Source organism: Brassica napus, chromosome A2, assembly GCF_020379485.1.
Source record: "Brassica napus cultivar Da-Ae chromosome A2, Da-Ae, whole genome shotgun sequence".
In the NCBI taxonomy this organism is placed as follows: Eukaryota; Viridiplantae; Streptophyta; class Magnoliopsida; order Brassicales; family Brassicaceae; genus Brassica; species Brassica napus.
In genome coordinates this window covers 20,497,540-20,619,334 of record NC_063435.1, presented here as the reverse complement: position 1 = coordinate 20,619,334, position 121,795 = coordinate 20,497,540, and the positions used below count along the sequence as shown (strand labels likewise).

Below are 121,795 nucleotides of genomic sequence, written 5' to 3'. Positions count from 1 at the left end.
GAGCTTCACCATCTATAATACAACCTGTTCTTGAAATCTCTTTTGAATGACCTCTTGGAAAAGCTAATGATGACTCTAGCCAAAAGACATACTTGCAACGTAATAGTGCAACAACATGTTGCAAGAAATATGCCTATTTTGCTGGTTATTACTATAAATATGGTGTGGCTTCGTCAGGCAGAGACCCAACATGTCAACTTCTTTAAGAACAAACTCGAGTTGATTGGTGTAGATCTCACCAATCTCTTTGTGAGAATCAGGGGTCATGATGGCACATATTCTCCAGGAAGTGTTGGAATAAGCTTGAAGATGACTCAACAAGAATGAAGACTTGCGGAGCAAGGAATCCTGATCTGATTGAGATTCGAGATAAAGATGGATATGTCATTAGGAGTTATCTATAATATAAGCCTTCTATAGGATTTACTTGTTTAGCTATATAATAGGTCCATCGAGTTATGATTGGATCAAGTGTGTGTGATTGAGAACTTGAGGTTTTTGAGTGAGTTTTCCTTGAGGTTAAATAAGAGAGTGATTCTTATAATTCAGTTGCATACACAAACATATTCGATTTCTAGTTTCAATATTTGGTATCAGAGCATTGCATTGAAACTATGGGAGATCTCGCGGTGGTTACAACAAAACCAAAGGAGCCAGGATCATCATCGATAAAGTGTCCCGTATTGAATGCTACAAATTATACTGTATGGGCAATCAAGATGAAGATATTATTGAAGCTACATAAGGTTTGGGATATCGTTTAAACAGAAGGAACAGACGACGAGAAAAATAACATGGCCATGGCGTTGCTGGTTCAATCGATACCCGAAGCTTTAGTGTTACAGGTTGGAGAGTTAGATACAGCAAAGAGGGTTTGGGACGCTATCAAAACCAGACACATGGGTGCTGATAGAGTCAAGGAGGCTAGACTGTAAACTTTAATGGCAGAATTCGACCGGCTGAAGATGAAAGACAACGAGACCATTGATGAGTTTACTGGTAGGATCTCCGAGATATCCACAAAGTCTGCTGCTCTTGGAGAAGAAATAGAGGAATCAAAACTCGTCAAGAAATTTCTGAAAAGTCTTCCACCCAAGAAATACATTCATATCGTGGCAGCGTTGGAACAAGTTCTAGATCTTAAGACAACCGGTTTCGAGGACATAATTGGTCGAATGAAAGCCTACGAAGAACGTATTAGTATAGAAGACGATAGCTCGGAAGAACAGAGCAAGCTAATGTATGCTAACTCGGACCAGCAGTATGCTCGTAGCTCCAATGGGGATAACAGAAGTTTTAATGGAGATATTCGAGGATACAATAGCGACAGTAGAAGTCGTGGTCGTGGAGGAAGGTTTTATAACAGAGGAGGAAGAGGTCGAGGACGGTACGTCTATCAAGTTCGAGATGCATCGAGAATCAGGTGCTATAGATGCGACAAAGTGGGTCATTATGCTACTGACTGTCCTGATCGCCTACTCAAGCTTCAAGAAGCTCAAGAAACAAAAGAAGAAGAAACACATGTGGCAGACGAGCTGATGTTACATGAAATAGTGTTTCTGAATGAAGAAAAGGTGAAACCAAGTGTCTTTGAAGCAAGTCTTGACAAAAGCAACGTGTGGTACCTTGACAACGGAGCTAGCAATCACATGACAGGGGATCGATCATACTTCACTACACTTGATGAGACCGTAACAGGAAAGGTTAGGTTTGGTGACGACTCTCGTATCGACATAAAAGGGAAAGGTTCGATCAGTTTTATGTTTAAGAATGGAATGAAGAAGATGATGTCGAACGTGTACTTCATACCAGCGCTTAAGAGTAGCATCATAAGTTTGGGACAGGCTACAGAGGCAGGGTTTGAGGTACGTATGAAGGAGGATGTGTTAAATATATATGATCGTGATGGAAAACTTCTAATACAAACCAGTAGAGGAAGAAATCGTTTGTATAAGGTAACACTCGAGGCAGAGAGCCCTTCTTGTCTGCAATTCATGACGTCTAACGCCTCAAGCAAATGGCATGCGAGGCTTGGGCATATCAACTTCGAGAATATACGACTAATGGTTGACAAGGAATTGGTTACAGGAATACCAAAGATTACAGTAACAAAGAATACATGCATATCTTGCTTGCTTGGCAAGCAGTCAAGACGATCGTTTCCAAAAGCAACCACCTTCCGAGCATCACAGAGGCTTGAGCTACTACACGGGGATCTCTGTGGTCCAATCACACCGTCGACGATTGGGAGAAATAGATATGTGTTTGTGATGATTGATGACCACTCACGTTATATGTGGACGATACTTCTGAAGGAAAAGAGTCAAGCCCTTGAGAAATTCAAGAAGTTTAAGACATCTATTGAACAAGAGACGGGTCTCTTTATCAAAACGTTCCGAACTGATAGGGGAGGAGAATTTACGTCTCGAGAATTCAACGACTTCTGTTCAGAGAACGGTATCCAGAGACATTTGACTGCTCCATATTCCCCTCAGCAGAACGGAGTAGTCGAACGAACGACGTAACAGAAAAATACTGGAGATGACAAGGAGTATATTGAAGCATATGAGTGTTCCAAACTACATGTGGGGAGAGGCAGTTAGGCACACTACGTATCTCATCAACCGGGCAGCTACCAGAACACTAGATGCCAAGACTCCATACGAAGTATTCAAAGGAAGCAAGCCTAATATGGCACATCTACGAGTGTTTGGCTGCGTCGGGTACGCAAGAGTAGAAGCACCCCATCGAAAGAAGCTAGATGATCACTCACGAGCATTGGTTCACCTCGGAACAGAGCCGGGAAGCAAAGCTTATCGTCTCTTCGATCCCGTGAGTAAGAGAATCACAGTAAGTCGTGACGTAGTATTTATGGAGGATGAGAGCTGGAACTGGAGCAGTCAAGCGAAAGAGACTGATAATGGCTCGTTTAGTATCAATCTTGGTGAATTTGGAAACAGAGGATTAAGAGAGATCGAGCTCACTACGGAATCTGAGGGAGAGACGAGAGCAGAAGAGACAGAAGAGACAACTGATCACGTTGAGGACAACAATGACGTGATTGAGGTCTCGGATGATGAGGAAGAACAACATGAACAACCTCAACTAAGACGCTCAACGAGAGTTAAGACGACACCAGAATACTTGTCGGACTATATCCTTCTAGCTGAAGGAGAGTGTGAGTGGCTCCTTATGTCGATTAATGATGAACCGTGGGACTTCTCAGAAGCAAAAGGAATGAAAGTATGGTTAACGGCCTGTGAAGATGAGATAACTTAAATCGAGAAGAACCAAACCTGGACTTTAGTTGAGCTACCAGCAGGAGTTAAACCCATCGGACTAAAATGGGTGTTCAAGATCAAGCGGAATCCAGACGGAAGCGTGAACAAATATAAAGCAAGACTCGTAGCAAAGGGTTACGTGCAGAAACACGGGATAGACTATGATGAGGTGTTTGCCCCGGTTGCTAGGATCGAAACAGTACGTTTTATCATCGCTCTGGCTGCGTCTAACGGTTGGGAAGTACATCACTTAGACGTAAAGACGGCTTTCCTGCATGGTGATCTGAAAGAGGAGGTATACGTCTCACAACCTGAAGGCTTTGTGGTTCAAGGTAGTGAAGGAAAGGTCTATAAACTGTCCAAAGCTCTCTACGGGTTAAAGCAAGCTCCTAGAGCTTGGAATGATAAGCTCAATCAGATATTAAGGGAGTTAAAGTTCACCAGATGTTCCAAGGAACCGTCCTTGTATCAAAGAAAGAGGAATGGAGATCTTCTCATTGTCGCAGTATATGTGGATGATTTATTGGTGACAGGCTCAGATGTGTCGATGATAGTTGAGTTTAAGGAAGAGATGTCAGCTAAATTCGAGATGAGCGACTTGGGAAGACTAACATACTACTTAGGAATTGAGGTAGTACAACATAAGGATGGGATTACGCTGAGACAGGAGAGATACGCGTCCAAGATCTTGCTTGAGATGGGTATGGATAGTTGTAACTCTACACATGTGCCAATGGACGGGAGCTTAAAACTCTCGAAGGCAGAGGAAGAAGCTTCGACTGATGAGAAGAAGTATAGAAGAAGTATAGAAGAAGTATTGACTGTTTGAGATATTTAGTTCACACAAGACCTGATCTCTCTTACAGCATTGGAGTGTTGAGTAGATACATGATCGATCCTAAAGAGTCACATGATGCCGCATTGAAACATGTCTTAAGGTATTTGCGTGGAACTCTCTCTTATGGACTCACCTACAGACGTGCACGCAAAGCAACACTGCTAGGATACAGCGACAGCTCTCTCAACGTAGACATCGATGACGGGAGAAGTATTACAGGACACATGTTCTATCTTGGAGAAAGTCTTATCACTTGGTGCTCACAGAAGCAAGAAGTTGTGGCGTTATCATCATGTGAAGCTGAGTTCATGGCAGCTACCGAAGCAGCTAAGCAGGCAATATGGCTTCAGGAGCTTCTATGTGAAGTCACAGACGACAAGTGCGAAAGAGTCATGATCCGAGTGGACAACAAGTCTGCTATATCGCTCACTAGGAACCCTGTCTTCCACGGGCAAAGTAAGCACATACACAGAAGATATCATTTCATACGAGAGTGCGTTGAAAATGGACAGGTAGATGTGGAGCATGTCGCTGGTGATAAACAAAAGGCGGACATACTAACGAAGGGACTTGGGAGACTCAAGTTTAAGGAGATGAGAGAGTTCATTGGGGTTCAAGAGACAACAGGAATCAACTTCAAGCTTAAAGGGGAGAATGTTGGAATAAGCTTGAAGATGACTCAACAAGAATGAAGACTTGCGGAGCAAGGAATCCTGATCTGATTGAGATTCGAGATAAAGATGGATATGTCATTAGGAGTTATCTATAACATAAGCCTTCTAAGATTAGGATTTACTTGTTTAGCTATATAATAGGTCCATCGAGTTATGATTGGATCAAGTGTGTGTGATTGAGAACTTGAGGTTTTTGAGTGAGTTTTCCTTGAGGTTAAATAAGAGAGTGATTCTTATAATTCAGTTGCATACACAAACATATTCGATTTCTAGTTTCAATAGGAAGTAGGAATCAATATGGTGCTTAGTCAAAGCTTATGAAGATCAAGAAATGTACAATGAAATGTTTAGGATGCATCCAGAAATGAAGAAATCGAGAGTCAAGGACTCAAGGTTCACGTCTTTTGAAAGTAAAACAAGTCATCATGAAGCAACTCAGAGGAGCGTTTAACCACTATATCCAAGTATCAAGAGTTGGATAACAGTGTGATAAAATTGAGATATTGAAAGATGACGTGGCATTAACTTGACATTTGAAAAGAAAAAAAACTTGATATTTGAAAAAAGGTAAAAAATTTTTAACTCCAAGATTTAAAAGGCTCAGAACCTTAGTTTTGAATATCTTTTGTGTTAAGCTTGGAGAATGAGTCCAAGAACTCATCATCTATATGCACATACTTAGGGCATGATTAATCCAGGTCTCTTACTGCGATTCTTAACTTATACGGCTCTTATATCTCTTATTTAAGAGACGGTTCTTAATTTTTCTTAATTAAAATAAAATCTAAGAAAAGCTAAGAACCGTCTCTTAACCGAAGCTAAAAACTTCAGTTAAAAGACTGAGGTCAATGATGGTCTTAGAGATGTTAAAAAGGACCCACGTTAAAACGGGTCTGAAGCTCACAGACTTAAACAACCCTAGGATAAAAATGTTAACCTGTTGTCTGTTTATTATCATGTAAAAGTAAATGGATTTACACGGATCAGTCTGTTTCGTTAACGAAAACATACATGTTTAATAAATGGGTATTCGTTTAGGCTCGATTATGAGTAATTTAAAATAAATTATATATTTAAAATGAATTTAAAGATAATTTTATTTATAATATTTAAAATGATTTTTTAAGATAATTTTAAAAATGTCATAATTTTGTAATTTTTGTTTTTGAAACAAAATGGTTATTATATTTAGTTTGTGTTTTTTTGAAAAATTTTTATGTTATAATTGTATTTAAAACCTATAGATTTTGTTGATATTTTATGATATTATGAACTGATTAATATTTAATAAAATAAAGTTATTTTTAATTTTCAAAATTTGCTTTAACTCAAATTTCTAATTATTATAAAGTTTTGAAATCAAATAAAAAGTTATTAAAATATGACAAGATTATTGATAAAAAAAAAACTATATTTGCAAAAAGAATAAACAGCCTTAAACACATATTTCCAGATTTAGTGGATTTGAAACTAAACAGATCTAAACAAACACGTACATAAATGGGCATGGAATTACATGAGATTCAACGCGCAGGACCAATATGGGCATGAAACTACTTCCATCTCACAAAAGCAGTAGGGGAGCCACCTAGCTAGATAAATTCATTCCTCATATATTACATTTCATTTTCGGTGAAAAACTTGGGTATAATGCTATCACACACTTGGGTCCACACAATAAGATGCCAGGAATGAAAATTTCAAGAATGATAAAGCTAACTGTACATGATAGACCATAGGTGTCTATGGTTCAAGGGATGAAGCATTGTCAGCCCTGAGATTTTAAGGGGCAGTAGATGATTTATTAAAGATTTTAACAAAAAGCAACTATAAAAATTTGGGGGTTTAAAAGTACGCAATTTTCCTCAAAATTTTCAAGGCTATAAATGAATGTTTTATTCAGTTTTGCCCAGATACGCAAGACCAAGTGACCAAGTGAAGAGAACAAAGGAAACAAATATTGAACTCAGAATTAAAGATGATGAAGATGGAGATTCGAGCTTCGAGATCGCATTGAAAGCTTGAAGAAGATAAGAAAAGTTTGTTATTCTTATTAGTCAACATGTACATTTGGTTCAGATATATATATGAATCCGGTTAAGCTAAAGGAGACTTAATCGAACATAACAATTAAGTAAACCGGGATTTCATACAATTAAGTAAACAGCTTTGCAGGACCTGTAACAATGATGAACAAATCACGAAAAAACTGTTGTAACCATATCAGCTCACAAGTGACCATAGCAAGACTCCTATACTCAGCCTCAGTACTGCTTCGGCTAACAACTCCTTGCTTCTTAGACTTCCAACTAATCAAAGAAGAGCCAAGATAGACACAGAAGCCTGTGATTCAACGCCAAGTCTCTTTACAAGTTGTCCAGTCAGCATCAGCAAAAGCATTCAAACATAATTCTGCAGAGGCGGAATACATCAAGCCTTGGCCTGGATTATTCTTTAGATAGCGCAGAACCTTATGAGCCACTTGTAAGTGTACATCAGTCGGAGCAGATAGAAACTGACTGAGTTGATATACAGAAAACGTGATATCTGGCCTTGTTATCGTGAGATATAAGAGTCGCCCAATCAGTTCACGGTAAAGAGTGGGATTAGGAAGAAGAGTACCCAAGTCCTTCGTGAGATGAAGGGAAAGATCCATTGGAACAGAGCTAGGCTTACATCCAAGAAGACCAGAATCTTCTAGCAAGTTAAGTGTGTACTTTCTCAGACAAACTGAGATGCCAACAGATGAGCGAGCGATCTCTAATCCAAGAAAGAAACGAGCCGGACCAAGGTCTTTGATCTTGAACTCTGAACGGAGAAGAGCTTGTAACTCTGTTACTGCTGCCTCAGTATCACTAGCAATCAGGATATCGTCAACATATATTATTACCGCAACAAAAGAGGTTGCAGTCTTCTTCACAAACAGCGTGTTATCAGCCGGAGACTGAATGTAGTTAGCTCCTAAAAGAACTGAAGAGAAGCGCTTATACCACTGACGCGACACCTGCTTTAAACCATATATCAACTTCTTCAAACGACAAACAGGGTTTGGAGGTAATTCAACACCTGCAGGAGGAGTATACCTTTGAGGAAGACGCATATATATTTCCTCATCAAGCTCACCATGCAAAAAAACATTAGAAACGTCCATCTGCGTCAGACTCCAGCCCTTGATAGCCGCTAAACCAAGCAATAGTTTCACACTTGTGAGCTTGGCCACTGGAGAAAATGTGTCCAGATAGTGTATCCTTTCTTGTTGTGTGAAACCCTGAGCCAGTAGACGCCCTTTATACCTCTTAATTGTCCCATCAGCGTTGTACTTAATGGTGAAAACCCATTTACAACCCACAACATTCTTCCCTTCTGGTAACGCAACAATCTCCCATGTACCATTTTGTTCCATAGCCACAAGTTCCACATTCACAGCCCTTTTCCACTTATCTGATGTCATGGCCTGTTTAAAAGTTTTTGGTTCTGTTTCCATAGAATAAGCTATAACAGAGGACTGGAAAATGGGGTTAAGCAGATCATAAGAGAGCACAGATGAAATGGGATAAGGTGTTTTAAAAGAAGCGGGAAAAGAATTGGTTGAAAAAGAAGATGGAGGTATAAGAAAACAATGATGAGAAGTATGAATATCAGATGAACGAGGTATACGAACCGAAGTGGGTAAAAGAGAAGGAACAAGGGAACAATGATACTGTGACAAATAAGTAGGAGCTCTAGTCATTCGTTTTGGCCTAGAGACATCAGAAAGAATAGTACCAGAATCCTCTTGAACATTACTCACAGAGTCTACAACAGGTTGAGTGTGTGTTCGAGGAAAATCATCAGAAGGCAAGGTACATTTTCATCAAAACGAACATGCATAGTTTCAACAAAATGTAAAGGAACATGCATTGGTAAAACTGTGTTTGGAAACATATAAAAAAAATCAGAGAGTAAATCACTTGTTTTGAAAGGAAATACTTTCTCTTTAAAAACAACATTTCGTGAAATCAAAACCGAATGAGATTCCAAATCTAACAGTTTGTAACCTTTAAAACCAGATGGATATCCAAGAAAAACAAAAGTAATGGCGCGAGGACTAAACTTATTTCTATCTTTGATATTAGTAGAAGCAAAACACAAGCAGCCAAACGATCTAAGTAGTGTATAATCTGGAAGTTTACCTAACAATTTCTCATGTGGTGATTTGTTATCCAAAAGCGGGGAAGGCATCCTATTAATCAAGAAAACATCAGTCATTATACAGTCATTCCAATAAGCAAGAGGAACATTAGATTGAAAGAGTAAAGCTCTAGCAACATTAAGGAGATGCTGGTGTTTTCTCTCAACAACAGAATTCTGTTGAGGTGTATATGCACAAGAAAAGTAATGGATTATACCTAAGTCTTTAAAAAGATCTGTGAAAGCTAACTCTGGTGCATTATCAGAACGAACAGCCTTAACTTTGGCATTATATTGAGTTGAAACATACTTAAGAAATAAAGGAAATACAATAGAATCTTCACCTTTATTCTTTAACATGTAAATCCATGTGGTTCTTGTACAATCGTCTACCAAAGTAAGAAAATTCTTGTACCCTTCAACAGACTCGACATTAAACGGACCCCAAACATCCATATGAATCAAATCAAAAGGATGAGAAGCAAGATTATTATGAGACACATAAGCCAAACGGCGTTGCTTTACTAAAGGACAAACTTGACAAGGAAAAGAATCAGACTCTACATTTTTGAAAGACAGTAAAGAAGAAGAAATCTTTTGAAAAACACTTGAAGATGGATATCCCAAACGTTGACGCCACACATAACTATCAGTTGAGATTGAGCCACAAAACATAGTCTTGTCAGAAACAGCACACGGTGAATCAAGTATGTATAGATTGTTGTAAAGGCTACCCTTCCCAATCATCAAGCCCCGAGAAAGTTCATGAATCAAGCAACCATTTGGAAAAAAATGAGCAGCACAAGTAAGAGAACGTATTAGACTACTCACACTTATCAAATTAAATCGAAAATCAGGGACTAACAAAATATCATACAAGATCAAAGAATTTGTAATCTTAATTGTGCCAGTGTGTGTTATCGGAACAAAACTACCATTAGGAAGAGTTACAGTGACAGAGGAAACTGGTACAAAGCTATCAAACATCCCTAAGTCAGAACAAGCATGACTAGATGCTCCACTATCAATGATCCAAGCATCTTTAGGAAGAAATGATTGTAAAGTGGAAAGATAATGATGTTTGTAATGAAGAGTATTATTCTCAAAGGTAAGGTTTATAGAAGGGAATGTAACTGTACCAGAAGAACACTGAGAATCCATGACACCATGTTATGTGATAGTTGCACATGGAAGAGGAGTAAATGAGGAGGAACTTGAGGCTCTGAAACTCGGACATGAGCATTGAACTGCGTTATCAAACTCTGAATCTGTTGTGGAGTAAAGCTTTGCAAATTCAAGTTCATTCCTCCACTGGTCAAATGAGGAGAAACTGGTGGAAGTTGTGAGATGAACCGTGAATCTGTATCAGCACAGACTGTTGCTACAGCATTAGTCAAAGTAGCCTGTGGTGCTGAATCTTGAGAAGTTGGTTTAGCAGGAGTGTGTGATGCACGAGATTGAGACTGAGTCCTGTTCTGAGAATGTGGTGCTCCATAAGTCTTGTAACGAGGCGGATAGCCATGAAGTTTAAAACATAAGCAGGATCAAAAACCACAGTAGAAGGATTCACAGTATGAAAAGCTACAAATGAGTACAAATGGGTGTGAACAGTGTGACCAGTCTTCCCACAATGAGTACAAATGGGTTTCTGATAAGCACGTCCTGCATTGTAAGCTGCAACATAAGCAGGATCAACAACCACAGTAGAAGGATTCACAGTATAAAAAGCTACATTATCAACTGCAGTAACAGGACGAATTGAACGTTGTCTCTCATCCTGAGTTACAATGTTGAAAGCTTCTTCAATTGTGGGAATCGGCTTGAGCATAAGGATATGACGTCTCGTCTGCTCATAAGACTCATTCAAACCCATCAGAAACTTTGTCACTCGGCTCCTATGTTGTAGCTTCTCCCATAAAGATGCCGCATCACACTCACATTTCCCACACGTACAAACTGGAAGCTCCACAAAGTTACGATGTTCCTCCCAGAGAGTTATCAACTCCGTATAGTACGCACAGACATCCAGTGAGCCTTGCTCAATCTTACTCAACTGTTGTTCAATATCATAAACGCGAGGAGCATCATCCTGCTTGAATCGAGATATGAGATTGTTCCAGATCCCCTCTACAGTAGATATAAACAACAAGCTCTGCCCTATCTTCTTGGATACCGAATTCATCAACCAAGTAGCCACAATGTCATTGCAACGAGAGCAAGCTCCATAGTCACGATGTGAGAGAGAAGGCTTAGGGATTGTACCATCAATGAAGCCGAGCTTGTTGCGCACATTCAACGCCATCTTGATAGATCGTTTCCAAGAGTGAAAATCAGAAGCTGTCGTCAGTCGATCGGTAACAATAACCAATCCAGCATGATCATTATGATGAAGATAATAGGGGTTCTCATAATGATCAGACGAAGTACGGAAAGAATCAGAGGCAAGAGGAATCACAAGTGATTGAGAAGACGCCATCTAAGAATCTTGAAATCACCAATCGTACGAGAACAAACAATGGAATCGAATCACAGAAGTGATGAATCGAAGCAATCAATCACGAACAAGCAACAAACTAGTATCCCAAGGCAAATCTCACTTATCGCAAGAACAATGAAGTAAAAGAATCGCGAAAGAGAGAGCAGGGGAATACTCATGGAAATGAGGAAAACGAAGCTCAGAGAACGAAGCGGAAGAAGATTATCATCACTCTGATATCATATTGAACTCAAAATCAAAGATGATGAAGATTGAGAATCGAGCTTCGAGATCGCATTGAGAGCTTGAAGAAGATAAGAAAAGTTTGTTTTTTTTGTTAGTCAACATGTACATTTGGTTCAGATATATATATATATATATATATATATATATATATATATATATATATATCCAGTTAAGCTAAAGGAGACTTAACCAAACATAACAATTAAGTAAACCGGGATTTCATACTAATAACAAATATGCCAGACCACTAAGTGTTTCTCAATTGACTCTTTGCCACTTGTCGGGTAAGAAAAGAGCTCCACTAGAAAGTAGAAACCTTCGGCCTGCCACAAAGCCAAAGAGGTAAAGGTTTCACCCCTGACGTGTGTGACAAGTAACAACAGGAACCAGTTTTTTCCATTCACTGTAACCTTTTTATTGATGCTAAGCTTTTTCCTGTCCACTTCCGTAAATATATAATATTATTTCAAATAGAAAAACAACCAAAAATGTCAAACTTTCAAAATCAGTCACAAATAATGCATGCTCGAACATTTCTATTAAAATCTTCAGTATTTTTAAATAAAAAAGCTAAATTAAACGTTAATTTATTGAATTTCATTTGATGTAATAATTAAAGTGTACAATTTTTTTTTTTTTTGAAAAAGTGTGCAAATTTTTAGATAAAAAGAAAGTAATAACAGGCTCATATATAAACATTGAGGCACAACAATACATTCTACTATCCATATCAAGCGTTCCGTCAAAGTTTTTTTTTTTGTTTGTTCACACAAATTTTTTTTTTGTTCAAACAATTTGATGTAGAAGCTTTCAATAAAAGAGTTATCAGATTTCAGTTTATTTAGGTTTTGATTTTTGGATTAATCCATTGTCTATAGGAGATGCATGGGGTTAATTCTTGGGTATCCGGAAGGTCTCATATGTGTTACATATGTGATGGTTTTGAATTAACCTATAAACCAAACAGTTCAGGGATGGTGGAACGAGGAAGACGTGGTAGCCAAGGAAGAAATGAGTCTATCGCTACTTGTGGTCGAATGCAAGGCAGGGTTGAAGGCATCAGCGACATGAAGAAGTTCCGAGCCAGAGTCCAAGGATTTTAGAAGCTATTTTAGGGTGTCTCTTTCTCAAACGTGAAACTTGGCTTCTGAACTCTCTGTCGATTTGCGCCAGTATTGCATCCCCTGATCTGTAACTCTGTCTGTAAAGACGACTGTTTCTCTCAAACAAGAGACCGTAGATAGTTGAGTGCCAAGCCATTCGGGATAGGAGTTCCTTAGCTTTGGATTCTTTGAGGTTTACCATGGCAGAGAATACATCCTCCCATATCTGTAGAGGGGAGAGATGTATCCTACTGCTTATTGCGGTCCAAATCGACCTACAGAAGGTGCAATCAAAGTAGAAATGAGATTTTGTCTCGTTTGCTGAATTGTAGAGAAGGCACAGGGGATCTGTTTGGAGTCCCCACTGAAGAATCTGGCTTTCAATGCAACTAGACATATTTAGAACTTGGAGAGGCTCTAGGTGATCAGTTACTACTGTTATGCTCTTCATGCTTGTGCAATCTTGAATATCGGTTCTCTCAAGGTCACGTGCTTCAGAAATGTCTTCAAGTTCAACTAGTTTCTTCGATTGGCCAAGCTTGATTATTTTAAATATCGAGAAGCTCTGAGAAAGAAGAAAAAATGGAAAAGAACCAGAAAAATTAGTTTTGTTAAAGTTCTTAGAAATCATTTATTTTGATTAGGTCATCTTGATTTAAGTAATGTTCCTAATATATTTTAAAATTTTTTTTTGAACTTTACCAGATAAAAAAATAAAGAAAATGATGAGTTTTTAGAGCTTCCTGACCTTATATCCTTCCCAAGGTTTGTTAACTTGACAAACAAGTAACGTTTCTTGACCTAATTGGAGAATCTTTAGGTCTATAGGCATAGACTCAATGGCAGGGCTAGTGAAGTTGGGTAGCGAGAGATCCGTAAAATCGGATAGATAGGTTGATGAGATGGTAGAAAAGAAAAACTTTTGCCTAGAGTCATAATTCAAGCATTGACCCCTTAGGTCACTCAACCTAATCTCCAAGCTGCAGGCTAGGTCGAATCCCGAGAAATTCTCAAGATCCCATTGATAGTTGTACGCGTCAGTGATAAAGAAAGACTGCTTCGGAGTTATAGAGAAACTATTCATAGTTTCCTGAAAACATAAAGAAGATATGTGGCAAAACCTGCCCAAAGCTGACTCCATGTCTATTCTTTCCATCCTGCTCTTCATCTTCTCGGCATGTGAGCGAATAGTAGACGGGTTTCCATCACAACGTTCAATCTCACTTACCGAAAGCTTCCGAAGTTCTTCGTCTATAACATCTTTCCCAAAGGCACACCTTGTGAATAGCTTCAAGGCATCTTCATCATCGAGACCTTTAAGTTCATAAATCTCATTGAGATGGCACTTCTCAAGAACTTCTCTTTCACTTGAGGTTATTATGAGTAAGCTCCCTGGACCAAACCGATTAAATCCACTTAGAAAAGACTCTGCATCTTGAGCATTTTGCAAACCATCTATGACAAGGAGAAGTCTTTTTTGACGATGACATGGCCCGGCATCTTGATTGTTTAGGTCAAACTTTTCCACTGAGATCTCTTGAAAGTCTTCATCAGAAAAATGCTCAGTGATCTTGTTATTGCATTCTCTGATGAAGCGAGGAACATCATAGCCATCGCGCATTCTTCGAAGGGCTGCTTCAGCAAGCGTCGTTTTGCCTATCCCAGGCTTGCCTAAAATGCCTATAGAACGAAAGCCCCATGGTTGCTTGCATAACAAGTTTTCTTGCACTCGTAACTGCGTGTGTATCCCAATATTTTCCGTTGGATTGAGCTTCTGAAATACATTCTTGGCGATCTCTTCAATTAGTTCGGCTGCTTCGCTGCAAAAAAAGAAGAAAAAAAAAGTTATGTGTAATTTCTTATAGGGCAATTCTTGTAAATATCATTTTCAAGTTTTGGTCACAAAAATAGACCACAAAGAGGAAAATGACCAAAATATTTGATTTAATAGGTAAAAGAACACTAATATCCTAAAATATATACAAAAATAAAAAAATAAATTTTTTTTATATAGTTTTAAATAATATGTTTTCAAATTCGAACTATTTTATAATTTTTTTAATTAATTTTTTTTAAAAAATTGTTTTTCAAATTTTCTTTGTAATTCGAAAATACTTTTTGAAACTATTTTTAAAATTTTTATTTTTTAATTTTTCATATTTATTTTCTATTATATAAAATTTTAAACCTCAAACCCAAATCTCCACCCCTTAACTCTAAACCCTAAAGTTTGGATTAGTTAACCTAAGGTTATAAGTGTATATTTACCTTTTTAATGAAATATTTTGGTCATTTTGATTCTTAAAATCTATATTTGTGATACAAACTTTTTTAGTGCTATTCTAGGGTATTTCCCTTCTTTATATTGTAAGCTTCTTTGCTTTACCGCGTGAGTATTATTCAAAATCTTCTAAAATAAATATGATTAAAAATGTTAAATAATATATTCAAACTTTCATTAAGAACTATAGATAGTTTTCCTCACCATAGTTAAATAGATGATCAACAAACATTTTTTTAATAAATCAACAAAACATTTTTTCCATCTTAAATCTATTTATTATTTGCTTCTGTATACATTAATTTTCTGGATGATTTGAATATTTCTTTCTTCGTTATTAGTTTTCATCATTCTCACTTATTAATTTCTGAAACATTTTATTGATTTTTTTCCTTCTTTTTATTTTTATAGGCAAAAGTTAAAATATTTTCGCACTTTAGAAATTCAAAAATGTGAAGAATGATATATATTTTCTTGTTAACAAACTTTAAACTTACCGGTGACATTATAAAAATAACAAAGATAAAAAAGAAAGCCAAAATATTCTTTTACAAAATATATCCTTAAATATATGAGTCATTCTTGGATTCACCCCCTAGGGTGAATTTCTAGGTTCACCAACCAGTAGGATTTCATTATTTCAAATTTGATATCTTTTAAAAAAGGAAACAAAATATTTTCAAATTATATTATGTTTTTAAAATAAAAAAAGTAAAAAAAGATAATAGTTACAGAAAAAAGAATTAAAAAAATATATATTTTTAATGTTCTCAACAAAACACTAAACCCTAAATCCTAATCCCTAAATCCTAAACCCTAAACCCTAAACCCTTGGGTAAACCCTAAACCCTTGGATAAACCCTAAACCCTTGGATAAATCCTAAACTCTAAATAAAAAACAGTAAAACTCTAAACCCTAAACGCTTGAATGTTTTAATGTATAGTGATTTTGATTTAAAGTTTAGTATTTATCCTAGAGTTTAGGGTTTATCCAAGGGTTTAGGGTTTAGGATTAAGGGTTTAGGGATTAGAATTTAGGGTTTAGGGTTTAATGTTATGCTGACGACGTAAAATATTTTTTTTGTAATTATTACTATTTTTTTTACCTTTTAATTTTAAAAACATAATATAATTTGACAATATTTTGTTTCCTTTTTTAAAAGATATCGAATATAAAATAAAACAATCTTATTGGTTGGTGAACTTAGAGGTTCATCCTAGGGGTGACCTAGAATAAGTCTAAATATATCTAAGAATTTGGTTCGGACACACGTTACATTTAACACTAAGAAAATATATCGGTGGAGTTTCATTTGCATACCTTAGTTCATTTGTATACTCATGGCCTCGTAATCCCGTGATTTCCTTTAGCACGCGTTCCCACGTAGTCACCTGATCTGCAGAATGAGACTTTCCCAGTGCCTCAAACGCTCCAGAAAGTTTCTCCGATCCATTTGTTTCGCCATTGCGTCATTGAATACCGGAACCACCACATTGTCTTCTTCTCGCAGGAACTCAAGAAGCTTCACAAGCTTCTCTAGGCATGCCACAGAATACGTGCATGGCTTTGAGAAAACCACCACAAAAAGCTTGATACGGGAAAACCAGCCCTTGTTCAGATCGTGGCCGGATTTTTCAGATGCCACGTCGATACCTTCGCGGTGTAAGGCTGCAACTAAGTACCTAATGAATGAAGAAACATCCGAGTCATTAATGTTGAAACTAATGTAAACAGTTTGCTTGATTTCATCGTTGTTATTCATTTGTGAGATTAGAAGTTCAATGGAGACAACGTGTAATATTTGTAGGGAGGGCATTATCAGTAAATAGTGATATAATAAGACAGAGAAGATTCTTCGAAATTCCTACCGTTGACAAATGATAAAGACAAGTAACGACCAAGTCTGTGTCTACTATATGTTTCTTTTTTTTTTCTTTTTTTTTGAAAAAGGGATTTGTCTACTATATGTTTTCACTTAAAGAAAGCCAGTTTGTTAGTTAAAAAAAATATGCTCAATAGCTCCAAGAAGCAATCAACTAGAGGTCAGTTTTGTAGCCGATACGTTCTCGATTCGCTCTCGTTCTAGATCTCTCTAACTCTCTCTCTCGCTCTCGTTTGTTTGTTGGCGTGAAAAGAAAAATGGAATGCACACAAGATGTTATAGAGTTCTCCACTTTTCCATCTGGTACTTCTCTCTTCAGGATCAGTATCCTGGAATGCACTATTAGATCTTGAGTACAATTTAGGTGAGCTCAGTTACAAAGTTTATATATGATCTAACAGTTGTAACAGAAAGAAGACGACTCTCAGCTCCGCGTTTAGTCCTTCCGTGATGGGCTTGGACATGACCAGCACGGCCCACTAACACTAGTAGAAATCTACCGCATAGCCACTGAAGTGCCACTCTAAAATCGTGGCTAAAAAATAAAAGCCACGCTGACGTTGGTAAATCTAAATAAAGCCACGGTCTAGTCACGAAAAAGCGCATGGTTATATATAGCCACGAAGAAGCAACGAACTATTCGTGGGAACAAATATAGCCACGAATTTACCACTAATAAAAGAGTGGTCATGTTTTGTTTTGTTGTGCCGACATCAAAAAGAGATACAGCCACGGTTTTTTCATGGCTATCGCGTGGCTATATGTACTTTATTCAGTCCGTGGCAGAGAAAGATTCGATTGGGCTGTGATATTTTAAAAAAGCCACGGAATCTTCGTGGCTAAAGAGTGGCTACTTTGTAACATATATACACTACACAACCGTAACATTTAGAACTTTTGTTCTTCACTCAAATTTTCTAAACAAAATGTCTTTCTACTTTCAGTCCAGAGAATGGATGGATCAAAGAATTGATCCTGGGAGTAATTGCGTTTCAGAAACATTTCTCGGAGGTATTGACGCATTTATTCAATTTGAGTGTAATCAAGCTGATTACAAAGAAAGAGAGACTTTATTGTGTCCGTGTGCTCGATGCAAAAATGTGAAGCAACGAGAAGCAAGAGTTGTCGCAAGACATCTATTCTTATATGGTTTTAAGGGAAATTATTATGTTTGGACGAGTCATGGAGAGAAATTCTATGATGTTGGTGAGAGTTCCGGGGCGAATCAGTCGACTGGTGAAGAAGAAATGTGGGAGAATCCTACTTGGAATGCTTATGAAGATCACCATCAGAATATTCCAGAAGTACAAGAAGACATTGCGCCACCTTACATGCCAGAATCTATAGAAGAGATGGGCATAGCGGAACCATATCACGATAGTGTTTTTGAAGCATTTGAAGCAGCCACTCAACCTCTCTACGAAGGATGTGCAGAGGGAATATCTCAATTGTCTCTTGCTTCGCGGATGATGAAAGTGAAGACAGATTATAATCTACCAGAAGCTTGTGTAGATGAGATATCTGAAGTATTTAAAAACATACTTCCACAGCCAAATAAAGCTCCAGCAACATATTATGAGACAAAGAAACTGACACGAGCACTTGGGTTACCCGTACAGAAGATTGACGTTTGCGTGAAGAATTGTATGTTATTTTGGAAAGGAGAAGATGCGAAGTTGGTCAGTTGTCGGTTTTGTGGAGAAGATCGCTACTACCCGAAGAATGGAAAAGGTAAAAACAAACCTAAACAGAGAATGTTTTACCTGCCAATTGCAGATCGTCTGAAGCGTCTATACCAACTCGAGGCGACAGCTTCCAATATGCGATGGCATAAGGAACATGTGACTCCGGAAGGAGAAATGCATCACCCATCTGATGCCATTGCGTGGAAACACTTTAATGAGTTATATCCTGGTTTTGCTGCTGAAAGCCGGAATATTTATCTATGCTTATCAACAGATGGGTTTAATCCGATTGGTATGAATGGCGAAGCACATTCCCTTTGGCCCGTTATTGTAAGTCCATACAATTTGCCTCCGGGAATGTGTATGAAAAGAGAATTCTTTTACCTTTCGGTGCTAATTCTGGGGCCCAAACATCCAAGAAAAAGCTTAGATATTTACCTTCAGCCTTTGATTGAAGAATTACAGAGTTTATGGAAGGATGGTGTGGAGGCATATGATATTTCAAGGAAAGAAAGATTCATAATGCGAGCAGTGTTGATGTGGACGATAAGCGATTTTCCAGCGTATGGGATGCTTTCAGGTTGGACGACGCATGGTCGGTTAGCGTGCCCATATTGTCAAGATGAGACAGGTGCGTTCTGGTTACGTAATGGACGAAAACATAGTTGGTTTGATTGTCACAGAAGGTTTTTAGATGAAGATCATCCTTACAGGAAAAACACTCAAGCATTTACACGGGGAAAAACAGTTCTAGATCCTCCTCCACCATGGTTGACCGGAGAAGAAATATTGCGTGAGAGGATAAATAATATTGAAGGTTTATCGAAGTCCGTTGAATGTGGAGGGAATGGACATGATAATCCATCCAAGACAATAGCTGAATACGGAGTTACTCACAATTGGGTAAAGAAGAGTATTTTTTGGGAGTTACCGTATTGGGAAACTCATCTTCTTCGGCATAACCTTGATTTCATGCACATTGAGAAGAACTTCTTCGATAACCTCACGAACACATTGTTAAATGCTCCTGGGAAGACAAAAGACAACATCAAAAGCAGATTGGATCTTCCAGGACTATGCAAAAGGCGTGATTTAGAGATGAAAGAGGATGGAACGATGCCCGTGCCAATATTCAGGCTGTCAAATGCGGCAAAGCGAGAATTCCTTCTGTGGCTGAAAAATGACATAAAATTTCCCGATGGGTACGCCTCCAAATTTAGTCGTTGTATTGACGAAAGCAATTTAAAGCTACATGGCTTGAAAAGTCATGATTGTCATGTCATAATGGAACGACTATATCCATTTGCGTTCGCTGAACTCCTTCCAAAAAATGTTCATACGGCAATTAGAGGTATTTATTTTTTATATCATTTTAAAATTTACTATAATTGATGTTATAACTTTAATGTTTTGTTTACAGATATTGCCCTCTTTTTCCGAGATATATCTTCGAAGATTTTGAAAGAATCAGATGTTGGTCTTTTAAAGGCAAATATTGGTGTGAAGCTTTGTAACTTGGAAAAGATATTTTCTCCATCATTCTTCGATGTTATGGAACATCTTCTTATGCACCTTCCAGATGAGGTAGCCTTAGGAGGCCCCGTCCATTTTAGGTGGATGTATGTATTTGAAAGATACATGTACCATTTGAAGAAGATGGTCAAAAACAAAGCACACATTGCAGGTTCGATAGTTGCACAATGGATAAACGAGGAGATTTCAAGAGCATCCTCAATTTTTTTTGGGAATCCTGAAATCATGAGCATTCCAGAAGGTCCAAGTGATATTCGTTTCTCATACACTTATTCGGATGTACCACCTTTGTTTTACCATGAAGGGAGAATCAGTGGTCAATGCTCAACTGGTTGGTTAAATGATGAAGATAACACCGTTCTTCAGACATTTATGATGCTCAACTGTGAAACATTTGCTCCATATGAAAGGTACTTTAATATTATGAAAATATAATAAAAATACATACTTCTAGTTACATAATTAATATTTTAAATGTGTGTAAGATGTTTGAAGAATATATGACGCGAAGTATTCCTGAAATTACTCCAGCTGCAATGCAAAAAGCGAAAGACACTAAGTTTGCTGAGTGGTGCAAAGACTATGTGAGTTTTTGTTTTTATATTATCAAGTTTCACAATTTATTTAATTAAACTTGTAATTTATAACAATGTTATTTTATTACAGATTAATGATGCGACTCAGTTTTACACATTTCCTATGTGGATGTTGGATTTTGTACAAGGTCCTAGGCGCAGTTATAGGTCTTGGCCAATATACCACACACGGGGATACACTTTCCACACACATAACCACGGTCAAGATAGGAAAACTCAACATTATGGTGTTTGTGTTCCTGGAACTAATAAAACAGACTACTATGGCCTTATACAGGAGATTATGATGGTGGAGTATCATGGTGATGTTGGCTTGAAAGTCATGGTTTTCAAATGTTCGTGGTTTGACACCACGGAAAATCGCGGTATGAGAATACATCCATCTGGTCTTGTTGATGTCTCACCACGAAGACAATATGCCAAATATGATCCTTTTGTATTACCTGGTAAGTGAAATATAGTTATGTGCTTGAGATTTGATGTTTGATGAAAAGTCATGATTTGAATGATGTTATTGTATCATGAACAGGTAATTGTGATCAAGCATTTTTATTTCTTATCCACGGGTACGTCGACATTCAGCGGATGATTGGTGGGCATGCGCAAAAATTATTCCTCGAGGAATCCGAGAAACGTCAGAAATTACTTTAACTGCTTGGCAGGATGATAGACGTGACCAAGTTGCGGAAAGTTCATTGTTACGGGTGGAAACACATGTTGTTGACGATGTGTCTGATTATGATATTGCTCCGGTGAATCCTCCAAACGATGAATATGTATCAGATGTCGAGGTACAATCAGACGGGGATTCGGAATAGTGAAATATATTCTAAAATTGTAAAATATGATGTGAGCTTGTAAAATATGTTGTAAGCTTGTAAAATATGTTGTGAGATTGTTAAAAAAAATTATATGATGTAGAATATATGGAATATGTATGAAATGTTTGGATTGTAGTTGTTGTATGAGTATAAGGTTGATAAGAAAAGGGTTTGGGGTTTAGGTGTCATACTTTATGGGTTGGGTGTTTGTGGTTTCGCGTTTTTAATATAGCCACGATTATATACTGGCTATATAGTGGCTATGTGGAAATTGGGACAAAACAAATTGGTTTGGCTCCAATTGTTTTTAGTTTGGCGCTTGATATTAGAATTTAGCCACTGTAATGGCGTGGCTAGTTCGTGGCTTCTCTAAAATTTTGGTAAACCAATTGGGTTTGGCTCCAATTTATCTGGTTTTGGCGGTTCTTATTAAACATAGCCACTGTTAGCCACTATCTTTTCGTGGCTTTGCTGAAAAGGGTTTTAAACTCCGGTTTTCTTCTTTTTTCTCAACACTTAGAGAAAAAAAGGAGAAACTCTCGACTCGCGACACAACACATAATCGCCTTCTCCGATTCTAGTCTCGCCGTCTCTGATTCCAAGCCCCGCCGTCTCCTGCCTCCCGCCTACCGCCTCAATCTCTCACCTCTCAAGGTAACCCTCTCTCTCTTCCCCTGACTTGAACCCTTCGATTCCCGATTAGATATGATGGTTTAAGGTTTCCGATTTCTCTGTGTCTTCTTTGTGTTCGTCTTGCATGTTTATTTCTTGTTTTCGATCTAGACTCTCGTTTTTTGTTTTGTTTTGTGAGCTCAAGGGTTTTAGTCTGTCTATTTTGTAATTAGGCTGTCTACTTTGTAAGCTCTAGGGCTTTCGATCTAGGGTTTTAGACTATCTACTTTGTAAGCTCGCTGTTTCTGTCTCTGTAATGTCTCTCTTTGTTTTGTTTTTTTTTGTAACACCTAATGTCTCTCTTTGTTTTATCTAAACGATTAATATGTAAGATCTAATATGTTTTCTTTGGTTATGAACAGATGAACTCAACAAGAGTACATGGAACACATGTTGCGTCTCCTCCTATGCCTCTGGTGCAACTGGACCCGTTTTTAACCATGCTGGATCTCCTCCTATGCCCCCTGGTGCTACTGGACCCGCTTTTAACCATCCTGGATCTCCTCCTATGCCTCCTGGTGCTACTGGACCCGCTCAAAACCATACTGCTTCATCATCTCGTTCCAACAGCTACCCGCAAATGACCCTTAATGCAATGCTCAACTCACCTGCTCGGCTCTTACAGCCACATCTCCATCCCGATAAGCTGAATGGAGCTTTATGGTAAGATCACTTCCTCCTCTTGGAATGTTTCTTTTATTTGAATTGTGTCTGTGATTGCCTAGGATTGATTCTGTTAGGATTGTTTTGTGATAGTTTCTGTAGGATTTTGTCATAGGATTGTTTCTGTTATGTTTCTGTTACTAATGTTTGTTATCATCTTAGGTTTGGTATTGACCCATCTGTCCATGCTTTCATCCGTGCAACTTGGCAAGGATACTACATGGGTCCTTGGAAGAGTTGGAGGAAGGTTCCTGAGGAAAGGAAGGATTCATGGTGGCAAACGTTTGTGGTAATTGTCTACTATACGTTATATATATGCGTCTTACATGTTTTTAAATCACTTACTGTTTCTTTTTTTAGCAAAATTTCTACTGGGAGTCTCAGTTTGATGACTTGGTCTACGGTCTGTGGAAGAAAGAAACTTGGACAACCATTGGTGAAAGGATTAGCAAGAAGAAGAGGCAACACAAGAAGCCAAAGTACATCAGTGATAGCGACTGGACACTCCTTCTGGAGTATTGGGCAACTGATTCAGCTAAAAAGAAAAGCAAGAAGGCTGCTACCAGCCGCAAGTCTGATCCGGTGGGTAAAGGTTGCCACAAGCATAATGCAGGACCTAGGTCTTTTGCAAGGATAGCGTATAACATGGTATCTTCCATGTCTATGCTTTGAAATATTTTTTTTTCTAACTGTCTTCCTAATTTTTTTTTTTTTGCAGAAGCAAGCGTCTGCTACGGGAGAACCACCATCCTACACTGCCCTTGTCAGGGAGACACACTCCCGACCAGATGGGACTTTTGTGGACTATCGTGCTGAAGAACTGGTAACTCAGGCCGAGATGGAAGCCACACAGCTCTCTAACACTGAAGGATCACCCGGGAGTCCAAGTGCATCATCGGCTCCTTCGCCTCATGTTAAACAAAGCTTATCTGAAGGTATGATCACTTAACATTTTCATTCTCGGGAATTTTTTTTATGTTCTGTTCTGTTTTGAAAATTTCATTGCATATGATCAATTTATTTAAACTGTTGATTGTTACCTGAGTTGATCAAATTGCCTTATGTTAGCTTCTGTTTTGTCTTGCTTGGTTTTGAATATTTTTCCATTTCTCTTACAGAATGCTAGGAGTAAGAGGGGATATGTTTACGGACTGGGCAGTGAACAATACAGGGAGCATGCGCCTTCTACACGCGTCCCCAATGGTCTTGCCCGCAACCTGGAGGTGGAGATGCGTGTGGGCGGTCTTGAGACAAGCCTCCAACGTGTCACTGCTGATGTTGCTGGGGTGAAGCAGGACGTTGCTGGGGTGAAGCAGGACGTCTCAGACATGAGGAAGGACTTTGCATCAACAAGGGAAGCAATCAATCAGCTCCTCCAAACACTTAGGCCCCCGCAAGCACCTACTGGACAGACTTCTGATCAGCCTTGATCAGCCTCAAGCACCAACTGCTCAGCCTAATCCTCCCAATGGCATTTAGAAGTTGGTTGTTTATCTTATAACCTCTTTTGTAACAAGGTCTTTTGATAGTCTTTTTAGTCTCAAAACTCTTAACTTTGTCTATGTAAGTTTTTATGAATGATGAATCTAAGACTTATCTTATATATATATGAAGTTGTCGTGTTTATTAAATGTGCAATGTTTAATAATTTGAATGGATATCTAATATGAAAAATTGGGTAATTTAAACTAACCAAACGAAATGCTTTTAAAAACTGTGGCTACAACAAAGCCACTAAAACACAGTGGCTATATCGTGGCTACGTTGGCTAGAATAGCAACGAAGAAAATAGTAGCACAAACGTGGCTAACTTAGCTACGATAAAGAAAGTGACAAAACCGTGGCTATATTAGCCACTATCTATAGCCACGCTTTTAATTAATACCGTGGCTAAAAGAGCAACGAAAACGTGTGTGGTAAAAGCGTGGCTATTAGCCACGAAAAGCCACGATGTTTTTTAGCCACGAGGCTATAGCCACTGTAATTTTCGGACATATAAGCGTGGCTGTTTTCTTTTGTAGCCACGAATATTTTCCCTATAGCCACGTTTTTGTAGTGGCTATGCGGTGGATTTTTACTAGTGTAAGTCACCTCCGTGCTATCTCGGCCCAATCATCTGTCTATCTTTCATGGCCCATCCGATCAATGTGATCAATGCTGCCTCTGATACTTCAACACAGAACCATTATCTTACAAACTCCACCTTGGTTCTTGTTCCTACTTTCAACATCATTTCCTTGACATTGTAAGTGCATTCATGCTCCTGGTAACTCTCTGCAAGTCTCCTGATTTTCCTTGATACTTCCTTGAGCTCGACACTCAACTCCTCAGCTTCAACAACCCCTGATAACAACAACAACCATCTTGTTATCAGTCTTTAGCCACTGCACCGTCTCCCTTTCTGAGAAATCTGAGATGATCCTGGCTCCTCTTAAACTTCACTAAGCTTCAGTCACATTCAGTGCCTTCAGATGAGCACTGAACTTCTCTCCTGGTATTACCTTAGTTAACGCATCTGCTGGATTCTTAGACGTATGAATCTTCATCACCTTAACAAACCCATGCGCCACCAGCTCTCTGACAAAGTTGTACTTGACTCTGACATGTTTAGTACGCTCATGAAACATGTTGTTCTTAGCTAAGTAGATAGCGCTTTGCGAGTCACAGTGTAGCTCTGCTGCTTCTTGCTTAAAACCCAAGTCTTCACAGATTCCTTTCAGCCACACTGCCTCTCGACTAGACTCAGACAGAGAAATATATTCCGCCTCTGTCGTTGCAAGAGCAACAACTTTCTGTAATCATGAGCGCCAACTCACAGTGTTACCACCCACTGTGAACACAAAACCCGTAATCGACCTGCTCCGATCTTGATCTGATGCATAATCTGAATCATAGTACCCTCTGACCTGAAAGTCTGACCCCTTTGAGAACAACAAACTAAGCTTCACCGCTCCTTTAAGGTAACGCATTATCCATTTTACCGCTGCCCAATGATCTATTCCTGGCTTTCCCATGTATCTGCTTACAAGACCCAAACCGTAAGCTAAGTCAGGTCTTGATCCTACCATCGCGTACATAAGACTACTCACTGCACTGGCATAAGGAACACCTTCCATCTTTCTCATCTGCTCAGCCTCTTCTGGTTTTGTGACAGCTCTCAACTTGAACTGCGACCCTATCGGAGTCTGAACTGCACCTGCATCCTGCATCCCAAATGTCTTCAGAACTTGATTCAAATACCTCTCTTGAGACAACCTCAGAGTTCCTCTGCTTCTGTCTCTCAGAATATCCATTCCTAAGATACGCCTAGCAGGACCTAGATCCTTCATCTCAAACTCTGCTTTCAACAATTTCTTTAGTTGATCAACCTCTGTCTTACTCTGTGATGCTATCAAGATGTCATCCACATATAGTAATAGAAACACTCTTGACTCAACTGTTCTCCCTTTCAGATACACGCATGGATCATACTGACTTCTACTGTACCTCTTTCTGATCATAAACTCATCAAACCAATGATTCCACTCGCGTGGAGACTGCTTCAACCCGTACAAAGCCTTCTTTAGAAGGCACACTTTGTCTTCTTGACCTTCCTTTACAAACCCCTCTGCCTGTGTCATATACCATGTTCGAAACTACGCTAGGCGCGAGTCGGGCGCTCGACCCGGGCCTAGCGAATTAACAAGAACTCGGAGATTAATCGGTGATTAATCGGGGCGTAATTTTCAGGCTTTCTCCGTGTATATCGAAATATATAATATATTTGCATACAACATACAATCAATTCTTCTGTCACAGTTGATAAAGGAGTGGTGTATTGTGCCTTGGACCCGGGTTCGACACTTGACATTACCATTTTGGAGTGTTTTATTATTTTTTTGTCTTTTAATAAAGGGTACAAGCGTCTTTTCCTAATCATCTTCTTCTTTTAACCTATTATTTTTCTGAGCATCAAGTCGACGGCCGCCATGCTTTTTACTCATTTCATTTGTTTTCATCATTTTTTTCTTCTTTTATGGATAAATTCATCAAATAACATGTGAAAATTACTTAAAAATGAAAGAAGATATGAGTTTTCTCCAAGATCCGAGTTTTTTCCGAATAGCCTATAATCGAGACGGTAAGGGGCCGCCGAACGCTTCTCCGCCGCGGAATCGGCCGCGTTGACCTCGTTTTCGAACATGGGTCATATATATCCTTTCCTGTAGAACCCCGTGAAGAAACGCTGTCTTGACGTCCATCTGTTCCAGCTCCATATCAAACGTAACAACTGCTGATAGAAGCAACCTGATAGAAACATGCTTAACTACCAGAGCAAACACTTCATTATAGTCGATTCCTTCCACCTGCGCATAACCCTTTGCCACCAGGCGTCCTTTATATCTTGGTTCTTCTACTCCTGGAATGCCGGGTTTGTACTTGTAAATCCACTTGCAGCCTATAACCTTTTGATCTTTTGGCTTCTATGCGAGTTCCCATGTTTGGTTCACATCATGTGAGACCATTTCTTCACTCATAGCTCCGTTCCACAGACCCCAATCTTTACTTCTTCTTGCTTCAGCATATGACTTCGGTTCCTCTGTCTCTATCTCTTCTGCACTAGCAAGTGCATCAGCAACGAGGTCTGTGTCACCATACTTTAACGGGGGCTTTATCTGTCTTCTAACCCTGTCTCTAGCCAGAATGTACTCACTCAAGTCCTCCTCTTCTTCTTGAGTTGTAGTCTCACAGTATTCTTCTGAATCACTTGAGTCTGAGTGATTTATTGGATCCTTTATCTTCATAGCTCCACCATGAGCAAAAGTTTCTCCTTCTGTATCTTCTGGTTCAAATTCTTCCACCTCCTTCTTAAATGATACTCGCTTCTTGGGACTTGTCGCCTTTGCTTCATCCACTGTTACCTCAGTAGCCTCTTCACTTTGCTTGTAGAGCTTATCTTCATTGAACACTACATCCTTACTCACAACCACTTTCTCATCTTCTAGAAGCCATACTCTGTAGCCTTTTGTTCCAAGCGCATATCCCAGTAAAACACATTTAGTTGCTCTAGGACTAATCTTGTCTGCTATTGTGTGGACATAAGCAATGCACCCGAACCTCCTCAAGTGATCATACCTCGGTTCTGACCCTGTCCATAGTGCCTCTGGAACCTCGAATTCTATCGCAGAACCTGGTGATCTGTTAATGATGTTTACTGCGGTTGATGCTGCCTCTGCCCAAAACTCTACTCCCAGACCTGTCTCATGCAGCATGCTACGGACCTTATCCATTATCGCCCTATTCATGCGCTCTGAGACTCCGTTTTGTTGTGGCGTGTAGGGCAAGTCTTGTGACGTTTAACTCTTGTGTCTCTGCATAATTTGTCAAACAAGTTGTTGCAAAACTCCAAGCCGTTGTCGGTTCTCAGACACTTCAGCTTCTTCTGAGTCTGGTTTTCTACCAACGTCTTCCATTCTTCAAACTTCTGAAATGCCTCGTCTTTTGTCTTAAGAAAATATATCCAGATGCGCCTCGAGTAGTCATCAATAAACGTCAGGAAGTAATTTCATCCTGAGAGGCTTGGGGTTACATTTGGCGATCCCCACAAGTCTGAGTGAACGTAGTCAAGTATTCCTCTTGTTGTGTGTTTTGCCTTTGGAAAGTTTTGCTTATGCGACTTTCTCATAGCACATGCCTCACAGAAGCCTAGAGATTTCATCTCTTCCTTTTTCAGGTGACCTTTTCTCACAAGGATATCCATCGATGACTGACTCATATGAGCCAATATCGAGTACCATCTGCTAGTTGTATCCACTGCATTGCACACTTCCTTTCCCCTGTACTCTCTGACTGAGCCCTGAAGGTAGTAGAGGCCCTGATCATACTGCCCTGTCAAAACTCTGATTATCTTTGTAGAACTCCACCTTGAAGCCTGCTCCAACATACTTGCAGCCTGCTTGCTCCAGTTGTCCGTACGAGATCAAGTTTCTTCTAATGTCTGGGATGTAACGTACTTGACTGAGAGTTACCACCGATCCATCTGGGTTATCGATGGTGATACTGCCTTGCCCTTTCACCATATAGTATGTATCGTTTCCCATAAGCACTTTGTTCCCTTCAAACTCCTCAAAGTTTTAGAGCACTTCTCGTCTGGGTGTTATGTGGAAAGTACACCCAGAATCTAGTATCCACTCGTCGCTTTTTGCTAGTAGACTTGCTGTCAGGGCTATCGAGGTAGGTAGCTTCATGGCAGTATTTTCTGATGTTGATGGCTTGTTGTGATCCTAACGGTTTCTTTGTGGACAGTCTCGCTTCCAGTGATTTTCATCTCCACACACCCAACACGCCTTGGGTCCATATTTAGGTCTTAACTTCGACCTTCCCCTATCATGTCTACTTCTCCCTTGAGTGTTGTTGTGATTCCTCGACCCCTTCTTCTCTGACCTTCCTCTGTTCTCCACATACAGTCCCTCTGACCCTTTTCTGGACTTGTCATGAGCACCTCGTTGTCTGAGTTCTTTTTCCTTTGTGTATGCCGATGAGATCACTTCGTTTACTGTGAGGGTTTCCTTGCATGTTCCGTATTTCATGGTATGAACAAGCGGTTCATAGGTCATTGGGAGGCTTGTCAGGAGTTGAATTGCTTGATCCTCATCACTCACCATGATCTTCAGACTTGCAAGCTCCGCTATGAGCTTCATAAAGGTGTCAAGATTCTCTTTGATTGACTTTCTTTCTTCCATCTTGAAGCTCGCAAAGCTTTGCTTCAAGTATATTCGGTTTGGAAGGGACTTTTTTGATAGTCTTGCTCCAGAGCCTTCCACATTCCCAATGCAGTAGGCTCGTGCATTATCTTCCTCAAGATGGTGTCACTTAGACACGTTCCCAACAGATTCCTCACCCTGATATCCTTCTCACCTGCTCTAGGATTGATCTCCACTTCTTTGACCTCAGTACCATCTCCCTTCTCATCTCCGGTTGTCGTCGACTCTTCCTTTAATACTGAACCCAAACCTTGAATCTCTAACTGCCCAAGTAGCTTGTACTTCCATAACCCGAAGTCGCCTTTTTCATCGAACTTCTGCATCTCAAACTTTCCCGGTGTTGGCTCCATTCTGACTCGATCTTGATCTGTTTATAACCTGCAGATGATAAACAGAGAGAGATCAGTAGCAATCTATTCCAGATCTTGAATCCAAAGTATCTTTATCCCAAAAGATAAGTGATACTAGGTTTCGGTTAGTTAGAGTATTCGTTTTAACGAGTATCCAAGTAGAAAGACAAGAGACACTCCCCTGGGGATGTTGATGATCCCCGTTTCGATTTATCTGAGCTTGCGTTTAGCTCCGATCAACTTCCTTGGTTCAGCGATGATCGATTTTGACCACGGCTCCTGTAGATCCGAACTTGCGGTTAGCTCAGATCTTCTTCCTAAATCCAGCGATGATCGATCTTAACCACGGCTCCTGTAGATCCGAGCTTGCGTTTAGCTCAGATCGTCTTCCTAGATCCAGCGATGATCAATCTTGACCACGGCTTCGGTAGATCTAGATGATCTAGTCCTTTAGATCTGAATCCTTCTTTCGATTTGGATTTGCGTTTGATTATTAGATGATTTTGAAAGATAAATTAATCTGGAAATCGTTTTGTATATAACTCATATATTATTTAAATATCTTATCAAAATTATAAGTAATAAAAAATAATGAATTTAGTAAATTGGCATTTTATGACAATTTTACAATATTCAAATACACTAATTTCAAATTATTAGTTATTTATATTATTAAAACATACGTCTAATTACCATTTTAATTAGGCATGGGATATTGAACCGAACCAAACCTCCTGAACCGAACCAAACTGTAATTTTGGTGAGAAGCTTGGTTCGATTCAAGAGGTTTATAAAAAACATTTGGTTCTCGGTTTAGTAATTGGTTAGTTTCAGTAAAATTGCCTGAATTTAACCCAATTTTTAACTGAAATATAATCGAAACTAAAAACTTCGGTTAGTTTCAGTAAATATTTTAAAAACCAAACTACCTAAATATCGAACCGAACCAAAAAAATTTCAGATTAATTTTGCGAGATTTTGGTCAAATCGAACTATCCTAATTCTGAACTACCTGAACCCGCTAATTTAAATCAAACATATTATTTTATTGAATTGGGCTTTACATAAATATACAAAACATCTTACCTATTTAAAATATTATATAGATCATATAAATGGGCCGATACATTTAAAAGTTATAACTCAAGTGAGTCAAACTCTAATCTTCCATTTATCTTAAACCAAGACTAAAAATGTAACAGAATAAGGGCATGACTGGTTTTCTCGGTACCACCCGCAAACGCAGATTTTGCGGTAGGTAGCGGTTCACAACGTTTTGAAACAATCACACAAATCGCTAAAAATCGCTTCAAACCGCTCCGAACCTCTTAAAATCAAAAGCTGGTTCCAGCTAGCGTTTGCAGTTGCGGACGGTTGCGGGAAGATCCTTTTTTTTCTTTTTTTTAAACCATATAAATACAAAAATAAAAGTATTCAATAAAAATTTTAAATTGAAATTATAAAAATACTAAAATATATCTATTATATTTAATTAATATTATAAAATTTTAAAATAAAAATATTTTTTATAATTTTAAAAAATTTAAAACAATAATTTTCATATTTATTATAATATTATGATTTTTGATATTTTTATAATTATATAAAATGTAAATATTTTTAATTTATTATTTAACCGTTGATGTATTTGGTAGTTAACCAGTCACAAGTATCCCGCAAGCGCACCAATTTCTAACCGCAGAACCAGTCATACAAATCTCTTAAAACCGCTAGAAACTGCAACCACCCGTAGCCGCAAACTCCCGCAACCACAACCGTAACCGCTGCGTTTGAACCAGTCAGGCCCTAAGTGGCTGAATTGTAAAGTTAACTGAAGACTTTACTCACATGTTCATTTAAATGAGGTTCTATTTATAGGTGGTTGATTAATTGTAGGGGTTTATTCACAATATATTCATTTCAACGATTGCAATCAAATTTTTTTGTTCACAGAATATTGCAAATCTTAAATCAATTCCTATGATTAACTAAAGAGATAAAATTCTGGAATTCTTATGGAAAATCAAAATTGATTTCGTATTCTTATAATTAGTTAATCATTATTTCGTATTTTGTTAAGATAGGGATCTCTCATTTAATTAGTTAATCAATATTTCTTTATGGAATATGCTTTTACCATGGTAGGAATTGGTTGAATATGTTTATAGTACCATATTTTAACTGTTTTTAATTTATCTGGTTTATTCATTTAATTGGATTGGTTTGGTTTTACTTTTTACAAAGTTCTCATTTTAGACATGCATATATACAATGTGTACAATATATATAGTAGGTAAGTTTCTTGAATATAAAATAGTCATAATATATACAGATCAAATAATTTGACGTTGTCATGTGTATTAGTCATAAAGTAAACATGTAGTATGTGATATTGGGTATATGTATTGTCATATGTACCGATTATGGTTTTATATCTGAGCCTATTTGAATTTTATAAGTATGGTTATGTAAGTATTAGTAAAGATGAATATAATCCGGTTGGATCTCATAAGAATATGTCAATTTGCTCCCAAAGTTAGAGTATGGTAATACATGTTTATAACGTTCAAAACTTGGTTTATATGAATATAATTTTTTTAACACAAAGAACATGATAAATTGTCTTCATTATTAATCTGAGGAACATGTCCTCACGAACCAAAGTGGTCATTAGAAGAGTTAAAAGTTTTTTTTCTGGTTTCTTAATATAAGATGTGTTATTTGTTTTGGTTTTTGGAACTGTAGAATGCTATATCTTATGTGGAAGGGGAAAATAAATACTATAGAACTAAAGTAACTATAAATGTGTGGGAGCCAAAGATACAGCAGCAGTACGAGTTCACCTTCTCGCAGATATGGCTTCTCAGTGATTTATTCAGAAAATATCTTAACTTCATAGAAGCTGGTTGGCAGGTACACTCAGTTAACTTCCTATCTATAAAATCCATTGATATGTCAATCCATACTGCTTCAGGTATAGGCAGTGGTTGCAGTAACCATGGACTTGCAGTTGTATCATACTTGCAGCTCTGACATACCTTGCATCTCCGTAGATAGCTTTGATCTTTGGCCAACCCCGTTCAGTAAAATAAACTCTTCACCATTTGTATTGTAACATCACGACCAGAGTGACCTCCTTGACCTGAACCGTGCAACCACTCCAATATATCATTCCACAATGCTACATTCTGAGGAACTACAATCTTGCTTTTCCTTCTTAGAATATATATCCTGAAACCAAGAATAATGTTTCTTGAACTTAGGATTTCTCTGCAAGCCTGCAATTATTTCCTTCAATGTGCTATCATTCTCCAATCTTATGTTGCCATCTATACACTCTCATTTAGCTGTAACACAGACAGAAGAGCCCACAAGAAGGTGACAGCTAGAACCCACTCCGAAGCAACTTACGGCAACAAAATAACAATCATGACTTAAAACTAATCTACTAAACAAGTTAATTTAGAAAATTTAAACCCAAATAGTATCCAATGATCAGAAATTCTCGCTGTTGTCCATAGACCGCTACGCGAAAATCTCCACCTCCTATCACCACGTCTGCAGGTCATTTGTTAAATATGAATTCGGTGAAATTACTTATAACTCATTTGATGGCAGGTTTACGATAGCCTCATATATATTGAAACCGAAACTCGACGAATTTGTAAAGAATGAGTTTTATTGATCATAGATGAACCTTTGCATACATATCTCCCAAAAAGGGATTAATCTGTTCGTAGTTCTTTACTAAAGAATTAAATATGTTCTAAAAATTAGGGGAAAACATTCTTTAGACATTATTTGCAAAGTGAATTTGACACTTTTTCTTTATACAATCAATTTCATTAAAAATATTATTTAGTTTTACTTTTGATAATTATATAAATTTTATATCACCTTTTATTAATTTATACATGTATATTTAATACATTTTATTCAAAATAAATAAATAAAAATCCTTCTAAGATTATAAATTTAAATATATACATATATATTCTTAAATATAATTTAAATAAAAATTAGATTAAAATATAGGTAAAAATTATAAAATCTAAAATAGTAATAAAATTTTAAATTTTAATTTAAAAATTTTATTACTACACATGGTGCAGGAGTATTTATATATATATTTGAAGTCGGCATCTTTTCCTTTCTCTAAGCTTTCCGACTTCTTTTTCCTTACCGATTTCCGTTTCTTACCCAACTTTCATTTGTTACCGTTGACAAACCCATCTCCAACACAAACCATAAAAATTTAACTTTCTATTTTACTACTATGAAATGCAGTCGGCTAGTTGTAGGTCTAAAGATCTTGTACAATATGACAAAAAGTTATTACAGAGAACGTAATGGCTAGATAATGAAGGGATCCATATGGATTCATGTCTATGATGGAGAGTCTTCATCTCTTTCTCTTTCCCAGGATGAAAGCAGCTCCAGCAGAAATGGAGATCATAAGACAAAGAAGCCCAACAGGTTTTATCATCTGCGCACTTGTGTTTTCTGTTACTCTACCACATTCCTGCACATAGCTATTCCCTTGATCCTCTGAAGATACGCAAGAGTTTGTCTCATCTTGTTCATTAATCTCTGATTCGTCACTTTCTTCTGAATCCTGAGACACCATTGATACATCACCTATTGAGATTGTGTCTCCTTGTTGGTTGATCTCTTCCATCCTTTGAGATTCATCACCATCAGTTACTTCGCTATCGTCTGAATACGCTTGTAACAACATCAACACATCATTGGTATCGTTATTGTTAGTACCTATGGATGTTGTTTCTCTTTGTTGGCTCCTCAAAGCTTCTTCATTATCAATTATTCTGCTTGCTAATACACCCTGGGTGCTGTTATTACTCACTGTGCTTGTTTCTCCTTGTTGATTGATCACTTCCATCTCTGAAGCTTCACCATGGATCCTGTTGACCTCCCAAGAAAAACTTTCAGCTTCATCAGATTCATTGACCAAACTGAAACCACACTTTATCACCTGACAATTTTTCACCAGCTCTCTTGTACTATCTATCACTTCAAATCTAAGAGAAGCCTGATCATCATCACTACAACTATAATCCTTCTTATCATCATCATCATCTGCTTCCTTTTGTTTCTTGATCTGCAACCAGCTCGTGTATCCAACAAATACGTGGTCTGAGTTGATCGTCCGCGGCCGATTTCCTCCTACCATGCAACTAAACTGCCTCAAAGACCCATCTGAAGTCTTGAACTCACAGGTGCATTTCACTAGGACATGATTGTTTTGGTCTTGGTAATCTGTAAAGGAGACAACTGCACATAGAACTACACCAGTGGTCCCATTGTTACTCCAGTGTCGCGACAGTTCTGGTAGTACTATCACTGATCCGTAGGCTTGGTGACTTAACGATGCATGTACTTCACATCCAGGAAAGCAAGCTCCAACAAAAGGTTCCACAACGGAGCCCTGCAAAAGGTATGATACATTAAAGAACCTCAAAACTAACGATTTGGTTATTTTAGAGAAGGAAACTTGAGGGAGAGTGAGACCAAATTGTAGCGATCAATTGCATCTGACATCAACTGGCTCTTCTTCTGAATGTATGAAACGATACCAGTTTTTGCATCTTCATCAAGTTTGTTGCAGTTTGAGAAAATGAGTGTGGCATGGATTTGATCTGTCAGAACAAGATGGGCAAGTGGGTTTCCCAATGTTGTCAGTGACTCACAGCCATGTGCATTTAAGCATTGAAGGTTTGGTGGGAGCGTCGGAACAGATGCAAGGTTCTTGCAGAACTTCAAGTCAATATATTTTAGATGGTACAGGTCACCAATGTCAGGTTGCAGGCTTTGGATCTTATCGTTTCCTCTTAAGCTGAGGTGTCTCAACAAGGGGAAGCCTTTGACACCACCATGGTGTGGCCATCTTGAGAGGCCAGGGTTTTGCAATAGCTTTGGCACCTCTTTTATCGATGTTCCATCAAGCAGAAATATTCGCAGCCGTCTCATGTTCTCTTGCAGATCAGGAAAGGTCTCCATCTTTTTACAACCTGAGAGTATTACTTCTTGAAGAGCTTTCATATTACCAAGACAGCCGGGCACGGTCGCTAGCTTTGTGCAGTCCTTGAGGTTCAACAAGACTAGTTTCTGGAGCTTGATCATAGATGGAGGAAGTGTCTTTATGGATGTTCCATCTAAGTATAATGCTTCTAGTTGTTCTGATATTATCTGAAACTCCTCGAGATTCGAGCAGTCACTGAGGATGAGTGTTTTAAGAGACTCCATATTCATCTCTGTGAGTGATACAAGACTTGAGCAGCCCCTCAGATTCAGGAAAACAAGGCTTGTCAAGCTCTCCATCCTTGCGTCTAATGTTTTCAACTCTTTGCAGCCTTCCAGGTTCAGTCTTCCAAGATTTTGGGATCCTAATAAGCCCGACAAGTCGCTAAGGTTGACTGAGTGGCTGAGATCGACCCATGTTAATTTTGATGTATCCTATCATGAAAATAGATTGGACAAAGAGTTAGAAAGGTCTTGCATTCCCATCATATATAGATCAAGTGTGATGCCCATACCTTAACACCATCCCAAAGCCGTTTAATCTTGCTATAAGGCAGCTTGAGGTCAATAAGATTTTTAGGGTTGAAGTCTTGAGGAAGTTCTTCCCCTGGGAATCTCAGCCAGTGGAGATACCTGATCTTTTGTAACGGTAACTTAACTCCATTGGAGAAGTGTAGTTTGTAGCCAGCTTCATTTTCTTGAGGAAACTGAGAGTCATAGATTTTGAGATATCGAAGATTGTCCATCCCATTAAAAGCCTCTTTGCTTAATGCTGTGTCAGTGCCTACTTCAGACATGTCCAAAAACATACCTCTGATACCATTGATAGTGCTTTTCCCCTGTGAACCAGTTCAAGAAGACAAGTTAGCAAAACGTTTTTAGTTTCAATTATTTATTTTTTAATACCAGGAGGTTCGGGTCGAAACCCCTAATCCCCAAAACTGAAACCACAACATGTAATATTAGTTTGTCCCAGTATACAATGGCCAGGATCTTTTTTAGTTGAGGTAACGACCTCTGGTTAAGTTTCAAGATTAGTTGGTCCTTACCGTTTTTTTCTTTAACGCTCGGATAATTTCATGATGGTTACATAGCCTCTTTTGTTGTTTGGAAGCTAGTTTCTTCCCCAGTGTGTACAGTAAATTATGCATCTCTACTCGGCCACCAGTGATATCTATCAGGAACTTGTCCGCAAGATCTCTGATCTCGCTACTACCCTTGTCAGGCTCAGAATCGACCAAAGCTGTCACAAACTTGTGATTTTCTGATCTGAAGAAACAAGTGACATCAAGAAATGCTTCCTTTTGTTGCTGGCTAAGACCATCGTAACTCACATTCAACACATTGCTTGGACTTTGTGCGAGTTGAAGTAGCTTGGATTCCCAGTGAGCCTTGTCTCTACCACGAAGCTCCGGTCCAAGTACCTTGAGAGCTAATGGGTTTCCTCTAGCGTAATCCACAAACTCTCTTGATTGCTTCATCAAACTTCCTTCATGGACTTTGTGGTCACCAAAGGCATGATAACAAAAACACTCTAACCCTTCCTTCTCGTTCAATCCTGGGACAACGTAAGTATCACTGACAACATCCTCGACCAATGATTTATCGCTTGTCACAATAACAACCTTGCTGCCTTGGCTAATCCACCTTCTGTTTCCGAGAAGATACTCTAGTTGTTTCTTGTTGCTTACGTTATCCAGGACAAGAAAAACATTGCTATCAAGTAGCTCCGTCTCCACGGATTCATGTGTGGTCTCTTCGGTTATCGTCTTATCTGTCTTCTTCAAAAGCTTTCTCAGGAGTCTAACCCGCAATTCAGTAAGCCCTTCTTCCTTTGAGGTTTTATCAATATCATCGAAAAACATTCTTTGATGAAACTTGTTTTTTCCCTCCTCAAACAACTTGTGTGCGATTGTGGTTTTACCAATACCAGCCATCCCAAGAACTCCAATAATACGAGTTTCCTTGGAAACCACTCCATGCATACCTAACTTCTCTTGTAGCTTTTGTAGACGTTGCGTGATCCCAAAGAACTTAACATTTTCCTTTGTCTCAAGCTCTTCTCCTTCTCCTGGCAAGTTTGTCCCCGTGAGCGAAGACACTTCCTGCTTCTCTCCTTCAGATCTCACCGTAGTATTGACGGAAGCCTTCACCTTCTCCTCTTGTTCGATACTGGTTAACACTTTCTTTACTTCCTTGACGATATGTTCTATGAATTCACAGTCAGTACTGCAAAATAGTGTGATGAAACAAAGAAAATCAGTGAGTTGAAAGTACGTTAACCTATTGGCAGACTACTTGAAAAACACTCTTACTGAATCAAACCCATGATTAATTTGATACACTTTCAAGTTAATTTGATAACAATGTGGTGGATTAGATATATCTAGATAAATTGTAAAATTTTCTTGAGCTTGTTAATTATGAAAATATGGCACTTTCAAGCAAGCTTAACGAGTCAGAAATTTTGCCGAAAATGTTTAAAGAGTTCATTCACATGTTCGTATACTGTATATTCATTATCTACGACACCGGCAGAGCTAGATATTGGTTTTACTGGGTCATATAAAATCAAAACCTAGCTCTGCCAGTGTAGTAGATAGTGGATATATAGTATACGAACATGTGAATGAACTGTTTACACATTTTAGGCAAAATTTGTGAATTGTTAAGCTTGCTCAAAACTGTCATATTTTCATAATTAACAAGCTCAAGAAATGTTACAATTTATCTAGATATATTAATCCACCACATTTTTATCTAAGATACTAGAAACTTGTGAATGAACTGTTTACACATTTTAGGCAATATCTAGCTAAGAATGTGTGTGGGATCTGAACTCAAGAAATGGGGTCACAAAGGAACATTTTTCCCATATAAAATCAAAACAGGACCTTAACTTACAAATAACTCAACTATTCCTATTTTTCTACGTCCAGAAAATTAAAATCGAAACGAGAATACATCTATAAACCAAAAATTTATGTTCTACATATCTGATATTTTAAAAAGAACTGAACTACCTAGTATTTTATTCGAACTATATGAAATTATAGAAATTATCCAATATTTTAGTCTCCATAACCCGAGTTATTAGCTATTTTATAGGAAAGATTGCCTGATATTTTCATTCATCTTATCCAAAGTTATCCAAAAAACCAAACCGGATCCAATCTGTATCGGAAAAAATTTCTACTTTTAGTCAGTTCCTGATATTTTATCAGAACGGAACTGAAACCAAAACAGCAACTGAACATCCACCATCAATTGTTTACACGCTGTTTAATTAAACAATAGGAAAAGAACACTATCCTTTTATCAAAGAAACAATTTCAGAACTACTCTGGAGTCACATCTTTTTCTTTTTGTATCACATTACTGGACAAGAGTCTTACCCGTACTCATCAGATCTCATACCCATATGCCTCGTAAGAATCATCAAAGCTTCCTTCACGTTTTTCTCCCTCTCTTCCACTGTCTCTTCTCCTTCTACTCCTTCTGCTTGTTCGCCAACTTTCCATTTGTCCTTCACATCTGCGACTTGGACATTATAGAAGATCGGGATGACCTTCCTTCTTGACACTTTTATATCCTTAGTCGTCGTGCGCAGCTCTTTGATGCACCAATTCGACTGCATGTAGTTTTCGGACAAGATGATCAGCACGAGCCGCGACTCTTGGATCCTTTGAAGAAGGATGTCAAGAACTTCACCTTTCGTCTCTTTAGTGTCGACATAGTAATTTACGCATGCCCTTTTTAGCCCGTCTGTAAGGAAGCTTAGGAAGTTTTTTCGCACGTCTGCTCCTCTGAAACTAATGAACACTTGGTGGTCTGTTTTGGCCATGGCAGATCAACTGTTTTTAATTTTGGTGCAAATTTGTGCAGTGCTTTTAGTTCGAATAAATTTGAGCTATCAGATGCACCATAAGCTCAAAGATGATGAATGGGGTGGGTATATGTTCGATACATATTTAAAATTTTGATAATTATGTTTACTTATTATAGAGTTAATTAAAAGTCAATGGTGTGGGGTAACATGTGAACAAGAGTACAAGACTATCAATAACTGTTTTTTAAAAACGACTTATCGATATTTATTTATTATTTTAATATATAGATTTGTTCAAGATAGACGATCACACGTGAGGGTTTTCGGTGGTGGCGGACCCAAGAGAAAAAATTATCGGGGTTACAGTATAAATATTTCATCCGTTTCAATTTATTTGTAGTTCTAGAATAAAAAATGTTTTTCAAAATAAATGTACTTTTATAATAGAAAATTACCATAAATACCATATTCATAATACAATTTTCATATTTACATTAATCTTTTTTACCCTCATTTTAATGAAGGAAAAAAACACTTATATACTTAAACCAGACGGACACGAAACCAGACGGCTGATTTTTTGGCTAAGACTGCTAGATCCTTCCATAGGGAGTTATGTTTTATTGGTTGTTCTATTCCGGTTTGGTTACCCAGGCCACCTCAAGTTTGAGTAATAGAACAGCTTTTCGACGTCAAAAAAAAAAAAAAAAAAAAAAAAACACTTATATACTTAAAGTTAACTAATTTAGACTTAGGGTTTAGAGTCGAGGATGAGGTAGGATTTATGAAATGTAACATTTATGATTATAATAAATATATAAATAAATACGTAAAATTTTTTAAAAATAGTTTCAAACATAAATTTTGATTTTAAAAAACAAATTTTGGAAAAAAATAAAAAAAATTTTGGAAAAAAATTCAAAACAAAAATTTATAAAAAAGCTTGAATTTGAAAAAGTATAATTCGAAAACATAAAAATTTTATTTATTTAAATAATAATTTATTATATATATAAATAACAAGGGTATAAAAGTCTTTTGCCACTTAATGAAGAAGATATTTTTGAAAATGTTCATTTAGGAGTGATAAAGATAAAAATTGATATCATGACAGTGATAAACATAAAATTTCTCCTTATATAATTTTTTTGTGAAATTGCTACAAAAACCCCATACATAGTAGGGAAAATTACATGTTTACCACTTTCATAGTACCACTTTTCATTTTTACTACCACTAAGGAGTCATTTTCAAAAATACATTCTTCATTAAGTGGCAAAAGATTCTTATGCCCTTGTTATTTATATATATAATAAATCATTATTTAAACAAAAAAATTAAAAAAAAAATTCAAATTCAAACATTGTTATAATTTTTTTTTCTGAAATTTTGTTTTCGAATTTTTTTTTATTTTTTTTTCAAATTTCTTTTTGAAAAACGAAAATTATGTTTGAAACCATTTTTAAAAATTTTTTATATATTTTTTAAGTATTTATTTATATATTTATTAGAATCCTAAATTTCATATTTCAAAAACTTTACCACACCCCTCAACTTTAAACTCTAAGTCTAGATTAGTTAACCCTAAGGATATAATTATCTTTTACCCTTCATTAAAAGTGAGGACAAAAGTGATTAGTGTAAACATGAAAAGTGGTACTATGAATGTGCTATTTGTGGCAATTTCCCTACATAGTATCACTTTTCATTGATGCATTTTCTAACCCGCCGCTCTTGACCCGCCAACCCGCGGGTTGAGTGATTTTTTTGACTCAAAAAATTTAACCCGCTTGACCCGCAAGAAGAAAATATGAAACCCGCACCCGCCCCGCTTAAACCCGCAGGTAGTCCGCTAGATCCGCATATAATATTAATAATAACAAAAATTATTAATTTAAATATTTTTGTTAAAAATAATAAGAAAATTTAATATTTTATATATCTTTTATTAAAACTAATAATATAATATAATATAATATTCTAAATAGTTTTTATTAAAAATAATAATAATCATCTATTTATAATTTAAATTAAATATTTAAAAAAAATTGTTTAAAAATAATATTTTATAGAAAAAAATCTTCTTTTTAAATTTTTTGCGGGTTGGCGGGTATCCACGGTTGAATTTGGCTGACCCACACCCACCCTGCATAAAAAGCATTCGACCCGTACCCGCACTCGCAAATCAAATTTTCAAATCACTCGACCCGCATCCGCTCCGTGGCGGGTCTAACGAGATGGGACCCGCGGATAATGATTCAAGTTCCCAGAACTATAGGTTCATTGATGCATTTTCTAACCAACTGCGCTAGAATTGTGTAGTAAAAATAGCTTACAATTTGGGGGCGGTTAGTAAATGATATGAATGCTTTCCACAACTACTTTTCTTTCTCCAGCAACTTTAATTTACCAACTAGATTTTGACCCGCACATTCGTGCGGATATTTTTCATTTTATGAATGTATACTTTTGATTTATTATAAACATCTTAAGTATATAATTTTAATTTTAGTGTTATATATTGTGAATATAAATCTATTATTTTAGTAAATTGTATACATGGTAGCATCCATCATCTTATTTTAGTAAATTTTATTGATTTAGAATATTTTTTGGATGTTATGATATTAAGTTTTTTTTTGTTATTAAATTAAGACTTCAAAATATTAGATTACTTTAATTTGTTATAACATAGTTTATTTTTCCTTGTTACATTTCAAGAAGTTATTATTTATTATCTATGATTATACCTTTTGAAAAATTTAAAACATTATCATTTTAAGTTTGCATACTTATTTTTTTAATTTTATATTTTGTCAAAATTGTTTAGAAAATTACACAACTATATTTGAGGTGGAAGATTATATGATTTTCGAAATTTTTTTGTTACTAAATTAATACATTATTTTATATAAATAATTTTAATTTCGGTAAGATTTTTATACATCTCTCAGAATATGTTTATAATTAATATAAATATTAAATTTATAATTAAAATTTGATTTGTAATTAATATTTTGAATGAATAATTAAAATTTCATAGTTTTCTAATAACATATTTTTAAATAGTATAGGAACTAAAGGTTAGTTATAAACTATTATATTTTTGTATATTATTATTTTTTAAACAATATATTGTTGAGAGTTTCAAAATAGAAAAATAAAATAATATGTAGTTGTAGATATAAAAGTTTAACCTATGTTAATGAATTTATGTTTATAAGTTTATTTTTCTAAAAAATATAATATAGTTTACGAATTTTAACACATTTTGATGATGAGTGATAATTTATTTAAATGAAACTATTTTAAAAATAAAATAGATAAATTTATCCATATTTAATTCATATAGTACTTCTATTTTAATATAATACATAATATAATTAAAATATATAAAAATAGTATAGAATTTTATTTTCTTGTTTTATAATAAATTTTTAATTAACATTGAATTATAAAGTTATATTAGTATTTACGAAATTAATGTTATTTTATAAAAATATTTAGAAAGTTGGTAAGATTCGGTTAGATTATTTCTCAACAGAATTTGTTATACTTAATAATAAATTTATATTTATATTTATTTTATTATTAATGTAAATAATGAAATATGTCATATTAAGTATTTTTTAGATGGTCCTAGTATGACTTGTTACCAGTAGATAAAAAGTAGGACTCTGTTTTTAATAGATTAGATAGTTCTTTTAAAAAATAATTTAAAACTATAGACCTAAATTTAAAATATGAAATAAATTAGTTTTGGAAATCAATTTTTCTTATAGCTTTATATTTAGTGTTTTGAAAGTTATTGATATAAATCTACAACAATAAAAGGTACAGCTACAATAGAAAACTTATGACATATATTCTAAAGGCGAAAAATAAAAATCACAATTTCTACCAATCAAGCCCTCAGCTTATTAATTTATTGGCATCAACGGATTTCACTTCATGGGGGGTCTGCCATTGCTTTTGGTAAAAATAGATGAAAAACTAAACCCATAAATCTTAACCGAATTAAATTGAGCTGAATAAAATAAATCTGGACCGAATCTAATAAGACATAAATATCTAATGGGGACTGTTTTACAGTATTATTGATTTTAAGGTTTATACTAACCGAATCAAAACCCAAATAGATATCTAAAAACTGGAAAAAATACCCAATCTGAACTCAATTTTGGAATAAGTACCCTAAATACTTGAACATTTAATGAGTTTCTAAAATAATTATATAGTACATAAATAATTAATTTAAATATTTAATATGGTTTATATTTTTGATATTTAGCCAATATACTGATTTTATATTATGACAATTGCATTTGAAGTTTGATTAAGTATAAGTTTTTTTTTTTAAATGAAAAAATATTTTTACAATTTAATTAATGTTTCTTATGTTTATAGAGTTATTAGTTGTTAATATTATTATTTTTTGTTTCTCTACTTTTAAGAACAACTTTTGAATTATGTTACAAAACTTTTGTTAGTGCAAATTTTGAAGTTCCCAAATTTATAAACTAAAGTGTATATTTGTAAATCACAAATAAATATTTGGATCACCAAGACTCAAATAAGAATTAAGCATCAAAACATCAAGATGAACATTAAGCACCAAATTTAAGAATCTGATGTGAAGGACGAGATGAGTAGAGCAAGAAGATCCCTAGAGTAGTGTTCGAGAAATCAGAAAACCACTGGAACCTAACCGCATTTCCATTGTCGCCAAACCAACACCACCTTTCAAAAAGGATTTTGAAAACCTTCCAATCCTCATATGAAGAACATAAAGGAAATTAAAAAACGCAAAAGTGTAGTACCTCTTACACCGCCGGAGAAAGCGGTGTTAAAAGAACTGAAAAATGAAATGAACTAGGGTTAGGGTTTCAATATTTCTATCGAGAATGTAGATAAAATCTCTCTCAACCCATTATATCAAGTTATTGTTTTTTTTTACTTTTCTAAGTAGTAATTATTTAATAATAATTTTCCTATGGAGAACAGAAAAAGGCTTTTACGGATTCGATTCCGGATGTAACTACGATGGGAAAAAAATTGTGGTGGAAATTTTAAAATAGTCACGAATCTTCAAAAACAAATACGGTTCAAAAAAATAGTCACGATGGATGATCATACGTCAATCCATTCATTTAGCGTGTGTGATTAAACAAATACTAGACTTTTACTGACACAGACATTTTATAAATGTATAACTTTGATATTATCGCAAATGTTTTAAATATATGATTTATATTTTAGTGTTATATATTGTATAATTCTAAATCTTATTGATTACATTTTTATTCGACATTATTAATATATAATGATTTATTTTATACATTTTACTTTGTTATTACATACTAATATATTTTCAAGTTCGGTACAAAACATTCATAACATAAATAATGATTTGTTTTATACATTTACCTTGTTATTACATACTAATATATTTTCAAGTTCTGTACAAAACATTCATAATATAAATAATCAATGGAGAACCTTCGTCAAAATGTTTTTATAAAAACAATTATACAGTTTGTATATAATACATTTTAAATTTGTATTTAGTTACGAAAAAAATATTTGCTTAGGGTAATATATAACTTCATATTGTGTTTAAATATACTTTAGCATCTATTATTTTAGTATCTTGTGGGATTTTATAAAGAAATACATTGTTCATTTTAAGTAATTTAGCCTAATTATTTTAGTATATTTTATACATAGAGCATCTATCATATTATTTGGATAATTTTATCAATGTATGATATTTATTTATTTAATCATTTTAGATAATATGTTGCTGTAATTTTCAAAATAAATAAATATATAATATGTAGTTGTACTTTAAAATATATATATATATATATATAGTTGAAGAGATAAAATTTTAGCATATGTTAACAAAAAAATTTGTAATACAATTTACATAATTTACGAATTTTAATCCTTTTAAATGTTGGATGATATTTTAATCATTTTAAACGATGCATTATATTTTATTTATTTATTTATTTATTTAAATGAAAGTAAATTTTTTAAAAAAGTGTTAATATACAAATTTAGTACAATTTTAAATTTAATTCATATTACTTCTATTTCAACATAATATAGAATATAATTATTTAATTTACATAAAATTGTATATAATCTTATTTTTTCTGTTTTATAATAAAATTTTATTTATAATTAATCTATAATAGTATTATAATACTAATTACGAAATAAATCAATGCATTAATTTAAAAATATTAAAAAATTTAATAAGATTTTTAAAAAACATTTCTAAACATATTTTATTATAACTTAAATTACATTTAAATATATATTTAAAATTAATTTATTATTGGTATCTTTATACTTATTAAGATTTTTTTAAAATGATATATATTTAATAGATTAATATAAATAATTAAATAGATGCAGTTAATGAAATGGACCTAGTATGATTTTTTATGGTAAATAAAAATTGTATTTCTCTTCTAATACAAAATATTATATATTTTTTTTTTATTACCATTTATTTCATGCATGCTTTTAGAAAATAACGTATTATTACTCGATGACATTTTTTGATATGATAATATGCTAAGTCTTTAAATTATAAAATAAACAACATAACTTAATATATATTTTCTTGGATAATTATACTTAATATAAATTTGATACTTTTTATTTTGGCTTTCGATATGGTTGCCTAGAAAATAAGTTATATAAATTTTGGAAAGTACTATTAATCATTGAAAACAAAACATTTAAGCATATAATATTTCTAACACCCTATAATATTTTAAAATAAATTGAGTTCATTGATTTTTTCACTGGTTACAATTGTTGGAAACTGATAATTGTAAAACCAAAAAAATGATACATTTTGAATATTAGCAAATCTTATTTTTGAACAAAATTTAAGGAGTTTGTAAAAAAAAAAAAATTTGTAGAGATCAAATTTTGTAATTTTTGATTCAAGTATTTTATCTTTTCGAGGCGTTTACTAAAAGATTCAACAATAGTTCAGTCTACTAAAAAAACAAAATATCGCCGTCAGCCACATGGTTCACAAGTGGATACAATTAACATTTGATTTCAATGATTTTGAATGATAAAAAAATATTCATTTTTCTTATATTATTTGGTCTAAACAAAATGACTAAGTTAACCGTAATAACATTCTAGATATCTTTTAAAATTCTAATGGCATAATTTAGTAATAGCACATTATAAACGTTTTTTAAAACCTTCTTTTTTGATAAAAGGTTAACTTCATAGAGTGATTATGTTTTAATAAAAGAGTGATTCTGTTTTAATAAAAGAGATAAGTTTTTTCATGATTAACTATACCTATTTTAATCAGGTTTACAAGAACAAAAATATAACTGTAAATTTTTAGTGCATTAGAATATAGTATTTTTAAATGATTAAAACATTTATCCAAAGCAGTATGTATTTTAAGTCACATTCTATGCAATTTTGAGTGAAAATTGTAGTGTCCTCCACTACATCTTACAAAGACAATCAACAAAACCATTAAGTTGTATATTTTTCGTTTCATTATAGTTATTGTTTTAGGTTTATGCATATAGATGAAAAAAAAATTTTTGTATATTTTTAAAATAAAAATATTTATTACCTAATCATATTTCATTCAATCAATGAAAAAATAAATTAAAAAATATTGTTAATAAATTTTACATTAAAATTATAAAACGATATTTATTTTGAAACAAAAATTTGACTATATAGCAATAACTAAACTAAAACGGAGAGAGTACTATTTTTATCGGTTTGAACCATGGAGAAAAAAACATGACAATAACTTCATATATTGGGTTGTTGTTGACTATTGAGTATGATAGGCAAGAGAGGAAGGTGATTATTTACTTCCTTTTCAAACAAACAAAGCATTTAATGTAGCAAACAGTCTACTAAATCAATTTTTACATTAAAAATAACAGTCAGTGAATTCACATGCTTCACCTATGCACTACTCTGTCAGTGATAGTAATTGTTTAGACTAATAATGTGTCAGTGAATTCACATGCTTCACCTATAATGGCTTTGTATTTAATAATGTTGTGGGATCGGAGTAGATACAACGAACTCATCTAAATTTCTCACCCAAGTCTTTTTTTATATTTTCCAAATCTGACTTTTTTGGCCAATTATAATATATAATTAGGTAATAATTTGCACTGCACAGAAGGAGATAATTTATTAAATATTTATAAAATAAATAATGATTTTAAAATATTTTTAAATAATATCAAAAACATGTAAATATATTTTATTAATTTAATTTAATTAAAATTAAAAAATATTTGATTTTATCAATTTAAATATGATACATGTTTTTAAAAATTCAAAATTAAAATATTTTATATTTTATATGGTATATTAAAATAAATGGATATTTTTAATCTGAATATCTATTAAATGAAATTTTTATCTATATAGTTTTATGATTATTTGTATTATGTATCAAAATTTTGGGGAAATTACATGTTTACCACTTTCATGGTACCATTTTTCATTTTTACCACTACTAATGAGACATTTTCAAAAATACTTTCTTTATTAAGTGACAAAAGACTCTTATGCCATTGTTATTTATATATATAATAAATTATTATTTGAATAAAATAAAATAAATACTAAAAAATAAAAAATAATAAAAATAAAAATAAAAGTAAAAATAAAAAATAAAAAAATAAAATAAAATAAAAAATAAAAAACAAAAAAATATTTAAAAAATATTAAAAAAATATTAAAAAAATATTAAAAAAATATTAAAAAAAATTTTAAATTGTTTTTTTATGTTTTCGAATTATACTTTTTCAAATTCGAACTTTTTAATAAAAACAAATTTTTGAATTTTTTTTTTTTCGAATTTTTTTATTTTCAATTTTTTTTTGGAAAACGAAAATAATGTTTGAAACTATTTTTTTAAAATTTTTTTATATTTTTTAAGTATTTATATATTTATTAGAATCATAAATTTCACATTCCAAAAACACTACCCCACTCCTCAACTCTAAACCCTAAGTCTACATTAGTTAACCCTAAGGGTATAATTGTATTTTATCCTTCATTAAAAGTGAGGGTAAAAGTGGTTAGTGTAAACATGAAAAGTGGTACTATGAATGTGGTATTTGTGGCAATTTCCCCAAAATTTTTAACTATTGATCATAATTTGAATGTGACACTTTTAACATTTTTAGTAGCTTATAGTAATTTAAAAATTCAAAATATAACATATAGAAAATAAGATTATTTATGATATGGTTAATGTGATTGTTTAATTTATTTTAATAATATAAAAGTAAAAGTAATAGAGAATACGCATTTTTATGAAATTTTTATTATTTAAAATGATTAATTTTCATATATATTTTAATCTTATTTTGTTTAAGGAAAAATATATATTTATTTATGTAGATTACTAATTAATTTTATAGCTAATCTAGTGAGAAGTATAATATATATTTATATAGACTAATCTAGTTTTTAAAAATTGAAGACATGACATATTTCATATGTTAAAAATATTTTTAATTAATATATACTTATTATAAAAGACCGCATGAATCGATTTAACATGTGAAAGATGAAACCTATCCACATGAATACCAATGATATTTATAACTCAACATTTGTTTTATTATTATTTAAGTTTTTCCGTACAGTTAACATTAGTAATTATAAGACCATGATTATCGGTAAAACTGTTTTTTGGGTTTCTTAATTATTATTTTTTTCTCTGATTAAAAAAAAATAAAACGAGAACCAATCGCGGGCAGCCACATATCAGTGGAGTCCGCAAACAGTACAAAAATCAGACCAAAATCGATCTTTAATTCATCTTCTCTATTGCCGATTTTTACTCAAAATGTGGGACCCACCACTTATAAACCCCGCTTGTGACTCCCGATAATTGTCCTCTTAGGCTACATGTTGGGAGTCTTAGAACATTGGAGGGATATATATGTTTAAAGTAAATACTAGATTTCAAAACACGAACTTATTTTCAACAACATTTTATTATAATAAAAAATATTTTTGATTTTTGTTTATATAGAGATTACTTGTTTTCTTTACATTTAACTTTATTTAAATTAAGTTTATTTAGATTTTAAAAATATAGTCAATTTTAGAAATTAATTAAACGAGTATTAATTAAAAATATAACTCTAAGAGCAACGAGGAACAAAAAATAAATTTCTTGATAATCGATTCTACCTAAAGCTGAAGAAGAATAAGGTTGAAGAACAAGATGACAAAAAGAAAAACACGTTGAAGAAAAATGGCAAGAACTAGCTAAATTACTAGAGAAATTATGAGTTTCTCCTTCTTTTTGTGGGGGCAAACCATTCTACCTAAAATTGAAAAAGAACAAGAGCATGTTTATTGGTAAACCACCTTAAGGATTCTTAGTAAATTTTTAACTCTTAAAAATGAGATAAAAAAGTTTTTTTGTTAAAAAACACTTAATGATAATGGTTTATTAAATAATTAAAACATAAATTAAATTTATTTATTAAATAAAACAAAGTCAAACATAACATTTTAAACATAGATTTTAAAATAAAAACATATAAACAAAGACTACTAAAATAAACGATAATAATTTCAAAGAGATATTCAAGCTCAGTTGTTGTCTTGATCACATCCAAATTTACACCATGTATGTTCAACCAAATCACCTTTCAGCTGTTGATGCGCTTGTCTGTCATGAATTCTAGTTTGAACATCCATCTGATTGGCGATATTTGTAAGGATATCTGTAGAATAGGTGATATCGACATGTGAATTTCTGTTGGCTTCTCCTTGTTGGAAATCTGAAACATCAAATTGAATTTATTCATCTCGTTCGTCTTCTACTATCATATTATGGAGTATGATACATGCTCTCATAATCTTCTCAATCTTGTTTTTATTCCAAGAAAGTTCTGGATTTTTTAACGATGGCAAATCGAGCTTGCAAAACTCCGAAAGCACGCTCGACATCTTTTCGGACAGCTTCTTGACATTGTGCAAATAAAATCGCTTTCGGTCCTTGTGGAATTGGAATAGATTGGATAAAAGTTGCCATTGACCGAGAAACTCACTTGCGGGGCTTAGCCATTTATTATGTTATCAAAAACATGTGAACGATCAAGAACATTAATATCATTTAAGGTACATGGAGATCCAAAAAATGCATGCCATATCGAGATCATATGAAGCAACCGCCTCTAAAACGATAGTGGATTTTCCCGAACCACCAGAATATTACCTTTTCCAAGAAGTGGGATAATTTTTCCACTCTCAATGCATACAATCGATGCTTCCTATTATCCCGGAAAATCCACGAAGCTCTCCAATATGAAGTAGACGTTGAAGATCATCCGGTATTGGTCTTCTTAGTTACTCATCGCTGAGAAAATCTATTATTGCTTCCATAAAATTTTCAACACATAACCGAGCAGTGGTTGCACCGAGCCTGAGGTATTCGTCGTCCGCATCAAGCGCATAACCATATGCCAACACACGAATAGCTGCTGTACACTTTTGAAGTGTAGAGAGACCAAACCTTCTGATACCAACCTTGTTTTAACGAAAGAATTGAACTTCGTTGGAGAGGCGATCAACAATATGCATAAACAATCGCTTCTTCATTCTAAATCGTCGTCTGAATAGATTTTCAGGATATGTTGGAGTGACACTGAAATAATCATTCCATAACCGGAGACGGCCTTCTTCACGTTTTCGTTCGGTAAAACTCATTTTTTTTGTGTCCTCCTTTCATCTTCTTGATCACCTTGATCATTGAACAGATTTTTAAATGTTTGATCAAAATGTTGATTGAAATATTGATTGAAAGTTTCATCGATTGACTCCTCGAAAGTGTTTTGAGAAGAAGATGCCATGAGATGATAATAAAATTTTTATTTTTTATGAAACAGAGATGACCAAGTTTTTTTCTTTTCTTTTAGAAGAGAGGAAAATTGTTTAAGATTCTTGGTTACAAGCGTTTTTATGAATGAAAAGATGAAGAGAATGAAGAGAAGAACATGAGATTTTGGAGAAATGTTTTCGATAGAGAATGGAGAGAATGGTGAGAATACAAGCCAATTTATAAGTGTGTCTTTTACATGAACCAACCCGTGACCTCGGTCTTTTACAAGAACCAACCTGTGAAACAAGATTACAAAACTACAAAGACAGCAAGTCAGTCTTCCTTACACACTCTCGTGACCTCTGTGAACGACAACAACAACAACCACAAACCACAACCCCGTGACCTCTGTCTTTTACAAGAAGACAACAAAAACAACCACGATCAAACAAAGTGAACTATGCTCTCCTATCACATCGTCTCACAACGTATACTCCAAAGATATAAAAAGCCTACAAGATGAAGAAGAGCATTTAAGCATGAGAAAACATAACAAGATGAAGACACATTCAAGAAGTGGAACAAGATTAATCACAATCAAACACATTGAACTACAAACTTTGAACATTTTTCACAAACTTTCAACTACATTTTAAACAAACATCTTAGCATAACAGGAACAAGATTGAAACGGAAACAAGATAATTAAACATGAAACAGAACAAGAAACTTAAACATGAAACATAGCTTAAACTTAAACTTAAACATGAAACTAATTTGACAACAAGTCACTTATGAGCTTTTTCTTGAGGGCTTATTCATACTCAGCTAGAGGTTCTTTTTTTCCAATAAGACTGTCAATGAGACTCATCTTAGACAACTTTTCTTTGGCGGCCAAGTCCTGCTCTTTGATTCCACATGCTCTGAAACTCATTAAGAGTATTCTCGTCTACCACCGTCTTCTTAGCACTCATCTTGGCGGCTTTCACACCCAGGGGACGCTTGGAGCAAGTTTCTTGAGAGCTTGAGGAATCTGCACCATCCTCACACTTTCTCTTCTTCGAGCTCCCTTCGTTTTTAGCAGTAGCAAGGTCACTCCACTTCTGATCGTGTCGCAGTTCCGTATGACATATGTTTCAAAGCAAAACAAACTCGATCTGTTTTCCAAGGTCGAGAAGAGCCACCGATAGAAAGATCGTGGTTTTTCTTCCTCGCCGAGACCCACCGATAAATCCATCGCCGTTTCGTCGAGGAGAGCCACAAAGAAGAAGACAATCACCAATTAATTGCCTTTCGCCGAGGGAGAGAAGAGAAACCAAAAGAGAAAAAAAAAGAAATGAAAAAAAAAAGAAATCACGGTCGACTCCGCTCCTCTCCCAAGTAGAAATGCTACACATGGCTGGGAAGACCCGTACCTTCGCGCTCCTATTTAAGGGATGCCTTTTGCTTTAATCACATTTTTTCTTTAAGGTAAATACTCATTTATGTTAACAACCCCTCTTAAGAGATACCAATAAACATGTTCTAAGATCGAAGAACAAGATAACAAAAATAAAAACACGTTGAAGAAAAAATGGTAAAAACTAGCATCAAGACAAGTACCAGAGAAATTAAGAGTTTCTCCTTTTTTTTATGGGTAAACCAAATTCGATGAAATTGTGTTATTTTAAAAGTTTTACTGAAAATAAAACTACACCAAATTTAATTTTTGGAGTTTTATTAGAGTTGGCATAATAAGCATGTCTTCTGTCAACGATACTTTTGTCTGGGCGACTCATAATAATAGTATGGCAGTGAACCCAACATGAATCACCTTTAACCGCTTTGCATTTAATAATGTCTTGGATCGAGAGTGGATACAGAGTCATCCAATTTTCTACCGAATTCTTTTTTCTATATTTTACAAATTTGACTTGCTTAGCCAGCTATAATTTTTTTTTACGACAAAAGACTATTCTATTAATTAAGTCTGAGATGATCTGAGTAACAAGACCGAAATAGAACAATCAATAAAAATGAAGTTTTTTATGAAAAGATATTTCTATCTTAGCTAAAGAGTCTAAAATCTGATTTTGCGCTCGTAGAATATGAGTAATCTTAAAGTCCGGAAAACATATCTGCAGAGTCTATCCTCTCCAGTTTAGTTGCAAATCTTGGCCATGCATGAAACTCCTTAATCATGACGATCATATTCTTATAGTTTGTTCTATAGCTCTGACATCTCGAATATTGCAACATGTTCTCCATCCTCCATCTTAGACAATTATAAAATTATACAAAAATCGTATTAATTGGTTTAACATGTGCAAAGATGAAACTTATCCACAATAGTAGCAATGATATTTATCGCTTAGTCATATTCTAATTAGTGCATTTACATTTTCGATTCAATTTTTCTCGGAGTTTGATGATTGGTAAACTTTTTAAGGAAATTTATGCAAAAGTTTTTTTCTCAAAATAAGTCCCGAATTTTTTTACCACATCAAACATAAAGAAGAACTAGGTATTTTACCCGCACATGCAGACATAATTATTTTATAAATATTTATTAATAAATAGAATATTAGTTTAGAGATAAAAAAAATTAAATCAAAAATTAAATTTATACTTTTAACATTTTTGAATTCTTAATTTTTATTTATTTTAAAACATTATTTGGATAACAACATTAATATTTTTATTTTAAAATTTGTTGTTATCTTTAATAATGTTTTAATATATTAATTTATAAAAAAAATTCTAATTAAATAAATAAATCTATAATTTTTAGTATAAAGTAATGTTATTAAACTAAATTCTTGGAATTGTCAAAACCTACAAAACCTCAAAATAAACCCAAAGCACACAAATACTAAGAGATCGAAACCAACTTTACATATTATATTAATCAAATTAAATAAAATTATGTTTGTCAATCTAAGCATGAATCCTTATCTCCCAAAAAAATATTAATAATATTATTATTATAAAATTTAATAAATAATATAATATCAAATATTTATGTGGATTATTCATGTAATTATCATAATATTTTCCAAACTTTTTATTATTAATTATATAAATATTGTAAAACTATTTATAAAATTATTATGACTATTGATTATTAATTATGCTTATCGTATTTTTATATTAATTAATCATTTACCATAACCAACTAAAAATATTTTAAAATATAATAGATAAGTTTTAAAATATAACAGATAAGTAAAGCTACTAACTAAAAACAATTAAAACATAATAATAAGTAAAATTACTATGTAAAATTATTTAAAATTTTGATAAATAAAAAAACCTAAAACTATGGAGAAGGTGACACATAAGCCAAATCAATTCATAAATAAAACTACTAATAACTAAAAACAATTAAAACATAATAATAAATAAGATTACTAAGTAAAATTATTTAAAAATTTTAAATTATTTAAACTTTTGATAAAGAAACGATAAAACTTAAAATTATGGAGAGACTGACACATAAGCCAAATCACTTCATAAATAATAGTATAATATAATAACTAACACCTTTTTTTTTAATACGGATAACTAACACCTTTAATATTATTTTCCTCCGATATCTTTTGGAAACTTTTTATAGAGCATTGAGGTTTCTCTTGTTTCCTTCTAATTATTTTATCACATTGTACCACAACTTTACGTGTACATGGATCTTTCAAAAAGTGTTTATATTCATATAATCTTAATTTTTTCTTGATATTTCAAAAAATATATTTTTGTAATGAATTTTTTTATCAGCTGTAATACATATGTTTGACAATAAAACCAAAATTAATATGTATTTGAAATCAAACAATTTAGTAATGTACCCACCCATTATTTTAAATACGTCATCTTTTTCATTTTAATTAATGTTTAACGTTAATGTATACATATCAAGAAGTTGCAATTTTTATACATTTTATTTGGGTTACATAAAATATCATTAAAAATCTAATTTAACCAATAAAAAATGTAATTAGTCATAAATCTCAACAATTTTAGTTTTAACCTAGAATAACGAAAACATTAGTTATTTTACAATAAAAATATTTTTGTAAACATCAAATAAACTTGGAGTATATTAAATATATTTTAGTCTCTATTGTATAATTATAGATACATCTTTAGTTGTTGAACAAAAAAAAAGATACATCTTTAGTATCTGCTATACCAATCATGATTTAATTATTATATCTTTTACCTGTAGCTTTTCAGTTCATTAAAAGTTTTTGTACATTGTTAAATCTTTTTTCGTTTGCAAAGTCCACTAGAAAAAAAACAGTACTAGTGATTATCAAAACATAATTATATTTGCTGCTATTTAATTAGTTTTATTATGAACAGTACTAGTGTTCTTCCTTTTGAACACACGATCGTTGACAAAAAAGAGAAGAAAAAAGGCGTTGAAGAAGAAATGGCAAGAACTAGCGTCAAGACAACAGTAACAGAGCAAGCAAGACTGTCCCCTTTTTCCAGAGGGTCAAGCCACCACGATGTCTTTATCAGCTCTAGCTGCGACGGCACCCGCGACACCTTCGTTAGCCACCTTTCCGCCGCTTTAAAGCGCGTAAACATCACTGTGATGGAGGAAGATGACAAAAACAAGGTGCCTGAAACCAGACAGTATTTACCCAAGAAGACTAGACTGGGGATAGAGAGATCCAAGATCTGTGTTGTTGTTCTCTCTGAGGACTTCGCGTCCTCCAAACATAGCCTGACTACTCTTGCGGAGATTATTGAGTGGCGGCATAGCAAAACAGGAGCCACGGTGGTTCCAGTCTTTTATGGCATAGATCGCTCGTTAGTGGAGCAACAGATTGGGAAATACGGTGAGGCATTTTCTAAGCACGAGGCATCTGAGCCTAAAGATCGTGTGACCGAATGGAGAAACGCTCTAAAGGAAGCAGCAAGCATAAAGGAAGGTCTCCACTCAAATGCCGAATCCAGGTTATGAATCTCCTTAATCTGATAGTCTGAAGTGTTCTAAAATACAGTGTATACGGCCGTATTTACGGCACCTATACGCTACACGATGAAGACATGTATACAGTAAAGTATGTTTTAAATTATATAGTCAATTAGCTGGCATATATACAGTAAAACACGAGGCGTATTGTGAATTTATATGAAAATTAGTTAAGAAATATCGTATGAAAAATTAAAATTTATATTCTTGATCAAATTAATATTTTTGGCCCTTAAACAATTTTAAATTTTTTTTTGTTAATTACATAATTTGTTTACTAATGAGCTGATCTCATTTTTAAAAATATTTTAAGTCAGAAAATTATTTATCTTATAAGAATCTAACGTTTATACCAAAGAATCTCAAGCCTACTTTTTGGTTATAATGAAACTATGCCATTTCGGTTTTATATTATGATTTAGCAAATTAAAAGTTAATTATGGTTATGAGAAGTTTAAATTTATGTGACAATCATTTCTATCGTCAATATTTTCACATTTTTGTGTCACTTTTTTCCTTTTGACTATTATTCGATATAAATATTGATTTTTGAGTTTATTCTCATTTCGTCATTTTTTTGGCCTGAAATTTAGAAAATGTTTATGATTTAAAATTATTAAAAAGATACATACTTAGGTTTTTTTTTTCTTCAAACGGCTATTCTATTACTCAAGCTTAAGGTGGTCTGGAGAACCAGACCGGAACAGAATAACCAATGTAATACAACTCCCTATGGAAGGATCTCGCTATCTTAGGTTAAGATTAGTGCCTTGTGCAGAATAATATTTTATATTTATTACTTATTTTATGTTTTTCTACATATTATGATAAAATAATAATTATATATTAAATAACTAAGAAATCAGTAACAATTATGTAATAAATTAGTGTGCACATATAAATCAAACGACAGCTCTTGTTTACTCGCAATCATTTTAGAGTAAATATATCAAAATAATCAATCTTATCTATCATATATGATATATAATTAAATTTAAATTTTATTAACATAGATATATAGTATACTTTTTATATAAATATTTATTAAATAATGTTTCTACTCATATGATTTTATGATTATTTGCATATTTGTGTAACAAAATTTTACACCAACGATTTTTTTTAATGTGAAATGTTTTGTTCTTTCAATAATTTATAATATTAAAAAAAAACAATGAAGATTTCAAAATTAAAATATTACCTTTTCAATATATGTTCAACGCAAATATCAAAATATAAGTATGTATTTTCATATGATGTATAGTTTAATTTAAACGATATGAAATATATATATATATATATATATATTAGCATAAACACAATTAAAATAAAATTATTTATTAATATGATTTTATAATCATTGTATCTTATTATAGACAAAAATTTAAACATTGATCACAAAAGTATATGTGAGAGTTTTAACAGTTTTAGTAATTTATACTCGTTTTGAAAATTTCAAAATACAACATGTACAATAAAAAATCTAAATTTGTATTATATGATTAATGTAATTGTGTAATATATTTTAATAATAAATAATTAAACAAAAATGATAGAAAATATACAGATTGTTAGCAAATCTTTATTATTAAAAATCATTAATTGTCATATATATCTTAATCACATTAGGTATTTCCGTAAGTTTTATTTAAGGAAAGAATATATAATAATTTCAATTTGATCAATGAATGGTCCATAATGGACATACTATATAATATAACATTCCCTAACAATTTAATTTTGGACTAACAAAATTTTCAATTGATTCTCAAGCCGCCACGTAAGCAAAATTAACATTATAATTACGTGACAACTCATCAGACATTTTTTTTTAATTAATACAAACTGCATGTTATAATTTTTTTAATGTTTCTCTGTTAATATAACATACTTTATGTTTGCTATATATTCATAATAATACTTAATTTATACTACTATTTATTATTATAGATTTGATTTAATATATCAATATAAATTATGTATGATATATTTATATTTATATTTTATTTACAATATGCACTAGTACGATTTTAGTTGTAGTTCACAATGGTATACAAAAGTAGTCTTGTGTAGTAAAGTATGTTTACGGCACTGTATACTTTCTGACAGAAAAAAAATAGGGTTCGAGTCTTCTAGTTACGATTTTAGTTGTAGTTCACGTTGGTATACAAAATTACAACCTTTCAGTGTGCTCCAAGAAGTAGTCTTGAACTGCAAGTAAACACAATTTGTACCCTAATTTTTACAAATTCAAACAGAACCAACATGTAAGACTACTTACATTGGGCTACTAAACTCTTTTATTAAACCGTTGAATTCACTGCAAGAAGTAATTGAATTTTTATGCTGGATAAAAATGGAGTTAAATACATTTAACTAGTTGAAAGCAAGAAAAGTTGGGACAACCGACTACACATATCACTTTTTAGAAATTTTTGATATTTTCATATCTTCGTAATTGTTTATAATTAATAAATTTACATTTATATGAAAATTTATTATTTTAAATTTTCTGTAAATAAAAATTAAGTTTATTTAATTTGAATATATAAAAAATTATTAATTAGTGAAATAAGGTATTGAATTTTATATATTAAACAAAACTTGTGTGAAAAAATTGAATGCCTGTTATGATAAGTGGAAAAAACAAAAATGATGTGGAAGTTTAAAAGATAAAAAAATGAGAATGTTGAAACTTGAAACCAGTGTACATATTAACTTATGTTTTTTTTTACCTAATCCTGTTGCAGTGACTTGAAACTTATGGAAGATATTGTCTCAAACGTACATGGGCGGCTATTTCCAGCGGACAAGATCGGGGTCAGTTCGAGAGTGTTGGATATAGAAAACTTGCTCAGTAAGCAACCATGGGTTGTCCGCAGCGTAGGAATTTGGGGGATGCCCGGTATAGGCAAGACCACCATTGCAAAAGCAGCCTTTGACCAGATGAAAGGGAACTTCAAATCTCGTAGTCGCTTCATCCAAAACTTCGAGAGAGAGTTTGAGAAGGAAGGAATGTCTCGTTTAAGAGGGCAACACTTACCATCACATGTGAAGGAGAAGCTTGACATCAACAGGTCAGTTACTAACAACAGCCAAAGAGAAGAAAGTGTGTTCTTAGTTCTTGATGATGTGCGGAACCCTATAAACGCAGAGTCTTTTCTTGGAGGGTTTGAGTGGTTTGATCCAGGAAGTGTGATAATCATTACTTCCAGAAATAAACAAGTGCTTGTTCAATGTCGAATGGTTGAAATATATGAGGTGAAAGGTTTAGATGATAAGGAAGGTCTGAAGCTATTTTCCCAGTGCGCGTTTGGAGAGCCCAAACCTGAAGATGGCCACCTGAAACTGTCAGAGATGATCGTTAAATATGCTAACGGAAACGCTACGGCTCTAAGCCACTATGGAAATGAGCTAAAGGGAAAGAAACCAGAAGAAATGGAGATAGAGTTTTGCAAACTCAAGCTAAATCCTCCTGCTGAGATTCTTGAAGTATTCAACAACAGTTATAATGAACTTAGTGACGACGAGAAGAACATATTTATGGACATTGCCTGTTTCTTCAAGGGAGATAACGTTGATCGTGTGATGCAAGTGCTTGATGGGTGTGGTTTCTTCCCGTGTATTGGGATTGATTATCTTGTTGAGAAGTCTCTTGTGACTATTCGTGGAAACAAAGTGGAAATGCATTATCTAATACAAGACGTGGCCAAGAAAATCCTTTCTCAAGAAGTAACGGTTGGGATGGGTCGCAGACTTTGCGGCGTTAAGAGCATTCAGCCTCTTCTAGACAATGAAGAAACCAAAACAAATGGGGAAGACAATGTGAGTAACAAAAGCACTTTGGTTTGTCACTATACTACATCCATGTCAAGATTTAATGATGCCATGTAGGTTACAAAAAAAAAACAAGATTTAATGATGCCCAAGTTCTTGATGGCTCTGCTTGCTCTTGATTTTATTTCAGGAAAGGGAAGACATTGAGAGCATATTACTGGAAGCATCTAGTTTGAGCTTTGTTGTTGACCCTGGTGCGTTTCAGGATATGTGTAATCTTAGACTGCTTAAAATTTACAGCTCAGATCCTGAAAGGCGTCCTGGACTCGATCTTTCCATGGGTCTACTATATTTGCCTTACGAGCTACGGCTTCTCCATTGGGAGAATTACGCTTTGCGAACCTTGCCTGAAGAGTTTGATCCTGACAACCTTGTGGAATTGAATATGCCTTACAGTCAACTTGAGGAACTTTGGGAAGAATCCAAGGTAAACTGAAATTTTTGACATGTTTTTACTTTGAGTGACATTTTCTGTAACTCAAGTCCTGACAGTGTCACTTTTGTTATCCAGAACCTCAACTCTCTGAAGACAATCAATCTTCATCACTCTGAGAAACTAGTTGACATCCAAGAACTTAAAGACGCTCACTATCTTCAGCTAGTCGATCTACAAGGCTGTACTAGCTTGCAGATCTTTCCAGTCATAGAGCATTTGAATCACCTTCAGGTTCTCAATCTATGTGGCTGCATAGGGATCAAAATGTTTCCAGAGGTTCCACAAAACATCAAAGAACTGTGTCTCAAGGGGACTAGCATAAGCGAAATACCCGCATCTATTGAGTCCCTCTCAAAACTAGTCAAGCTGGACCTAGGGAACTGCAAAGAGCTTCTGAATTTTCTAGTAAAGATCTACAACATGGAGTCTCTTCAACTGCTCAATCTTTCTGGATGCGAAAAGCTCAAGAGCTTCCCTGAGATCCCAAACCGAGTAGAGAATCTCCAGTATCTCTGTCTAAGCGGTACAGCCATTGAGGAATTACACACTTCACTTTCTAACATGGTTTGTCTAAAAGTGCTTGAAGTGAGTAAGAAGGTTAAGCCGCCTTTCAGCCTGAAGGACTTAAAGGATCTGAAGATTGTTGAAATAGATGAAGAGATTCACAAAACCTCTTGAAGATGAATGTGGTACGTATTAGTTTATTTTAGATTTTTAAGAAGTTACCAAGATATCTATTTTACTTACTTCTTTTTGTTGTGCACGTTGGGTTATGAATATAGATAGTTTATGAGATTTATCCAAGCTACAGAGATCTTTGGGATTTGTTTTTATTCTTGTTGATATTGTTAGTTCTATTGTGGTACATGATTCTTAAGACCCAAATCAACAGAATGTGGGGGACCATTAAACTAAGTGTCAACTAGTCTTGTTTCTGCTATGTGATTCTTTGGAACCAAAGGTTGAGGAAATAGCAGTAGCTGCTTGCTCATATTCAAAAATTCAAGTATAAAATTGCATGAAAAATGAGTTGTTTGTTGTGATTACACAGGTGGTAAAGGGATGCATGCAACTTTGTTTATGAGAGCCGCTCAGATTTAAAAATTATCAGCAGAGGCCAGTGTTGGCTGTGAAGAGAAAGACATCTGCCATGACTCCTTCTGACATCTTAATGACAGAGTTTAGTGACTGCAGTCTATCCCGTAGTGCAACGAGCTGAGCCCTTAGAACACTGTTCTGATATTCGATGTCCATGTAAGTATTGGAAACTAGGACAATCTGGTTAGCAATGTAAGAGTTCTGGTGCACAAAAACACTGTCTCTTGATATATCCATCTGATCTTGACCTCCTCCTGAAAATGGAAGGACCGCAAACTTCCCTTGTGGTTGTAGCATTTTCTCGACCTCCTTAACGATTATCCTGACGAATGTACTCTCATTACTGCGAAAGAAAAAAGATTAGTCAGATATCATTTTGATTTGACCTAATGATAAAAATACAATAAAGACAGAGATTGTAACTTTAGTACTTTACGTTTTCCTATCAAAGGTCAGGCCTGTTTTGCAAGAAACAGATGCTAACGCCTCCTTCCATCTACCGGTTCTTGGTTTATCGCACCGATACTCCCACTCTCGATCCCTGAACTTATCACCGAATGCTCCACGAAGTTGTTTCACGGTAACTGGTTCCACTTTGAAAAAGATTGGAATGACCTGTATGTAATACAATTATATTAGAAATTAGTATATACATATTCGTAGAAGCGATCTCTACATGAGAGACAAAAGGAACGCACCTTGAGCAAGCCTTGAGCTGCACGTTCTTTGATCTTCACGAGCTCGTCTAAGCACCATCTCGATTCTGTGTACCTCCTGGAGAATATGACTAAAGCGATGGTGGACTCCTCGATCCTCGCGAAGAGGTTGGAGAGATCTTGGCCAACGCTCTCGAGTTTGTCTATGAAAACGTTGATCCCATGTCTCTGAAGCGCTTCCACCAGATGGCTTACGAAACCACACCAAAGCTCCTCTCCTCGGAAACTTACGAACACCTGATGGTTCGTGATCCTGCGGCTGTTGACATCCATTGTATATTGAAGGAGGGCGAAAGGCTCCTGCGGCGTAAACACAACGCGGCAAGTACCAAATCTGTTTTCTTTTCTTTTTTTTGTTATTCAATTCAGGAAATATTCTTAGACAGAGAAAGTGAGGGAAGTAAGGTCTTTATATAGACTTTTTTTGTTTTTGGCAAAGAAGGCCCTTATATAGACAAAAGTTCAAATCCAAAACGGTCATGGCCGTTCACACGTAAGACCGATAATGATCCAATGATCAACATTGGATATGAATCATATGATGATCGATGATGACCTAATGTACGCAATATGTACTATGTAATCAGGCTGTGTGTAATATACTAATATGTATGTTACATTGTCGTCAACGGCGTGGTGAACATGTGGCAACAGCTCATCGGAAAAAGAATATCTAAGGCTTAGAAAATAATTAAAAGACTAGGCCGTGAGCGGAAGCTTCGGTGTAGTTAGTTTATTGAGTAAAAATCAATCGATGAAACTAAGAGGGGGTTATTAGAACAAGAATTTGAATGAAATTTAATAATTTTAAGAGTTGAGAGATTCTTAAAATTTAAGTAGCGTAAACAAATATCTTCTGAACTTCTAGCAAATGTTTTATATGTATTTATATTGAATGCAATGGATTTGCATAATTTATTTTAATAAAAAGTTTATTTTTATAAGGTAATATAAACAAATCTCTCTTTCTACAAACTTTTCAATTTTAGTAGCTTGATTTTAAATTGCATCACTACCAATTGAAGATTGATTTATGTCTACGGTGTTTCTGGGGAAAGAAATATATTACTTTTTTTTTTGTCAACTTGTGGGAAGAAAATATATTACATTAGCTTGGTTTTTATAATAATAGTGAACTCTCTCTTTATATTATATTATAGATATATGATGAAAGCATGAGTCAATAACATCATCGATGAAAGCAAAAACACTTTGAATAGCATCATCACCACTTTAACTTCTTCTTTTAAAAATCTTCTTCTTTTGGTCAAGATTTGTATCAGCTTTGCTTTCGTTGTTTTTTTTTTCTTGAAGCACTTTAAATCAGTTCGCCTCAAATATGTATTGTTTAGTAAATATAAAATATAAAATCTATATTTGGAACTATTTTCAGTCCATTCAACATTACATTTAAATTATTGATTATAAAATCACTCCAAAATCTAAATATGTAAGTAAAAATATGATGTAATATCTATATTGTTCAAAATCGTATAAATAATATATTAGAATAGTGTCTGGTAGTTGAAATCTAACACGGTCATGGCCGTTGAATCAGACACGTGAGACCGACAATAATCCAAATTTCCAATAATTAACATTGGATATGATGATCTCACGATCGTGATGACCTAATCTCTCACCCAATATGTACTATGCATGTTACATAGTCGGAACAGCGAAAGAGAATAATAAAAAATAATTAATTGGCCCATTTAATACTAAGACAAACTGGGCCATGAGTACGTGAAATGTGCACGACCAAATAGTAAAGGACTTAACGACGTATGGGCTAGGCGAGTATTCGGTTGGTACCTGAACGATGTCTTTTTCTTTGAAACATCTGGATTATAACTCGAATATGATACACCAGTTATCAATTTATTGATGACCTCCTCCATTTTAAGTGAGGTTGACGTTGACTATCTCCAGTTGTTTTTTGACTAAATTTTGTGCATTAAAATAAACGATTGTAGCAAAAGTGATTACAATACCCACTTTAATAACTACTCCTTTTCAGAAACCCAAGTAGAAACCTTAGCCCACATGAAATAACAAGAGACCTAATACATAAGAAAAGCCCAACATTTTCATGAGGCCTTAGAAGAAGAAGAGCCCAGCTGGCGACTCTAACGAGAGCAAGGAAACGGAAGTGAGGGAACCCAAGTCACAAAGAAACCAGACGCAGCAACGAAAAAGAGATAGTTACGGGAAGAGAAGGAACCAATATTGCATCAGTTCGCTAGCAAGGGAAGCAGCTTTATCTGATCAAGAGCCGGGGCACAAGGGTCCTGGTACTATCCCAGGTGCGAAGAACCCCGGAGGTGAAGAATGAGTGATCCGTTCCCCTGCAGATCATGGCCTTACCACTCGGTCCCCGATGTTCTGAGGCCGCAGTGCAGAGATTCTGTTCTTGATTGTTGCAGAGATTTTGGCAATGATCAGATCAGTTGATCGATGATTCCCTCGGTGAAGCCGATCGTTCCTTTCCCACCACAGATCGACTATCTCCAGTTGTTGTTGGTTTATTATATCCCTTCGTGATAATTCAAAACGTTAGGTGTTTGCATGTCTGTAAGACTGTAACTAAGGTATTTTATAAAATGTTTGAGTGAACTAAATTAACTGTTTTATATGATAAGAGTATTAAAAAGTGATGTCCAATAAGTTTAATGGCTATTAGAACTAGAGATTAATGCATTAATTCTGATTTTTACAGTCATGCAAATAGGAAGTGGATAAATAAAAAGCATCTTCTATATTAAAACATCTTCTATATTAAAAGTAAAACAGAAGTGTGATTTTTACAGTCATGCAACCTTGATTCTTGTGTGATTTTATTTTAAAAATGGATCTAATAGAACTATTCAAGTCATGTTACATTTAATATCTAATCTTATCATTTAAATTTTGGATCTACCAGAAATTTTTATTGGGTTATCAATAATTGAATTTAAACAATAGATAATATATTGGATTTATAGATAGTATAAATTCAATATATATAATTTAATGTTGTAATACTATACCTCTATATGCTAAATATTTAAATATTTGTCGATGTTAACTTTTAAATTTATAAAGATTTTTTTTAAATAACAAAAATCATATTATCTAATAATGATTAATATTTACTATCTTAAACCAATGAAAACAAATTTTAAACTATATTTTAAAAATTAAACAAAAACTAAATGTTTAATTATTTACTCGATAATATAAATCTATGAAGCGAAAAGTTTAATTTCTTAAAAACTTTATAAATTTGTTAAATGTTACCATATCTTTGAATATGACAATAAAACAATATTTTACTAATATTTATATATAGTTACGATTTTAATAATAAAATAATAATTCGAAAATATATATATAGAAGAATATACAAATACATGTGAAAGTTTGAAACAATCTATTCAATAAAAAAATATATAGTAAACTTATTATGTTTTAAAAATTGATAGACACATATATATATTATAATATATACCAATTTAAAATTAAAAACAAAATATTTATATAAAAATAAATGAAAAAAAAATCTGCGCGGTTGCGCGGATCTAGATCTAGTAAATAAGTTAAAAATAACAACTAAGAACTTAATAAATGTTGATAATAGTGTTTATAAAATAAATTAGTATGGTAAAGATTTCATAAGAACACTTTATTCATAATCAAACTTCAAATTTCTATATAATTATAGTTATTGAGATTTTTTAAATATTTTAGTTAATTAGTCGGGATTGAGTTTGAGTTTGTATTGACCTTGATATTATTGGATTTTCAAAAATTTTAAGTATTTTTTTTTATATTCTCGTTCGATTTCAGATTTGGTTCAAATAAAATTCAAAAGTCGAAAATAACACAAAACGATTATTATTTTTTTGGAATCGTTTAGGGTTTGGAATTTGGACTCGTTGTTTTCTGGAGTCCTACAAAATACGATTAGCTAACTAACTGCGACAAAAACGATTATTATTTATTTTGCTTAAACGAAAAAAGGGCAAGAGTCTGTTGTTGCAGCTGTTTGGTCTTTAAATCAGAGACTCTTGAGACCTCTCCATCTTGTTTCGCTTCTCGCGAGTTCTAAAAGTTAGGGTTTGTTCGAGTCACGCCGTATTCTTCTTCTCCGAAGTGATATCATCGCAGGTAAGGCATCATCTCCTTCGTTCGATTACTCTGGTATTGAATTTTCGTTTGATTTTGCTTCTTCAATCGATCTTTATTTTCTTCTTCCCACCGTCTACTGAATTTTCAACGAAATTTTGAACTTTTCAATTGATTTCTCTACAAACACAACACTTTGGATCTGATCTTTTGAGCAAAAGAAAAAAGTTTCGAACTTTGTACTCAGAATGTATCTAATTGGCTAAGTGTGCCCGATTCGTGGTGGCTTAGTTCGTTTCCATTTGATTTGATTTAATTATCTAATTGGCTAATCTTGAAGATGAACCCCCTCCCTTTGATAGCTGCTAGATCATTCCTTGTTTATGATCTGCTTTTGATTATTTTTAAGAAGATACAACAATGGCTGGAGTACTAGCTGGGGAATGTTCGTACGGTGAGAGTGGAGTGTCATCTCACTCGAGGAATTCTCATGAAAAGCAAGACGAGCTTTCCCGCTGGTACTTTGGAAGAAAAGAAATTGAAGAAAATTCACCCTCGAGGCTGGATGGTATTGACTTGAAGAAGGAAACTTACCTCCGCAAATCCTACTGTACATTTCTCCAGGACTTGGGCATGAGATTGAAAGTGTAATTTCCCTTTTTCTGTTTTTAGTAGCTTCAAGCTTGCTTGCTCTATCTTTACTTCATATTCTTCCAAGATAGTATTAGTATCCAGATTGCAGGCATAGTTGTTTAGTGTAGTTAGAAGTTGGTGTCACAATAGTTCTAAGTGTTTTTTTTATGTCAGTGTTTCTTTTATTACCGTAATTACAAGGAACATATAGTTATTATTGGTGAAGACCGAAGAGATTGTTGCCGGACTGTCTGAATTTTACTTCTTCTAGTCATGGTTTCTGCTATAGTGCAAAGCTTTCATTTTTTTAATTTTGTTCCCACTGAAAGTGGCTGATATAGTTTTCCATATCAGTCCCCAGGTTACAATAGCTACAGCGATTATCTTCTGTCATCGCTTCTTCTTTCGCCAGTCACATGCAAAGAATGACAGAAGGGTAAGTTTTTTGTTTTCCACCCGAACAAGTTGAATGCTTAAAATTTATAGACTTTATTCTTGTCTTGTTGTTGGAATCACTATGTTGTAGTCTGGCTAGTGTAGAATTTGAGATATTGTAGTGTTATGGTCTATCCTTATACCTAGATCTTCATGTTGTTTCCACAGACAATTGCAACTGTATGTATGTTCCTTGCTGGAAAAGTTGAGGAAACTCCACGGCCCTTGAATAACGTTATTTCTGTATCCTATGAGATAATCAACAAGAAGGATCCTGGTGCTGCCCAGAAAATCAAGCAAAAGGTATTCATCTTGCTTACGAATCAAGCTGAGGTTGTACTATAAGCACATATATTGATCTATATCACTTTTGCAGGAAGTATATGAGCAACAAAAAGAGCTTATACTAAACGGAGAAAAGATAGTACTTTCTACACTAGGCTTTGACCTCAATGTTCTTCATCCTTATAAACCCCTTGTTGAAGCAATAAAGAAGTTTAAGGTTGCCCAGAATGCTCTTGCCCAAGTTGCCTGGAATTTTGTTAATGATGGGTACGTTTGAAGTCCTGTTTCCTTCTAAATTCTATGTGTATTGTATTTTCGTCTTCATACAAATGGAAAGTGGCTTGCAGTCTGAGGACATCTCTCTGCCTGCAATTCCAGCCTCATCACATTGCGGCTGGTGCAATTTTTCTTGCGGCCAAGTTCCTTAAAGTGAAGTTACCATCGGATGGAGAGAAGGTTTGGTGGCAAGAGTTTGATGTTACACCTCGACAATTGGAGGGTATGTACATGATGAAAATGATATGAAGGCTCTTGTTTCCTTTTTTTTCTTGATTTTAAGAGTGATCGCCTTTTGTTTGTTTCAGATGTTAGCAACCAAATGCTTGAGCTTTATGAGCAAAACCGTGTACCTGCATCTCAAGGAAGCGAAGTAGAAAGTAGTGTGGGTGGAGGGTCAGCTCATCGTCCAGGCTCTAGAAATGCAACGTCAACAGATGAGCATGTTGGTTCTAGGCAAGCATCAGCACGTTCAAGCCATGAACCTTCAAACTCTGATAATCATGGGGGTTCATCAAAAGGCGGTTTGGATCAGAACAATGGCAATGGGGATGTTGAGGCAGTTAATGCCAGTGTCGATCACAAAGAGGAGGTAAAGAGAGAAAGAGAAGAAAGCCTGCATCCTACAGCTAACTCTAGACCTTTAGTTGAGGGAGCTGGGAAGGACAATTCAGAAAGAGAGAGTGGAGAGCTTCCAGATGATGTTCATAAATCTAGAAACGTTGAAACAGGTGTTGTTGCCCCAATCGGCCAATCGCCAAAGGACTTGAAAATGCTCCGGGATAAGGTGTTGAAGGCTAAGCGAGAGAAGGCTAAGAAGTTGCTAGGTGAAAGAACAATGAAAAAGGATTTGATGGATGAGGATGATTTCATTGAAAGAGAGCTGGAAGATGTGGAACTAGCTGTTGAGGATGAAAACGCCAAGCAAAAGAATGTACCAAAGGCCGAGAACTCTGATCTCATGGGCACAGAACATGGGGCAGTAAAAAATGCAGAAGAAGGTGAAATGGTAAACGATGTGTCTCAGATGATGCATAGCAGAAAGAGAAAAATGGGAAGCCCTCCTGAGAAGCAGTCCGAAGGAAAGAGACGCCACAGTAGCGAGAACGGTGAACAAGGCCACAAGACGAGCAGAGGTGGTAGTAGTAGTAGTAGTCATCATGGTGACAGAGAGCACAGAAGACACTCGCAAGAGAGAAACCATTCATGAGAGGTAATGATTATTAAAACTGCTTCATCTTGTTCTCTTTCTAAGGACCTTTGGCACTTTGATGATGCCTAACCATGTGAACATGACATTCTACATGGGGTCGGTTCAGTCGTTGGAACCATGCTCGGTGTATGTTATGTTTGATTATATAATCTATTCGTGCTGTTTTGCACAATCCCAACGGCTTGAACACTATTATGACTCAACATCCTTTTTTAGATGTTGAGAAGCTCATTAGGTTTTCCTTCGCAAGTTCATACTTCCATTTGGTTTAAATATAGCTCATTGGGGAAAAGTTTTGGGGTCATTGCCTGAGAAACTTATCATACGGAAGATTGTGGTCAAGTCCACAATCACTTTGATAACTTATTTGTACTCATACGTTGCTCAAGTGAATTTATTTTTGATAGCTTCTCCAAAATATTTTTTTTGCTGCGATTTTTTTATTTCCCCCTCCCCCCGAATTATTACAATGTTTACCTAAGAGTTAGTATTTGATGTGAAGGAGATACACCTTTGTGCGGTACTGAAGTATGCAACTATTCTGTTATTTGATTTTATAAATCATCAAAAAGAGAAAAGAAGAAGAAATCACAACATAAAGTATCAGTGATAAATTGTTTTGGTGTGAATCAGAAGGAAAACAGCAGAGCGTAGCCATGAATGAACCAGCCTTGATGTGAATCCAAATTCATGGTTTCCTCGGATGGGTAAAGATTACAAACCAATTCGGTTTGTCGCCTCCAATACGTGCCGCATGTCCAAATCAGGAAAGTTCAGAACCACCCGATTTAAAACTTCTTCATGTGAAATCGGTTTGAGATGATTTCACAGGGACTTTACGCTTCACTGGATTAGGTGTCTGAAACAACTCGATTTGTATCTTCGTTCCTCCTGGTTGAGAAGATGTGAAGATAATACAACGCTTCTCGAACCTATCTTCTCTTCTTGCTCTCAATCAACTCGACGTTAACTTGAATCAAGAACACAACAACTCGATGTGAAGCCGCTATAGCTCACCGGAGCTGGGATCGAACCAGCAACACACTAACTGCTCACAAGCGAGCTCCGTTACAGCTTTGACTCGTGATCTAGCTCCGTTACAGCTTTGACTCGTGATCTCTCTCTATCACTATCTCTCGGCTGATTGATCTAACATGAACCCCCTAATCAGCCCAAGAGAGTTAAGCTAATAGCTTTATACTTCAGCTATTTACACATGTGATAACACGCTTAGCTTCAGAGATGAGATCACGTGATAAGACTCAACTTAGTGTATTACAAACCTTTGGACTCTAATAGAGTCTTTACCACATTTAGCTAAACCTCAGCTAAAGACTTTTCTTAAGGTCTTCACACTTGGACCTTTCTTGTACTTGATCTGATGACTATAGTTCTTCAGAAGATATGCTCCTTTAAAGGCACATATATTCTGGTCGAGTCTTAAGTGAGTTGAGTAGCACATTTGACGAGTCTCTACTTTATAAACTTGTCAGATGGCTCCATCAGCTTTGCTTAGCTTTATGCTATTTTCTCTATGGCTCCTGGGTCCATGTTCTTTAGCTGATGATGATTTGGTGTTCTCTTTAGTGGGAGAAAATCGAATCTAGGAAACCAAAGATAAGGAAGGTATGGCGATGGCAGATGGAGGATATAGAAAGTAGAGTTAGTAAATCAAACTTGAGGGTAAACCAAACGAAGAGTTTGGTAAGAGACGAATCAAAATTATAGATTTAAAGGGCTTTTGTCGTTTTGGAGGAGGAATGTTAAACGTTTAGTGATTTGTAGTTTATGCAGACAGAGAAGCTTGAATATTAGTTAGTAATTTGCATTAGATCTGATGTAAATGGCTGCTCTAAATTGATGATTGTTCAATTACCTTGTGAGTTGTGACTTTATTTGCTTACATATAAGAGCATGTTTATCGATTCTTAAAATAGAGTTCTTAGGCTATGATTATACCTAAAATTGTTTTTTTGGGTTTCTTAAATTTTTTTTCCTATTAAAATAAAAAAAATTAAAAAGATAACCAATCGCAGGCCGCCACGTGTCAGTGGGGCCCGCAAACAACAAACAAAATTGTATCCTTATTTCATCTCTTCTATCACTAGTTTTTAATCAAAAAGTGAAGCCCACCACTTAAAAACTCCACATATATATAATTGTGCTCTTAGAGCATCTCTAACCCCACTACAAAAAAATCTGCAAAATAGAGTGAAAAATGCAGTCATGAACAAACAAAAAAGATTACTCTATATATGCAGTAATGGTTTTTTTGTTTGTTCATGACTGCATTTTCCACTCTATTTTACAGTTTTTTTTTGCAGTGGGATTAGAGATGCTCTTAACAAATATTATATTATAAATAAATAATTAAATTTTAATAAAAATTAAATAGCTAAACTAATCAGAAATTGCCAACTGGAAGAAAGATGCAAGATTAAGTTAAAAGATGTAAAATTAAATAAGAGATATACCTTAGTTTTCTTCTATACTTTTAATTATTTTTTTATATTTAATAGTTAGAGACTTGATAAGAACTTTGCAATAAACATGCTTTAGAAACCTAAAAAATAGCCTTTTCTTAATAGTAACTCAATTCAAATATTCATAGTTCAGTTATTTGAATTTTTGGATACCCATTCGAAGTCAGCTGGTTCTGATAGTAGTCATCTGAAATACCAACTTACTAAATTATACAAATTCGGTTTTGGGTTTAAAATGTTAAGTTATATACAGTATTGCATAGAGGAAGGGGACTGTTTTGCAATTTTATAGTTGCGAATGGGTGATTTGATAAATAATAGTAGTATTTAACTTTTTCCAAATAACGATCGGGTGGTTAAGTATATAAAACCCTTTAATTGTTTAAATACACCACCCCTCGCTTCGCCGTCTCCTCTTGAACCCTTCCCTAAACCTCCGACTGTACTAGAATCTATCAATCCTCATCGCCGGTAAGTTCTTCATCATCATTCCGTTGATGAAACTCCACACGGAACTAGAATTAATCGTATTTCTCCCTCGATTTCAGATAACTGACAATCTAAAGAGCGATGGTACTCGATCACGAAGACTTAGAGTACGTTTCTTCCTCATCAACTCTTCATCGATTACAGATTGTGATGTTCACAGATGCTTTAAATGTTACTCTCTTACATACAGCTTGATGAACTTCGTCGACAAGGAGAAGCTTTCAGCTCCTATCAAGTCTACAGCAGATAAGTTTCAACTCGTCCCTGAGTTTCTCAAGGTTCACATAACACACCCAATATAATCAGTTTGTGCATTTATGCCCTCCTGGTATATGTGTGTCTGTGTGTAATAGTCTTGTTTTTGTTTAGGTGAGAGGACTTGTGAAGCAACACCTTGATTCATTCAATTACTTCATCAATGTCGGGATCAAGAAGATTGTTCGTGAGAATTCTCGTATTACGTCCACTCTCGACCCCTCCATTTACCTATGGTCGTCTAACCTTCTTATCGTATTTCTGATAAAAATATATATATTTTTTGGAGTGAGATTCTGCTAAAGTTGAATACTTGGTGGATGGCTTTTTCAGTCCTTTGATATGTATATTAAATTGAGATTGTGCTGTTTTTCTGATGCAGGTTTAAGGATGTCTATGTTGGTGAACCCTCTATTTTAAATGTTGGTTCGGCGGAAGTAATCAGTCCACACATGTGCCGACTAGCTGACATGACGTATTAATGGCTTCTTTTCATTATGTTGCCTCTTTGAGAATATGTTTACATTCTTCGCTTTTCTAAAACATCAGGTATGCTGCTCCGATTTATGTCAACATAGAATATGTTCATGGAATTCATGGAAAGACTACGACGACAAGTGCAAAGGTGAATCGCAAATTTTTTGTTACATTTAATGCTGTTTATCAAAGAAAGTTCAGGACTAATATGATCTTCATTTGTTCCAGGATAAGGTTGTTATCGGAAGGATGCCCATTATGTTGCGGAGTTGCCGCTGTGTATTACACGGAAAAGATGAAGAGGAACTTGCAAGATTGGGTTTGTAATAAACCCTTATCTTCAAGCGCTGATTTTGTTCATCACATTTATTGTATTCCTGTGTTGGTTTCCAGGTGAGTGCCCACTTGATCCTGGAGGATATTTTGTCATCGAAGGAACCGAGAAGGTAATCACACTTCATGCTTCTTATATATAATCTTCTTAGATCCATCTTTTATGAAGTCTATAGATTGGCTACTTGTCTGCACTTTTGACTTTGGGATATCAGTCGTATATTATTCTCTCTTTACTCCAAAGTCCAGACTCAATTGTGTGTATATGTAGACGTTGAGCAGCCATTTATCCCATTCTTCATGGACTCCTTTATTTCTTTTTACTTGATCTGAAGCCATGATATTGATTCTGTTAGTATTGCTATATTCTTTTCAGGTGTTCTTGATACAAGAACAACTTTCTAAGAATAGGATTATTATTGATTCTGATAAAAAAGGGAAGTAAGTGATCCCGTACATGATTTCAGTCCTTGTAGCATTTGCATTCCATTATTTACTCACCCACTATTGACATATCAATTTCTCTGTTTGCTGATTCTCTCTCTTACTGCTTATTGCCAGCATAAATGCATCTGTCACAAGCAGCAGTGAAACAACGAAAAGCAAAACAGTTATTCAGATAGAGAAGGAGAAGATATATTTGTATCTACATCAATTTGTCAAAAAGGTGAAGATACATCATCACGTTCTTCTCTTTAGTTCTCGATCTTTCAGGGTTGGAATCTATTGGCTGAGCATGTAATCTGTTCTAGATTCCAATAATAATCGTCCTAAAAGCTATGGGAATGGAGAGCGACCAAGAGATCGTACAGATGGTTGGAAGGGATCCCCGTTTTAGTGCATCACTTCTACCTTCTATGGAGGCAAGTATTGTAGCCACCTGTTTTTTTTGTGACTAATTTTTTGGCCTTTTTAAATGGTAAAGCTTTCAAGTTAGCATAACTCGGGAATTAGCTGATTAGTTATGTCGATAAAAATGTTCTGCCAAAGTAAACTTACCACGTGTCTCGCATAAAGCTTGCCATAAGGAACCAATTTCTTAGCTTGCCGTTTTGTTAAATCTAGAAGTTTGGTGCATTTCATTTTCTTCACATCTCATTTTGTTCAACCTGTGGATTCTGATGAGCCTTGATCTGTGAAGCGCCATATTTATCCCTCGAAATGCTTTTCTAATTTAAGGAGTGTATTAGTGAAGGTGTAAATACACGACAACAAGCACTGGACTATCTTGAAGCAAAGGTGCAGTGTTTATCCTCTTAGAGATTTATTTCAAAGTTACCTACCTAGAAAACAGAAAAGATGTTTCTACCCTGTGAAAAAATCTATTTCTAGTGTTTAAAAAGCCATACCTCGTCGCTATCTTTGCTGAAAAGTAATGGGCATAGACTTTATGCCGTTGTAGTTAGTTGGATCCACCTCATTTGTGATGCAACTAGAGAGATAAAAACCCTGCTGAAGAAAAGACTAGACTACTAGCCTATGGCAGTTTAACGGTAGTTTCTGACTTGTGTGAATTTGCAACAAGATTGATATTCTTTTCGTTATTAACTTCTGTAGGTCAAGAGATCATCGTATGGACCACCTGAAAAGGTTTGTATTATTTACTCTGCTGTTACACTCTCTAATTCAACTTCAGACAGATGGATGATTTGTTTTTATCCTGCAAAATTGAATATGAAAGTTATCTTGCTAAGTGAAAATTCCACATTGTGTATTTACATGATCTACTAGGATGGCCGAGCTCTATACATTCTGTGTGAATTATTACTTGCACATGTACCTGTAAGTATCTCAACTTCTTTTGGTTCTTGAAATTTTAGTCTTTACTCTTTGCTTACTGCTTGCTATATTCTTCTCCCTAAGGTGCGTGATGACAATTATCGCCAAAAATGTTTCTATGTTGGGGTGATGTTGAGACGAATGATTGAAGCAATGTTGAACAAAGATTCCATGGATGACAAGGTAATACCGTAGCCTTCTATCTGGAAATTTCTTTTTGTACATGTTGAATATATTTGAAGTCTGGCTATTAACTTTTAGGATTACTGCTGCATGACATATTAGATTACCTAAAGCTGGTAAATTAAAAACAGGGTGACATTCTGAAATGGCTTACAAAATGTCGTGAACTTCACTTAAAAGAGCCAATGATATTTAAGAGTTGAGTTGACGTGATGATGATGACTATAACTTGTAGTCCAGAGAATAAATTAAGATAATCTGGAGAGAAGTCTACTTATAACCCATAAATTCATATTGCTTGGATCTGTGTTCTCAAATGTGTATCTCCTTGTAGGACTATGTTGGTAACAAGCGGTTGGAGTTGTCTGGACAACTAATATCTCTTCTCTTTGAGGTATCACTGAAACATATTACCAGACGCAGTACTTTCTCTTCCTTTTTCTTGTAAGGTTTTTTTCTAGTAATTATTTTCCTCCTTGACGCTGCTACAGGATTTGTTCAAAACGATGACCACCGATACCATTAAAAAAGTAGATGCTATCCTTCAAAAACTTAACCAGGCAACCCGATTCGATTTTTCTCAAGTAAGTGAAAATATACTGCCCTGCTAGTTCAGGTGTTGTTATAACTATGAACCAGTATCCTTTCATATTTCTGAAGTAAGTATGCTGGCAGTAGGCTCATAGCTAGTTTTTAACTAGGTGCGACTATTATGATGTCGTTTGGTAATTGCTTTATGAACTTGCATCTCCCTTGGATATCGCACTACAACTTGAATTTCTACAGTTAGAATATTTATTGTTCTCTCTATAGCTTTTGGCCTTGGAATAATATGGATGGAGTCGATTTTCAGAAATAGTTACTTTATTGAAAAAACGATTGTACAAACAACTTCAGTATCTTTTGTGATGTGTTTGCAGTGTCTCACTGGAGAAAAGAATCATAATATTTCTTTTGGATTAGAAAGAACTCTTTCCACGGGAAACTTTGACATTAAAAGGTTCAGAATGCAAAGGAAAGGCATGACACAGGTCAGTCTTACTCTCTCTGTATACATATATGTGTATGTCATTGTCTCTAGCCTCCTTCGTGCTACAATATGTTAAGATATCTTTTGATATAGGTCTTGACAAGGTTATCTTTCATTGGGAGCTTGGGGTCTATTACGAAAATTTCGCCACAGTTTGAAAAGTCCAGAAAAGTTAGTGGGCCTAGATCTTTGCAACCCAGCCAGGTAATGCTACTGTCTTTATCAGTCTTGCTGTGATTTTGTGATGAGAATTACTGCTTCTCTTTGAACATTCACTTAATCTGATTTTGGCATTGTGGTTTGCTTTATAAGTGGGGCATGCTCTGCCCATGTGATACCCCTGAAGGAGAATCTTGTGGGCTTGTCAAGAATTTGGCTTTAATGACTCATGTCACAACGGATCAAGAGGAAGGTCCATTGGTTGCTATGGTATTTGGTTGCTAATTTTTTCTCCGTTATCATTTCTTTGGTTAGTCATCTGTATTTTCGGTGGGTTTTTTCAATTAAGTACTGAATCCGTGTGTTTTAATTGATTTTACGGAAACAGTGCTTCAAATTGGGTGTTACAGATCTGGAAGTATCGTCAGCAGAGGAGCTGCATACTCCAGACTCGTTTTTGGTCATATTAAATGGGCTAATACTTGGCAAACATAGAAGGCCACATGTACTCTTTCATAAACACATGGATCTGCAACAGAAGGAATACACATCTTTGCACGTCTTCACTAGTTTACATTGTTGTTTCAGTACTTTGCCAATTCACTTAGAAGGCTGCGTAGAGCTGGGAAAATTGGCAAATTCGTCAGTGTATTCATAAACGAAAAGCAGGTATTTCGTCCATTTTTGGCATTCTACGTTTGGCCACATGCACCTTATAGCTTGTGTTCATTCGTCCATCAAGCATAACCCAATTTACTGCTGTGTTCTTGTGTATGTATTATCTAAACGTTATATAAGGTAATATGCATTGGTAAAGCTTGGAATCACAATTGAGAATTCTGAATTGAAAATAGATTGAGGAAGCTCCTGATATTTATTTGATAACTCTCCTTCTTTGAGTGATTTCCAGAGAAGAGTTACAGCTAAGTGATGATTTCATTTTTTTTTAAATTCAACTTTTTACATTGTTGTTAATGAAGGCAGGAAACGATTATTTCCTAAATCCCTGCCAAGTTTTTCTCTTGAATACACAAATGTTCACTGGGACTGACGGTGTGTGTTTATCAGCATTGTGTTTACGTTGCTTCTGATGGTGGGCGGGTGTGTCGTCCACTTGTTATAGCAGAGAATGGAGAATCAAGAGTTAAACAACACCACATGAAAGAACTAAAGGTACATGTGTTATACGCCCCCAGATTCATGTACACTTGTCTTGGTGGTATCAGTTAAAGACATTGCTTGACTGATTTCTATTTCCTTGAAGGATGGTGTTCGCACTTTTGATGACTTCATTCGTGAAGGTTTGATCGAGTATCTTGATGTTAATGAGGAAAATAATGCGCTGGTTCGTGCCAGTCTCCATTTTCTAGATGTATTATATTCTATTGCACCATAGGCAGTTGAAAATAACCCCTATTATTTTTTCTTGTTTTAAGATTGCTTTATACGAAAGTGAAGCCATGAAAGACGTAACCCACATTGAGATTGAGCCTTTCACCATCTTAGGTGTTGTTGCTGGTCTTATCCCCTACCCTCACCATAATCAGTCGCCTAGAAATACTTACCAGGTTTGTGTGTCTAGAAATTATGACATAAGATGCTGCAATTTCAGTTTGCATCACGTTAATAGTCCTGTTACTTTGTGTGCAGTGCGCTATGGGAAAACAAGCGATGGGAAATATTGCTTACAACCAGGCAAGTCATTTGTACTCTGCCATATCATTTCATTGAATCGTAGCGTACTGTTTTCCATTTTTGATGACTCAATTAGATCAATTGTTTCCTGTTGTGCTATCCAAGGCTTTGCTTACTTAAGTTGGTCATGTGAAGTCTAATTACTTTAACGCCTCTACCTTGCTCTCTCTCTCAGGAACTGACTTTGCTTTTTACAACCTTTGTATATAGTTAAACCGGATGGACTCTTTGCTTTTACCTATTGGTGTATCCTCAACGACCCCTGTTGACAACGAGAACAATTGAATTGGTTAGTGTCTTTGCTATAATCGGGATGTGTTAATAATATGGTACTAATAAATTATGCTTGTTAACAGGTTGGATACGATAAACTTGGAGCAGGTCAAAATGCAACAGTTTCTGTGATGAGTAATACTGGGTACGATATTGAGGACGCAATTGTGATGAACAAAGCTTCCTTAGATCGTGGTTTTGAACGCTGCATTGTTAAGAAAACGTATGTAATGGATTTCTTTTTGAGGCAAAACTCTGTTCCTTTTGAGATATCATATCTTGCATTAACTGTTATGTTTTCTTGCTTGTATTTGTATTGTCTTGTGAAACAGAATTGTTGCTACTTGCCAGAAGTATGGTAACGATACAGTGGACAGAATACTAAGGCCACAAAGAACAGGTCCAGATGCTGAAAAGATGCAGGTAAGTACATTTTCTTGCATGTGTCCTCAGCCTAACAGTTCTTATTGTGCTTAACCAATCATAGGGAGTGTGTCCGAATTTAGGCATTTTTTTTCTCTACTTTTTCGTTGTTTATTTCTTGTGTGCTTGACTGTGGCCTTTCCCTTTACGTTGAATATGTTTTCATGTTGACTATTGTTTTCTCTTTAAGATACTGGATGATGATGGAATCGCTGCTCCAGGGGAAATTATTAGACCGAATGATGTGTATATAAATAAACAAATCCCCGTTGACACCAGAAATAAGATTACAACTCAGCCATCAGACACGTGATCCATTAACTTTCCCCCATATTTATCATGATTGTTTTTTATAACTGTAAGCAAAACTGTACAATCTCTTGTTCAATTTCCAGTCAATATCGTCCGGCCAGAGAGTATTTTAAAGGTCTTGAAGGGGAGACGCAAGGGGTCGAAAGAGTTGCTCTCTGTTCTCACAAGAATGGTAATTTATGCATAAAGTATAACATCCGACATACTCGTCGACCAGAGGTGACAAATTTTATCTTCAATACTTTTATATTTCTAGCCCTAAGCCTCAAATTCTATCAACAGTGATAATCATGTTCTTGTTGTGGCTCTTATTTAGCTTGGAGACAAGTTCAGCAGTAGGCATGGGCAGAAAGGTGTTTGTGGTACAATCGTTTAGCAGGAAGATTTTCCATTTTCTGAACGTGGAATTTGCCCTGATTTGATCATGAATCCTCATGGGTTTCCAAGGTCATAAAATATACTCTACATAATATTTCTTTTAATTTCTATGTGCATGTTAAATGCCATTGTATAGTGAAGAGACAAATGAAAAAGAGTTCTTCATTTTGTTTGCGAATGCGAGTTCATGTGTGTGGGGTGTTAATCCTCGCACTGCCAGGGCCTCTTGTGGAAGTTTTGCTCTATTGTTACCCTTGCATTTCCCCTACTATATGATTTTTTTAGTTAGGACCAAGTCGTTTTATATTTTGCTATCCAACTTGGAGCAATGTATATGTTTAATCCCTTCAGTTCAAAATTTTGAAGTTTCATCTGAAGTTTTTGTACTTAGGATTATGTATTATAACTGGTGAATTTATCAACATTTTTTTCTTGTCACAGTCGTATGACAGTAGGTAAGATGATGGAACTTCTTGGAAGTAAGGCTGGGGTGTCTTCTGGTAGATTTCATTATGGTAGTGCTTTTGGAGAAGAAAGTGGTCATGCTGACACGGTTGAAAATATAAGGTACCGTTTCTCTCTCTCTTAAATATGAGGATTCTTCTTCTATGTTGAAACTTTTGTTTTGGCATTGAATGTTGTATTATTTCAGAAAGACCCTTGTGAAGCATGGCTATTCCTACTGTGGGAAGGAGTTGTTATACTCAGGTACAGCTTAATGATATACTTCATAACATCGCAGAATATATGTTAAAATCCATACCCAGTGTCGGTTATCATGTTCACTGAAATTTGATTCTTTCTTTGTACATCAACCTGATGACCTTGAGTGTCTCGCAGGTCTCAGTGGCGAGCCATTGCAAACATACGTCTTTATGGGGCCAATATATTACCAGAAACTGAAACACATGGTGAGGCTTCCTCTAACCTATCTAAACCATTTTTTTAAACAAACATAACACTTATACGTTGATGAGTAAGTAGGTCATGGACAAAATGCATGCGCGAGGGAGTGGACCGCGTGTGATGATGACAAGACAGCCAACTGAAGGGAAATCTAAAAATGGAGGTATGCGCTTCTTCAACCATGAATTGTTGTTTTCTTAAAATTGCAATCTCTAATGCTGTCGCAGGTTTACGAGTGGGAGAAATAGAACGAGATTGTCTTATTGCTTATGGAACCAGCATGTTGATCTATGAGCGTCTCATGCTCTCTAGTGATCCTTTTGAAGTTCAGGTAATATAAATCACAATGCACTATATATTCTTGATAAGTGGCAAAATCTGTGAATATTTGTTAACAAAAAATATAAATGCAGGTTTCCAAAGCTTGCGGTTTATTGGGATATTACGATTACAAGCTGAAGAAGGCAGTTTGTTCAACTTGTAAAAATGGTGATAGCATTGCTAATTTGAAACTCCCCTACGCATGCAAGCTCCTTTTCCAGGTAAAAAGTTTGATCCCCACTGTTTTTAGCCTTGTTTTGCCTCTCAAATTGAACTCTCCACTCAATATAACGACGCTCTCGTGTAATTCATTGGTTTCAGGAACTGCAGTCGATGAATGTTGTTCCGCGTCTTGTTCTAAGGGAAATGTAGATAAGCTCTGAAGACTGTTTTAACCTTTACGACAGTCTCGATGGCTTTTTAATATCCTTCTCTTGTCCTCCGAGTCCTTGAGATTGGACCATATTAGTGTAGATGACTAAGAAGTTAAGAATCATATGTTTTGTTCTCACTCTGAAACTAACAAATAATGGGAGAATCTCCATTCTTACTCCTATAAACATTGTCTCCATCAACACAAGACGATCTTAAAGCACAAGCACAGAAACTGTCTTATGCTACAGAAGCTAACATACATAAACGATGATTGATCAGAACAGAATAACAAGATAAACAAAGCAATCCAGATCGTAAAATCCAATAAATATATACAACCTTTTACTCCAAAACCTAGTTTTAATACCATAATAATTGCAATTTTTTTAAGCTATAACGATTACAAATTATGTTGAAATTTCCCCGATTGGGGATTAACGATCCAATCAAAATTCTCGAAAATTTGTCAGTCGAATTGAGAATAAACAAAAGAAGAGCCCAGAAAGAATCTCTACAAGACAGGGAAATGACAGAGACCAATTTGGCGTTGATGTTCTTGTTTCCAGGGGTGGGCATTATCGTTGATGAAATGAAGCTCTGTGATCAAAATATATATATGGCAGATGGGAAACATGTTACTCTATTGAAAAGACGGGGAAAAGTTCCAAAGGACGACGAGTAGAGAGAACCAAGAAGAGCTTCCTCAATCCAAATATATTACTCTCACAAAAGAAGCAGAAAAAAAAAACAAAACTAAAATATTACACGGCTCGTGATTACGACATGTGTGACTGACTTGTGATTAAAACATGGGGAAATTACTACGGAAACACTGATTAATTTATCTATAACTAGACCTTGACCCGCGCAACCGCGCGGGATTTGCTATTATTTTTATATACATATAAATCTTATTTTCACATCATTAAGTAAATATTTTAACACTAACTATATTTTCAGACGTTTATGGCTTTTTATATTTATCAACAAAGTAATTGTTTGAAACAGTAGCATGTATTTATAACTTACTATCGTATATTTATTTTATTGAATATGCGTTTGAATATTAGACGACTTCGTATATTGAAAGATTAACTGATTTATTTGAATTATTTTGTATTTAACTCATATATTATTTAAATATCATATCAAAAACCTGAATTCGAAAAACTGAAGCGATTCCGCTTCAAAAGGTAGTACCAAATCCGAATCGTAATTGGTTAAATATTCGAACATATTTAAAATTTTGGTATGTAGAGAACCGAAACCGAATCTGACCCGAACTGAAATATTTAGAGTACCCGAATGTATCATATATAGATTTATATATGCATAAATTATTAATTATTTTTAGAGTTAATATATAAAAATATCCAATTTATATAAGATATTTAAATTTTCAAAAATACTTGAATATATATAGAACAGTCAAAAGTAAATGTCTAAAATACCTAAACAATACCCAAAACACCGAAAATACTTAAAATATTTAAATATTCAAGTTAAACCAATTTATATGTTAAGTTTAGATATTTTGGCTACACTATTCAAATTTGTATGTAATATCTTATTTTATTTTTATATTTTGTGGAATTTAAAGTGTATGATGATTTTTTAGAAAATAGTTTAAGTATGCTATCTGAATCCAAACCGAATCCAGACTGAACCTTAACAAAAATTTATAAATATCTGAATGGTACTGAAAATTTTAATTGTAAAATTCAAATAAACCCAAACTAAATCGATTGGATACTCGAATGCCTACCACTAATAGAAAGTATTGCCTAAATAACTTTACAGTTACGAAAAATATTCTGTATTTCATTCAAACGAATTTTCAGTTTATGGTTATTTGTGGACATAATTAATTCAAATATTTGATGATATATATTTATGGTGATTTTTTTTGAAATAGGGAGGATATAGATATATTTGCCGCTTATATAGGAGGATAAACTCATATTAATTGATCTCTGAACTATTTCCTATATAAGTTTTTTTTTAACTTATAACGAAAGTTCTTAAAGAGTAAGAAATAATAATCAATTAAAGATATGTTTTGTATTTGATATTAGGACCAAATTTGGAGTATGATTGATTAAAAAATTATTATGTACCACAATGAACGTTTTCACCAAACACAAAATATGATTGTTTCAACCGCAAAGTTATTAAGTACCATAATGAATAATCTTAGTTAAATTAATTTGTGTGTCTGGAGGAAAGTTATATTAAATGCAAAGTATCCGCAAGAGTTATTTCGTTATATTAATGCTTAAATTATTTTAGGAAATTATTAAATACTTAGAAAAGACAAAAATTCCTTAAAAATAGGTTCATTTAATTATTCAGTGGCATTGGATTGTAAATATTTTGCAAGTTTAAGGGTTAATTTTAAAGTGTACTTCTATTTTAATAAGATAGATTCTTGAAAAGCCCCAAAACAAATTGAGGTTCACGCTGAACTTACTAATAATTTATTACTCTTTTTTTAAATGTCTCAAATTGGTATTATTGGTTGTGAGTTATTATAAAATTATAGTCTAGGTTCCACGGAAGCTTGGTTCACTGGATTAGAAGAAGGCAGAAAAGACAATATTCTAACAGATATTTGGGTGGTCCAGTTGAGGATAGTTAACTAATGTTGATGCATTACTGAACAGTCTGAACTCAATAAAGTGACCTTTAAGACTGACTGAATAATGCTCAGCAAATTGTTATCCACTTATCTGCCCCTCCGGGTCTGCTCGATACCCATATCTTCAATGACCAAAGAATTCAGCTAACATCTATTTACTGGGACTTACCAGTGACAGTTCTTGTTCAGAATGCATTATTACAGGTTGCTGTTTGGAATTGGAACAGTGGTTCTTGTCCACCATTAGTCTCTTTCTCTTGCAACTATGTAAATATACATCTATGAGAAAAAAAAATCATGTTTCTCATCTGTTTTTGTTTTAGTCTCATGTACCTGACAGTGTCTGTATAGTCTAAAAGCATATACCAATATATTTAAAAAAAACAAAAACAAAAGGTTGCATGTAGTTTAAGAATGTTTTGGGTTAATGAGCATTCCTATGTTTATTGTTGTACAAGTAACTCTATCCATCATCTTTATTAAACCTGAACCTATAAGTATCTGAGCAGAGATATCTAATCATATTCAACTTATTTTCATGCTGAGTTCTCCAGACCATCTCTTAAAGAAGAAGACGAAGGAGAGGATGACGCAGAAAGACAAGACGGCGCAATCTTAGACTCTTTGTCTTTTCTATATGCCTTTTGGACATCATCCTTAAGCTCTCTATATCTCATTCTTTTCAATCTTCTCTCCTGTGGAGATCCTTTCTCACTATGCAAGTCATCGAGAATATCATCATCTATGTACTCTTCCATGTACTTATCTAAAACCTCTGAGCCATATGGAAAATACCTTCTACCTGTCTCAACTGCATTGTGAAACGTGTAGTGAAGTCAGCCAAGAGAAAAATAAAAGAAGAGCAAATCTTTTTTTCTTCTTACCTGTTTTCATTAGAGCCTCCATACGAGTAAGAAGTCTTTTGGTTTGCATATGAGGAGTTTCGTTTAAATCAACCTGACTCAAGTTTCCTGTTAACCCATTTGAAGGCGGGGGAAGACCAGTGAACTCGCTTGTACCTTCTACATTAGCAATGTCCATAGCCACATTAGCTTCTGTTGGAAAGAACAACTGAGCAAGCCCCACTGCAACAAAACAAAAAGCTCAATGGTTCAACAACAATGTCACAAACATACACAAGAATCTGCCAAATTACCTCTCTTTTCTAGGTATAACAGTCTCATTTGGAGATCTTCAGGCATAGTAAGTGAACACATTGGCGTATCAGCAAGCATAGGGTTCCTCCTAACCTCTCTTTCCAAGAGATCTATGCACAGCCTTGCTTTACTAGCTTCCCTCTTTTTGGCTGTCTTTGTATGATAATCCTTTGGAGTTGTCAGTCTCCTACATATATTAACCGCACTGCGTCCATCAGAAGTGAAGCTAGACGCATTGGCGCCTTCCTTGAGAAGAGATATGATGATGGAAGGCTCTCTACGCATGGCAGCGAAATGAAGAACCGAGTAGCCACGTGAGTTTCTGTGATTGACATCACCTAAACCAAGGGCAAGTATCTCTGCAACAACTTTGGGATCACTATACACCACTGAGTAATGCAGACCATTGGCTTCATCTAGAGTGATATCTGACTCGGTCAAAAGAAGCTTGACAAGCTCAACGTCATCTGAATCCAAGGCCTTGAGGATTTTCCCAACTCTCTCAAGCATTTTATCTGAAACCTTGGGACTGTTCTCTTCTTCCTCTAGTGGAGACTTGAGACGAATCTGTTTGATTCTCTCAGCTACTTCCAAAGGAACCTCCTTTTCGATACAGAACCTGTAGAGATCAGACCTAGCCACTCTCTCAATGCATTGATCAAGCAGCTGAGTCAAGTTACAATGGAAAGCAACCAAAAGAATAGGAATAACATTCTCAACCAGAGACTTCTCCACAAAGTTACAAAGCCGCCGCTGAAAAGATGAAACAAGCTCAGGCACTTGGAGGATAGATGAAGCATACATCAACTCAACAACGAAATCAATGGCAGGTCGACAAGAATCATGAGCACAAAGAGAGTCAACACAAGTGGAAACCTGCAAAGGAAAAGGCTTTAACCTCCCAGTGTAGACATAACTCAGGAAGTAAACAAAAGCTTCATGCCCAACAACAGGCAACACCTCTTTCAAATGGTACTTTGGTCTCTCAATCTTGGAACGTTTCTTGTCTTTCTTGAACAGTTGCTCGAAAAACTTGCTCCTTGCAGCCAAAATGCATCTGTGAACACCAACGGGAACACCCTCGACAGTGATCTCTGCATCTGTGTAATCACAGTCTGGGCTACTGAGAAGCTGCTCAAGATTGGAGCTGAGTTTGTTTAGACTGATCACTTCGAGGTTAGAGGCTGAGCTTGCTGAGATATGGTTAGACCCAGTAGAGACGTTAGAGAAACGAGAAGACGTGAAGCTTAAAGATGATGATGGTTCAGTTAAAGTAGCCATCTTTTCATGCAGAAAAAAGCTCTGTTTTCGAACCATAGAGATTTTAAGATTACAGATTCAAGAGTTGTGTATTTTACATTTAAAATAGAGAATCAATCAAACCCTGCAAAACCCAGAACAGAAAGATGAAAAATGATTGGGCTTTGAAGACAGGACAAAATTTTCAAATTTTCAGACAGAGCATCATTACTCTTGCACCTCTGAATCAATGTAATATCAGAGTCAAAAGGAAAGGGGCAAGCTTTGGAATCTGAAGAATGAAGTTAAGAAGATCTATCAAGGGAAAGTCAAGAAGGAAGGGATATATATGAGTTTGAGAACACAAATAGGTGAAGTGACGGTGAAAGAAAGAGACAGCTTCTTTGTGAAGATGAGATGAGAAAAAAACAAATGACTAATAATAATTTCTGTTTTAATAATGACGAACTCAAGTCTAGATTGAAATCATCATGTGGTCCAAAGAATGCATAAAGAAAGACTCAAATGAAAGTTGACAAGCATAAATAAAGATTCCATGATTATTCAAAGATTTTCTGGAGAAAATAAATTAAGACAATTCTGTAAAAAAAAGTTGACAACGTTTCATATATGTGAAAAGGTTTTTGGCATATTTGTAGGTTTATATACTAATATTGTTTTCACCTGGAGAAGTAGCCAAAGTCAAGATAGTATTATTAGAAGAAAGAGCCAATCGTCACGAGTGATGACGGAGCGAACGGCATACGACGGGTGCTGTGATGTGATGACGTCGTAAATGATGTCGGTTTCGAGAAAGGTAGATAAATCATTAAACTATAGCTACTGGTTATTAGGTCAGGGATTTTTATCCCAGATCCGGATTCGATCCGATCCGAAAATCCGGATATCCAGAAGGACCGAATCCGGATCAGGATAGTAAAATATTGGACCGTCAAAACTGGATCCGGATCCAGATATCTTGATTTTTTAGTCCGGATATCCGGATCCGTAAGTTTTATTAATAATTATTTCCGAAATAGTAATATATATATATAAAAAGTTAAAAACTAACTTTATTTAATATTTTTTTATTTTTATAATAGTATATGTAAATTTTGTAATACTATACACAGAAATAATTAAAAACATTATATTTTTTATTTTTAATATATATATACATATATATTAATATTATTTTATTTATTTATTTTAAAGATTCAAATCCGGATCCGGATATCCGCTGGATATTACAATTTTTAGAAGGATATCCGAGAACCCCGGATCTCGATAAGGATAGTAAGATTATGGATCCACCGGATAAGGATCCGGATCCGGATACCTTAAAATTGCTCGGATATCTGATCCGTCTCTGGCCTAGTTGTGATGTCCATAAAGTCATTATTTACATACTTTTATGTATTCTCCTTTAACTATCCAAAAGACATACCATGTGTAAAACTATACTGTTAGAATATTTTAAAAAAATTTCCCATCATTTTATAATAAAGTTGAATTTGAATGTGTTTTTTTTGATAAAATCCACTATATACTAAAAAGACACATTTGACATTAATGTGTTCACACTATATTTACCACGTGGCAGTTTTACAACGAGTTAAAAATGAATACACAGACATGTCACGTGTAAAGAGTTTCTCAACCAAATTCTACATAAATATGTTGACACAATGTATTACTTTACGTCTTTTAATATAAAACTCACATCCAAAATTCCACAGGTTATACAAAGTTTTCACATAGAAATACAATTTGCAAAAAAAATTACTAATGTCTAGACCTATTTTATTTTTACTTAATTTTATTTTAATAATTTTATCTTTCATGTGTTATTTTGAATAAAAATATCTTTTAATGTTAATTAACGATATCTTTATATATTTATCAATCACCTTTATATACGTTTACATACATATATACATGTGCACATTGACGTGTGCACCTATATAATTAAATATTTACCTCAAGTGAGGATTCAAATTCTTTTGAAAATTGGAATATTCTTTTTAATCTTTTCTTTCACCAAACACCAAATTGTAATAAAATGATTTGTCTTAATAATTTTTTTCTTCAACTATTATCTAAATTTTAATTGAAACCATTGATTGGACATCAAGACTGCATAAAATTCATATAACATGAAACCAAACAAAATTTAATAGTTTTTGGTTATTATCTAAAAAATCAAAACCTCAAACATTGTAACCGAAAAAACAAAATAAATATGGATTTAGAATGTTAGTTATATTAAGTGATTAAAAACCAAAAAACCAACGTAAAACCAAACCGTTCTCCAGATTAAACAAACCTAATGTCTTTTACTTTTAAAAATAACAAAATTAATAATCTCATCTCGCGCAAGACGTGGATTATTACCTAGTGTAAATATATAACCAAATAAAAGATGGTTACATTAGCTGCATAAGCCGGTTGCTTCTATGGCCAGAAAGAAAAGAATTTGAATGTTCATGTTAAGATAATTGTAATATCATATCTATTTTTTATTCTGTTAATTCTATCATTTATGCTAGTCTTGGGCATTCAGATATTTGGTTCGGGTAGGATCCGTTCGGTTCCGGATCTACCAGATAAATGATTAATATACTGAATAGGTACAAATAAAATTTTGGTTCGGGTTTCGTCAGTTTCAGGTCGGTTACGGATACCCGTTTAATATATGAATCAAATATATATAAAAGGTATTAATTAATATGTTAATTGAAATGGTTTAATGGTTACACACTTGTCTATTCGTCCATCTAGCCAGGGTTCAAGTCACAAAAGTATAAATTTTATAGATATTTTAATATATAAATATTATATACAGTATATATTTTTAACTAGATGATGGTTCGCATTTCGTGCGGACTAATCTGTGTTAAACTAATTTTAATTTTAACGTAATTTTTTATTTTAATCTAAATTATTTAATTAATTTCAAAAATTAAATTAATCAGATATATAATTTGAATTTTCTATTACAATGCAACTTAGATAACGGTCTGGTATTTACAAAATATTTTGTTTATTCTATTACCAAACTACACATATAAAAATAATCATCATCATAACAACCTAATAAAGTCTTATTAATACTTTAGATTAACATAAAAGATAATCTACAAAATAAAACTATAGTCACCAATAATTATCAGTGAAATATATGAAAGCAAACCCGTATTCATCAAAAAAAAATTATGATTTAACATTTTTTTTCCGATGATTCCTACAAACATTAGTTTAATTATATTTTAAATGACGGACAAAATAAAAATTGTATTTTAAATGAATTTCCTCGTCAATGGAGTTTATAGTGACACCTATTAACAAAATATACAATAATTAAAACATGCTTCTATTTATCTAAAATTTTATAAACTAAAAATAATAAATTATATACATCTAGTAAAAGCTGGATTTTTTAACTATAACAGCAAGAGATTATATCCTTTGGACTCGTAGTTTTTGATTGTAAGCCTGATGTTAAACCATAACATAATTCTTTGGTGATATAAAAGAGAAGAAAGCTTCCTTTAAAAAATAATAAAAAATATTATACAATTTAATATTACTAAAGCAAACATACTATGAAGATAGATATAAAATTATAGCTAAAATTTAATAATGCCGTTAATAATTATCCTGATTATAATGAAAAGTATTTATTAGATAGTCATTATTTTTTAAAGCTAACAATTCATAAAATTATTTATTTAAACTAATGATTCAACCTAAGATCATGGAAAATATGACAAATAAACTTCTAAAATTAATAAAAACATGAAAAATAAGTAAAATAACATGGAATAAGTAAAATAATCTAAAATCATGGAGAACATGATAAATATTATAACTAATGATTCAAACTAAAATCATGAAAAATGTGACAAATAAGCTTCAAAAACTTAATAAAAATGATAAATAAGAAAAATAACCTAAAATCGTGTAGAACATGACAAATAAGTACAATCACTTCTCAAATAAAATTTAAAATGGTCTGGTGGCAACACTGTTCTCACTCTTCTTATCTAATCCGGGTTTGAACGGGGTTGATTACATTTTACCCTATATTCTGGATTTTAAGGATGAATTTCTATTTAATCAGGTAACCCGATCGGTTCTGGGTAAGAATCAGAACCGAACCGATATCCATGGGCAAAAGGCTGTAAAACCCGATAGGTATATATGGCATTACCGAAACCGATCCGAACCGGCCCATTTCAGGTCGGTTCTGGTTTGGGTTTTCAGTTCCGGTTTTTTTTTGCACACAGCTAATTTATGCTATCAAAAGAATATTTTTATTTTATCTTTATATTTCTACCATTTATCCTTTTTTTTTATATATTTTGAATGCTCAAATAAGAGTTTGCAAAAATATTGTCTAGAATTCAATTATTTGATTCTTTGCTTTATTTTGATTTCATCTTTAGATTTCTAAGTGTGTGAAACATTAGTAGTTCTTAGACATAAGCTTAACCTTTGTTTTTGTGATTAAATCATATTTAAGTTTTCACATATTGAAAGAATCAATTAACCTACCAGATTGAGTGAGTCCATCAACTCAACCAGATTGAAAATGTCGATCGCCTATCATCACTACCACCTTCATCAATTTTTATCGATGATTATTGATCATTGTTTGTAAAATTGTGGAGTGATTTTGAATCTTGCATCAGTTTTTTCTACATAATATATAGAATAAATATTTACCTCCATATCATACAAAATTATCGTAAAGAATGATTTTTTAAAAATAGTATATAATCTTGATAAGCGTCACATTAATTAATATGAATCTTTAAAAAAAAAATCAAACCCCATATAGAATACAAAAAAAAAACCCTTTTAAATTCTTAAACTTGACCAAATGGTTTCCACATTTACTCGTTAAATGTATAAATTGTAAAAATAATTTGACTTCAAAAAATATCTTTAACTTGTGGTTGCAATTTCACATGTAGCCTCTCACCAGAGTTTGACTCCATTTGTTTGCAAAATATTAATGAAAAGAATGATATGATCAAGCTTGGGAACATATTTAGTAACGGATGTATGGTACGCTCAGTATGGAAGAGAAATAAACATATTCTTTGATTTTTGTACAAGAAAGAGCCAATATTCAAATGGTAAGTTGATAACTAAACAAAAACTGATGCAACTACCACAGACTGATGTCGACTAAATTTCAGTATGGAAGACAAATACCGTAGTCAACCTTGATTCGGAGCTGACAAGAAGGTGGATAATAACTAGCAGTGGCTGTAGACTAAAGGTGTATCACTTGGTTGATACAATGCGAGTTGCACGAAAAGTATCACGTTACATGTGCAAAACTGATGCCAAAATGCAGATGGGACAATGTAAGTGTTGCATAGATTACATATATGATAGTTCCTTTCTAACACCTTTTTCTTATCAATAGATGACTTTGTCATGCTATGCCCTTTAGATGCATCCTCTAAGTTCCCCCGTGAAGAGACTAATCCAAAAATAAAAGAAATGATAAGTTATTATGTACATTATTTCTTTTTATATTATCATTTAAAATATTTCTTTTTATAATATCATTCAAATAGTCATTTTTAAGTTTTTGACACAAAAAGTCTTCAATGAGGAAAATGACCAAAATAGCCATTTTTATTTTGAAAATTTTAATTTTAATTTTTTTTTATAAAAAATTTGAAACTCTATCCTCAAAAACCCACTCCTTACTCTAAACACTAAGTCTAGATTAGTTAACCCTAGGGTATAAATATATTTTTACCCTTTAATAAAACTTCTTTTGGTCATTTTTCTTATCGAGAGTTATTTTTGTGACAAAAACTTAAAAATGACTATCCTAGAGAATTTTTCTATATTTTAAATTTATTTATTCTTTTTTTTTTGTTTTTATGTCAAATGGTAATATAATATTTTTATTCTTATTATGTACATTATTTCTTTTTATACTATCATTTAAAATATTTTGAATTAAAAGAAATGGTAATTTTTATGTACATTATTTCCTTTTATACTATCATTTAAAATATTTCTTTTTATACTATCATTCAAATAGTCATTTTTAAGTTTTTGACACAAAAATAGTCCTCAATGAGGAAAATGACCAAAATAGCCCTTTTTATTTTGAAAATTTTAATATTTATTTTTATTTTTTAAAATTTGAAATCCTATCCTCAAAAACCCACTTCTTACTCTAAACCTTAGGATATAAATGTATTTTTCCCTTTTCATAAAACTTCTTTTGGTCATTTTTCTCATCGAGGGTTATTTTTGTGACAAAAACTTAAAAATGATTATCTTAGGAAATTTTTCTATATTGTATATTTCTTTATTCTATTTTTTTGTTTTTATATCAAGTAGTAATATTACGATAGATGTTTAGTGTAAATTTTTATTTTTATATTGTTTATTTGCTTATTATTTATTTAACTATACATTTTTTCCACTTAACTATACATTTTTCAGATATATGTTTAATTTAGTTCTACCCTTTAATAATATTTTGGTCATTTTTCTTTTTGAGAGTTATTTTTGTGATAAATGTTTTAAAAAGACTATCTTAGAGAATTTCTCTAAAAGTAAAAGAAAACTTTTCCACTTTAATTATGTTTGTTTTCAAAGAAAATATATGTATATTCTATGTCTCCATATACTTCCAAAGAGTTATTCGAAATTTGCTTTTGTCAAAAATTTAACAATATACGACATTCACAATACAAATCCAAATGATCAATAAACATATAGTTGAGTTTCAAGGGTGTTAAAACTTATCCAATAAAAAACACTTCCCTTTAAACGACATCAGACGAATTAAAATACCTTTAAATTTGTTTTGTCAGATCATCGATCTTTTTGTCAACTAGTAATATTAAACAAAAACATAAATTACAAGATAGACCCAAAAGAAAGGATAAACATGAAAAAACTAAGGCTTCGAATGTTACGAACCGCCCCGCTCCGCTCCGCACCGCAATTAACAGTAACAAAAATCTCTATATATACCATATATCTATACGTTTTTATAACTGTTAAAACCGCACCGCAGTTAAACCGCTTATCCCGCACCGCTCAAACCGCAGTTACCATTCGGAGCCTAACTAGTTAAATAGTCCAAGAGGCCCAACTTTATAATATAACTTGCAGCCTTAAGCCTAGCAAGAGGAACCGTCGGGGAAGGGATGAAGAGTCACCCACCATGTGTTCAGTCGACAAACGATTTAGAAACACACGTCAAAGAAACAGCCATCGTCTTCCTATGGAGCTAGAGAGAGGCGTGCGACGACAGAACTCCACAACCAGTAGAGACGAGCCAGAGAAGAAGCCGCTCAAACAGAGCAACCCTCACCACGATCGGCGTCGTTAAACCTAAACTAACGGATCAACCGTTTCCAAGAAGAAATTCAACCGGTTTCAATCGAGATTATCAACTTCGATTATCTTATATGAACAATCTGTCATCCTAAATGATAAGGATAAGCTTGAGAATGAAACTACCCGAACAGAGGGGAAGGAAGAGAAATCAAAGGATTAGTTCAAGAGTCTGTTGCAAAAGAGAACGAAAAAAATGCCAATCAAACATAAAACCGGGGGAAAAACTCCGGGAGGAAGCCATCAAAGATGATGCGACGGAAGCCATCACTTCCAAGAGGTAAAAGCCGGCGAAGACGTTGCTAGAGAGACACCGCTTCCCAGAATCAGGGCCCGAAGGACAGGAGTGTATGTCGCAAGAAACCATCGGCAATCAAAACAAAAAAATATACAAAAAACAAAAAAAACAATCTCTCTCTCTTCCCTATGAAAGATCCCAGAGAGGGAACATAGATGAGAGAGAGAGAGCTCTCCAACTAACGATTTGTTTTCTTTCTCGGTCATATCATAATCTAAGTGTTAAATTATAATATCAAAAATCTTATGATAAATATTAAACATGTTATAAAATTAACACTATCCTTTAGAGCAGGGAAACTAGTATTAGTAGTTCTTTCAAATGTAAACAGAATCTATAATATAATTGTTGAGTTTTTGCTCACTCCTCAGCACGCCACGTCAGCGTTTTATGGGTTCCACTTTTAAAAAGTGTGAAAAAGTGTTAAGCCCATGACTCGAACCCGGGTTATTGAGATATAAACACCAACATTTATACCAACATTTATACCACTAAGCTAAATGGTACTTTGTACATTGATGGCCGAACCTAATATAAATTTATGAAGGTAGGAATCCCTTGCTTCTTCGGCTTCCTCTAAGGGTCGGGCCTACAAGTGTATTATGGGTTTCATTTTTAAATGAGATTCATCACGTTATATAAAAAAAATCAAGTTTGCAACAATTATAGTTTTCTCATATTGTAAAATGCTGTCGTTTAACATGAGTTTGAGTTCTTTTCATCATTGTCTCAAACAAATCTAAGTTACATAGTTGTGCCGTGTGTCTGTTCGTAATCTATTTTTTCACCGGTGAACTCTTCATGTCCCCATCTTAAATCGCTTAATCATAAATGTTCCTGATTTGTAGCCCCTCTGTAAACCCTATATATATGATTCTCAACTTTGATGAACCCAATCTCTATCTCCACAAAACTTATTGATTCCTCTTAGCTTTAACCATCTTCTAGAAAATGTTTCTCTCTGCCTCTCCAGTTCCTCAAGCCGGCGTCCCAGTGTCCGTCACTCAACCTTCGAGTCTCTCCGTCTTGGTCGTAGTAGGCAGAGCATAGCCTCTGGCTTCCTCCGTTTATGGGATTCCCTGAACTTCAAGAAAGACAGGGAGTTTGTGGGAATCACGGTTCTATTCCTTGATGAAAAGGTAAGTTAATCTTCGATCTATCACACTTATTTAACATTTTTTTAATTGATTTCATGATTTTTTGTTGAATAATATTATTTGCAGATTCCGTGATTTATGGGTTTACTCCCGTCGGACGTGCTAATCATTACATGCCATCTTTGAAAGCAGGTTCCATTGTGAAAGTCGATCGTTTTGAGGTTGTTAGGTGCTCAAGCATGTACAAGATAACTGATCATCCATTTCTCATTTGTTTCATCTCACTAACCATTATTGATGAAGTCATCACGGGTGCTCCTGAGATTAATCTCTAGTCAAGATTAGACTGTTCGACAATCTCCAAGTGATTGTGAACACAAACCTAGAACTCCCATGTATATTATCATATTGCATATGGGTTTATATTATGTTTCGATATCATAATTGATATTCAAACTCGTAGATGTGGTTGGGAAAATCTGTTCTGTCCAAGGCTCTGGCCATACCAAAGAAACAACTCGAGTCGTTATCCAGCTCCTCATGATCCGTAAGAAACAATATACACATAATTCCCTTTATATTATTGTCTATATTATGCTAACATCAATAATCAAAAATATTTCATACCCAAGATTTGTGGTCGTCTATTTATCTCTCTTACTTATCAATCTAATTTTACACAAATCTTTATTTTACAGCTTAAAAGAAACCACAATAACTCAAACAATTAAAACACCAAAAACTAGAATCCCAAAAAAGACGAATCATTAATGATTGCCTCTCTTTTTGTCTAATCTTACAAATAAACTTCAAAACAAATATACTAAACCAATCAACACAACTAAAATTCAACGACACGTACATTGATCCAGCTAAACAAATACAAACTACATGACCAGCTATTTAACAATTTACAAACTTACTTTCGGAAATGCTTACGAAGAAGACGAAGACGACAACCAAGATCAGTAAAATTATCTAAACAGAAAAAGCAGAGTAAATTACAAACTCTGATAAATACAATTAATAATAATTTTTGCTTACATATTACCCATCAAATAAAAGAGACACAAACACAACCATATCATGAGATACAAGAGATAATCCTAACATACACAAAGGCGGCAACAACATCTCCACCTGCTCACTCCTCTTGTCTTATGAAAATAGCTTACATGCTCAATGTCAACAGACCAATATTATTGTATTCTTGTGAAAAATACATATATTCGTTTAAAACCGTTAAGGCCCAAATACTAATTGTCATTCATTTTATAATTATATCTATAAGTCTTCATGTATTTGTTTTAAAGGTCCGGTAAAAGCAACAAGTTTAAAATAAAAAACATATAATCAACATTATAAGAATTAAAAAAATATTATTTAATACACACAACTTACACAACTAAACTAGAAATAAAATTTCCAGAAGCAAAAGGGTACTCTCAACAACCTTAATATAATTTATGTAATCTCAATAATACAAGTAACAAATTAAAAAGACAAACAAATAATATGTCTCAATGACACATCAAACCTCAATGACACATCAAGCAACACCACGAACTATATCAATCATATTACTAACACAGTTTAGTTCTTCATAGGTGGAGAACAGTGCATACACAGTTCATCATCACAACTCTAATCCTATAACAATAAAATACTTGAAAAATAATGATTAACCTAAAACGTAAAAATAACAGATACAATAATTCTAACAAATATTGAGATAAAACAAAAACTTTGTCCACGACTCTGCGTTTATGCGGAGGCAATAGCCCTAGTTCCTATATAGTTGTTGTCTTGTAGATTAATGGACCTTTAATTTTAATTGTATAATTACCGTAGACTTATTAACAAGCGAAAGCATGAATGAAGCTTTTAAATCCTCAATCAGCGTGAGCTTGGCCAAATAATCCATGGAATGTACTGATAGGAATATTTGATATTTTATACTATAAAATAAAACTGAAGCTGTATTAAGTTTAGTATATATGTATAGTGGATCTTATAATTAGACTAATCTACCTCCAACCAGATAGACCTTCGCGTATTTCATTGCATCGCGTTGAACATTCATATCTATGTTGGTATTGACTCGTGTATCATGCATTTTTGTTCTCCCTAAAGATATAAAACAAATATTAATGCATGCCACTATCATCACATAAAAACACCCGTCACATTATGTATTCTTTTTTTTTTGTTTGATCAACACATTATGTATTCCTTTTCTTTTTCTTTTTTTGCTAAAACACATTATTTATTCCTCTATCTATATATACTAGAGATTTTTTCTGCGCTTCGCGCGGATTTTGTCTTATAAATTTATTTTATTTATAATATTATTTGTCGGTTTGTTTCTTTTATATTAACTTCTTGTTTTTCCAATGTTAGTTTTTCTTAATTTAAATTTATATATTTATAATTTTTCATTTTTCTTGTCGTAGATGGAAAATTATATTTTTTATTGATGGTTTTTTGTATGTGACAGTGACATAAACTTTTTGAAATTTTAAAATAATGTTATATATAGTACGATTAACACATTAAAGAAGAGAAACATATTCACACACATTTTACACAGGTTTTATATGCATAATTTTAAACATTATATATGTATATATTATAAGTTAGGAACATGTAAATGCTTTTTAAAACTAAATACTTGTTCTGAGTTTACATAATTTATCGAAAGTTTTATTTCTTTCTAAATTCAAATCACAGAAAAAATATCAAAAAATCAGTATAGATGGGTTTTTTTGGGCTTTTAAATCAACACTGAAAAAAATTACATGAATCAGATAACAACAGTTTTATAAACAACTGGATAAAATTTGACCGAGCCAAAGATTTTCACACAATATGTTATTTCTTCTTCAAATTGCGAAGAGCCTATAGGCACAAGAAAAAAATCATAATTGTTGTTTTCACTTATATAACATTTTTTCTCCTTTACACACGGAGTTTATTACACTGCTATAAGCAATGAAGAACTCTATTCATATAAGATTCACATCTATGCATTTTGACAAAGAAGAATTTTAGCCATCTTTAGTTTCAGAATGGACCAACTTCAGTCATATACACTATATTTTCTCTATGATTCAAAACTTAAAATTTTAATATATGTGCAGATTTCCATGTGAAAAGGCACACACGCCATCTATCATTCAACCTATTACTTTTTCCAAAGTAAACACTATAATCCTCGTTGGATTAGCTCCACAAATTAATCTCTTTGGATCAGTTTACCAAAAAATATGGATACTAATGTCATAAAAGAATATAAATACTATCAACAATAAATATTGGCACAAGACTATTTGATTCAAGGAACATATTCCACGTAATACGTTTATATCATGGCTGGCTTTGCGGAGAAGACTGCCAACCAAGGATCGCTTGAGGCGTTGGGGGTTAAATGTCTCCGGAACGTGCGTCCTTTGTAATCTGGAAATATAGACTCACCATCATCTCTTCTTTGAGTGCTCTTTCTCTCGCTTGATATGGGAGCCTTTTGCTGCTGAAGTTCGAATTTCTCCTCCGGCTGATCTACACTCTGTTGCAGCCTAGATCAATCAACCTCGCGTTAATGCAGATGCACATGCTACTCCAGTCATCAAGCTCTACTTTCAGTCAGCCATCTACCTGTTGTGCAAAGAGCGTAATGCTCGTGTGTTCACAGCTGTCTCCTCACCTTCATCAGTCATCCTTGCCTCTCTCGACCGTATGATGCGTGACCGTCTCCTCTTTTATCCGGCAAGTTCTTCTTTCTCCTCTTCTCTACTTCTTTTTATATTTCTTGTATAAGATCTCCTTAAGGTTTTTTTTACATTGAGTTGTTGTTGGTTGTTTTTGTTTACTTGATGTAATAAGTTGTTTAAAAACAACAGTGAAACCTTTCAGAAAATGATAATCTTAATATTTTACCAAAAAAAAACAACAAATATTGACTTATTTATGTGAATATATATTTTATTTTAAATCATTATAGTGGACGAAGAAAACACCATAATTTGTACAACAAATTTTCTTAGATTCACCTCATCATACTCACCATTTTACCATTTTAATTACATAATTTTACATGAGCTTCTTCACCCTTCCCGATTATTTTCTCTTTATTTATAACTATAATATAAAGTTATAAACTATATATATTATAAATTAATAATTTATTTCCCCTTGAAGTCTAATGATTAAAAATATAACATAATTCAATATAGATATATGATTCTATTAATAAATTAGCAGTTACAAATTTAAAATTTCTAGAAATATCAAAAGTTGTATGTTAGTTAATTATTTTCTAAATGACATTTATTTTTAACTCTTTTTTGATGAGAATATTTTGGCTGAGGTGGATAGTCTCAAAAACCTTGAATTTAGTTTCTTTTATATAGTAGGATGGATCGTAAAACATACACATTAAAAAGATTTCAATTTTTGTTACTATTATATTTTAACATTGAGTAGAGAATTATCTTATAAATAGACTAATCTACATCCAACCAAATAGACCTTGATGTATTTTCTTTGCATCGGGTTGAATCTCTATATTGATGTTGACTCGTGTGTGATGCGTTATTTTGTTTTCCATAGATATAAAACGAATAATAATACATGTCAATGTCGTCATGACTCATATAAGAACACCTGACATATCATGTGCCACATTGTGGCACATTATGTTGTCATCTATATAATATGGATATGAAAGTTTGAAACATACACATTACAGACCTTTCACTTTACTACATAGTACAAACCCAAATCTAAAAATGACTACAACCACACAACACATGAATCTAATCGTCGTCGTCCTTCTCATAATCTCCTTTGCTATAGCTCCGGCAATCTCAACGGTTCCGAAAGAATGCGAAACCGATTCAACAAACTCATGCATCGACAAAACCAAAGCATTACCCCTCAAAATCATAGCTATCGTTGCTATCCTCGTGACAAGCATGATAGGTGTCACGGCTCCTCTCTTCAGCCGATATGTACCGTTCCTAAGTCCAGACGGAAAAATCTTCATGGTCATCAAGTGTTTTGCATCTGGGATAATATTAGGAACCAGTTTCATGCATGTTTTTGCCTGATTCTTTTGAGATGTTGTCCTCACCATGTCTTGAAGACGATCCGTGGCACAAGTTTCCATCTGCGGGCTTCGTCGCTATGTTGTCCTGTCTAGTTACTCTCGCTATTGATTCCATTGCTACGAGTATCTATACAAGAAAAGATGTATGTGACGGCAGTGAAGACACGACTAATCCGCTAATAATTCATATCGATCACTTGCAAATAACAACTAGAGAAACTAGCTCTACATGCTCAAAACAACTATTGCGGTACCGAGTTATCGCCATGGTCAGTTCTTCATCAAAAACTCAAATAGTTCGTGTTACACTGAAAGTACATGTTGAGTGATTATATATCTGAAATTAGGTATTGGAGCTTGGGATTATAGTCCACTCGGTGGTTATTGGACTATCGCTAGGTGCAACAAATGACACATGCACAATTAAAGGTCTTATCTCTTTGCTTCCATCAAATGTTCGAAGGGATGGGTCTCGGCGGTTGCATTCTCCAGGTATTTTTTTGTTTCTAAATCCAAATCCCTTCAATCTCTACTTCGGAACAATACAAAAGAAGACCTGAAAGAAAACAATAATAGACCAAAACCATAATATTGTTTATCAAATCCAAAAAGTTTAAACCATAACACAAACATAGATATATTGGTGGGTAATAAAAGGAAATTTTATGTTAGTAAATGTTACTTTTGATAAATATACCTTTCAAAAAATGATGTGTCTTTTTGATTATTTTTCGTAAAATTTATATTAATTAGGTCAAGGTGTTGGTAATCTATTGAAAACATAAGATGGCTGGTTTTCTTGTGTATCGGGTTTAAACACCCTTAATATGGAAGATTATTCTTTAAATTGGAATATCTAAAGATTGACTCCGAATATGGATAAGATTATGTGTATAAGCCCAGAATTTCCACTGTTAACAAAAAAATTTATATTATTGGACATAACCATATAAGTATATAACGATAAAAACATATAATATTCTGAGAAATATAGATCATTTTTACAGGCAGAATATACAAATGTGAAGAAATTAGTGATGGCTTTCTTCTTTGCGGTTACAACACCATTTGGGATCGCTCTTGGTATAGCCTTGTCGAGCGTTTACAAGGACAATAGTCCAACCGCATTAATCACGGTCGGGCTACTCAATGCATGCTCTGCGGGACTGCTTATTTACATGGCGCTCGTAGACCTCCTAGCTGCAGAGTTTATGGGATCAATGCTCCAAGGAAGCGTCAAACTTCAGCTTATTTGTTTTGGCGCGGCTTTGCTCGGTTGCGGTGGAATGTCAGTCCTCGCCAAGTGGGCTTAACCCATCAACAGGAAAGGGTTCACATCTTTACATTTTTATTATGATATTTCCCTAATTTTTCACTTTTATAATTTTCTCTACACACTATAGTTTCTTTTCTTTTTGAGAATTCATGTTTCACTATCCTACCATTCTCCGTTCATTTCTCAGGTCATTTCTTGAAATCTTCGCTCAAATTCTTTATTTTTCACACACTATAGTTTCTTCACTCGAATTCTTTCTTTATCTATTTTCACCACAAATCCTATTATCTAATAATAGCCCAGTTTTAGATTCTCATTTAATCGAACCTAATTGTTGAACACTCAATCTTTCCCGTCTGTTCTAAACAGAGGGACTAATATACAACTTAATGAAGTAAATATAAAAGTAACAGTTGTAGTATTAACCATCAAATATTGTTAAAATGTTTTTATTTGATATGTGGTGCAAAATATGCATGGCATTCGGGTACTCTTTCGGATATGGATACTATCCATTCGGATATTATAAAATATGCATGGCATTCGGGTGCCCTTTCAAAATCCTTGAAAAATGATCTCATTCGGGTATTATAAAAACTCGGTCGTGTTCGAATCGGATCTGGGAGTTCGGGTTTTAACCAAAGTACTCGATTCGACTTGGGTATTTTATATCCAAACTACTCAAACTTATCTAAAATAACATAAAACTCCTATAGTTTGAATTGGTTATTTTTTTGTCTAAAATTAACCATGGGTATAATGTTATTTAAGTATTTTTATCCAGAACATCCATTTTTATCTATAAATACCCAAAATTACTAATATTTGATTTTTAATCTTAATTTTAGGTATTAATATTATTATAAATATAATTAAAATAATATTTTATATATATTTTTTTATGTTTGGATATGTTCGGATACTCATTTGATTCTTGATGTGGATTGGGTTCGGTTTCAGTTTTTTGAATTTTGAAAAATGGTCTTATTCGGATATTTAGGATCTGACAGGGCCGGGTACCCTATTTTCGGTTCGGTTCGGTTCGGATATCAATACTATTAAAACTGAAGGGCCTTTTTTGAGGTCCCCTTGAAGTTTTGAAGTATTTACAGATCTCTGCCACTGATATCTTCTTAGTATATGTTTTTAATTAAATGTTTTTATTTTATTTTTGTAAATCACAGTGATTATCCATTCAGTATTTAGAGTATTTAAACGATTCAAACTATGGTTTATTTAAAGCAAGATTATTCTACGGTAACTGAAGATAAACAGACTTCTTTTTTTTATAAACAGACTTTAATATTTCAAGAACTGAAAAAAAAAATAAGACTTACAAAGCAAATATGGAAATAAAACCCAAAGAGAGATCGCATCGTCCTCTTCACCACCATATTGTTCTTCCAGCGCCATGTTCACATCTTCCTTCTTCACCCGTTCATCATCAAAGTTTATACCTGTAATGTTTGAAGTTTAGTACTATACATGTAAAGCACGGTAGTCTACAACTAAATCACATAGCAAAATGTACACCAAAAACCACAGAAAATGCAATAATTATTCATTTCAAGTTGCAGATTATTAATTGGGAGACGAGGGACACAAGAAGAAACTACATACATAATTCATGTTGCATTTTATTGGAATATTTTTAATCTATGATTTTAGTTAGATGTTTTTTATTTTTTTGAAACTCACAGATAACCATCTCATTATTCTGTATAAACTTTTTCCACTTATTTAGTTAATTTACTGTGTGTAATTATATATAAAATTCCCATTTATTTTGAATAAAAATTTCAAGATTAACAACTATGAAACAAACTCGCTAAGTTTATTTGCAAATCATTTTTTCAAATGCAATTCTTAAAAAAAATCTAATTTTTAACTAAGCATAAACTGCTATAAAATCGCAACTACATTGTGATATTCTATCTCAATTGAACAACTTCAATCATTCAAAAAAAATTAATCATATATGTATATCCCTAGAATATTCCTAATTAAAACGATTTTATATGTTTACTATCCTAATAATTTTTTAGCGATAGGAAGTATATAAATAGCCTTTCAAACACAACAAATATAACCATTCTAAACCTCCAAACTGTCTACCGTAATCTACACTTATGGGTTTTATAATCAAAATCAGCAATCTAAGTGATGTTAAGCCTTTCAAATCTGCATAGAAAGTTCAGGTGAAAGTGTTTCATATGTGGAAGTCATGCAATCCCCAATTTGGTTCTTCTCTTCAGATGGTTCTAATAGACGAAAATGTAAGCCCTATGACTATGGAACTATCGTCTATTATATATTTATAATATATGTACTTCAGCCTTTTTTTACATGTTTTAGGGTGTGAAAATCTATGCCAGTTGCAAACAATCATTGTTGCAACACCTCGAGACACTGTCGAGATGGAGAATGGAAAGTTATTACTAATTCAGTTCTAATATTAGGTGATTGAATAGTCCTTACTTACCTTATTTTTTAAAGTATCGTGTAGCATGGCATCTATGTTATTCCTCTTTTATAGATCTTGATTCTTGAATGGTTTTCAGTACATCCTAACTGTAAAATAAAACACAACATAAGAATCCTGTTATGGCTAAACACGTTAGGTTTGTAAATAATTTCAAACAGTTATATAAATAATTTTATCAAAATCTTAGATTTGTATACAAATATACTATTTTTTCTCGCCAAATGTATTTTCAAATCTTTTATTAATTGCAATTATATATTTTTAGATATATATATATATATATATATATTCAAAAGAGCATAAAATCCGCAAATAAAACCACGTTGAAGAGCATCTATACATAACAATATGGAATATACTTGGATATTAAAAAAACTTATTTAAAAAATAAGTAATATCTTCAAAAATAGATATATACATAACAATATGGAATACAACCAATCATTTAAATTCATCGTATTTTCAACATATCAAAAAGAAAACAAAACAGGAAACCGCGAATTTTGTTAACTAAAAATAAAAACGGGTTAATAAATTTGATACGGATAAATATGACTATATTTAAATTATAAATATATACCTTTTTAAAAAATTATATATTGTTTTAATAATAAAATTATATATTTTAAAAATAAGACATTAATATTTAAAAACAATTATATACTTTAAAAATAAGACAAGTAATATTGGGGATGATTGGTTGGGGCTGTAGATGCTCTCGACAGCCAAAATTTAGTCTACAGCTATATATCTCAACCAATCGAGCTTTGCTTTTCTTAAAAAACTCACAGCAAAAAAATCTCTGCAAAATCAAAATATGGCTGTAGAGAGCTTTATTTCCAGAGCAAAAAATTAGTGCTTTAGAAATCTACAGCAAGGAAAGCTACAGCAAATAAATCTACAGATTAAATTCTACAGCAAAAAATATAAAGATACAGCACTTACCAATCATCCCCATTAACTTCATCAATCCTTGCAAGAGAAAAAAACTTTAAAATTGGTATCTGAAACGATTTACTCTAGGACAAAGACAAACCTTTGGAGATTTGCTCATTTCAATATCAAATCGATAGAGCTCACTAATGTCTGACTGTTAATTTTTCAGATCGGAATCTATTTTATTCGATTTCTTTTCATTTAAGCCATCCTAGAGGACATGCAAAATAAATCAAAACACAAAAAAATTGGTTAAACTTGGGGCTTTCAGTTCAACTGAGTATCAACAATGAAGGAATTATAGGAACGTATTTACCTTGGAGATGCCTCTTGAGTTGAATCGTGGAAGAGCCGATTGGTTTCTTTAATCTCCATATGAAGGTTATTTTTTATATTTTATTTTCTATTAACCGATGCATTTATCTGAAAGTGACAAAGGAAGAAAGCAATTAGTCTTCCGATCGATGAAGATCAAAACAGTGATATCGGTTTGGGCCAATTTTGTTTTTGGGCTGTTCTAAAGCGGTTGGATCCTTAATAACACCTCATCTTGGTTTATATTGATAAAATATTGACAAATATTTTTCTGGCCCGTTGTTTAGTCCATTCTTAATAAATTAATTCATATAGTATAATTTTTTAAAAAAAATCTAAACATTTTAAATTAACGCTATATACATATTATAAAAAAATATGAGCAATTTTAAGGTTAAGATAAAAATATGTTATCCTATAAGTTATAAAAAAATCTATAATCTCACTTTTATTCCTAAGTTATACTTAAAAACATAAATATGATATATGTACTATATATTTTTTTGCATATTTAAAATTTTGAAAGTGCATACAGATGATATTTTTTTGCATATTTAAAATTTTGAAAGTGCATACAAATGATATTTTTTTGCATATTTAAAATTTTGAAAGTGCATACAGATGATTATCTATCTTGGTGTTTTAGTTTAAAAAAAAAAAAAAAAATATATATATATATATATATACTATTAAACTAATGAGAACTGATGTCACTTACTCAAAACATAAACTAAAATCTCAAATATGTAACTCTGAAATAGTATTATGCATCCTAATATGTGTTTTACTATATACAACCGAAGTATACATTGTTTGATATTTAAATTTAACATCAAACAAATCCCGCGCTTTTAAAGCGCGGGTCAATATCTAGTTGATATTAAGCTTGGCCCTAGTGTAAAATACCGAAATAACACTTTATGAAAAGTAAGACGTACTAGTTTCTTACAATATTATAAAGATTAATACTATTAGTGACACAAGTTTATTTTAAACTAGGATCGGCCCGCCCTACGGGCAGGAAGTTAGGAAAAAAACTATTTATATGAATTTACATTAATTTTATAAAGCATTTTAAAAAAAATTGTAGACTAAAACGATATTATAAACAAAAATAAATAAATAGAATTCGGAGATCATGCTGTTATTTTTAATTAATATTTTTGGATTGAATTAAAATAACAGTAACTTTCATTATCTATGAAGAACAATCTAATATAATAAAATTAGTAATGTCCACATATAATTATGCAATGATCATGCCAGAGAAATATGTTAAAGAAAAGCTTATATTATCTAAGCCAAAAAATATTTTGTTACTCTGAGTAGCTTAGTCTGTGTATGTTTTGATTAAAATGTGATAGTTTTCTTCTAATAAAAGTCATACTTCAACTTCCTGCCATTCTTTACATTGAATATGGTCTATTATTATTAAATAAGTTTAGAATTTATTAGATAGGTTTTACTATTAATTTATAAGTTATTAAGATTGTGGAAACTTGCGTTATCAATAACAATATATTTAAATTAAATGATAATATTGCATAGACGTTTTTTAGAGAATTCATGCTTGTATGTAATAAAGAGCTTATGCTGCAGATGCGCGTGATTATCTTGCAAAATATATTTTTGCATTGGTGTATTAATAATTTGAAATAAAACCGTTTACTGTACAAAGGGAATCGTTCAAAATTTTCAAATATCAGAGAGTGTTCGTTTATTCAAATATCTAAGTAGGAGTAATATATAATAATATGTTTTAGCTATTGTTTGAAAAAAGAAGAAGAAGTTAGGAGCACGATTTGTCATGAAAAATCTGGACCTTAAAAAATAAATTGATGTAAATGGGTAAAGCAAATCATTATAGGAGCACTATTTATCATGAAATCATGGACCTTAGAAAATAAATTGATGTAAATGGGTAAAACAAATAATTATTCCTATGTTTTTTATTGCTAAAACATTATTCATATGTTAAATGCTCAGTATATGTATATCAAATTAGTAAATTCAATTTTTCATTCTCTATATAATATTATACATTTTATATGTATGTTCACTAATATACTATAAACCTATTGGTTCACCTAGTTTTTTTTTTTGTTTTTACGGGCTATTTTACACATTAAAATAAATAAAACCATTTTATTGTATTTTTGACACATGTAAATCCAATTAAAATCATCGTACTCGGTTCTGTTGATTTACATTAATTTGTCATACCGGTATGATCGGATTGAATATCAACGATATCTTAAGTGCTGTTTTTATGACATGTTCATAAGACGAAGAACACGACATTATTTGTTTACTAAAATATAAAAGTATGCTGTTAAAAGTATTATTTTTAATTTGATCTAAAGTCCACATGACAATATTCCCGCATGTTTATGAGTTACACCAAAAGCTCACACGATCTCCAACTCCAAGTTAATGAAACGCCGCGTTTTGGACGCATACATGTGTCGGCTTCTCAAGACTCGAATTAGTGACGTATCCGCCTACGTAGACAGCCTAGGAGAATATCAAACCTAACTTTATATATACAGATTTATAAACTGGGATATAAGAGGTAGTGAAGGTAAAATTATAATGATTCTGAATTAGTGAAGGGAAGAATTCTCTTTTTAAGTTGGAAATTAACCTTCCTAGTGAGGAAAAGATTTGAAGTGCCAAATATTCAGAGTTATAGTTCTGTTGATTCTTGTTATGTTTGTGCTGCCCAGATTCTTGCTTTAAAATATTGTTGATATTGTTTGAATGTTATAAATATAATTATACATTAATGCAACAAATTATCCCTGACTATATTTGGCGAAGTATGAAGCTCATGTTTTTATTTTTAATGGAACCGTAATGATTAAACATGTCACAAATACATCAATTTATTTAAACTTAGAAATATTTTTAAACATCGTCGGAACCAAACGTAGCAAATCCAAAGGGATGAAACGAAAGGAAAAAAACTCGTTAAGCAACATTGATATGTTAGCATTATCCAAACAGGAAATACGGCGTTCCGAGCTCTCGTTATCTTCACTTGTGCCATTGTACCATGCATGCTTTCTCTGCCATCTTCAAGCCGGAGGCTTCTTAGTGTTGAGATCACTTGGATCTGGTCATGTAGTCGGTGCTCCCTCAAGAGTACTACCGCCAACGTCCACCTTGGCAGAGACTGAGTTCATTCCAGGCATATCATCGTCATCATTGCCAGACCAAAGGGAATCAATAAAAAGAAAGACCAAAGGGAATCAAAAATCAGAAAATGAAACATCACATCGTTGGAAATCACAATGACCATTTATACGTGGAAGCATAAGTACACTGCAGATGAAGACTTGAACATATAAAACAATATATTCATCGCTCACCAGCAAGAATTGAAACGCAAAACACAACACAAACTTGAAAAAGATTAAATTTAATACCTTCAGTTGCAGGAAGGCCAGGGAGATGATGCTCCATAGACTAAAAACGATGTAGAGACTTAATAACTTTATGATGATTTAGCCCATGCAGCACAAGATTCTCTCTCGCCATGAACTTAACACTTTAGAGCATCTCCAACCCATAGCTATTTTCACCTCTATAATAGCATTTAGAGGTGAAATTGCTCCAACCCACCTCTATTTCTTCCTCTATAATAGAGATCTCTATTTTTTCCTCTATTTATAGAGGAAGAAATAGCATTCCTCTATTTTTTACTCTACATTTAGAGATTGCTATTTTAGAAGAATACATTGGAGCATATTTTATCTCTATTATAGAGTTCCTCTATTTTAGAGGTGAAAATAGCAAAAATACATTGGAGATGGTCATGCTTCCAAATAATCACATCTAACTTTCTCTGAAGCTACCATTTCTTAGTCAATAAATCTTCACCTTATACACATTAATGTGAGTAACTTTCACAATCTATAATTTTTAAAACATTAAACCATTCATTACATCGAAAACAAAATATAATTAACCAAATTAACTAATTTAAAAGATATCTAAAGCTAAGAAAACAAAGTGTTTAGGGTCCTACATACCGGAGGACACCAACAACATTAGCGTTGTTGCAGGTCACGCAAGTAAAGGCTGAGCCAGTCCGTTGAAGCTCCTTGGTCCACCTGGAGCAAGAGACGTAACAACACCATTTGTCCTTCTTCATGCCGGTGGAGCAAGACGATTGACATTCACGATTGACTGGCATGAGTGTTGACCGCAACACATGTATAAAGAAAACATAATCATTAAACGGGTCCAAGATTTATCATTCAAAAGAGTTTGAATAAGGATCTTAATACAGAGTTTTGGATTTTTATGAGTTTAAAAGCAAGAAATTGTTTAAAATTTAGGAGTTCATGAGGTTCAAGAACGGAATACCTCAGCATCAAGGAGGATCATTTCAACTCCCGTTTCTGGCTTCACCGATCTGAGCAGCCGCAAGGAAGTGGAAGAACAACGTCGGGACTTCAAATCAGTAAGTAGAACAAACTGTTTAGCTATTATACTTAGAAAGAAATGCATATCGAATCCTATTGGAAATTCTAAAGTTTTGCTGTTTAAACATTCTGATAAGATGATTGTAAGAGGAAGAATACTGACCTATTTATACTATGCAGATACACCGGCTCCGATTCCGAAAAGCGAAGCAAGCATTCAAGGCTACATCGTGGTTGAAGAATTAATAGAGACTAAACACGAAGAAGAAATAATCGGGAGCGTTTCAGTGGTAGAGATGATGAAGATGAGAAGTCGCCGTATAACAACGAAGAAGGAAACGATGGCTAGTTGCTTAGGTTTACCTTATTCAGGTTACGGACCTTTACATAGACGAAAAGCCCAAATCACGAATGAGCAGATACGACTTAATGAAACACAGAGTTTCATTTAAGTAGACGCGTGTCAATCTGTAGGAGCTCGACTTTCCACGTGGCATCACAGGAGAGAGACCAACATATTTTTATATATATAGATTATGGCTATTTGCATAAGGGCATATACAATATACACCAATCGTGTTAACATTTGCTCTACTGTCAAAAAACTTTTATCAACCAAACCAGTAATATTGTGTCCATAAAAACTAATTTTACACATATATAACGAGAAGTATTTCAATTATTGTTGGCAAAATAAGTTGCTGAATTATGAGGTCGGCCCCTTTGCAGAAACAGCCCATTGGCAACTATAAAGGTGCAAAACACAATGCTTCATAATCTGGACTTTTTTAATTAAATAGTCTGGATTTTGTTATACGTCCAAAACTTGATCAAATACTAACTAATAATTTACCAATAATGTCGATTATTTGTTAAGGATTGCAGGACTGATGACACACAGATTTCTTATTTATTTGTTGAGATCATCTCATTTTTCCATTGGTTTTTATTTTACTTTCCGAGTGTGTATACATTACGTATATATACATGTAATTTTTAGTTTTTGTAAAATTAATATTCCAATAAGATTCAAACCATGTGACATATATGTCGTTAAGGTTTTCATTATAACAAAATGTAAACTAAGTATACCATCGTTCTTATTCAACGCTGACTTGTGAAATTTTGTTTTGTACAAGTGTACACTATTTTTTTTTTTTTGCATCAATACATACACATCGCGGACACTATATCTTTGTGATTATAATTAATTTAAAATTTTGGAACGATATTTATTATGTTTTCTTTTCTTTGCTAAAGTTTGACGATATTTATTATGTTGACTAAGAGAACAAAGATAATGTGTTAACTAAAAGTCAAAATGGATAATAAAGGGAATAGTAAATTTTGACTCGAGCTCTTTTTCTTTTTTTTGAACACGAGCGCTTAAAGTGGGTTTTTTTTATTATAACTAGAGTTTTTAATCGCGCTACGCGCGGTCTATGTATTTTAAATAATAGTTTTTTAAAGAAAATACTTTTATATGAAATTTTATTTGAAAAAAATAAATTTTATTTGAAATTATGCTCTATTTTAATTTTTGAAAGCAACACTTTTATATTTATGTAAAATGACTAATGCAATCAGAATATTGAAAATTATAATCATATATTTTCATATACTCTAAATAACAAATGTATGAAAATAAAACATGAAGTATTTCTATTTCGTCTGATCTTTCTTTGTTAATATGAAAAGTTAGTAAATAAAAGCAATAAAAAGATCCTTCGTATAAAAAACTAAAAATGATAAGATATTTGACTTAAGATAGAAGTGTGTATGAAAATAACACAGATCATATGTATGAGCATAGAATTAAATATGCTTGCAAGGAGTGTAAGTCTGTAATAGGATATTTCCCTTGTTACTTAGGCAATTAAGTTTTTTTTTTTTTTTTAAGTGTGTAGGTTCTCTTTTTATATAGATTTTGTAATTTTTATTAAAAATGTACTTTAAAACATTTTGGAAAATTTAACTATTTGTCATTTGTAATGAGCAACATGTATATATCTTAAATATATGCTTATTTCAAAACATAAGTAACTTAAATTTTAAATCTAGTTTTAAATGTGTTAGTTTGAAATTAAATCAGGATAAAATATCTTTTCATATATAAGAAAGGTATTTAAAAAAAATGAATTTTCAAAATCATTAAAAAAAAGTTTTTCAGTATCCCTTTACTATTAGGTGAGTTGTATTGTTTGAGTTTGTATTTTTTATAAGAATTTATTGGTTAAATAATTTTCATTATTTTTGCTTTATTTTTTCTAGTAAATTTGGAGTAAACTTATCATTATCTTATTTTATGCCTGATATTTTTGATATTTACATAATAAGTTTTAAATTTATGAAACTGAAAAATAAGTAGCATAACTAAAACACTAAATGTGAAAAATTAGTTTAATATTTTTTGTCTAAATCTTTAATTTCCGTTGATATCTTAAGTAGTATGATATATATTTTTGTATTTTAATTTTTTATTATTTTTGTTTGAAACTTCGAGCAGTGTTTACAGATCTGTTAAAGTAAAATCTTAGTAATGATGTTACAGTGACTACTAATTTTTTATAATAATTTTCACTAATTTTTAAAATATATTTTATATGTTTAATTAATATAGTTTCTTAATCATTATATATTTGAGGATTAATTTTAGTCACCAGCATGATTTTCCTTCCAGTTGCTAAGGTAATTTTATAAAAGTATTATTTTCATCCTATATAATTAGTCGCACAAATGTGTACTTACAATAAGATTTATTTATTTAACATTCATTTTTATTGCATGTTTTCTATTGTGTATCTACGTAGGTGTAAACCTTCCTATTACTTCATTTTCCCTCTCGATTAAGAAGTTTATCTTTGTATAATGTAGATTTTGACACTTATATGTTTCTAACCATTTTTCTAAATTTTTAATTATATTAGGATTTTATTTATTTTTGTCTTCAGTTTTTAAATTTTTTTTTCATATCCATATGTTTTCTCTAGTCTTTACTATATGTTTAATTATGTACTCAGTGTTTAGTTATTATTATTTTCAGTTTGACCATTGATTGTTGTAACTTGGTAGTTTCTTATAATTGTGATATACTTTTTGATTAATTTTTATTTTTAAGATATTCAAAATTTTCTATGTGTATTTGTACATTATTTTGGTAAATTTATATTGCTACGCGCAGATTATTATTATTAACTTTTGTATTTTTAGTATGTTTGTAGTGTTGTTTGTCGTTTTTTGTTCTTTTTGTATTTAACCTTTTTGTTTTTTTTTTCAAAAATTATGTTCACTTGTAATTTTAATATATATTGTTTGTTGTTATAAATGAAAAAAAAATTAGTGAAAAAGTTTATCTATGTTAAACATAATTTTTTATTTTAAAATAGAGTGACATATTAGGAAAAAAAAGACTAACATACTATAAAAAAAGGAAGTAGCATATGTGGTGTCTTTTGACCAATATGATTTAGTATGTGTAAACTCAAGCAAATGGATAAATATTTAAACTGATTCCAGATCCTCCGTTAGCATCGTTAAGCATCTCTCACTCTGCTGATGTTGTAAGTCTCACTAATCTTTGTTCTGTTCACTTCAATCACAAAACATTAAAATATAAAGTAATTGCACTAACACCATTTTCTTCCCTATCTCTTGTTTTGAATCTTCATTACAACTGCTCTGCACGTTCCTTCATTCCACAATCAACTGATGATGTCGATAAAGAATTGCAGCGTGTGCAATCTCGTTTGCTCTCAGACTGTGTGAACGTATTATATAAAATATTTGTTGCTGTGCACTGTTTTGTTTTAAATGCACTATTTCTTATATCTCAAATAGAGGAGAATGAAGCAGGACCAATCCAAAACATGGACGAAACGCATTACTTGCATTAAAAATCAAGAGATTTCATAACATGATTATAAAGTATCAGCTTCAAACACGATAAAGGGTCTGAGAGATCTTCCTTTATTGACTTACTCTCGTCAAGATGGGTCTTTCAACAATCTCCTTAAGTCGACCTCTAAAGACATATGAATCTTGTCCTTCGTTGGCCACTGTCTACACCTGGTACGTTTGCTAATCTAATCTCCATTCACTGTATATAAGTATCATATGCTAAATTGTGATTCTCAATTTCGATAGAGAAAACTTACGACCCAAGTCTTTTCCATGTAAAAAACATATCACTGCATATTTAGATTCTAATTGGTTGGATCCGCATATCTAAGAAAGCTTTACATTTTCCAGTTTGGAACCTGCAGTGAATCCAGTAATCCAGTATAGCTTTATTTTTCCAATCTGATAAACACAGACAGTATACATGTTTTGAAAGAAAAGGAGAGAATCGACCATGCGTATTTTGATCACAAGATAAGTCTCTAGGAAATGGAAATAACCTCGAGATGTTCTTCACGGCCTCTGAATATCCCTTTTCAAAGCTTTCTCCTGTCAAATGTAAGAATATTTTAATGAAAGATTACCAGGACAGCACACCAACGCAATATGAATGGAAACTAAAGATGGTTTTTTTTACAGCAGAAATCGGAGGATAAAAATCAGACTTTTATCCTATCTTATGCTGAGTGGACATGTCTCCATTGGCAACGGGTATAAACTAAACTGAACGTGAGTATAAATGTTTGAGAGTTGAGTAAGTAGCAAAGACGATACCTCCAAGTAGTAGTCCATTAAGTCTTGAACTTTCTTGCCCATAACCTCGGTACCGGCGTCACCAAGGAGGACAAAAGTTGCCATGTCGCCATTGTCATACAGGGACACCTCCACACAACACGTTCATTAGCTAACCATTTCATAAGCCACAATCCGACCTTCTCCTTAAGATTTGAATCTAAAGTTCCCAAAGACGATTTTATTTTTAACAACCACCAGTGGAAGCTTCAACAGGAATATTTAAACCAACTAACCTTCAACTATTTGAGTTCCAGTCACATAACAGGAGGATGAGAAGCATTTCATGAATATCAAAAGAAGATCAGCATGGAGGTTGGAAAAAGTCTCAACCCTCCTGGGTGTGTATTCAAACTCTCACAGAAAGTTTCATATGTTGGCTTGAGAGCATGTCTCAGTTTCCACTTAATGCGATAAATACAGAAGATAAAGCTTACTTCTTTAGCAAATGAAATTCTCCAGTGTCACCTGAAGGGGCTAGTTTATCAATCAAAGAGAACAATCAAAATACAAACAAAAGACGTACTCGTTGGGGTTTCAAGTACTTGATCTTAGTTAACATAATAGTTTTTGGGCTAGCGCAAGCAGTAGTCTTTTCTGACACAGAAGGAGAAATTAGTGACAGGAAATTATCTTTAAACGCCCGCTAATTAGCTAACCATTATCTGATCACTAAGATGCGATAGTAGAGTGTAAAAATAACCGTAGAGAATGGAACATGAATACAGCCTCCTTTGGCTGTGTTCTGGGAACGAACGTGCAGCTCAGCTCCGCCTCTCCCAAGCCAGAAGCAACGTCGTTGAAGAATAGAGCAGTGTGTGGCTTGACCGGTTGATTTCTCTGTATTGGCTGCCGTGTATTCTCGGTGTGAGTGAGCAAGAGGAAGGACAAAGGTCTTTGTATGGGTCACAATTTTGATTATTGTAACTGGGAATTCAGAAGTACGATAACATTAAGACAAAATTAATTGAAGAAATAAAGTGGAGTTTTGTTTGTGGAGAAGTTGATCGATCAGAGCTCTTTGCGCTTTGAATCGGAGAAGAGGAAGAGGCAGAGGCGTAGTTCCTCGAGACCTCCGTCTGCATCGCGATCTCCGTGTTCTGTAGTTTATTTTTTATTTTTACGTTTGTCGACATAACACAATAGATAGAAGCCCTGGCCTAAAACAAACAAAGCCCATACGAAAATAAAATTAAAAAACGAAGGCCCAAACGTAACATAACACAACGGATCTGACGTGGCAAAAAGAAAAGTTCTGGTTGAAGGATTATTTTAAGTGACGTGGCAGCACAGATTTTCAGCATATGCTGCTTTTAGTATTGTGATTTTTTTCATATGAATTAATGTTTTGAGATTGTTATCATTACTATTTTAGATTTTATCTGTGCATTTTTATCTAATTTTTTCATACGATTTGACAGTTTGTTGAACCTGAAAAACTAAATCCGAAACCAACACGAAAATATAGGTGTAGTTCGGGTGTGAGTCATGGGTAAAGTACTTATTCAATATCTTTGTGTACATTAGATATGTTTGGGTATTTCATATATGTTTCGGCTACATGTATTTTTAAGTTTCTGGTTCGGGTTTTTGGTTATAGTTTGGGATTATGGGTAAAATTCAATTTTAGAAAAATATATTTTGGGTTGGTAAAATTTTGAGAGCTTTATGTTCTCCGGATTAGGTTTACGCCATATTAGGTTTACGGGTAAAATTTTAGATCTTTTGAATATATAAATATTTTTTAGGTATTTGTTTGGATTTCAGGTATTTTTGTGTTTCAAGTCTTTTTTTGTGTTTTGGGTACTTCGTGTTTTTTTTTGGATTCTAATATCCAAACCAATCAGAACCTGTTACGTATTTAAAAATTAAATTTATTTTACAGATATTTGAATTATGAATCTGAACCAATCTGAAACCAAAAAGAACCGACCCTAACTTAAACTATAGATTTTAAAATATTTAGTTATGTCAAACGTTCAGGATCCAAAGAATCCAGACCCGCATATCTAAATATGAACCCTATGTTTAGAAACATTTTTATTTCCTTTGATATAATGTAGAAATATTAAAAGACGTTGGTATGACTAAATTAACATATGAAACATCTGATATATTAAATCAAATTTTCAAAAGTCTAAGAGTTTAAATTAAGTGTTTTTAAAGTCAAGATATCTTGTATATTCGTGTGATTGAAATAATGTGGATTGCTAAAATGTAAAAGGATAACAATTATATAACTGTTGAAAATCGAGGGTTATTTATTAAAATTTAATAAAATGTAATAAATTTTAAGTTGTTGACATAATAAATACATGTTATGATATTTGGCTTTATATTATAGGTTAGAGTAAAATATGAAAGGATCTAAACAATTTTCATAGATAGATTTTTAGGATTTCTCTTTTAATAGTATCGGTGGTTCAGTCAGGATGTGAATCATCTAACCAAATATCGTAATCTCATTACTAAAAAGCTGTTGGACACATTGTTTAATTAAGTAGAAAATAAGAAATTGGATTGAGATATTGTAACGTTTTTTGGACGCAATCATCGTAAATCGTGGTTTCACACATCGCATTCATCGTTCTGCGTTCTGGATATATGAATTCTTATTTTTATCTGGTTGCACAAATAATTGTGGGTCTTTTGTCTACATGCACTGCACAAGATACGACCCTCATTTAAAAGTTTATTGAACGACAAATAATAATTTCGAAATTGCAAATACGTTGAAGGTATCAAATCAGACTATTGCTTTTTATGATGTTTTCCTCTCTGCTTTTTTTTATAGTTGGGACAGCGAAATTTCGATTCTTCTTAGAAAATAAAATATTTTCATTTTTGTTATGTAATGTTAAACGTCACTAGACAATCTCATTGTTATTGACTTTGACATCTAGACAATATCATTATTATATAGAATGCAGTATTTTGAAAATTACAAGAATAAAAGGAAAACACGTTTGTGTTTGTTTGTATAGACAATAATGATACTTTGACTAAAGAAACTCACAATGACATTAATAAATACTATCAAACCTTATATATTTTGTTTCTTTCGTCTAATTGTATAAGAAAGGACAAACCTTATGTAAAATGTATGGAGGCTAAAAACCTTTTGTTCAACATTATTAAAAATGATTTTTAGTTCCATATATACATTCAGTAACCAAAGTGAATCTACCAAAAAAATGTAAATATGTATATACTTATTATAAAAAACTGTACAAAATTAGGTTTCAGATATACATACAAAAGATTAGTTGCTAAACAAATATGAAACCATATAATTAAATATTGATAAAAACAAGAATAAAGAGAGGAAAAAATTTGAAATTTTTTTTTCAGAAAATAAGTATATTTTAAGTTTTTAAGTGTCTTATTACGAGTTCTCAACTAATGGATAATTCAAATTAAATGCATGTCAATTATGTAAAAATATTTCACTAATGCATATTCAAGTCAAATTTTTCGAATTGCCAATTAAATTAATCAATACATTTTGTTTCAAAATAATCTAATATTGTTTAAGAAACTGCTTTTAAAAATATACTTTTTATATTTAAATATATTTTTATTAGATAATAATAGTAAATTGTAAATTTAACAAAAAATGAGCTTATTTAATTTTTTTCGCTTAAAATTATGAGAAATAGTTGATTACAAAAAAATAATGAAAAGTTACACTAAAAATGTAGAATGATATTTTAAAAAAAAACTTAAAATGATATTCTTCGCAAAACATAAAAAAATATACTCTATATATATTTATATAAACTAAAAAATATAAAATATTTTGAAACTGATGAAGTATATAACTTCCTAAAATATAGAACAATATATTTTTCCTTGTTTTGTAGCATTTTCATCCTCATTCTATATTTTATTTTATTTTGGAGTGAAAAATGGAATAGTGAACAAAAAAATAAAACATTGCTCTATAAATTGAATAATTTTTTAGTTTTTTTTTGTCTATTACTCAATTTTATACTCTAAAATAGAGTAAAATATAGAGCACATGAAGATGCCCTTCACCAAATAAGAATGTAAAAGGCCAAGGACCACTCTCACATGTCTTGAAGAGATTCTTCAAAAACTTAATTTTCCCATTCAATTATTATGTCGTATGCTGACAAACAAAAAAAAATTATTATGTCGTTTTTTGCAACTTCCACTGACGTTTCCAGGAAAATAACAAAAATATATATTTTCTTATATCAATAATGACGACAATAAGTCAAAAGATTATTTATATCTCACATAGATAGGATGGATGTGCTTTCAGGTTTATACCAAACCGATAAACACGATGTCATTATTAAGTACTATCATACGAACGTTATTTTTTTATTACTGAATGTTGCAACAAAGGTATGAGTTAAATGCACCGATGGGATGCTAAACAGAGCAAGATACAATTTTAAAATTTAATCGAACGTTTTTTCTTTATTTTCAAATGTATACTAATATTTATTTTAAAGATATATCCCACATTTTCTTAATCGTAGCAAAAGATGAAGTCGAACTGTTACAAAACAAAATGTAAATCTATAATCAATACGAATGAAGAAAACACAAATTGTAACTACAAAAAAAATGAATCAATTTGATAATTAATAGTTCCAACAAGATTAATAAAAGAGCAGTAGTTTGCTATTTAATCCTTCACTAAAAAACTAAAATTAGAAAAATTCACGAGTCTGACATGTTGACATGTACACTAGCGTTCATGACCGTATCACATACAGGACACGCCTGTAACAGAGCGGATCCACAAACCGTACACAGACACAAATGACGGCAAGGCAACACCAACACACTCGCCCTTCTTTCACCGCACCTTCTACATCCTCCCGTCACCGCCCCATCAGCTCCTTCACAGCTTCCGCAGCTCGACACCGCATCCTCTTCAACCGAATGACGAAACCCATCTCCGCCGTTTGCCGTCCCGGGAAAATCATCGACCTGAGCGAGAACTTGTTCAAGATTGGACCGGAGAGTATTAGCTGTAGCTTCATTGGTCTGAGCGAGATCACGCCAGATCTGATTCTCGACGTAAAGACTCTTCACTCGCTCTTGTAAAGCCCCGTTTAGCTTCCCCATTCGTGCAATCTCATCGTCTTTCGCTTTCAGCGTTTTGATAATCGCTGATTGAACCGCTGACGCTAATATCCGCGTTTGCGTCTGTTGCCTCGCTTCTAACTCTAGCCTTAACGTTTCGGTTTGTTGAGCGACGAACCGATCGATCTCTGATTGTTGTTGTTGGATCTGAGCGTCGATAAAAGACGTTTGCGGTTCAAACGCGCATGACCTCCGTTTCTGAGATGGCATTGGAGCGTTTATGTCAAACGTGTGATCTCTCTGACGTTTAGATATTGAAGGAGGAGCTGGAGATTGGTTGAAATTATATGTGAGATCGCTTTCTGATTCAATGGTCCGAGCGTACGGTAACTTTTGAACTCCGAAAGTTGTCGGAAAACCGACGGTGATGTCATTGTTCATGTTCGGTTCAGATTTAACATATTCTCTGTGGAGGGAAAAAAAAAACAAAATCAATAAAACTTTTTTTTTTTTTTTTTTTTTCAAAATCAATAAAACTGCTCAAAAATGGATTACAGAAGAAATCATGAGAAGACTAATTTACCCGGTAGTGGTAAACTGAGAAGCGAATAGATTCATATATGTTGCTTCAACAGCCATTGATAAGTTTTCTCTGAGGTTGAGGAGAGAGTTTAGAGCATAGCCTGTGGTGAAGAAAGGCAACGGTGGCTTTTATTTAAAGGAGGAAAGAGAGAGGAATAGCAAAAGAGAAAGTCAAAATATTAAAATAAGAGATTTGTTTAATAAGAGATTTGTTTTAGAAAGAGGATACTTTATCTTTTTCTGATTTTATAATTCTAAAATTATATATATTTTTTAAGAAAATAAGTATAACTAGATTTTGACCCGCACGTCCGTGCGGGTTTTTTTTTTAAAATATGATGCTATTTGAATTTTATGTCACTATTTAGGGTTGGGCAAAAAACTCGAATTCGAAGAATTGAACCGATTCTAATCCGAAAAAGTAGTACTAAATCCGAACCGGAATTGATTAAATATCTGAATTATTCAAAATTTTGGTATTTAAAGAACTGAAATCTAATCCGATCCGAACCGAAGTATTTTGGGTATCCAAAATAGATTTATATACTTATATATATATATATATATTAATTATTTTTAGATTTTTTATATATAAAAACATCCAGTTTGCTTAAATGCTTGAAAATATATAAAAATAATCAAACGTAAATATCTTAAATAGTTAAAATATACTCAAAACTCCAAAAATACTTAAATAATTATTAATTCTCTACCAAATATTTAAACCAAACCTATTTAAATTGATTATCCAAATCCGAACCAAATCCTCAAAGATCTGAAATGAACACGAAATCCCAAAAAGACCCGAAAACGAACCTGAACGCCCACCCCTAATCACTATTATATATATATATATTCTATATGTGTCATCATAGGTTACAAAATATGTGTTATCATATAGACCATCAAATAAGTTTTCTTATAATTAATAATATTTTATACGTACAATCATATAAATAATCACATAAATTATATTTTAAAATTTAATGTGAAATATAAAAACCATAATTTAAGTTGATGTTTGAAATTGGGCTTTGTATTGTATTTTTCTTATATATATTGAAAACATTTTTATAATAGTTATTGAAAAATATGTTAGTAAAAATCAAATTTTGAATATATGCTTATTTTTGAATGAATTTTTGATATAAATCAATTTTAAATTATTATTTTGATTTATATATATATATATATATATTATCAAGTAACATAGACCCATTACTTTTTAATATAATGTAATGGACTTCCAATTTTTTAGTAGCATAAGCCCATTATTTTTTTCTAACTTACTACTATCCATGTTTCCAAACAGTACTATTTTTTAACTACTATTCATATTGCCAAACAATCTTAATGTGTACTTCAACTTTAATAATATAGATAATATCTGATATCTTAACAAACACCAGCACATGTTGCTTTATATGGCATTTTTGTTTGGTTGGACTTGTAGTGTTATATATCTTTC

General features: G+C 33.4%; 10 protein-coding genes and 1 pseudogene across 12 annotated transcripts; 5 read left to right on the top strand and 6 right to left on the bottom strand.

The window, feature by feature from the left end:
- Window positions 1-8,991: 8,991 nt before the first annotated feature.
- On the bottom strand, window positions 8,992-11,439 carry LOC111202900. Its single transcript, XM_048753166.1, has 4 exons — window positions 10,516-11,439; window positions 10,178-10,462; window positions 9,915-10,112; window positions 8,992-9,015 (listed from the first exon to the last, which is right to left on the bottom strand). The coding sequence occupies exons 1-4, from the start codon at window positions 11,437-11,439 to the stop codon at window positions 8,992-8,994; spliced, it is 1,431 nt and encodes a 476-aa protein (XP_048609123.1).
- A 1,305-nt stretch (window positions 11,440-12,744) lies between these two features.
- LOC106441763 (probable disease resistance protein At4g19520) lies at window positions 12,745-16,832 on the bottom strand. Its single transcript, XM_048753164.1, has 3 exons — window positions 16,462-16,832; window positions 13,537-14,608; window positions 12,745-13,353 (listed from the first exon to the last, which is right to left on the bottom strand). Exons 1-3 carry the CDS (start codon window positions 16,830-16,832, stop codon window positions 12,745-12,747), a joined length of 2,052 nt encoding a protein of 683 aa, XP_048609121.1.
- A 1,046-nt stretch (window positions 16,833-17,878) lies between these two features.
- Window positions 17,879-21,584, top strand: LOC125584530. The gene is made up of 6 exons (XM_048753162.1): window positions 17,879-19,988; window positions 20,058-20,580; window positions 20,682-20,754; window positions 20,837-21,212; window positions 21,296-21,309; window positions 21,429-21,584. Exons 1-6 carry the CDS (start codon window positions 17,879-17,881, stop codon window positions 21,582-21,584), a joined length of 3,252 nt encoding a protein of 1,083 aa, XP_048609119.1.
- Window positions 21,585-22,108: 524 nt separating this feature from the next.
- LOC125588352 lies at window positions 22,109-24,543 on the top strand. The gene is made up of 6 exons (XM_048759659.1): window positions 22,109-22,241; window positions 22,622-22,922; window positions 23,085-23,211; window positions 23,283-23,570; window positions 23,641-23,857; window positions 24,041-24,543. Exons 2-6 carry the CDS (start codon window positions 22,717-22,719, stop codon window positions 24,046-24,048), a joined length of 846 nt encoding a protein of 281 aa, XP_048615616.1. The 5' UTR covers window positions 22,109-22,241; window positions 22,622-22,716; the 3' UTR covers window positions 24,049-24,543.
- Window positions 24,544-34,265: 9,722 nt separating this feature from the next.
- Window positions 34,266-40,371, bottom strand: LOC106437688 (disease resistance-like protein CSA1). Its single transcript, XM_013878621.3, has 5 exons — window positions 39,450-40,371; window positions 37,104-38,283; window positions 36,570-36,893; window positions 35,545-36,489; window positions 34,266-35,461 (listed from the first exon to the last, which is right to left on the bottom strand). The coding sequence occupies exons 1-5, from the start codon at window positions 39,896-39,898 to the stop codon at window positions 34,418-34,420; spliced, it is 3,942 nt and encodes a 1,313-aa protein (XP_013734075.2). The 5' UTR covers window positions 39,899-40,371; the 3' UTR covers window positions 34,266-34,417.
- A 15,585-nt stretch (window positions 40,372-55,956) lies between these two features.
- On the top strand, window positions 55,957-62,287 carry LOC111213800 (disease resistance protein RRS1B-like). Its single transcript, XM_048759651.1, has 5 exons — window positions 55,957-56,702; window positions 59,472-60,546; window positions 60,689-60,985; window positions 61,070-61,683; window positions 62,046-62,287. Exons 1-4 carry the CDS (start codon window positions 56,092-56,094, stop codon window positions 61,670-61,672), a joined length of 2,586 nt encoding a protein of 861 aa, XP_048615608.1. The 5' UTR covers window positions 55,957-56,091; the 3' UTR covers window positions 61,673-61,683; window positions 62,046-62,287.
- Window positions 62,087-64,362, bottom strand: LOC111213801 (protein PHLOEM PROTEIN 2-LIKE A8-like). Its single transcript, XM_022715640.2, has 3 exons — window positions 62,791-64,362; window positions 62,529-62,707; window positions 62,087-62,435 (listed from the first exon to the last, which is right to left on the bottom strand). Exons 1-3 carry the CDS (start codon window positions 63,079-63,081, stop codon window positions 62,102-62,104), a joined length of 804 nt encoding a protein of 267 aa, XP_022571361.1. The 5' UTR covers window positions 63,082-64,362; the 3' UTR covers window positions 62,087-62,101.
- A 2,340-nt stretch (window positions 64,363-66,702) lies between these two features.
- On the top strand, window positions 66,703-69,929 carry LOC106437690 (cyclin-T1-5-like). 2 transcript variants are annotated; one of them, XM_013878622.3, is made up of 7 exons: window positions 66,703-66,957; window positions 67,328-67,562; window positions 67,903-67,984; window positions 68,152-68,286; window positions 68,360-68,535; window positions 68,616-68,767; window positions 68,853-69,929. In XM_013878622.3, exons 2-7 carry the CDS (start codon window positions 67,336-67,338, stop codon window positions 69,752-69,754), a joined length of 1,674 nt encoding a protein of 557 aa, XP_013734076.1. In that variant the 5' UTR covers window positions 66,703-66,957; window positions 67,328-67,335; the 3' UTR covers window positions 69,755-69,929. The 2 variants fall into 2 exon arrangements, with proteins under 2 accessions (XP_013734076.1, XP_013734077.1); XM_013878623.3 differs by having other exon boundaries at window positions 66,727-66,957; window positions 67,325-67,562.
- A 14,685-nt stretch (window positions 69,930-84,614) lies between these two features.
- On the bottom strand, window positions 84,615-87,286 carry LOC106437691 (regulatory protein NPR3-like). Of its 2 annotated transcripts, XM_013878626.3 has the most exons (4): window positions 86,384-87,286; window positions 85,423-86,299; window positions 85,151-85,351; window positions 84,615-85,077 (listed from the first exon to the last, which is right to left on the bottom strand). In XM_013878626.3, exons 1-4 carry the CDS (start codon window positions 86,738-86,740, stop codon window positions 84,803-84,805), a joined length of 1,710 nt encoding a protein of 569 aa, XP_013734080.1. In that variant the 5' UTR covers window positions 86,741-87,286; the 3' UTR covers window positions 84,615-84,802. The 2 variants fall into 2 exon arrangements, with proteins under 2 accessions (XP_013734080.1, XP_013734078.1); XM_013878624.3 differs by having other exon boundaries at window positions 85,423-87,286.
- Window positions 87,287-99,877: 12,591 nt separating this feature from the next.
- Window positions 99,878-103,943, top strand: LOC106443437 (annotated as a pseudogene).
- Window positions 103,944-119,266: 15,323 nt separating this feature from the next.
- LOC106401251 (BOI-related E3 ubiquitin-protein ligase 1) lies at window positions 119,267-120,535 on the bottom strand. The gene is made up of 2 exons (XM_013841724.3): window positions 120,329-120,535; window positions 119,267-120,211 (listed from the first exon to the last, which is right to left on the bottom strand). Exons 1-2 carry the CDS (start codon window positions 120,382-120,384, stop codon window positions 119,377-119,379), a joined length of 891 nt encoding a protein of 296 aa, XP_013697178.1. The 5' UTR covers window positions 120,385-120,535; the 3' UTR covers window positions 119,267-119,376.
- Window positions 120,536-121,795: the final 1,260 nt, after the last annotated feature.

Excerpts from the sequence above, each read along its gene's own strand:
- LOC111202900 (XM_048753166.1), bottom strand. The coding sequence starts at position 11,439 with ATGGCGTCTTCTCAATCACTTGTGATTCCTCTTGCCTCTGATTCTTTC. Across the intron at positions 10,463-10,515 it reads CTGTGAATCCTTCTACTGTG|ACTTATGGAGCACCACATTC; the intron begins GTTTTTGATCCT and ends CCTCGTTACAAG. Across the intron at positions 10,113-10,177 it reads TCCGAGTTTCAGAGCCTCAA|TGTTCTTCTGGTACAGTTAC; the intron begins GTTCCTCCTCAT and ends ATGGATTCTCAG.
- LOC106441763 (XM_048753164.1), bottom strand. The coding sequence starts at position 16,832 with ATGAATAACAACGATGAAATCAAGCAAACTGTTTACATTAGTTTCAAC. Across the intron at positions 14,609-16,461 it reads AGTCTCATTCTGCAGATCAG|CGAAGCAGCCGAACTAATTG; the intron begins GTGACTACGTGG and ends CTTTTTTTGCAG. Across the intron at positions 13,354-13,536 it reads AACCTTGGGAAGGATATAAG|AGCTTCTCGATATTTAAAAT; the intron begins GTCAGGAAGCTC and ends CTTCTTTCTCAG.
- LOC125584530 (XM_048753162.1), top strand. The coding sequence starts at position 17,879 with ATGTCTTTCTACTTTCAGTCCAGAGAATGGATGGATCAAAGAATTGAT. Across the intron at positions 19,989-20,057 it reads TGTTCATACGGCAATTAGAG|ATATTGCCCTCTTTTTCCGA; the intron begins GTATTTATTTTT and ends TTTTGTTTACAG. Across the intron at positions 20,581-20,681 it reads ACATTTGCTCCATATGAAAG|TATTCCTGAAATTACTCCAG; the intron begins GTACTTTAATAT and ends TATGACGCGAAG.
- LOC125588352 (XM_048759659.1), top strand. The coding sequence starts at position 22,717 with ATGCCCCCTGGTGCTACTGGACCCGCTTTTAACCATCCTGGATCTCCT. Across the intron at positions 22,923-23,084 it reads AAGCTGAATGGAGCTTTATG|GTTTGGTATTGACCCATCTG; the intron begins GTAAGATCACTT and ends TTATCATCTTAG. Across the intron at positions 23,571-23,640 it reads CAAGGATAGCGTATAACATG|AAGCAAGCGTCTGCTACGGG; the intron begins GTATCTTCCATG and ends TTTTTTTTGCAG.
- LOC106437688 (XM_013878621.3), bottom strand. The coding sequence starts at position 39,898 with ATGGCCAAAACAGACCACCAAGTGTTCATTAGTTTCAGAGGAGCAGAC. Across the intron at positions 38,284-39,449 it reads ATGAGATCTGATGAGTACGG|TACTGACTGTGAATTCATAG; the intron begins GTAAGACTCTTG and ends ACTATTTTGCAG. Across the intron at positions 36,490-36,569 it reads GGCTTTGGGATGGTGTTAAG|GATACATCAAAATTAACATG; the intron begins GTATGGGCATCA and ends TTTTCATGATAG.
- LOC111213800 (XM_048759651.1), top strand. The coding sequence starts at position 56,092 with ATGAACAGTACTAGTGTTCTTCCTTTTGAACACACGATCGTTGACAAA. Across the intron at positions 60,547-60,688 it reads AAACAAATGGGGAAGACAAT|GAAAGGGAAGACATTGAGAG; the intron begins GTGAGTAACAAA and ends ATTTTATTTCAG. Across the intron at positions 60,986-61,069 it reads AACTTTGGGAAGAATCCAAG|AACCTCAACTCTCTGAAGAC; the intron begins GTAAACTGAAAT and ends TTTGTTATCCAG.
- LOC111213801 (XM_022715640.2), bottom strand. The coding sequence starts at position 63,081 with ATGGATGTCAACAGCCGCAGGATCACGAACCATCAGGTGTTCGTAAGT. Across the intron at positions 62,708-62,790 it reads CAGCTCAAGGCTTGCTCAAG|GTCATTCCAATCTTTTTCAA; the intron begins GTGCGTTCCTTT and ends TATTACATACAG. Across the intron at positions 62,436-62,528 it reads CTGACCTTTGATAGGAAAAC|TAATGAGAGTACATTCGTCA; the intron begins GTAAAGTACTAA and ends TTTCTTTCGCAG.
- LOC106437690 (XM_013878622.3), top strand. The coding sequence starts at position 67,336 with ATGGCTGGAGTACTAGCTGGGGAATGTTCGTACGGTGAGAGTGGAGTG. Across the intron at positions 67,985-68,151 it reads ATGCAAAGAATGACAGAAGG|ACAATTGCAACTGTATGTAT; the intron begins GTAAGTTTTTTG and ends TTGTTTCCACAG. Across the intron at positions 68,768-68,852 it reads TACACCTCGACAATTGGAGG|ATGTTAGCAACCAAATGCTT; the intron begins GTATGTACATGA and ends TGTTTGTTTCAG.
- LOC106437691 (XM_013878624.3), bottom strand. The coding sequence starts at position 86,740 with ATGGTTCGAAAACAGAGCTTTTTTCTGCATGAAAAGATGGCTACTTTA. Across the intron at positions 85,352-85,422 it reads GTTATACCTAGAAAAGAGAG|TGGGGCTTGCTCAGTTGTTC; the intron begins GTAATTTGGCAG and ends GTTTTGTTGCAG. Across the intron at positions 85,078-85,150 it reads GGAGGCTCTAATGAAAACAG|TTGAGACAGGTAGAAGGTAT; the intron begins GTAAGAAGAAAA and ends TTCACAATGCAG.
- LOC106401251 (XM_013841724.3), bottom strand. The coding sequence starts at position 120,384 with ATGGCTGTTGAAGCAACATATATGAATCTATTCGCTTCTCAGTTTACC. Across the intron at positions 120,212-120,328 it reads TCTCAGTTTACCACTACCGG|AGAATATGTTAAATCTGAAC; the intron begins GTAAATTAGTCT and ends TTCCCTCCACAG.